Source organism: Spodoptera frugiperda, chromosome 3 (genome assembly GCF_023101765.2).
Source record: "Spodoptera frugiperda isolate SF20-4 chromosome 3, AGI-APGP_CSIRO_Sfru_2.0, whole genome shotgun sequence".
Lineage (NCBI taxonomy): Eukaryota > Metazoa > Arthropoda > Insecta > Lepidoptera > Noctuidae > Spodoptera > Spodoptera frugiperda.
This window is the reverse complement of record NC_064214.1, coordinates 3052095-3196273: the sequence shown is the minus strand read 5'-3', so window position 1 is coordinate 3196273 and position 144179 is coordinate 3052095. Positions and strand designations below refer to the sequence as shown.

The following is a 144179-nucleotide window of genomic DNA, read 5'->3' as shown; positions in this document are numbered from 1 at the left end:
ATACAAAATGACTGCGCAGTTGGTAGGGTAGCTGGTTGCCCAACTACCGGACGCTGCGCAACGTGTAACGGGTTTGATTCTCGCACGGAGCAACTTTTTGGGTGACCCACAAATTGTTGCTTCGGGTCTGGGTGTGATGTGTATGTGAACTTGGATGTTTGTAACACACCCACGACACGTCAAAGTTTAAAAAAGTACATGTTAGTACATGCACAATACTTTACATTCATTTGTTTACACAACGTCGTATTTTTGTTCTACAACTACCTGAATTTCGGTACACCATTTTCATGGAAACAAGCAGTTTTTCAAAAAACTTTTGCGCTACTACAAGCGAAACAATTCGCGGGAGAATCTGAGCTCGCTCAATTCTAAACGACCCGTTGTACCTTCTCTTTGGAACTTTGCAGGGCAGAATGCGGATTCGAAAATAGCGATTGAATTTTCCCAATCGCGCGTCAAATTACATTGTTATTTGCTAATTTGCGTCCAATGCGGTCGCGATTGAATGTACGTAATTATTTGATGATAGTTTGCATTAATTAATTTGATTGATTCATATTGAGTTTCAGTTTTAAATTTAATACATACTTATTCTGGCATTTTCTACTTACAACGAACAAATATTCATTGATTTTAAATTTAACAAATTTAGCTGTCATCTAATAAATCTTCCTAAACAGAATTCGTGATACTCTCCGCGGATTTCCTAGCCCCATTGCTCAAGCGGAACTGTGAAATGCTATTTACTAACGAATCGCACAGCAAAACGGACGTTCTGAACTTTTGACGCCTCCTCCATCCTTACTTATTGTCCAAATATTTCATTCAGCAGAGTGTATGGACGTACGGCGTTGATACATTTCCACGTCGAAAGTTGGCACGCTGACTTAAAATAAACTTTGAGCCTTTGTGTTACTCTCCATCGTCCGAAGTCCCAAGTTTCATACAATGTGCCGTTAATTTTGCCAAGTGTCTATGTGAAATATGTTGGTATTATAGTTGTTTGAGGTATTTATTTATTGTTTTGTTCGTAAATATATTGGAGAATAATGTGTGTTGTTGTGTATACGACTTGTTGGTGATTTATTAGAAGTAGATAAAGTATTTGACTGGGTCTTATTCTCCTGGTTTTATTATATACGTAGAATGGTGTATCAAAAGGTTTCTGACGCTTCTGTGGTAATAAACTAGTGATAATATATTTTACAAATATTTATCACGTAGTTTAATGGATTCGTATAATGAATTATTTTAGAACGCAATCTTGTCGTTACCATTGGTATGTAGTGAATTTTCATTGAAATTTTAGTGTTTTAAGATTTGATGCGACACTTGAGTAGCTACTTTCAATATGACTTTGATGAAGTACATAAGTTTTACTAAATATCATGAAATGTTCTGCTTTTCGAGTCGTGTTGAGTTATTACATACGTTCGAAGGACGGCGCAAATCGAATTATCGACGTCGGTCGTATGTTTGCAAATATTTTGATGGCTGTCGACGCACGTTGATTTTGTAAATCCTTTGATGTTTCTTTTATCACTCGGCCTTGACTTTATTGGTTACGATGACTTACATGTACCGAAACATACTAGCGTGTTTGTAAATAAAGTATGTTACTTAAGGCTAGAAAAAAAGTGGAAGGTGCTTGTGCGAGCTGTTAAGGATTGGAATCTTTTGCTGGAGTCTGTGTTTTCTGATGGGAATAACCTGGGTGTCTTCCTGAGTGAATAGGTTGGTCATGGGCAGACGTGCTCCATCATAGGCCGCATCATCACTTACTATCAGGCGAGATAGCGAACGTCGAACCATCATATACATAAAAAAAAAATCACTGTTGATTCCGACGAATGTCTTTCATGTTCTTTCAAACCCATTTGTTTTTTTTTGCAGGTAAAGAGCATTTCAAACTTAGTAAAAATATTCTAAGGTAACAATTAGATTTCTTTGACAAAAAGTTCAAAGTTATAACGACAAGATATATTAAGAGTGCAGAATCCCGCAACGTTGCCATTCTATAACAAAAGTTAGAATTAATGTGGACCATTATTGAAGTCGGGGAGCAAATGCTGCACTTTTAAACTTAAATAATGACTAGAAATGTCAAATCGTTTATTTCTGAAAAAAGGAATCCAAATACCAATGCAATGGCTCGTACTATATGGTGACTTAAAAATGTAGAATTTAAAATAAGTCAGCGTCTTTTAAACAAAAGTTTAATTAGATAAAATTCGCAGTGTTTTATAAACAGAAAATGGTGAGAATAAATGTATATTTTGTTTTACAGAATTTACATTATCGTAACAGGCGCATAGTATTATGTGCATGATAGACTCTAGCATGACTTCTAGTGTGACTTTAAATAAGTAGAAAGTTGAGTACAATTACTTCTATTCTTCTTATTGCAATGATGATATCCTGATGTCTTAAATCCATTTTTCATTACAATTTTCCTCGGTGAAAACAATCATCTGTTTGATGTGATGAAAATTTTAGTGTTCATTAATGAATATAGTCTCTACTCATTATTACCACGTACTAGTTTTATAAAATAAAAACCGTGATCAGAACCATGCAATTGTTGTTTATGAGATAGAAACTGTAAACCTATTATTCGACATCCTAAAACGAATACAAGGCCAATGAGAGACATTTGTACTTATACTTTTCCACGCAAGTGTTGAACTTTAAATATAGATTTAGTTTTCCTTTAGTTTATTACATTTTAGAGCTAGCAAAGGTTGAAGGAAGTTTACAGAAGTGATTTTACTATTCCAGTTTAGAAATATGATTCAAAATAAATAAAATACTCGATAAAGCGTTTGCTTTTATTAAATAGCTTCCATCGTGTTCGATTTTTACAAAATGTCTATATCAGATTACATGTGTGGAGACTAGCTGCGTCTATTGTTTGATCAGCCGTATCCATTGTAGCTGCAGCGATGTACGTACATATGTAAGTAAGTATGTAGCTACATGTATCTGTTGATTAATTGCGTACGTCCAGCTGCAGCGCATCTGATTGCAGTAAACATTTGTCACTAATGGATGAATCGCTTATTCCTCATAATTCGACACCATCGTCAATTATTGCAAATGCCGCTCTGTTAACTCATTTGGTGTTAGATTTGGCACAGAATTGTCGAGATATGTTGGATATTGGGTGTCGTGTGAGCGCTGACGTGAACGTGTGCATTCTTTAGTACCGGTGCCGTAACGTTCTCCGCGTATTTCGGCTGATTTGCACGAAAACTTCTGGTTATAGGAATTTCTGCTGATCTGTTTTGTTCCATCAATAGTATTGTACTCATACTTGTGTGTTATCGTTTATCAGTAGAAAATGTATATTATAACTTTTAAATGCTTCAAACAGTAAATAAAATCTGTTTAAAAAATGAAATAAAGAAAAAAAATACCGTACATTATTGTTTCAATATTCTAATACTAAATATTTTGATTTATTTGAAAATATCTTCATTAGGTTTATTATTGTTTGTTGAATTAGGAGTAAAATATTATTGGATATTTTAAATTCAAAATTGGACTGCTATTCCTAGAATCTGAAATTGAACCATGTGTATATAAAACAGTGGTTTCGGTGTATCCAATACGTGTGGAATTAAAATAAAATGTTAATATTAGGTTTGGTACACGCAACACAGAAGCAAATTGAATACGCCACTGAATGATTGGCATAAATACGAGTATAATGTTCAAATACATTTGAAAATCAAACGACTCAAGTTTACCCTTTTGGGTCGACATTATTCTTTAAGAATGAGGGTTTTAAATAAAAATAAATGGTTGGGTGCAATAAAAGAGCTTCGCCAAGTGACGGTAGTAAACGTTTCTTAAGTTAATCGGCATTTAACGCCACACCTCGGGTGCCGGGTAGTCAGACGCTGTTGGCTTGCTGACTCGCTAATCTTTATACTCTGACTGAGACTATATTTTTGTACTCACTATAGTTTAAGTGCGAATAAATTTTGTAGGGTTGTGAAAATTTATGTATTTATTTTTAAACAGGTTTATTTATACAGGTATCTGTTTCTGTAAGTAACAAATATCAATTAAGGGTAAAAGTACGGGAAATATGATTAAATAAGGTTAATAAAATTAATGTGGTTGTGGCCCGAAGGTTTAAGACCTACCAACGGCAAGTACGAATGTAACATTTTCCCAGTTATATGTTGTACTTTATAAGATTATTTAGACACCACTGACTAACGGAAAGGAAAACATCATGAGGAAACCAGGGCTTATAATTTCTAATTATAACTTTGAAATAACCAACCCGCATTGAGCCAGTGTGGTGTTTAATCCCCAAACCTTCTCCGTGCGAGAGCAGTGGCCACTTATAGCTTGTTGATGACGATGATGATAAATTAAACTTGTAAGGTTTCAATAACCTCTTCAAATATTAAAATAGGAAACTGTAAATAAAACACAATTGAATGAATTCAACAAAAATAATTTATTACCATATTATCGTGGTGCTACAGTTATCTCCTAATGCTGCCCATAGAAGTTAAATATACATTAACTGCAGTCTGCCGTGCAGACAGGTGCACATTAACTAACTTTGTGCTAAACACTCATATTATACGTCTAGTCTAGGTGCTTCGTTACGGTTGTAAAGGATGCTTTAGAAGTGCATTTATAAGAGGTGTTAACGTGTTCATAAACAGGTTTGTTATATAAACAAAATTAATTGTTGTGGCCTTTGTTCGGCAGCGGGACGATCATGGCTGAAAATAAAAAATAAATTGTTATATTGTTTTATTTTATTCGTTGAACCATTTTAAATAAAACCGTTTTGTTATAGTGTATCGCTTTGGTTACTTATTTGCTGTTGTTACACACATATGAAGTTTACATGTGGATGGACATGGATAGAAAATTCCAATGAACAGCTATTTGGCAGAAAGTTCGCTGTAGGCTTGGTCACCTCCGACCAGGCGAGGTGACGATTCTTCCTTTTTTAGGGAACTTTATTCACTGTTCCTTTTTTGGGTAAAATCATCCATTGACTTTCTCGCCTTGGTGAGGCGAGAGGAAGTGTCAGACTCTGACTGACTAAAAACCACCTCGTTCCTAAATCTAATCCTTGAGCCGGAGCCCTGGTAAACCCGCTAAGTAGTCCGTAGCTCCGGGTCGGCACTCACTCACTGTTTCCTAAACTGTTATTTTTGTTTCGGTTCGACATTATAGTGCAATTTTTTCTACAAATCTGTTCGAATATTATTTAAAGGAAATGTTACTAATATTATTTATCACCGGAACGTTGTATCTCAACTTTCCAATCACGTAGCCCTTACCAATTAATTCTTCATTTGATTCATGACTGCAAAAGCCTTGTAAGTCCAATTCATAACCTGGAAACGAAAATATAATTTATAATTAATGCTGGAAATTAATTTATTTTAGACATGAGTGTCGAGTCATGCTGGGCTACATTTTGATATTAAATGCAAATTAAAAAAATAAAGTAAGTTTTCATAAAAATATAAAATTAAAATGATTTCTAAGTTTTTTTCCTAACTTTATTTTAACCGCAAATGAATTAAGTTTAAATACTGGCATAAAACTTCGTGCATCTAGAAACGAAACAGGAAAATACTTCCTGGAATAAAAACTTTAGAAATTGGCCTATTATTTTTATTTCTGCAGTCGTAATTTACATTTAATTAATCCGGTACCAGAGAGAAAGATAATAAAAATTGCAAGCAGTAAAAATGATCGCGTATTCTATGACAACATCCTGTGTCCAGGCTTAATTGGCAAAGATTAAACTACAGAAAGCCGGGGTCATTCCATAGGGACAGTGGGTAGCCCGAGGTTTTCTGAAGGCCACGGCGACTCCTGATGAATAATTTAGTAGTTTGTATCTATTAATGTGTTGGTACACGCGCACGTGATAAGCTTACCAAATAAAAATGACCGTTCGACGTGAATTCGATAGTTTTGCAAATGCGAGACTTATGTAGCGGTGAAATGTGTATTTAGGGCCATGTTTAAACGATTTCTTATTCATTGGGTAGTATGGCTGCGAATCGATTACGTTTACACATGTGTTAATAGAAAATTCGGAAAATGAGCTTTTAGGTAGCAAGATTGACTTGCGTACTGGAGTAGTGGTGACAGCGAAGGTTTTTACTATTGGGCATGAAGTCTAGGGAATGTCACAGTTAACATAGGCCCTAAAAATAAGTCATACATCTTGATACGAGTATAATAATATAGGTAATCACCCAATCTCTTAAAACAGAATAAGACTACAAAGTTATTGTATTTTAAACACAATTTTGTACAAAGCATAACAAAAAAATACGCGTCTTTGTGAACTTGGTATCAATATAAATAAAATGAACAACAATTTTTATACAGCAAAAAATTAGTCAAGTTTGAAAAAGCTTTCACAAATTGCGATTACAAACTTCAACGCCTTTGGCTCATCGCCGGTATATTGGCGTGATCAGACGCCGTGTTACCGACGCATAATCAGGAGAAAAATTGGTACAACCGATCTCCCTAGGGGTTGTTATTGTGCGTATAGATTAAGATGAAAACATGTTCCTGAAATTGGGATACTGAATGTAATATAATCTCGCGTCGAAATTGTGAATTGCATTACAGAAGGATCAACGCTAATGTTATATAATATTATTATACAGTGAGTGTGAGGATGTTAATGGGACAACAACTCCTCTGGTGTTGTGGGTGTCCATGGGCGGCGCTGATTGCTTACCATCAGGTGACTTGTTTGCTCGTTTGCCTCATATTCCATAAAAAAAATATAAATCAAATACAAGCAATCATCATTATCAATAGCCGGAAGACTTTCACTGTCTAGAATGAAAAAAATGAACTTTAAAATAACAAAATAAAATCTGAAATCGATCGTTATAATATGGACATGGATAGGTCAATAACGTTATGATTGATTTATCACACTCTGTTTTGCATTATTACTCAGACGTTTTGTTATTATTAGACAACTAGCTTCTGCCCGCGACTCCGTCCGCGCGGATGTCGGTCTTCGCGTGGAAGTTTTTATTTCTCCATTTTGAGTAACTCTGACAATGACATCTTATGGGTAGTTCTTCGAAATTTGATTCTTTGACTGATTCATATGGCCAAAATTTAATTCCACTTTAAGATCTGTAACACGTGTTCATATGAAAATAGTTATACCAAATAATGTATATTCGAATGAGGGACTCGTTTTAAAAAAATAGTTTTCGAGATATCGACGTTTGAATATTTTCAGCCCAGATGAATCAGAAATTGTTACAGATGAATCTGTTGAACAATTGAAAATTGTATGTAAATGAGCTCTGTATTTATTTTAATTGTTAGCATACCATTTTCGAGTACTTTCGCACAGAGAAGTCACGAGCATTCATCATCACGCTTGCTCAGGGTGGATTAGCAATTTCAGACTCATATTAATTACATTCCTCAAAAAAAGTTTTTAAATTGTAGCTATAACATTTATAGCTAAGTTAATTTAAAAATAAGACTAGTAAAGAAATGGACAACGCAACAAGAGCATTATTTTATGATTCATATGCGGTTTTGACCATACGAATCAGGCACAGATGAATCAGGATTTTGCTTACAATCATGCATAACTCATCGTATATACAGACTTCATTCTTATCATTTTTCTACACGAATGTATAACCAAAAAGCTTCACACGAAACATAGATTGAAGTTTTAAAACTGTAAAGTAAATTTTATAAAATAGGCATTGTAATCAGGATGCCATGTAAACCAAACACAGATGAATCAGATATTTACCTTAGTAACACCTGGATCTAAGCCAACCAGCCGCACGTCCGCCTCCTAACTTGTCCGTTGCACGCCTGGTTTCCCTCCGCACAGGAAGCCAGACTCTCATTATTAATACCCGACCAAGTATGGTCATTCGTAGCTTACGCCATATTAATCAGTATTATACGCCGGACACTTCTTATTTATTTATTTATAATCATACTAACATAGTTATAACGAATGTATTTTTTTTTGAAGAGGACGACTCATCTCCTTTCGATGTAATTATAATTTATATTGAAGTATCAAAGGGAAAATGCGAAATCGACTACTTTGTTCCGGAAAATGGCAAACGGACACACCATATGAATCAGAAGAACAAGCTTTAAAAAAAAATATTTTGTACCTAGACTGCAATTATTTAAAAAATATTATTTGTCCTAGTAACTGATATAGCTAAACTATACTAAAAAAATATTACATGCCGTTTTGTTAGTTGGTTTCAAAAATATTCCCAAAGACATCGAAAATTTTGTCTCTGAAGAACTACCCTTATAAATATCTATTGGACCCAAATACGGCGAGGCCCATAATAATTAAGAAGATCCCTCTATTGAGCTACTGCTGTTGAGCAGAATAAAACTGAAAATAAAGATTTTTTTCTACGTATTTTTCCAGGATAAAAAGTAACCTATTTTATGTCCAGGATAATAAGATATAATTATACCAAGTTTCATCGAAATCAAACCGTTAGTTTTCACGTGATGCCTGAACATATATAGACAGACAGACAAAAAAATAATAATCACATATTTGGGTTTGGTATCGATCCAGTAACACCCTGCTATTTATTTTTTCTATATTTTCAATGAACAGAATTGACCCTTCTACAGATTTATTATAGCCCGCGACTTCGTTCGCGTGGAATAGTGACTTCCGGCAAATTTTTGGTTTTTACCACATAGTTCCCGATTTTGCGGGATCTCTTCAAAAATGAGATGTGGAAGATATTCTAGGGAACTCCTCAAAAATCAACATAATGAGCTCTGCGTTTGAATTTAATAGATGTATACTCACTTTGGGCATTGAAAAAATAGTTTAAAAACGGACTTAAACTAAAGAAATATTATAATCTTTCCGAACTTATGATAAAAACTAACTTAAAACTAAAGAATTAAAGAAAGCTACGAATTACGAATTTATAACAATTAAAAAAGAAATTATATTACAACCTATCCTCAATGCTATAATAACCAAGCTTAAACTAAATAATTTAAAAGAAACGACTTAAATCTAATTAATTTATAAATTATAGACTTACAATTTTATTAAAAAAACTAACTACAGTAACTACTAATAATCGATATCAAACTAAACCTACGTTAAATAATTTAACCAGAAAACCAGGAAAACCCAACAAATAAACTTATTAATTGACAAATACAACGAAACCAATTTATTTAGAATAGCTTTTGCCCGCGACTTCGTTCGCGTGGAATAGTGACTTCCGGCAATTTTTTGGTTTTAACCACATAGTTCCCGATCTCGCGGAATCTCTTCAAAAATGAGATGTAGAAGATATTCCAGGGAACTCTTCAAAAATCAACATAATGAGCTCTGCGTTTGAATTTAATAGATGTATACTCACTTAGGGCATTGAAAAAATAGTTTAAAAACGGACTTAAACTAAAGAAATATTATAATCTTTCCGAACTTAAGATGAAAACTAACTTAAAACTAAAGAAAGCTACGAATTACGAATTTATAACAATTAAAAAACAAATTATATTACAACCTATCCTCTATGCTATAATAACCAAGCTTAACCAAATAATTTAAATCTAATCTATCTAATTAATTAATAAATTAGACTTACAATTTTATTAAAAAAACTAACTACAGTAACTACTAATAATCGATATCAAACTAAACCTACGTTAAATAATTTAACCAGAAAACCAGGCAAACCCAACAAATAAACTTATTAATTGACAAATACAACGAAACCAATTTATTTAGAATATACGAAACAGCAGGACCACTATTCGATGAATTAAAACAATAACATGAACCGAAGTCGTGTAACGATCGACATAGAATTATCTATACTCCGTTAGAGCATTTTCTTTGTACTAAATGTTTTATTATATTGATATTATTTTTTTCATACCTTTTTACTATTTATTTACTTTTTTCGATAAATTAAAACAATAACATGAACCGAAGTCGTGTAACGATCGACATAGAATTATTTATAAATAATTTATTTCTTATTTTTATTTTTTGATTTTTGAAATAAAAATATATCTATGTCCTTTCTATAAGGTTCTAAACTATATCTGTACCAAATTTCAACCAAATCCGTCAAATAGTTGCGGAGATTAATGGTATAAGCATAGAATGTTCGACGTGATTCTTTAATTTGACATAACTTTTTTATTTATGAACCGATTGACATGAAACAAACACTAAATGTAAATTTAAGCATCCCACAATATATTCGTGAAAACCGCATCCAACTCGGATCAGCCGTTTCTGAGATTAGCGCGCACAGACGAACAGACAAACAGACAAACAGACAAACAGACAAACAGACAAACAGACAAACAGACAAAAAAAAAGTTAATTACATTTTTGGGTTCGACATCGACATAACAATAACCCCTGCTATTTTTTTTATTTTTATTTTCAATGTACAGACAGCACTTTTCTACGATTTTATTATATGTATAGATATAGATTAAAAAATAATGTGAACATGCAAGAAAACATAAGTTATACAACATCCTACAACTTAATCTGTACGCACCTTTAAGCTTCTGTATAGATTACGGAATCCTGATTCTCGGAGTAATAGAAGGTATTGGACGCGGAGGTTGAATGAAACGCCCACCGTGTATCGTTATTGAAACCAGTAGGTACTATGTATGACGTAACTGTACATTGTTTTACATCGATGGTGGTGATATGGGAAGTTGTAAGACAGATTGTGACAATAGTAGTAAGTTGTAGTTATGTACCTTTTTTATGAATAGGCTAGTTTCTTACTAATCAAATTCAGAAACGATATTTTCTATTAATTTTGTATGAAACAATGCGTTGTGCCGTTATCATTTTTACGTCAAATAGCAGACTTATTTCTAGAAAGTTTATTCCAAAATTAAGTTCATCATCAAATCTATGAATGAAAGGGTGATTGGTTTTGAATTTTTTATTGTATTGAAAAGTCGAAAGAATTTATTTTTGACTGAGAAAACTACCCATTTATCTTGCTTGACAAGAGCGACTGACATTATCAAGGCTTTATATACAGTTGGTTAAGAAACATTTCTATGCAAAACAAATTAATTTTCTTAATTAAAAGTAATGTTCATTTAAGTGCAAAAATAAATGTAACTTTTTATTTAAATTTTAATAGAATCAGAGATGAATGAATTCATTAAAAAAACGGGACTAATAGAATTAATGCGCCTCATAAATATGGGCTCCGAACTTCGAGATAAAGTTTTATTTGAAAATTTTAAATGTTATTTAGGTACTAGCTACGTAAGAACAAGTTAGTGCTCTTAAAGAAAATTTTAAATACTTGTATAAAGTACTATAGGTTTTCTGATTGCTATCGCTGTAAACTTCTGAATATTTAACAAAGTAATAAGTTTAATAACAAACTTTTTGTAAATTTGATAATGGATCGAATTATGAAATGAAATTAAGTTGTTTTGATTTATTATGGTGGTTTTAATAACAAAGTTTGGTAATCCTCGGTCGGCCGTAAATAGATGGTTGTTAAAAGGAAGTGTAAAATAAATATTCGTTTCCTCGTAAGTAGTCATAGAACAGTTGTACATAGTACAGGATCAGTGAAATTTAAAATATGGCGAAAAAGAAAATATGGTGCGCTAATAAATGGCTTGAGTAAGAAAATATCAGTATTTAAAAGGAACTTGTCAAAGGCATTTTTATAATAAGCAACTTGACAACTCTCTGTCATTGTTACTAATTATAAAATAGTAGTTACATTCAATAAGAAATAGACAAACTTAGTCGGATCAGATAATTAAGTCTAAAGTTTTAAGCTAACAGTTACAATTGTAATTAAAAAGAGACTAACGCAATATACAACTTGCATAGTTATAAAAATTCCTCGAAAAGAACTACCATTAAAAATAATTGTCCAAAAAGTCCAGGTATTTAGGTCATACTGCAGTTACAAATTGTACTAAGAATCATGCATTTGTAATGGAAACATTTCGTTGGTACTAGGAATGCAGTATTAAATGAAGTACGTACGAGTACTGAATTCTTTGAAAAAGTTTGGTTAAGCCAATTCATTATGTGGACATACTCTTGGAAGTAGCTAATGAACTTTCCTAATAAATATTGTTTTCTGAAAGAAAAACAGTCGCCACAACTAGACTTTCTGTTTTTCTTCGAAAATGTACCTACATGTGACCTAATTGTTGTTATTTGTCTTTTCAATTTTATCTCAAACTTTTTCCTCAATCAATCCAATATTTATTTGTTTCTCTTTTGAGGATTTGTTGGGAATGGTGGTGGTTAGCTAAGTCTACGAGTGTATAAAAGTTTCTTTGAAACAGTTATTGGATTAGGTGAAAAAATCGGTGTAAATTCAAAAACTCGTTTCATCGGGTTTTTTAGCGAGAAGAGAATTCTTGTTTTTGCCCAATTCAAACATGGTGAACATGTTCTGGTTTGATTTTAACCGTCTATGAATCTTATGTATATAATTAGCGACTGCACGGTACAGTGGCTGGCCAACCGGCTGCCGCGCAACGTGTAGTGGGTTCGATTCCCGCACGAAGCAACTCTTTGTGTGATCTACAAATTGTTGATTCTTGGTGTGATGTGTATGCAATAAAAAATCCTGTATCGTGGATGCGAGGAGAAATTCTTAGTGCGAGGCAATGTTTTATTAAAGAGAAAAAGAAAAAGTGATGTATTTTCTGATATTATAGTAATCTTGCCATTTACAGTAATTTTTCTAAGAAAATGTAGTGGATGCCTCGCCTAACGTTTACTGTTCCCTAGCACAAACAATTTATTAATGAAAATTGTGTGGAAAGTTTTTTCATACAATAAAATTAATACACCCGGGACTTATCTCTCGAATTGTACAATGACAATGGGGAGTATCTTGGAAGTGATCCCAAATATTTGAGGACAAAAAATATGATAAACGACTATGAATAATGATTGTCTACTGAAGCTGTACTATGAATTTCTAACTTAGTAGCGTTTGGTACTTCGTATAATACTCGTACTTAGTAAGATACTCAGAATTTGAAATAAGAATCTTTTTTCGGAACGATTTTAATCGTAACGATAGACTGGGATATTTTTAGGATTTATATTTTTAGAACTAGAACGATTACTTTGTCTGGGTTGAACTTATTTTTAAACTAATTTCTACCAGCGGCTTCGTCTGCAGTCCCGTGGATTGAAAAGAATTCTATGTGTTATTCTAGACCATAACCTACCCCTGATCCAAATTTAATTTTGATCTTTTCAGCCATTTTGACGTGATTAAGGAACAAAGTCATTGGATATGTTCAGCAGTGAATGTCTTGTGGCTGATATGATAACGATGATGATGAGTACTTAACAAACAAACACACAAACTAACATTATTTATAATATTAGTAAGATTTTTGTAGAAATTAAATGTAGAAGTTGCTGTAATGGATCAGAGTCTGCAATAAAGCGAACGAACTTTAAACTTAAATTAACATTTTCGAATTATTATGTAGCACAAACATTTTATATCGTTTGGATGGTAACAAGAAACAAAAATAGAAATAATTTTAAATCCAATCAATTCTTACTAAGGCAAATTCTATTGTTTACAGCTTGGCTTATTATATAACAATACAGAAATATATTTCACGACTATTTCTAAATACTTCGAGGCAAGTACTTGCGCGAGCTAAACAAACTTTGAACTCAAATTCAACTACTATAAACTAATAATAACTTTGTAAACTAAATACTCGTATTAAATATGATAAAACTTGCTAGTTGTCCACTCCCGAGTGCTATCTGTACGGTACAAGTTACAAATGTTGGTTTTGTCATTGTAATACGACTAGAGTAAATAAGTTTGAAGCTGAAGCATATCTGCCAATATATCAATGCATATTAGGTCAACCTATCCTTCCTACAATAGGAGACAAAGACAGATGAACTGTATATGTAATAGAGATTGGGTAGCAGTTCTATAATCAACTTAATCCGTTTAAACTGCAATCTCCAATCCTTTTGCTAAGTGTGGAGATTATGGTTAACGCTCTTACATAACACAGAACAGACTTATGGTCTAGTATTGAAGTCATGGGTCTTTTAATATTTTTTATCCATAAAGTGTTTGATTTGTTTAAAGGTAAAAATATACCATACTAGTTAAATATACTAAAATATATTAACTGCCAGCGGCTTCACCTCTGTTCCCGTAGGATAAAAAGTACGCTATCACTCAAGTTAGCTCATACGCAATTTCGCCAAAATCCATTCAGTTGTTTCAGCGTGATTGACGGACAAATACCCAAACAAACAAACTTTCACATTTATAATATTATAGTGTGGTTCACCTTTACCCCAACTGACCTATTTATTGTTTAAATAATTCATTTCTTTCAGTAAAGGAAAATTGTACAGCTTTTCCTGTAATGGTGAAATAGTTCTCTGCATTCGACAACCTACCTTTCCGACGTTTCCACTATTTCAAAGCGCCCCAGTCCCTTTTTTTCTACTGCCTAGCTCTCGTTTGGCGTTTATTGGATTAAGAAAAACAAAATAGATTGACATACAAAGAAAACGTTTTTTCATTTTGTAGTATTATTTTTGTTTACAAAAATTGTTTGTTCAAATAAAAAAATGAAACTTGTTTTTAAAGGATTATGTTGTCTGCAAGCCCAGTGAGTTTGAGTACCTATTTTCTTCAATAAAATTCACAATACATTTAACAATAAACTATATATAGGCAAAAAGTCTCATCTTCTCGTCGCTTCGTCGCTATTTACGAATGAATTTCAATAAACAAAATAGCTATTTAATCAGCCATAATATCATTCGTTTGGTTAAGGTCTTATTTTTTTTATTTTGATATAAACTTCAGTTACTTTCAATAAAGAATAGAACAGAAAGTGTTTTATCAAGCCAACACGATATTCTCAATTTTCTTCTCATGAGAACATTGGCTTCTATAAAAAAAGAAGTGCGAATAGTACATACATGCATATCGTCGCGCCTTTGATCCCCGAAGGGGTAGGCAGAGGTGCACATCATGGCATGTAATGCCACTGTACAATTTACACCCACTTTTCACAATTTATGTTGTAAGTCCCATGTAATAGGTGGTGAACCTATTGCCATATACCGGGCACATTTCCAGGCTCCGTGCTACTACTGAGAATTTTTCGAAAATCCGAAAAAAGTCCAGTAATACTTTGCTCGACCCGGGAATCGAACCCGAGACCCCTTGTCCGGTAGTCGCACTCGACCAACGAGGCAGTTTAAGTGCGAGTAGTGTCTGTAAAAATGGACGAACAAACAACTGCATCAGCTCCTCTTTAAATATTATCAATTTAAATATTTACAATGTATTTATTTCCGCATAAAATTCTGACCCAATTCTCCCGAATACACGTGTCTCACGCCGGCGCTGACACATTGCGAAAGTGTTGTCGACCGATCAAGGACAATATTTTCTGTGGAACTACTAACGTAATGTCTGACCGTGTCGTAGAACATAATGATAATAATTCCAATTAGTTATTTTCTTTTTTCTATGTAATCGTTAGTTGTATAATTATAGACGTCGATTTTTGCAGATAATAATATTATTAGATATATTAATATTTGTCTTTCCTTACAAGAAAGTCATTGATTAGCAGCACTAGGGTTGGTCTATAATTACTCTTGGCTAAGCTAAGATAAGTAAAAGATAATGTAATTTAACCAGACCTTTTCCAATGATTTCATCTTATTTAATAACACATTTACCTAAATCAATTATTATGGTTATCTGTTTACTGATGTTACTTTGCTGTTTGACGAGGAACTCGACTAGTTTCAAGCCATGCTAGGAGCTCATATTCATGAGCAGCATTCCGCGACACTGCTGCCAGTGGCAGCGCGACTAAACTTGAGCCTCTAGTAAACCGATAGCCATAATAATTAATTTAGTATGTCTTACTAAGGTTATAATACACACATTTAAGTCCTTGACTGCCGGTAGACAAATGTTGAAGACAAATCTTCCTCTACCAATACATACATGCTGCGTATAGGGCTTAATAGAATAAAAATAACCAAGGGTAAACCACATATCTCTACCTAGCTCTCTATTTAAAAACATGTATGATGTCCTACTATCCACATAAACAGATCAATAAATACAAATTAACCTATTTACCTTGGTAAAGGTATCCAGGGACACCGGGACGAGCTTCGCCGCAGTTATGACAAGCGGCCTTTGTGTCTTTGCTATGAAGATAACCAGATTCTTCTTCAGAGTCGTTGGCAACTCAATCCAGGGACAGGAAAATATTACTGTTGAGACGTGCATGCTCTGGAAATAAGAGAAAGGTTATTTAAGGCTTTTTAGAATTTTCCTATAATGTATGGACTTTTTTTGAACGGAGGTTTTCCGCCTATAGGAAATGGGAGCATATATGAAAAGGCTGATGACTGTTGATGAAGCGAAAGAGGTATGTAAGATCGTAGGAATTGACGTATCATTATCTTTGCCTGAGACAGGCATATGTTTATATGTACCTATGTAGGATATGGGACTCATAACGTAATTGATCTAAAGTTGGTATGATGTAGAATTTGTACATCTCTGCCCTTTAAAGATTTAAAGGTGAAAAAATATGTAAGAAATGATTCTATAATTACTTAACTAATAAAAGAAAACGTTTATTTGTCACGCCTACGCTGCTTCTCTGCTAAATAAATAAAGGTCAGTAAATGAAGGTTCAACTCGAACCTAACTTTTTCAGACGCAAAACCAAGTTTTAAACAATTTTACACTTTAAAACTGCCATTGATAATGATATTCTTATCCTATTAGAAATTTCTATTGAAAGTAAACAAGCAACCGGTTAGGAGACCCTGGGGTAAAGCGTGGAGCTTAACTTAAGGTCAGCCAAGTGTTTAGGATGGGTAACTGAATTGGCTTGGCACGTGCCTCTAACAAGGGTCGAGGTGTGATGTACCCCACACTCGGGGTTTTATTCGATATTGTCACTACGATTTTAAGTAAGAAAAACATAGAGAAACTGTTTTGATTTTGTGTTATTTGCTATTAAGTATAAATGAGAAAAATGAGATATGCTGGAATACACATAGGATAAAAAAATAATTTAATATCGGACTAAAGTAGAGAAAATGAATTTGTGTTCTATCTCACATCAAATCCTGATTTTTATAAAGATAATAATTAAGGGAGGAAGTATATTTTTTAAAGGAGGGAAAATCATCCAATGACTTCTCCCGCCTTGGGCGAGGCGAGAGCGAATGTCAGACTCTTACTGACTAAAAACCACCCCGTTCCTACTCCTGCTTTTCGAGCCGGAACCTCCGTAAACCCGCTAGGTAGTCCGCGGGTCCGGATAGAGGAAGTATATAGAGGTGAAATGTTCTAGCAAAAATAAACTTGATTTGAAGTTTGCCAACAAACATACATAACGACATACTATCAAACTTCAAGCATAGTCTAGAGAATAAACTCCGAACCCCCGTACTGCAGTCGTACTTGTAATCAAACCAACAAATTAAATATCATACCGTATTGAACGTTAAACTGAAATTATAAACAAACTTTGTTTTCTAATTTCATTTCTACGAGTTGAAAACAACTATTGAGGTATAATTTTAAACCTTTTACTTAAATAAAATTTCAAACTGCTGTAGTTATAGAGTTGTGGGTGGTTGTGTACGTGTGGGTCCAAAAATAGAACTCTACTGACCTAAAAACTTGTTAGAAGCATTGAAGTTGGGACCGTACCTGGGATTGTAGTTTAGAAAATACTAAGACCTCTTTTTAAACAGTTTAGGTTTTTAGTGCTATTGTGTTTGGTTTTTCTGGTTGCTTTATTGATCTTACGTAACGGGACAGCTTTTAAATTCATGACAAAGGTATTTATGTAATGTAATATCCTGCTGAGTGCTATGTAGAGAGTGGTCAATTAATGATCGTCAGTGATCTAGTGGTCGCAATAAACCTAATTTTGAACCTAGGATAAATAGATTATATATTTTCATTTTATCTATAGTAGTATATAGGTTTTATCATCGATACGACCTTTAAAAAAAAGTATTCCTTTTTAAAAGACCGGCAACGCACCTGTGTCTCCTCTGTTGTTGCTGATGTCCATTGGAGCGCAGATTGCTTACCATCAGGTGGCCCATCTGCACGTTTGGCCCCGATTCCATATAAAAATACTTACCTTAACAGTGATAGTGTTTCCGAAGTAACAATCAATGAATAGATTGCATATGAAAATCGATAAGTAAGCCAGAACCCATATGACTTCCGTCAAGTTCTTCAAGGGAGATTCAATCTGAAATATAAAAAGCAATGTTGCCCTATTCCAATTCCATAAAAAGCAAATTGTTATGTTTATGATTCGTAAAAATACTATCTTCATTTTAAAGTTTAAATACTTGCACAGTCACGCGACGCCGCTATACAAGGTACACCCACTTTTTACCATTTGTGTTATAAGTCCCATGTAATAGGGAATGAACCTATTGCCATATACTGGGCACAGTTACAGACTCCGTGCCATTATTGAGAAATTTTCGAAAAACCGAAAAAGGTCCAGGGCTCCTTGTGCGGCAGTCGCACTCGCGTCCATTCGACCAACGTCTACTATTTAGTAGTGCTATTTTCATTTTGATACTTTATTTCAATAAAACCGCACCGAAAGCATTTGTACGGCAGTTGTTCCCAAAATACCAGTACTCAGACACAACGTTGCTGATAACTGTCCGCCGAACGCATTTTGTATTGTGTTCACAAATCTGGAAAAGAAACAACACGGACTGAATCACATTTAAATAAATCACTCTCATTACCATAATATTCGAGGAAGTAATTTGTGGCAAAGAATGAATTATTAAAGTGAGTTATTAGTGATAATATTCGCTTACTTTATTATGGAGCAGTGGTGAAGGACGCAGCCTTTGAAAATGTCCCTAAATGCTTCATTTTCAGTGCACTGCTTTTCAGCCACAGTGGCCTTAACCAGGTCTTGTATGTTCTCCAAGTTATAAATTAAAACGTCCAATTGGCTGACTGTAAAGCAAATAAACCGTTGACTACATAAAAAGTTCTACACGTGAAAAGTTTTTTTTATTCAGATTCAACGCCCTTTGAACGCGGTTCATGTGATGTTAATATTCCAAACGGAACGAAAACTCTGTTGTCTTATTTTTCGTGGAAATATTTTTTTTTCTTTGGCCCGCGGCGCGGTTGCGGATTTCACTTTGTCGACATGTAGTGATACTCAATGATTTTTTGGCTAATTCCCGTTTACCCTCCCACGTATGTGAAATAATGTTTTGTTTATTTATTTTTTCTCAAAATATGGACCCCTGTTGTCCAAATCTCCCCTAAGCGATGTGTTTATCCCAGATGACTCTGTGCTTGACGAGATTTATGGTATTATTCAGATTTTATGCATTACAAAAGCTTAAATATATGCAAAATTAATTTACTTGCGCAAGTCATGGTGGCCCAGGGTAATGTCTGGACCGCTGCGAATGTAGCCAGCATCATCGGTTTGTACAATATCTGAAATAAACAATACGAGTAGTAATGCTTGATTACGTATCATAGGTATTTTTGTAATGTATTGGACTCTCTAAGCTTCTCGAATGTTCTTCAAATAGACGTTATTGGATTAATTCAATTGAATTAGTTACGTAGAATATAAATAAACCAAACATATACATAATTTCAAACTAGAATGGCCAGTCTACAACTTTTGAAACTGGTCATTCACTCATAAATAATTAAGCTAAAACATGTACCTGATAAGCGCATAAATAATTAAAATACGATTCTTTATTAACATCTAGGTACACGAGATCCATCTTTAGAGGTAGGGTTTGGAAATTATGCAAAGCCGGCACCACCACGACGTGTACTGGAATAATACAGATGCCAATTAGATCGACGAGTATACATAAGAAAATAATTAATTATACAGGCAGACGAACCGCCTCTTGCAAGGTTAAACAATCGTGAAATACAAGTGTAATAAATTTGAAATAGCAAAACATTATAATTGTCTGAATTTCAGCTGAATATAATGCCATCAAATAATATCTCATTCTTTTTTTATTCAAAGTATCTACATTTATTCTTTCTTTATCAAAAGACCCTCCATAACAAATTTACACCAGTTAACTCGAACAACGGTTTACTCACGTAAATATTCTAAGCAAAGCTCTACTAGTTTCGAGTCACAGAGGGACTCTTGATCATGAGCAGCGTGCACACACGCGGCGACGTCGCGCAGCTTACTCCGCATAGTATGTCTCACGATAGTTAAAGTAAAAATAAATTCAAATTAGATTTAAAAAATAGGATTTACTCTAGTAACTAACCAAGCACATCAGAACTACAGCTACAGAGCAATATCCAAAACAATCTTCTAGAAGATTCCACAGCTTTTTCTAATATTCTCTTCTGCGCTGGCGAATGGAACTGGAATTCTTCACACTTCAATTGTTCAGCGAGCTGTGAAACCCGATGACGGCGTAAACTCAAATCTAAGAGCCTCAGGGAAACCAGCAGTTCGGTCAATATCAAGTTAATGCTGCAATGTTTAATATTTAATTAGTAAGTTCTAGTTCGTTATTGGTATAGTGTTGAGCTGGAAATAGTTACTGAAGTAATTGTTAAATAACGAGATAAATTTCTCCTTGGAACTTTACTATAAAATATTTATTTAGAAACTTAGAGTCATCACACGCAGTACTTAACGACACGGCTGTCGACGACGAGTTTTGCTTTGAAAGCAATACCAAATACGCTGTCAGCGCGCGGCTCGCTCGCTTACAGCTTTTTTGTATAGATGTTATGAAATATATTATAGTTACGCACTAACTTTTAATGTTTTAAAAATTACAAGTTAATTTTGATAGGTGTGAGCGGTGGCGTTAAAGTGTGATATGGACTTTATCGTGTTTTCCGGAATGTAATAATTTATTCAACTATTTTACCTATACTAGTAAACTAGAACTTTGTTATCAATCTCTTCGAAGTGTGAAAGCGGTGTCAATTAACATTTAAATAGGACGTATAAAACAGTCTTATCTGTAACTTCGAAACAGATTGCCGCAGCGTATCTTCAAAGGATTGTTAACTATTAACACTACATTCTCACATGTACAGCGGAACATATCACGCGACGTGGCCACAATCTTGCGCTCATTTCGAAAAACATTTCTGGCAAAGATATTGTCTTGTCGTCGGCCACAAGGGCATTAACTCACTGATATTATGTAAGTAGGCCACTGATAAGATTTGACCTTAACAAATGAAATGAAAGTTAAAAAAAACAGTTTCATTTAGGTTTGTCATGTATGTTACACGCGATTCCCGTACGCCGGCAGATTTATTGTGTCGTTATAATGTAATTTATGAGCACGGAAGGGTTCTTTACAATTTTCAAAGCATTTCTTTTGTCCCCTTTTTCGTAATCAAAACTGTTTCAATCAAAATATTATAAGCATTACAAATTGTTAAATGATCTCTAAATAGATTGTCCGATATTACCATAAAAGTTCTTTGGATTTTTTTTTGTATTACCATAATAATGTATAGTGAGGTTTAGGCTTGAGGTAGTCACGCTACTCTTTTAATAATAGTGATGGACATGGAATTTGGCAACTTTGTTGTAGTGGATACATTTAGTGATTCGTTGGTCACTACAATAATAATTGTTTTGAGTTTACATCGAATCCATATTCCGCGTACTAATCGATTGTCGCTGTTGCTAAAATATCTGTAGACTCCGTATCTAAAGTAACCTTTTTACGGTATCGGAATACCGTAACATCTAAGTAGGCTTCTCGCGAGCCTTAGTAATAAATGTTCGTAAGTACGTACGTCATACCACTGGCGTATTTTACCCTCATCGTCCCTTCCAAGGGAATTTTATGGGACCCAGAGAAGGTTAGCATCTGAAAAAATTTACTCTGCAATGTACTCGGGCTCATGGAGTGGATTAGTCGTCCCTTCCATAATTTATTAACCGAATTAAAATCTTTACCTGATCAGATGCTTTTAAAATGTAACGTTATAACATAATATTTTTTTTTACAGATATTTTGATAAACAGATTAACTCTCTAGAAATGAAAAGAAATAAAAGTTATATTATATATTTTCAAAAAAGAAAAACATTTTCAAGTATACACACGCTACAAACTCCATTAAGATTTTAATCATATTTTACGGACGCTAAGTACGTATCCTGCTTATCATGCAAGATAATGGCAAAATCAAATTATACCCGAGGACACGACGCGGAATCATATTAAACAAAGTCAGTACTCACATTCCGGCCACCTCCTGTATTTCAGCGTTGCCCGACATTATCAGGCGCACTGCATAAATAAGTTGGCTGCCCGTCGGTATTACAAACACAATGATGCCCAAAACTATTCTCGTCCAAATACGAACCCAAAATCGGACATCCTTCATGTTGTACGGTATGTAAAACCATATTTCGAACAGTTTGAGAGCTCCAATTTGTAACGAAATGTGTCGGGACAAATCGATAGCTGCAGACTTCATTTTGAGAGAGTCGAAACTATAATGGCGGTTGTATTCAACTGTCCGTTTCAATAATGGTTCGTGGGTAAGTGGAGGCATTTATTCGGTTAAATGTTCTGTACATAGAAAGAAAGTTGCGGGGGCACGTATGGAACTAATTATTATTAATTAGATTTAATAGTGGTTGGGAACAATCGATTGTATGTATTGTGCAAAGTTCGCAGTATCAAGGTTATGCTGAATCATTAGTGCGAAATTGCTCTTAGGGATCAAACATAATATTTATATTTTATTTTTCATGAATATTTTTATAAAGTTTGCTTTTTTTACAAAACATTTTTATGCATAAAACTGTTCACAATAAAAAATAATGGGCGAAATTGTAATAGTATTTCATACACATATAAACACTATGTCATCAATACGACCACTCATATAAAAGAAAAACTAATTTCCTTATCTGTTTACTGGCGAAATACGCGGAAGGAAAAATATATGAAGAATAAGCTTTAACTTACATCACCCTTGTTATTCTTTATTTTTCGCCAGTTAACTTGTTGTATTCTATGTATGTATATACAGTATGAACGTTGGGTATAACTCCACATTCCGTGCTGAGATCTTCTAAATCATAAAATACATACGACTAAGGAATTTATTTATCGGAGTTTATTTTTCACAGGTCTATAATTATCAACTAGAATACCAGTTATTTCTTTCTTTGCCATTCAACGTGGCATTGCTGCCAGTCTTTTGGGTACCACTTCACGACTCCGATGAGGACAATTTCTTCGTTCTTTAGCCATAATCATCTGTTGATCACACAAACAATTACAAGTACTCCAGTCCAGACCCAGTGCGGACTAAAAATTAATTGAGAAAAGGTCAGAAGAAAGCGATTGGAGAACGAGATGAGGAGAGAAAAGGGGGACGAGTTTGATTAAAAAGTAAATTCTATGCAACAAAACAATTTCATTATTTAAATGCTAGCGATTTTTCATGGCTAAGTAAAATAAGCTACATAGCCTGTCAGTTCGGTAATGAAAACAATATTAGAACGTATTTTTTAATTTTGTCATAATATTAGGTAAGAATTTTTAGATAAAACGAATCCAAGTTTAGGAGTGGGAGCAAATAGGTCATTGGTTCGTATAAAACGTACCTAGAAGAAAGTGAGAAAGAAGAAGGAAAAAAATGGGGACAGTTTATTTGCGCCATTTAAAACAATAAACATAAAAATTAATAAGAAAGAAGTGACCTCACGCGATATTTCAAATATACCGCTAAAAGTATTTGTATCCTTAAGAAAATGTTTTAAAATGATATACAAGACGGACATTAAAATAAATATTAATCATCTACGCTATTAAACCTACATAGGCTATTCCTCAACTGACCTAGCTACATTCTAAGTTCGGATTGCATTAATAGTGGCCCCACAGCACACGATTTTTATTCCGATACCGACGACCTATTTTTGCCGATGCGGGAAGCTATTCACATTTGTAGTGGATAGACAACCGCTAGCTTTGTTCGTGTCTAGATAAGCTCTTTAGGTATTGACTGGGATATATTTTACTTGTATTATAATATTAGCTTTTGTCCTCAGTTGTATGGGAGAACCGTACGTATGGGCCGGCTCGACCGGAGCGAAGCCATGGCCTCACAGAAAACTGACGTGAAGCAACGCTTGTGTTGTGTTTCATCGTATGAGTGAGGTTACTAAAGGCTCAATTTGGAAGAAACCCTTAAAATACTAACAAAAGGCCTGCAACGTACTTGTAACGCCTCTGGTGTTGCGCGTGTTCATGGGCGGCGGCGATTGCTTACCACCAAGTGATACGTCAGCTAGTTTACCGGCTTATACCATAAAAAAATCTAATTCATATTAAAAATTACTACTAGTTGTATATAGAAATCAAAATAGATACATATTATTGTTTGTACAATAAATATATCGTTGAATCATTCACTATGAGTCATAGTTTAATACGCTGATTCTGCAACATTACGCTCTCCTGAGTATTGAATAAAACAGTATGGATCCCAGATTATTATTATAATGTCCCTATATTATTTTATTGTGTTCATTTATTAGTTTATCATGAACATTAGGGATCCCTAGTACTCTGGTTTCTATTATAATTGTCAGAATTATGACAATTGGTGAAATTATTTTTAAGCGATACCTAATTACGTGATTGGGGCTATTTGATTTAAATTATCGTCGTTTTTTTAGTTTTAGGGATAAGTAAAGGAAAGAAAGTCGTTTTACGTTTCTTTTTAATTTTAAAATACAATATTAGTGTCTTGTCCTTAATTTTTTTTTTTTTTGAAAGAAAATCTGCTAAAACATTTTCTTGTGGAAAGATTTTTGAACAATATATTCATAGTTTATTATTAAAGTAAAAACATAGTATCCTATGCAATATGCAATGAATTGCAAAACCACTTTAATTGCACTTTTTGTTTCGTGTCGTGTGTAAAGCTGGCTCGGGGATTATCTCGAATAAATAAAGAACGCCATCCTTCCCCATTCCTTGCAATTATAACAATGTTCTGGAAGCTGTTGCTGATTTTTTTGCTTCTTTATTATACGTGGAACAGGTTAAAGCAATCAATTTTATATTGCTTTTTATTTTATTGCTGGAATTGCAATATACATATTTTTTGCTTGAAAAAATACTCTATCTGAGGGCATTGTTTTGGATTACAAGAAAAAATGGAGAATTTTAAATGAATTTTGAATTTTGAAGTTGAATACAAGAAAAACCTAAAATAAAGAGCCTAACATTTTTTATGGTATAAGCCGGTAAATGAGCTGACGGATCACCTGATGGTAAGCAATCGCCATCGCCCGTGGACACCCGAAACACCAGAGTCGTTACAAATGCTTTTGGGGATTAGGAATTTAGGGGTTGTTGGGGGAATCCTAGATTGGGAAGATTTGGAAGGAAGGTAATTGGGCCTCCGATAACCTCGCTCACGGAATGCGGCACGCTCGCTAACGCAAGCATTGTTTCATGTCATGTCTCCTCACTCCGGTCGAGCTGGCCCTTTCGTGCCGAAGCATGGCAGAGAGATCGAACTTCAAATTTTTTACTCGGCAGCCACACGTGCTACCACTAGCCCTACGTGTCAGTTAAACCTTTTACAAATATAATAGAAATCGATGTAATAATTTCGTGGAAACCGCTTGATCGATTTTAATTTGATTAAGTGCTTACTCACCAATGAACGTATTAATAGTCATCACAAATTCCGGAAAGCAATTTATTTTAACACACGAAGTAAGGGCGGGTCCTTGACGAATATGTTTTGGATGAGTTTAAATCCTTTGATATTCGGAACATGATTACACGATATGTTTCACCGCGAGAATATATTATTATTTAGTCAACATGTCATGTGGTTTGTGTATTTATCATAAATTTGTTGTTATTTACTGTTATTTTGCTATTTAGTTGATGGTTTTGCTGTCTAGTAGGTAGACATTTTTGTAATGGGTGATCGTTTAGTGAAAGTTGAAAGTAAATAATTTAACTCAGAGATGGTATAGTGAGTTTTTTAAGAATATTCTCTCGCAGTACGAGTAACCCTAGCATCACTCACTTTAAAAACATTATTTAAAGTAGTGTAAATAAATGTTTTATTAACACGGCTTACTTTTAGAACACTAACACTAAACACTGACGACTACATTAAATCGAAGCTGTAACACAACACCATCTAACTCTCCATCCTCCTAGTGTCCCAAAGGGCCAATTCTTCTCCAGGAACTATAAAACAACAAGGAGACAACTAGAGATAAATGGAGCATCTAAATTCTCGTGACATGATTTAACACAAGCAAAGTTACCCCACACGGGTATATTAGGCCAGATATTTATATACGGCCTTGCATGCCATTGGCTAAAGGTGAAACCTTTAGAACTAAGTGACGTAAAAATATATGAGTATTAATAATGATGGATGTTTTCATTAACAACTATTTTGTTGGAATTACTGTTTCTGTATTACTGTGTCATCAATCTTCAAGTTTTTTGACGATATAATTATATGATTTTGTGGTCGAAGGCCGCCGTCTGCTAAGCGATTTTTCTTAAGTACTATTCGATGTTTTTTTTTTGTTACACTCTAGCTAAAGCGACGACTAATGACTGTTATTCTACTGTTCGGCTCTAAGTATTTTTAACATGTTTAGTAAACATTAACACTCTTCCACGACAATCTGTATGACTTCATATGTGTAAATGTCAGGTGCAAGTAAAATTTGAGTTAGTTTACGTCGTGGTCAAAAGATAAGTCTCACAATAGAAGAAGACTTTCATTAATAGTTGTCAAAACTATCTAAGCGTTACATAAGATGCATCTACAGCGGGGTCAGTTTATGAATGGACAGCGAGCCTTTACATCTTCTGTCTTTTGAAAACACGTTGAACCATTTTATGTTTAGCGTCCATCACATATCAAAAACAACAGTCAATTCTGTCAGATATTTTGAAACTAGATTTTAATCCAGAATATCAAGTTATTTAAACAAAACTACACAAAACAACAGTAGTATCAATGCATGAAATAGGAGTAGACTACCAGACAATAGGTGAGCTGAGAGAACCTACCTGAACTGTTAAGGTAGGTTAGGTTCGGTGCTTTATTATTAAACCCTATGAAATCGATACTACGAGATACCTACGTAAGAGCTGAAAAGTAAATGTTCTTTGAAGACTTCTTTCAGTGAAAGAAGAATATGAATCAATATGTATTTATGTCTTACAAAAGATTTAAATTAACATGGCCTTTTTGGAGAGGGTAAATCATCAAGTGACTTGAACCCTTGAACGAGGCGAGAGGGAATGTCAGACTCTTAGTGACTTAAAAATACCCTGTTCCCACCTCCGTAACTACTCGGAGCCCCGGTAAACCCGCTAGGTAGTCCGCAGCTCCGGATCAGGCATCAACCCAGTTAATACGGCCTTGAAACTAAATAGCATGTCAGTCTCACACTCGATACTAACACTGATTTAAAAAAGGTACCCTTTTCATTCCTCACTCTCCGAATCGCCTCTTACGTCCAATCTCATTACAATCGCCGCTGAGATTTGACCGTAAAAGCGAAACAAATAGAATTACGCCCACATTTATATTAATATGGGTAGCTACACTCGGTAAACGTGCTTAAATCAAATCAAGTCTTATGTTCTAGAATGATAATTGCCTACTAGTCTCTTTGATAATGCTTTCGGACCACAAATAAAGCCATTCATATTGAAATTCGGTACCTTGGTAACGGTCCCTTCTCTCAGGCTGATTACTTCGAACTGCCGATTATCAAATGACCTAGTTCTAGTCTAGATCCAAATGAATTCACTACCAACCTCTTTTGCATAAACCATTATAGTCTTTTTTCGTGTTAATTGTATTTTGTGAGCAGTGAATACAAATTTTATAGTGTTTACTTTGTTAAAGTTCTCTTTGATTGCTTTGGTCTTAAATAAAATGTGTAGATGTTTTAATGTTTTAAGTATTGGTTGGACGTCTACAGTGAATTGAGATCTTAATCATTAAAAAGACGAGATTCTTAGACTGCCGACAAAAATCTGTTAAAGGCAAATCCTTTTCTAGCGCAGCTCGTCTGTGACTTCCTTGGCACTCGACTGGTACTCGATGTTTAGTATAAAGTTTAGTATTTATAAACACTAGTTTTGTATGACAAGTTCACTGGAATGACACTAATTCACCCTAATATTATAAACGTGAAAGTTTGTTGATTTGGACGTTTGTCCGTCAATCACGCTGAAACTGCTGAACGAATTTTGATGCAAATTGGTATACAGACAGGGTATGAGCTAACTTGGCTTGTCCCACGGGAACGCGGGCGAATCCGCTGGCAGAAGATAGTTATTAATAAAATAGTTAAACAAATATTGTGATAATATTAGTGTATTATTTGGACGTATAACGTGGATTGAGGTCCTATAGTCAAAGTTTAGACACAGAATGTTAAAAGAATCAAAACTGTTGTGTAGCGATGTTCTAGTTTTATATAGAAACGATAGAATTGTCCGGTACCTACGAATTGGAATAACTAGGGGAGCGGGCGAACTGCCAAAACGGACTGGCTTGTTCAACCTCTTTATTTGTAGTCGGCTTACCACGCGACAATCTCTTTACGCTCTCACTTACTCCAATACTTTTCGATTACTATGACTTTTATGATGAATAGGTGTGGGTCATCACAATCCTCGCTTCTCTAACAATCCTTAAATTACAATTCCTGAATAGCTGGCTACAAACTTAAAATGTGGGCAATGAAAACTTAATGTTGACGTAAAATACATTTCTTTCAAAATTATCTTTTTTAAAAGATACCCTTTAATATTTCAATTTTGAAGGTTGAACTCGAAATAATCATTATTTTATTCAGATTTTTATATTTTTGAGTATCCTAAATCAACTACAATTTCTATTCAAAATAACCTTCATTCTCACTCATATCATATATTCCACTTTGTAATATGGTCTGCTGAATTCGCTCATAACAGTAAATATAAATTTCAATAAAGTTCAGCATATTAAAAAATAACAAGAGGAGTGATTTGAATTCAATTCAAATTTCAGCCGTTGAATCGATGAAAGGAGGTCGCAAAATATGCTTTAAGTAGGTTTAAAACAAACGTGAGGAGGTGCTTCAGTAAAAAGCTCGATAGAATAGTTCTTCATAAGTTTGTATAACTTTATTTCCGCGAACTCATCGTTTTTGAATACGTTTGTCGGCAGCGCTTCGTGTTTGACAAATTATTACTTATAGACAGGACGGGAAGTTTGCCGAACCGTACTTACGAAGTATGCCAACATTCTAACACGCGAATCGCACGTCAATTTTAAATCTCACGACCCACGTCGTAATATTCTACCTAAGCGTACGAATAAGTAAATAAAATTGAATAATTTACGAGTAGGTTTTACCACAGAATGTCACAGGGGCGGTGATGTGAGATATCAAATTATAAGAGGTTGTGTGCACATGCGCGGTGAGCGCGCCGGCCGCGGCCGCCAGTCTGCTCGACGCTCGTGCCCTTTCCAAACGGGCCTGCGCCATGTCCCAACACAAAATTCGAAACTCGAACAACTCGCGAATATAACCATAGAGAATATAGACTTCATTAGTGCGTGTAATTATTAATAAAAACTTTTTTGTTATATGTTGGAAAATAATTTGTTGTGTTATCTGTGACGTGTTTGACTGTTTAAACTTTTAATTGGAATACTTGTTTTGATTTTTCCGCGTCTTTTAGTTGCATTGGCGGATTTGTGCAGTGATTTTTATCTGGATCAGTTAAAAAGTTTTTCTTGGTAAGAAAAGTATATTTTCTATTATCTATTTATTATAAGTTAAGAAAATATTTTTTACGAAATATTTTGGGTGCTGTGTTCTTGTCATTTTATACACCGAATATTTCTTAAAGATTTTGATTTGTTTATGACTTAAATTTTAATAAATTGATATTGCAAAAAATAACCTAATTAATTCTTGGTGTAGACATTTTGTTTTTTAAAAATCAAGCAATTTAGTGGTGTCATTTATTAAATTATTATTTTTTTATCTACACTTTTACCTCTGTATTTGACGTAAATAAAAAACGTGCTGTTTTTTCAATAACGGTGACACAAACCACTAACGATTAATGGCTTGTGGGGACCCTCAGCACTATATGACAGAATGTATTAGTTTAAGAAATTAGTAAGACCCGTCACTTCATAAGGCATCTAACATGAAGCAAGATCGGGAAATACTTGCCTACTAAAGTATATCCTGATTTGCCATCGCTCGTTAAAATATGTTATGTAGTATCACATCACATCAACAGCCTATTATTGGCCACTGCTGACCAAAGGCCTCGTCTCCCACGGAGAAGATTTGATCGCCACGCTTGCTCAATGCGGATTGGCGGTTACGTATGTACCTAGTTGATCACGTACATATTTAGAAAAAATATTTCACTTGTAATGTTACAAGAAGAAATTAATTTCTTACTATTGATATTTATACAGATGTACACTGTATAATAAGTAGCGGTGATTGGATTTTTTACGTTATACGGTAAAAAACTTAGATAAAAAATGCATTGTAATTATTTTTACAAGTATAACGAATTATTAAAATTATGACAATATAATGATACCTTCAAACCTTCAAGAAAAGAACCTTCTTCATTCCGTTTTAAAGGCTGGCAACGTGTTGAGGTCCATGGGTGGCGTTGATCGCTTACCATCAGGTGATCCATACGTTTATTTGCCACCTAAAAAAATTACATATTCGTATAGTCACGCCTGTCTTCTGTTGAGGTAGGCAGAGACTATGGAGTACCAATTAATAGGTTTACATTGAACACAGAACCAATTTTATGCAGTATTTGTAAAAACTTTAACATGGTTAGAAAAAAAGCACGGGAAGAAAATAATTTCTGGGATTAATCATTAGAATTTAAAATTTTGCTTTATCAAGTCTTTGACTTCCAATAGAATTACCGTTGATGGCATATTATCCGCTAACGTCGGTCACCGGTGACCATCACGGCGTTCAATGTGTTAATGTAGATTTTAGTTTTATACATGTTACATCACATGCAGTCATGGAATTAAAGAATGTTAATATAGGTACAAATGTGATCGAGGTAATCATACGCCCTAAACTAGGATCAGCCTGTATCTTGATAGTCCAATATTAAATGCTTAGGTTAGGCAATTTTCGCATCATGGTTGTGACACAGCGTAACTAGGTATGTAATTATGTTACTGACAGTTACTTTTTTTAATTAATGGTAATAAAAAATGCTTTTTAATAAATACGGGTGATATTTTTTATATTACTCGTACAATCTATTTAAGACGTATGTATATACATCGCATACAGTAGGTAGGTAGGTAGTTACACATCTAGAAGTATAATGGATATTATGTGGTAGTATTTAAAAAAATAAAATATACGTTATATGTTCCAATCGTTCATTATCTAAAACAATAAACTAAGTACGTATTTATTTTAAAAGCCGGTAAAGCCGGCTCTGGTATAGCGAGTGTTAATGGGCGGTGTTAATTACTTATGATCAGGTGATACGTGAGTGTGTTGACCTAAAAAAATTAGTATTCTTCAAATGTATTTTAATGTTCCTGCTATTGGGATTACCCAATAGACAGACTTTAAAGTCCTTCGAAGTCTGCTCGTACTTAGTGCTTTGATTCACTTGATACGAGTTTTCGTAGTACAGCAAGATTTGTCTAACACGTCTTTCTGGTTTAAAGACTGTGTTAAGGTATTGCTATATTTAGATGAAAAACAGTGTCACACCTTTTAATTCCCGAATGAAACTTCTTTTTACTATCTGTGAGATCTATGTAATGTAAAATGAAATGGGTGATATATTTTTGCTGTATAATATGAATTTCTAGTTACGTATTATATTTACGTTAGGTGTTTAGGGTGCTTTTTCACCAGAGGTGTGCTACGCTACGTTGTTGTGATGTGATGCGGTTGGCTTCCACAAATCATATTCATTGGTATACATAGCTTAGCACTGGTGGAAATGGACTCAGCTAAGCTATGTTTTTATATGGAAAGATGCGTGCTATGGATGGCTTCTCTACTATCGATACATCGCTTACTCGAGTTGCGCATCTTCCTCGCACATCTACATAGCTTAGTATCGGTGGTAACAATCAAATAGTTTAACAGCTTAGCTATAACATTGTCCTAGCTAAAAGCATAGCTACATAGCACATCTCTGGTATAAAAATACCCTACGCCCGACACTAGCACTCGTTCACGACACTGCGCCAATATCGCTTTGACACTGGCGTTCACGTGTGTGTCCACCAATTGCTTTCACAAGTCGTGCAACAGTCAGTGTCTCTACCATTCGCGTAGACGAAAACAAAGCAAGAGGACCCGAACGCGACCACCAGTGCCAAACTGTCATTGGTACAGTGTCGTGAATAAGTGCTAGTGTCGGCATGTGCGGTGGGCCTTTCTGTCTACCGAAAGTGGACTCAAGTAACAAGAATGCCATTTTTTAATTTAAGAGAACAATGTTGATAATAATTTGATAAAACTTCTATGCACATAACCTCATGCCTGTCGCACGCATGAGAGTAGGCAGAGGCAATGGAACGCCAAATGCTACGAATCTGACATACCTCTTTCGCTTCATCAACAGTCATCAGTCTAAACTACTACAAAACTACAACTTGTAGGTAATTATTGGAAATCAGGAAAAATAAGGTTTCCTGGTTTATTTTATCTAGTAGACAAGCGTGATGCCATCTTTATTGTCATGTGAACGTGAAATCTCATGTTCTAACTGAAGGAAATTCTATTCCGAGATTCTTCGTAGAAATGCGGAATTTCAGGAATTTCGACTAAGGGTTTCGTCGAACGATTAAATTCGACTCGACTCTCATGGGTAAAAAGTGGGTGTACGACTAAACTAAAACCTTTACCTTAGGTTTGAAGGTTTAACAAATACCTTGTAACCTTTACATTTGTAACTTGATGTAAAATAACATTATGGGTTATTTGTAATGAGATAATCTTGATTAATTATTATATTGCGATAAACATGATTAATTATATATTGAGAAAAACTTGCTTTTCTTTGAACTCGTAAGAGTTGTTAGATCGAAACTGCTTTTCGTCAAATTAACTCCCAAGAAAATGATGACGTCACAGCAATGATGTCAGGGACGGACCATTTCGTTAGTCATTGCGCCGGAAGGGATCAGGCCTAACTATTATTAGAGAACCGAACGTCGTGAGTTAAAAAAAGTAAACCGTATTGGTAAGGACATAGGAATCAATTTTGCTAATAAAGTTTTTTTAGTTGGTTAGTTCGGTTTTTCTCGATGAACATAACAATGCCTGATGTTCCCCAAAGGGGTAGGCAGTGGGATTAAGCTGCGTCTCATTTAATCAGAAATTAAAAAAACAAATTGTATTAGAGAATATCTATAGTTCGTTCGTTTTTAAAATGACGATTTTCTCCTCTGTCGTCGTGTGTTTACAAACATACAAGTTCACATACACTTGATACCCAGAGTGGGAACAACAATCTGTGAATCACACAAAGAGTTGTTCCTTGGGGAATCGAACCTGCGACACGTTGCAAGGCAGCCGCTTGCCCGGCCATCGCGTCAACTGTATTTTGTAATTTTTCATGACTTCATATTTCTTCAAAGGATTTTCAAACTAAGTTCATAAACCTAGTACACAATAGTTACATCAACATAGTGATGTTACCTGAAAACGAAGTAAAAGAACAATTTGAAACAAGGTTTTTCTCGACATTTCCAAGCTCAATTCCAATAAACGCGAATTGTTTTCGACATTCCCGTATCGTTTGGGGAATGCAAGTCCCGAAACATCCCTTTTCCACAACAGTTGTTTCTCAAATTACCTTAATTTAAAGTGTATACTCCCCAAGGACTTCTCAGACAGGGGGGTGATATGTTCAAAGTTATCTCAACATGAATTATATGTCTGCGTGTGAATTATATGGGAAAAAATGTTCAAGTACGTAAGTACTGACGCGATAAGTGTTGCAAAGTGGAATACATTTTTCATATTTGTACGGACGTTCAGAATTTACGAGGTGTTCATTTTTACGTCTATCTTTTAGTGTTTTTTTTTGTATTTTTACCTAGTGAATGAGGAAGGATTTTAAATTGTGACATACATATGTTTCTCAATAATTCGTTTTATAGATGGAGTCATCCTAACCAATTGTAGTGTGTTGGAGTATTCATCCAGAAGTGATCAGTCAGCTCATTTACCCACTATTTCTATCATTACTTTAGATATCCTTTCTGTTCCATATTTACTACTTTCCTACCTATCACGAACAATGGCTAGTCTATACGTATTGTTTCCAGCGATGACAGGCATAGGTAAATAAAAACTGTCTTTTATCAATGGATAAATAAATGATATGGTAGACGATGCAAATAAAATATCGATTTTCTAAGCTCTGTAGATAGTTGACCCTCATACCTAAGGTATGAACTATAAAGGTTTTAGTTTTATTTTATATCGTTTTGTTAGTTTTTAATGTTTAATTGTATGTTATAAAGGTTTTAGTGTTTTCGGTTTTTCGAAAATTTCTCAGTAGTAGCACGGAGTCTGGAATTATGCCCAGTATACGGCAATAAACTCACCGCCTATTACATGGGAATTATAACACAAATATGATATGGTAAAATGTAGGCGTACATTGTACAGCGGCATTACGTGCCGTAATATGCACATCTGCCTACCTTTTCGGGGATAAAGGTGTGACGTTGCTTTTAGGTTTTAGTTTTAATATATTTCAGATTGTGTAAAGAGTATGAATAATAAAACAGTTCTGCGATACGGTGTTCAATATTGTACATAAATATACAATGCAACACACTTTTCACTAGTGATGGTGTTATGCGTTCCATTTAATCTAGGCTTTTTTTAAGGGGGAAAATCATTCATTCATCATTACTTCTCTTTCCAATGACCCTGACTGACTAAAAATCACCCCGTTCTTACTCCTGTTTTTCTAGCCGGAGTCCCGGTAAACTCGCTAAGTATTCCGTAGCTCCGGATCATATTATCTAGTCTAGCCTAATGTACATCGAGCGCAATTTCTGAACCAGACCATATTATTTAAGCCTTCTGTTGTACGCCATGCGTAATTTTTAAACCTTAGTTAGTTTAGCTATCGGCTCGCCTCTTACAATCATTTGCCAATGAAGCAATCAAGAAGACAATTAAAAAGCAAAGAAACAAACATCTGTCTTCCACTAAATCTTCTTCAGTCTACCTCTTAACCGCTAATTCAACCAAAGCAATTCGCAACGTGTTAACCTATTACCGGCAATTAGTAGGCAAAGCCAGTACCGTGAGATGTAGTGGATTTCATTATCTGAATACAGATTAACAGTACGCCATTGATAGTGCAACTAAGCCGTTAATGTCCATGCATTGAACTCAAGATTATGTCGAATGGACTGAACGTAATTATAAACTGGTTAAGCTTGGGAGCTGAATAATCATTTCATTAAATGTGTGTTTAATTATAGTGTGCTTAAATGCAAAAAAAAAAAATATTTGCAGGTTAAACTATTATTGTTATTGAAGAAGAATTAGTTAGAAGGTTTGTCAAAGATAACAGGTGTGATATTATTTTTATTATGTAAGTAACAGTAAGTACCTAAGGGTACTCAGTTCTTTATTTACAAATTTATTATTTTCACCTTTCTCATATAAAATACTAGCTTCTGAGAAAAAGCTATCCTATCACCCAAGTCGGCTCATACTCTGATTATATTCCAAATTTCATTAAAATCCGTCCAGTAGTTTCAGCGGGATTGATGGACAAACGCCCAAACTTTTGCGTTCAAAGAGCATCACCATCTAAACAATCTTTCACATTTATAAAATACTAGTGTGATTAGATTAACAAGTAATGTGTGTCAGTATATGAGGCTTTGGCTTTACATAGTCCCCGTTGATCAGTAACTTAACCATGAATTCCACCATTTAGCAAGTTATAGCACTCAGCTGTGTCCACAACCGCTCTCGAAACGGAGCTGTAAATCTTCAAAATTCTATATAACATAATAATGTTAAAGATAGAAGTGCGCAAATCCATTGTATCTGGGGAACCAATAAAACGGAATAGCCGATAACTATTACGTCACCGTGTTTGAACAATAAATCATTGATGTTACAATTTGTCCCTTTGTGAGAGGGAATAATGGTGTCGTTACTGTCTGCTTATGACTGTTGGAGACCTATTAACTAGTTAGTTTCTGTTTGTCGTCCTATTATACACACTATACAATCATATTTTAGTATTAACTGTGAATGTTCTTGATGAATGTTCAGAAAAACATAATCTGTAATGGAATTAGGAACAGTGACCTAAACTAGAATCTTCTCTTGTGATAATTGTAGATGGCAATCCAATTGTAAATGGAAACTGTATTTTAAGTACATTCAAGAATATAAAATTAAGTCTTTGACTGTCATTAAAAACTATTGAAAGCAAATCCTCCGCTAACGTCGGTCACCGGTGACGGCGTTCAATCAAAATAAATTATCAGCCGCTAAATATAATTCATTACAGTCATGATGAATCAGGCTTACCTGTAATAATAACAGAAAAACATAAAATGGACGTATTTCATGGAATTGAATAACCCAACACGGTTTCAACATTGAATAACCCAATACGGTTCTACGTTAATAATTCAGCTTGTTGTTGAGTTTAAGAACCACATTATAAAATATTACATCATTATTTTGGAATTTAATTTAACTACAAAAAGGGGTCTTTGTGACAAAGAATATTAAATATTAGTTTAATATTGTGACTAGTAGACAGTCTAGCAGTTCACGTATCCAAGTTATGTGTTCCCTTCGCATGCGAAGCCACAAAGTCCTCAGTTTGGGTAGCTCATTATAAAATATAATGAGACCGCACCACGCAAGTTTGTCCTAGCGTCAAATTCAATCAAGGGACAAGGGACAAGTATAAGAATTTCCTTTGAAACAAACTAGGTTGTTTAAAAACAGTGTAAATAGTACCTAGCTACTATTTTGAGTATATTTTTTACATTTTAGCTTGTTACAAGGTTTACTGAACTGATGTTTTAGACAAAAGAATTTACGGAATAAAAAAATAAGGGCAGTGAACTACGTGAACTGCCAAACATCTAATTTAAAATATCGCTTATTATACTTGTCTTGCTTGTATTTATTTCTATTAGTTTAATTAATTCAGTATAGTAAAATGTTCTGGAAAGATTATTATGAAAGCTGTGGGCATAAGATTTTTTTAATGTAATGGTATTCGGTGTTAGTTTTTTTTTTACATTTAATGGGTCGACGTTTGGCCGCTATCTCACCTGATGGTAAGTGATGATGCGGCCTACGGTGGAGCACGTCTGCGCATAAGCAACCTATTCACTCGGGCCTTGAAGACACCCAAGTTATACCCATCAGGAAACACAGACTCCGGCAAGGAGTTCCACTCCCTAGCAGTTCGCACAAGGAAGCTTGAAGCGAAGCGCTTCGTGCGAGTGGGTGGGATATCTACCATGAAGCGGTGACGCCTCGCCGATTGTCTTGTGGTTCGATGATGAAAAGGACTAGGGGGAATCAAGTTGTGCAATTCCCCCGCACACTCTCCAAAATGTATCCGGTAAAAAACGGAAAGGCTTGCGACCTTGCGCCTGTGTTCAAGGCTTTGAAGCCGGGCCTCCACAAGCGCATCATCAATGATGAGCTTCTTGGCACGCCTTTCAATGTGTTCGAGCGCTTCCAGCTGGTATTTGGCCGAGCCGTCCCATAGGTGAGAACAGTACTCCATACATGACCGAACCTGCGCTTGGTACAGGCTCAGCAGTTGTTTCGGTGTGAAGTACCGTCTCACCTTCGAGAGGATACCCAACTTCCTACCAGCCAGATGCGCCTTCGACTCTAAATAAGAGCCGAAGTTAAGCGTTGGCGATAGAATTACGTATAGTGCGTATATAAAGCCTGTTTTCCTATATAAACAGGCTAATCAATAGATTAGCCTGTTTATATAGGAAAACAGGCAGACAGAAATAATCACATTATATTTATATACCTATGAACAGGTTAATAAATATAATGTGATTCAATAGCTTAGCTTTTATATATAACACCAGATTGACTTGTTGCCATGAAAACATACCAGTACGTACATTTCACAAGAAAAATACTCCAAACTAACTTCAACAAAAATATACTTAAATTCTACCATGATTACGTAAATAATAAGTAGATTCTTATGTACTCATGTCGATAGAAATTTCTTCGAAGATATGCTTAAGTATACTGACAAGAATACGTTATAGAAGAGATCAGAAGTGGAATTTCTCCTAATAAAAGCCTATTTACTCCAGTTTGTCGAAAGTATATTAGATGAAAAAGAGATCATTTCATACGCACAAAAAGTAGGTAAAGTTACTTTTTTAATAGATACCAAAATATTTAGTTTCGCTCGACAGTAAGTGCCTATTATAAGCAAAAATAAACATCTATTTTTATAGTGGAGATAGCTCTAAACATATTATGTGTAATGGAAGTCTCATTTTAATAGCTACTCTATAATTTTAGACGAATTTGGTGTATAACCGCAACACCGCAGACTATGCTAAAACGTTCAACCGAATACCGTTGAGTATTCTTTTTACTTCTGCGGCTTGAGTGAGACCCACTCTCCAACTCTACAGCTTTAAGGCGTCCACAAAATACAGAGAGGTACTTGGTATCCTTAAAACCTTTTTAAAAATCAGTAATAGGATTCAGGCGGGGCAAAATGTTTTCCCGGTGCCTACGGCGCTTAACGCGGCTTAGCTTAGATTTCCAGCACAATCCGCTCTGATTGCACAAACGCTTTCCCGAAGCGTAAAATTTTTACTGCCGCCCACTACGGCGATCGGAAAGCGGGCGATGGACCGCCAGTTTTTTACACAGATTGTCTATCTTTTCCATTTTTCGTTACCAGATGTGGACAAATTACTGTCTGCTTGCTTAACTGATATCAAATAAACGACTTAATGTAGAGTTTTCTTTGAATGTACCCTCTGAAAGTGCTACGCAGCATAATATGCGCACCATCGTCGTATGAGAATTAGCTTTTAAACGTCTCGTAACCGAAAGGCGCCGGAGGGCCATTAAAGTAATTCAGTGGCTCATAAAGGCATTGTGTTGCTTAAACAGGGTAATTATACGAGCTTGTTCATAACATTCTGTGATATTTTTCTTATCTCAGAAAATTAAGTTGTCCTTGAATGCACGGTTGCCGTGCAACATGTAGCGGATTCGATTCTCGCACGGAACAACTCTTTGTGTGATTCACAATTTGTTGTTTCGGGTCTGGGTGTGACCTGTATGTAAACTTGTATGTTTGTAAGAGCACCAACGACACAGGAGAAAATCCTAATGTAAGGCAAGGTTTTTTTTAAACAGGGCCTTGTGTTCCCTTATATATCTGCGCCATTAGTGATTCGTAGTTTAGTATCTGTCAGGCGCAAATAATATGTATCAAGTGTTGGTAGTAGTACTAGGTACTTGATAAAACCTATTTTCAAAGTGCTTTTGTTTTGTATGCGATAAGGTCTATTTTTGTAGTAAAAATGTGACTGGTGCACGATAGCACTTACAAAGGGAAAACTTTTCGAATATTTTTTTCGTATCGTGGAAGCCGGAGCTTCTAGATAATAAACGTGGGATTTCGGATTGACTCTCGGGAGCTGATACAGATTTCCTCTGTGACTTTGATTGCACAAACGCGTATGGAAAGGTTCTAAAAGCCTACAAGTGTGATCAAAAGGCACACAAGACTAGACGAATATTATAATGCCTTTGAAAGCGATTATATTGACTGTCTCCTATTCGGCCGCTCCTCTAAAATTCGTCCGTGAAGAGAATAAATTCCTTTGTCCTATACCCTTGTATAGCTTTAAAGTAGTTGCCACTGAAATACAGACTTTACTAATACTATTATTAAGAAACTTTTGTTATTGAAAGAAGATACTTAAGGACAGTCATTAGGTGTTTCTAAAGTACTCTCGTCCATATTGTCATTTACATTTTGTATTGTTTTTGGAATACAAAAGTTAATAATACTTTATAGAAATACTCAAAATTACTTATGATATTTCTACGATTAGTCCGAACATAGAATTATGGGATATATTTTTTTTAGGGGGGGAAAAACTTTCGCCTTGGATGAGGCGAGAGAGAGTCTGACTGACTAAAATAGCTGGAAGCCCGGTAACCTGTTAGGTAGTCCGCAGAAGACTTTTGGACTTAGTGTGGATTTTAAGTTCGATTACCTCCCTGCATCAAAGGTTTTATTCCCACTACTTATTTTTATACGCTAGAATAATTATATGTGTGTGGTTTATTTACAGTATTAATAAGCCAAACATTACCGACGAATTAATAGATTCATAAAATTAAAAAATAATAATCAAGCTTAACTTGATAAAATCAACAATTTGCACATTTAATTCAATCCCAGATACCGCTGTAATTAAAGTGATAACGTTTTCATTATTATTAATTGATTTTACGATTGTATTTTAATTATTAATGTGTGAATATGTAATCCGTGTTGAAAATTTTAACGGTTCGTTAAATGTAAATGTTTATCGATGCTTTACCGGTTGAGGTTTTGTGTAACCGCTCGTAAGTACTCTGGTTGCTGGGGTTATAGGCTTGGTTGAGTGGTTATAAGAGCATGAGGTCTCGAGTTTATATGCTGTTTATTGGGTTTAGATCTGTGTAACTCTTTCTAGATTTTTTATAGGTTTAGAAAATTTATTAATTTAAAGATATGGAAAACTAATAGCTGTACAATTTGATTAAAAAATGTGGCACAGTGTGACAAAAAGCCAATCACAAATAGCAGTAGAAAATACAAAAACATGCCAACAGAACTTTACACTATTAAAGTTATTAATATTAGTTATGATAATAATTAAACTAGAGGTAACCCATAATGCTTAACGCCCATAACTTATTATGAATTAATGAACTAACAGGTGCCTGACTTAAAAAAATGAAGCAATCGAAACAATGTAACCAAGAATTGTATTGTGAATCTGATTGAAAAAAAATAACCTATAAAGTTTCTTGCTCGTTCTTCTCTATAGGAATCTACACATTGGAACGAGCAAATAGCTTCACTAGAGGACTGACCGACAGACAGACATTATTAATATTGTTATATTTGTTTTGACGTTCACAGGTGCCTTCCAGGTTTATTTGAAATAAATGATTATTGTCTTTTTTTGGTATACAATATATTGATCAAGACTTTTCCTAAGTCATATTTCTGACCGCCAGTCAACTACGCCATAACTTATGATAATACGTAGAACATTACGACGGATTTACGAATTTCATTAGACTATGAATTGTTCACGTGACAACTTACAGCACGAGCTCATTGTTTATTTATTGTATTTAACATATATATCATATATCGTGGCATATAATGGATGTTATTACAATGAAACGTTTTACATTAAATATTTAGCGCTTAATACCGAATCGATCAACATAATTTTGGGACATGTTTGTTAGAGTTTACTTATTTTAATTGGTGATGGACCAGATAGCATTGGACTATATGCTTGGCGCAGTGGCTGCGCAATGTGTCGCAGTTTCGATTTTTGCATGGAAAAACGTTTATTTGATCCCAAAAAATGTTGTTCTGGTGTGATAAGCTTGAGTTTGTATTATGTGGGTAAACGCATTTACGACACCTAAGAAAATATCAGTGCGGCCCATGTTTAACCAAAAAGGAAGGATTTAGATTTTAGTAAAAAATCTTTGACAATAATAAAATATATCCTATGTAAAGCACATAAAGTTGAATTTACAACGAAAACATGCACCGCATAAGTTTTTGACACGCAACCGTCCCACATTTCACACTACGACCAAAAATAAAACATGCAGCTCCTAGGGCTTGATTACACAAACGGGGATGTGTTCCGAGTGAAAGAGCGCAGAGCCACTACAGTACAGCCAGTCAACCCGATCAAAGGCATTAGTGTGCACTCAGCCGAGTGAGAGACGGGATCTAACGCGTTTTGATGTTTATACCCCTCAAAATTATGCAAGCCACACTTAATTAGCGTAATTGATTCATTAAGATTATCTGTGTGTAGTTGCCGGATTGTAGGTTTCAATGGGTAAGATATTATAATCTACATACATATAAATAAGACAAAGACGCGTTAGTTATTCATAACTCGAAAACGGATGGGCCGAGTTTGATGACACTTTTGAAGCATCACGAAAATATTAATAATGCCCGAATATATAGTTAGACGATCTATAGGTACTAAGCATAATGACAAAAATATTTCTTTTCTATAGCCGGTGTTCTACTTAATAGAGATAATATCATAAAAGCCTTGAAAATCAGTTTCGTCCTTGAGTTATAAAGTGGTATAATTTATCACAAGTTCTGTACACAGAAGTAGACATTATAGAAGAAGATTTGTCCAAGGATTCGGGAATAAAACGTTATTGTTCGCTGTGGCCTCATTCTGATTCTATTTAAACAAATATTACGATAATACTTAAGTACTAGGTAATTTTAAATTCCATATTTTTATTCTCTTACGACCTTTTAACTCGAAAATGGATAAAATAACACAGACCGTCCGTAGGATGGGATCTACGTATATTTTTAATGGGATATTACGTAAATATTTTTGTAAGTAAAGATGAGAGTGCTGCTTGTATAAATAACAGAATTGAAACAACCTTTTACGACTCAAACAGTTGATATAAATCGTTACTTTAATGTTCGTTGACAAATTGAAATCGAATGGGAGTGGATTATGGATTACTTACATCGATTTGTTTTCATCAATAATCGAGTATATGTTAGCGAGAACCCTTCAGGACTCGGGGTTTTTTCTTCATTCGGGTAAAGTTTTATTAATTTTTGACTTTGTGTTACGGTTAACAATATTATATTATTATGGAGTGACCCGCCTCAGCTTGGGTGCAATGGTGGTATATTATGCATGTATTATACATATAAACCTTTCTCTTGAATCACACTATCTATTAAAAACCGTATCAAAATCTGTTGCGTAGTTTTAAAGATTTATGCATACAAAGGGACATAGGGACAGAGAATGCGACTTTGTTTTATACTATGTAGTGATAAGATTATCCGGCTAGTATAATGCTCCCACAATGTCATTAGTATAACATTCAAATTCATAAAGTTAGTCCGTTTCATACCTCTAATAGAAATATTAATTTTGACTAGTTCCCAACTAACGTATTGTCTGTTCCAAGATTCTGAAGTTGGAGTTACACTGCGCTAGATAATTCTAAGTGCTAAATCCCCAATTACGTAGTTATACAACTTGCATGTTTGGTCAAGATGCGGGGAAACTTTAACGTGTCTGCCGTTCGATGCACTTACCAACTACTATCATGGAACCGACAGATTACGTTATCGTATTGGTAAAATGTCTAGTAGTATGTATACTGGGAGTATGAGTATAAGGGGTGTTCTGGGCCCTAATCTAATTCAACAAACGAACGAACGAAAAAACTTCGCAGATTGCATACTACAATTCTATTTATTGCGAACTTTCGTGAACAGAAATGAACAAATGAAATGAAGATAAATAAATAGGTTTTGATATGAAATTAAAAATAAAACGTTATTTCAAGTAATTCTATTAGTAAATCAATAAAACCTACGGCCGAAGATTAAACGAAACTTCGGATTCGAGAACCGGAGTCCCCCTGATTTCATGTAATGTTTTGCATGGGGATTTTTTAGTCGATAAATGCATTATTTACACTTAACCAGGTCAACCGACAATATGGCTGTGAACTACGAGCGTACTACCAACTTTTTACGCTAAACGGAGCTGGCAGCGAGCCAAGATAAAGAAAAACGATATATGTTTATTATGTCCAATGTGTAGGTGGACCTACTATTAGGTACGTTTCTCAGGACTCTGTACGCGAACAGAATTAGTTATCAAAGTGTGGGTGCAGTACTTCTTAATTAATTCTAATTAAATAAGTAGAAGTTTCGTGGCCAACCTGAGGTTGATAGACGCGCTTGTTGAGTTACTTCGAGTTTTAAACCTTCGTTAATTCGGAGCTCGTTCACGTGGACGAATGTTCGACAACTTTTTGTTAAAAACTAGGTTACTTTAGAAAATTGGGTGTCTTCAAAATATTTACTTAATAATTTTGTAGAGAGTGTACCTATCAAACATTCGAATATCCTACTTAGATATTAGCGAAATGATTTCATATGTAATTAAATCGATTTAAGGTAGGTAATATTTCTCTCATAACAATTTAGGAAATTTATTTCGCATCTTCTTACTTAGTCCTGGTAAGCAGATAAGTTACGTACATAATAAGACGCTTTTCATAAAAAGAGAAAAAAATACGGCTTCGTATATTATGTAATTTTTAGAATTTACGATAGATACGATATTGGTAGCGAGTTAAATGAAACTGCACATAAAGAATTTCACTCCCTTCGCTCCAAGTACTGGGTAAAGTAACAACTTAATATCACGATGCAGTGAATCGGTCGGCTTGATCGGAGAGATATCACGGCCTTACAAAAACACACCGTGAAATAACGATTGTGTTGTGTTTTACCGTGTGTATGAGGTTACCGGAGGTTCAAATCCCAAGAGTGTCAGCACTTCACTAGTCTTGTGGTTGAACTGCGAACTGCCTAGCAGGTTACCGGGGCTTTAGTTTGAAAAGCACGACTAAGAACGGGGTGGTTTTTAGTCAGTAAGAGTCTGGCACTTCCTCTCGCCTCACCCAAGGCAGCAGCAGTCATTTTCCACCGCCAGTCTTGTGGTTATCCATGTCTGGCTTTCCATAAAAATATTATACCTACATAGGTATAGAATAAAATATTTATTCTTCAAACATAAATGGATACATTTTAATAATAGATCCTTATCTAACACCTTGTTAGTATAAAAGTGTCGATCACATCTCACGATCGAAACGTCGGTGTCACATCAAGTTTTATTTTCAAAAAGGTCACATTGGGTAACCTTTTTTATGGAAAGGTCAACTAATCGTTGGACAGTGATAGTTTTTTCTTGGAAACCGTTAACTAGGTTCGGTCCCCTTCAAGTATGACGGATGTAATTGTCAAGCCGTAACTTGGCCGTCGCTTCAGAAAGCAAATGGAAATAGGGAAAAAGTTTTGCTAACTAAGAACGAAAGAAGTCGCAACTTTCTCTTGTGAAGTGTCTCCCAGTTTTCCTATTATTATTTGTATTTATTTATCTGTTGTTATGACAACTTGAATGATAGGTGTTTGCGTGGTCGTTTACTTATCGAATTCCTTTCGTATTTACTGTAGTGGAAATAATTTGTTTTGGTATAGCTGGTGCGTTTTATAGCATTTTTTTCTTCTCTGCATAATGATATGTCATTCAATGAAACATAGAACTTCAACTTAAATCTCAACAAAATGACTAGTTTCAATTCATGCTAGAGGCTCATATTCATGAATACTGAATGGTGTCGCGGTGTTGCAGAATGCTGCTCATGAACATGAGATTTTAGCATGGTTTGAAACTAGTCGAGTTCCTCATCAAGTAATTATGTAAGAAAGCCAATAACATGATAATTAATTTAGTATGTCTCACGAAACCTTTAAAAAAATAATGTTTCTTTACACAACTTACTACTTAATCATTACATCTCGACATTCACATACATACTATAATAGGGTAGATGACTAATTTTTATTTTAATGTCCGTCTTGTAGATTATTTTAAAATATTAGACACGTATTTTTTATTTTCTTACGGAAACAAATACTTTCAAAGATATATCGATTTGAAATATCGCGTGACGTCACTTTAGAGCACGTTTTATACTCTATAGTGACGTAGTTAGCTCCCACTCCTAAACTTTGATTCGTGTTATCTAAGTATTGTTATCTTATATGACAAAATAAAAAAATACGTTTCTAATATTTTTTCATTACCTAACTGACGGACTAATTAGATTTTTAATTTTCATACCCCGTCATCATCCCTATTAATTATGTACATCAATAAAATTGTTCATTGAACCCAAACAGTTGGTAGTTGCATTCATCTGATTCAAAATAGCAGCTTTACAGCCATGGTATTAGCTGAAAAAAAAAAACAATAAATGTATACGTAGGTATGTCTTTTGTCAATGGACTGAACTGAATTCCAGATTCCATGCTATTAGATTGATTGTATGTCGAAACTCACGTGAGTTGATACACATCCAATCACAATTCACAACAAAATGTTCGTTAGGTAATATTCAATGTCACTCAAAGTTTCATAATTATTCAAAACTGAATACTCGATTTCAGGCAACTTGATCGTATCAAGTTTTCTTTACCCGCGCTACTCATGAACAAACCACTTAGTTTGTAACAATATGTTGTTACAAGCCCATTTCATCCGCTTGATTAATAACAGCAAACTGAATTGAATATGTTATATCAATCGTTATTAATACAAATATTTGAATTAGAATTAACATAAACTCATTATAATATTTACTTGTTAACTTGTAACTTCCAACAGTATAAGCAATTCAATGAGAAAACATCAAATAGTAGTCGAATGATAATAAGCCCGGCCCTATTTCGTGGAACTCATAAGTGAGATCGAATTTAAAACTTTGAAAATAATCAAATAGTTTTATAAAACTATGTCAGAAGCCTACTACAAACTCTCTATGAGACTTTTACAGTGAAATGGTAGAATTAAACTTAAAATGTCTATATATTCATAATATCTGCCGTGAGACATATGCAATGAACTAAAAAGTTATAAACGGTTTACTCACGTAAATATATGGAGAAAAGCTCAACAAGTTTCGAGTCACACAGAGACTTTTATCTTGAGCAGCGTGCGCAGACGACGCGGCGAAACGCACGCAGCCTACTCTAGTACCAACTAGTAGAGCTTTTCTCAATATATTTACGTAACTAAACCGTTGTTTTTAGTTAATAAAAAGTCTGTTTTACACACCTAATAACAAATTTCGAGTAAACAACCGAGGATAAACTCCTTGTTATATCCATGAAATAACATTGTTAAGGATTATGAACAATATTATACATCAAGTAGACAACTTGTATAAAGTTTTAACTCCAGTTGTGTAGCTAAGTCACAAAGTTTCTGCCAGCAACTAGTATTATGCGAACTTAACTTATTATGAACGTTGTTAGTGTACTTAATAAGTAAGTAGTAACTGATATAATGATGTTTAACTATTTAAGCTGATGTTACGTGTTCTGTCTACCTCTAGAATATTATATTTTAGAACTTATGCTGACGTCAACTCGTGTGGCATGCGACATTTATACACCCAACTTACTTGTAAAGTACAATTTTAATTATAAATACACCAAAGGTTAACACTACATAATGTATGAATTATTTTATAAATAAAGTTTCAACTGCCCGTAAAATTATATGACGTCACAAATCTTTTGAATTTAATGAACGCGTTGACATACTTTCAACGTGCGTATTTCACTTAGAAGCTACGTAGGATAGGAGCACACGTCGATAGCAACCTTTGATCGGTTCGGTACATTTTCGGTGGCCTCGATTCACTAGCTGTCTACCAAGCGTGGCGATTATGGCTAAGATTCTCTTTTTTAATCTTTTATTTTAGGGGCTTTTATACTTAGAACATGCCAGGCCCGTTGGGTCATAAGTAAGAAATACAACCACACATTATATTCTATGGCATAAGTAACATGACATCACTGATGCGTGAACACCTTAAATAAGTTGATGGCGACAGATGAAATAGGATTTGCTAATATCACTAAAAGAGGCCTAACATCCATCATGTCCAAATTAAATTCGCACAATAGGGATTCCCTGTCACTTTTATATTTATCACCTGCATACTATTCTTGTAGACGAATCATTATTAGCTGGATTTTATATCATTTTCTTTTCTTCTTTTATATCCAAATGAGTTTAGCAATAAGAAAATATAAATCTATCTATCTGTACTAACTTAGCCATTTTTTTGTTCGCAGATCCTTTGTGTGGGTGATTCACTGAGTGAATAGTGAATGTGACTGGCGATGACAATTTAAAGAGAACCGCTCGCCTAATGAAGATAAGTGGTACAGAAGTGTGTTCTCTCTAATGATGTGAAAAAATAAAAACAATCGTGATGTGGCTCGCGGCGTTGGTGTATTTCTTCTGTCATTTAGGTAAGTCTATTTATTTTGCTTTGTTGCATTGAGATGCTCGCTTTTATTTCATTTGTGGAGTTTTTCCTGGAACTATCGGGATTGCGCTATCTGGAGATAAATGGTCTACGTTTATTTCATTAATCCAATCACCATTAATTGGAATGTGTTTTTCAGTAACGAGACGTGAGAATAAATTGATATAAGCTTTATATTAAAAACAAGTAACATCGAATATTCTTGTAAATAGCATTTTCTTTGAAACGTATTTGTGTGTACAGACATATTTACAAACTGTCATTTAATTCATCATTTCATCGCTTTGAATGTTTGAACAGCCGACGATGAGTTTATACGACAAATATTGATATTTTATGGTATAAAAATAACAAAGTTATTTGTCAAATAGTCATAAAATTAGTGATAAACGGACATTGAAACTGTCGTTTCAGTTTCATTGAGAGTTTTACCGCATTTCGGGCATTAAACTACACATAAACGAGCCAATCGACGCTCAATGGCGGAGAACAATGTAACTCACTCAATATGGCGCGAATGAAATTTGAAATTGGAATACGTCCACCATTTTCGGCAAATGTCAGCGATTTCGGCAGTTTTTTTTTCTTTTCTTCTCGAACAATCCGAGCGAAAGCTGACAGTAGGTATCTTTTTATTGTTATATAAAAATCTTGCGCGTCGTGGAATAATCCACAAAGAAAGTAAAAAGAACTTTTTTTGTCATCTGGACTAGTTTCTTAAGCCGTGCTCGCAAAGCACTTCTACGACCTGAGCTTAGCTCTATAAAGTTATATTCTTTTGTGTTCCATTTATATAATTTATCCATTCATCTTTTTATTTTAATATTTAATAAGTCGTTGTTATAAAAAGAATTTGTGAAAAAAGATAAGTGAATATTAAATAAAAAAACAACGTAAATATATTTTACCGTAATAACAGTCACATTACAGCTCCATGACAGCAAGAAATTAGTTTTCTTGGCTCATAAATTTCTAATCTAATCTAAGTCGATTTTCTAGATTTAAAAACATAGAAAACACTTAGGAGCTGTATCAAAAAGTTTGATTAAATTTCTTCTAGTACCTATTTGTAATCCAGTTATCATAAAGCGTCTATAAGTGGCCACTACTGACCAAAGGCCTCTTCTCGCACGGAGAAGGTTTGAGCATTAATCACCACACTTGCTCAATGCGGGTTGGCGATTTCAAGCCCAGGTTTCCTCACGATGTTTTCTTCGCCATTATTCAATGGTATCTAAATTGTTTTAGAAAATACATACTTATATTTAATTTGGAGAAATCACTTTAGTACTTTGCCTCATGCATAAGCAGCAGGGGTTTTAAACCTCCGGACCACGAAATTAAACCAGTGAATTTGCGCTATTTTCCAAGCAAAATGTATCAACGTAACTAGGCATTAGTTAACAGTAATTTTCAGAGATTGTGGAACAGACAGTATCTAGGATACAAATGCTTGTAAGAAGTGGTGTTAATCATAGTAGTACTGGTCTAGACATGACGTACTGCCTTTCCATCCGAGGGGCAATCAACTTGTCTCTTGCAACTGATATTAGATTCCGCAATATTCTTTTTTAGAGCAAAGCTTGAGAAATCGGTTGATTTAAGTTAGTTGGTACTTCATATAATTCAAATTACCTATTGATTAAAATTTAATTTTAAACGTTTATTTTAGTATGTGATTGTGAGGTTAGTTGTATTTTTTTAGGTTCCTCTTCGCTTTTCGGTACTTTAAACATGGCTTACCATATACCAGCTAATATATTATTGTTCAAAAACAATTTAGATTGTAGCGCTATAAATTCCACAAAATGAACCAATTTTATTCAGAGCACAACATTCCATAAAATCAGTTTCAAGTAATTAAAATTCTAATATACCTTATATACTTTTAAAAATTTATTTGACCTGAACAAAGAATTGGGAATCTCATATCAGTTGAAAGATGCGAGATAATTGGCTCAGCTGCGTACTACGAAAGGACAATCCGAATAAACATCCTCTAGTATATAACGAATTAATTCTTTCTGTACACTTAATGAGAACATAATAATTCTTAATTAGGCTGGGAGGACCTTATCCCCAGGGTGTTCTTAATAAATTGTCGCTTGCGTTGAATAATCGCAGCCAGAGTCGTATTGCCTCTAAGGCTAACTATTGGCAAGTGCCTAGGGCGCCAGGTTACAAAGTGGACATTGCGATGTCGTGGACGAGCATGCCCATACCACACCATACAAAACACATCATATTTGATCATATTAAGCCGATCTACAGACTAAGATCATACAGGCATTGTTTATCTGAAAGGAGAGCCTCCTCCTTCTAAATACATTCTTTGTTTATGAAGCACTTTGTTTTCTATAAAAGAGATTTAGGGGCGCTTAAGAATTGCTTGCTTAGGGCGCTCTCTAGGTTTAATCCGCCTCTGATCGTAGCCCTACGCCAAAACTTGCGCCATCTGTCATTACGTCAAGATTAATTGTTTTCGTAATAATTATGCCTAGTTTCCGAAAATAGAAGAAGAATTCATTATTATTATTATATTATAATGGTAAAGACAAGTAAGACGAGTAACAAACTTATTCATGAATAGTAAGAAAGTTATTTTAGTTATTCAGTGTTTATTTTACTGTCCAACGTAATTAGCGAAGTAATGAAACTTGATGTGGGTGTCTTAGATAATAATATAGGAATTATTGTAGGTGTAATTATTTTGTGTAGGTTTTTAAGGATTTTAAGGTACACATCAAAGCATGTTTTTAATTACGTGCAAAGATAAAATAATTAGGTATATATGAATGTATGTTGGTACTAATGGGGGCGGAGAGCAATAAATCAAAGAGGCTTTGAAAGGGAAAGTTCCTTAAAGGTCAACTAATTAGGGAGATTTTCGTCCAAATCATGAGATTTTTTTTCACTGCCTCATTGGTCGAGTGTTTGCAAGTGTGAGTGTCGGGTCTTGTATGGCAGTTGCATTTGTGATGTGGTCTCGGGATTGATTACTGGGTCGTGAGAGGAATTATTACTATCTTGTTACATCACCATAGTAGTAAGTTACTAATTTCCCAGCACTATTAGCTATTAGATGATGGCGGCACTGTCATACTTAGGTATGTGGAGTGCAGACGGTCTGTCTATTAGAAAAATAATAAATAAATATAAAATAGTCAAATAAATATCAGTTATGACAACTACAAGTTGTTTAACTCATTAATCATGACTTAACAATCTTTACCGTTTTCAGATTTTATTTTTCGTAAAGGCACGGAGTAGGAAATTACGCTCGCTGTATGCGTGCGCTTCTATCTTCTTCTTCGGGAATTAAAAGGCGTTTAATTACACTATCCCCATATTTTTTGAAGCACACTGAAAATAAAAACAATTACCACAATACCCGTGATTATATAAAGCTAAGAAGCCTAACTTAGCAATCTCATAAAGCGCAGTGGTTACCAGCGTTATACCACACACGGCTAGCGGGGGCAGCACAGCTGGCAACCCAATTAAGTTGTCACTTCTAACTAACGCAGTTACGTAGTGCCCTTTAAAATTATATCTACAGATCCGTGGCGATGCACTGAGAATCTGATATTGCATTCCAACGCAGAATTTAAACAGAATACATTTTGTAGCTTCCTAGTAACAATTTAACACGTTTTCTGCACGTATTTTGTGTATTTTCGGTTTATAATCCTTCAACGTTTATTTCCATGAACCGTTTATATCCATATATCCAGAAACGGTGGGTGAAATCAAGTTTTGAAAGTTTTGAATTACTTGTTTTTTTTATATATTTTTTGATTTATATCACACTTATCTAAGTACCCAATGAATATAATAGCAATCACTATTGAGATACCGATACGACCTTCAAACCTTTAAGAAAAGAACGTAATCCTTTTAAATCGTTAATCAAATAATTTTAAACGTAATCCGTAAAAGGCCGGCAACGCAACGTCTTTCTAGTCGCGGGGGTGCTGCGAGTGTTCATGGGCGGCGATGATCGCTTACCATCAGGTGACCCGCCTGCTCGTTTGCCCCTAATTGGATACAAAAAAATGTCACACTTTTTAAAATTCTGCACATCTATTTACTTACATTTAAATTTAAGTTCGTTTCATTACAATAACTGTTTTCTAACGAGAGCGTGGGAAACTATAGGTTGTAAGGCTTTATACGTTGGTTGAAGTGCACGCCGTCTTCCCACCAGCCAGCTTAGTACTTAATTAAGCTGTCACTTTGATGCACCCTGATCAAGAAGCCGTGAGTTTTACAACTGTGTTCCTTGCATTCCTAATTAGATTTTAATATTTACTAGATAAGGGTCCTTTTGCTTGTTTTATTTATTCTTTATTTAGACTTTGCTAACTTACTTATGCGGCGGATAAATCTTAAATTACCAGTTTTATTGCCCGTTGACAGTTGTAACTTAATCCTAATAAGACATTCAAGAAAAGAGCTGTTATACCTTTTTAAAAGGCCGCAACGCATCTGTAACTCCTCTGGTGATGCAGGTGTCTACGGGAGACGCTGAATCGCTTATCATCAGGTGATCCGTCTACACGTTTGCCTGTTATTCCATAAAACAAAACCTTTTGCGACTCAAACACTTGATATAAATCGTAATAATAAAAATATTTATCCAAACAGAGTGACTCACACACCCTCCACGAAACAACTTTTCTCGAAGTATTTTATTTTGTAAACCTTTAAAAGAGAAAAACAAAGCTTGAGTTCATTATGTAATGACTGTTTGTGGATTAATGTGTTTTTTTATTTCCTTTGAAGATATAAAGCTGCTCTTTGAGCTCCGAGATTACTCACGAGGGCTTAACTCTCATTACTGATTTCCAAAAACTAATTTAACTGAGTTTTCAGTAAGTCTATTTTCGTGTGGACTCGCTCTGGTTGTTTGACTAGATTCTCAGAGATAAAGAGAGTTGTATGATGTTAAATTAGGTATGTTTAACAGAACAATGAGGGGGCTTTTTTTTTTTTTTTTTTTTTTTCAGGGGGAAAATCATCCAATGACTTCTCCCGCCTTGGGTGAGGCGGGAGGGAGTGTCAGACTCTTACTGACTAAAAACCACCCCGTTCCTTCTCCTGCTTTGAGCCGGAGCCCCGGTAACCTTTTACGTTGTCCGCAGCTCCGGATCGAGCATCAACCCTACTGGGCCCCAACTGTGGTGGTCTGGCTCTTTGAGGCGCGCGCGGAACGCGACGCGCCGTACGCACGGGTCTGGTTCTGTTCGGGCGGCGAGCTACCCTTACTCGTCGTCCGCAGACCCGCACTTACGGTGGCCGGAGATCGTCACGCGATCCCCGACGCTCGGAGTGTCTTCTGCGGCGGCTGGGGCGTGAGGAGGATCGTTCCCTCACGCGCTCCGCCTCCTCCTTAGCTAGCATGACTGCTTCGCAGAAGGAGGAGACGGCGTCCCATTCCCCCTCGCTCCGCACCATGGCCTGAACCAGGGCCGGACGCGAGAGGTCACCGTCGCCGATCACATCCCTAAGGACACGGCGATGCTCAGCCCATGCAGGGCACACCGCTACTGTATGTTCCACCGTGTCCTCCGGGTGATCCTCGCAATGACGACACCCGGGCGTTTCCTCCCGCCGAATCCGAAACAGGTACCTACCGAAACTTCCGTGTCCGGTAAGCACCTGCGTCAGGCGGTAGGTGAGGACGCCATGACGCCTCTCTAGCCACTCCTCAAAGAGGGGACTTACCGCTGCAATAACAGCGAGCCCAGCCCTCGGTTGCGACAGTCGCTGCTTCCATTCCGCCATGAGATCGCGCCGGAGCTCATCCCGCCACGCACTAATCTGACGCGGCAGTGGGGTTTCGCCCCGGCGATGCGCCTCCGCACGTAGGCTGTATACGTGCGCGAGCACTTTCGCCTCCAGATCCCACGGCGGTGATCCCGCAAGGAGGTTAGCCGCCTCCCCGGAGATCGTGCGGTACCCACGGATCATCCGAATGGCCATGACCCTCTGGGATGAAACCAGCGCCCGAGCTGGTCGTCGCCTTAGATGTGGCGCCCACACCGGGGCCCCATAGAGGGCCATGGACCGCACGATCCCCGCGTATAACCTCCGGCAGGAGGCGTTTGGTCCCCCGAGGTTGGGTAGGAGCCGCTTTAGGGCAGCCCCCGTCCGTTCCAACTTGGGAGCCAAACGTCGGAAATGTTCCTCAAATTTCCACCGACTGTCGAGGACGAGTCCCAGGTACTTCATCGTCACCTCGATGCCGATGGAAACCCCTCCTGCCATGATCTGGAACTCACCCGGAGGTGGCGCATTCCCGCGGCCATAAAAACACATGGCCTCGGACTTATGAAGCGCCACCTCGAGTCCCAGCTGCCGGATCCTTTCAACGACTATCGCAACCGCTCTCGTCATCAGGTCGGCCGCCGCCTGGTGTGACCTCCCGTGTGCTAGTACCAGCGTATCGTCAGCGTAGCAAACCACGCTGACGCCGTTCGGGAGGTCAGTGCGCAGCACCCAGTCGTAGCCAATGTTCCACAGGAGCGGTCCCAGGACCGATCCCTGTGGAACACCGCGCGACATCTCTCGCCGGTTCCACTCACCTCGGTGACCGGGGTAGATGACGGATCTATCCGTCAGATAAGCCTCGACTATACGACGGAGATAGGCAGGCACCCGATGATACCGTAGTGCCTCCAAAATGCAGCTCCAGGGCAGAGAGTTGAAGGCGTTGGCGATGTCCAAAGACACCGCCACGACGACCTTACCCCTGGACACTGCAGACCCCGTCGTAAGGTCCCTCACGCGCATGATGGCGTCCACCGTAGAGCGCCCTTTGCGGAAGCCGAACTGGCCGTCCGCGAGGTCCGGCCCTGTTCCCGTCAGGTGCGCGACGAGGCGGTTTGAAATTATTCTTTCAAACAGTTTTCCCACCTCGTCGAGTAGCACGATGGGCCGGTACGCGGACGGAGAGTCCGCAGGGCGCCCCGGCTTCTTCACAAGGACCAGTTTACCCGCCTTCCATGATAGCGGGAACTGGCCCCTCTCCAAACATGCGCTGAAGAGACCAATTAGTCGAGGCCTGAGAGTCTCCGAAGCCAGGACCCACGCCTTGCCAGGCAATCCGTCGGGTCCCGGGGCGGTGTTCTTGGCGCCCATCCGGCGCACCGCCACTCTCAGCTCTGCCTCGGTCACTTCTGGTGTTGTGTCATCGTCGTCGTCGCTGTGGCCCGCATCGGGCACCGCAGGGAGCGGAGTCATACACGGAGGGATGTAGCCCCTCTGTGATTGCGGGAACAAGGTGGTGACCACCTCCTCTACAACCTCTGGCCGGAGACTCTGTGTCAGCGGGGGAGCCTGTGTGCGGAGCTTGTCACGCACCATTAGGTAAGGGCGTCCCCACGGGTCTCTGTCCAGAGTCTCCAGCATCTCCTGGCGGGCCTGGTTTTTGGCCCGCCGGATTTCCGTTTTTAGGGCGTCTTTCGCCGCCTTGTACCCCTCATATAACTCCGCCTCCCTAGCTTCCGCGTCCGGTGGACGGATACGAAGCCTGCGGTGCCTAGTGTACTGGCGTCGCGCAGCAACACACGCACTGCGCAGAGCAGCCAGCTCTTGCGACCACCAGTACATCTGGCGCTTCCGCTGTCCTGGACGGACCCGGGGCATCGCCACGTCACAAATTCTGGACATGGCGTCCTGGAGCCACCGTGCCTCCTCGTTGATGTCGGCAGGCCTGTCTGGTGGTATCACCCAGGCCTGCACGATGGCGGCTTCCAGAAATAGCTCCCGGTCCAGCTGCCTCAGCGCCCAACGCGGGCCACATGGGGCCTGTCTGACCGGTGGGTCCGCGGACTCGGCGGAGACATCAAACCGGATGTACCGGTGATCGGAATATGTCTCCACCTCCTCCATGACACACCAGTCGACGACACGCGGTGACAGAGCGGGGCTCGCGAACGAAATGTCCACAACCGATTCACCCTGCATCCGCACACACGTGGGGACAGAACCCCGGTTCAGGACGATTAGGCCTGTCTCCAGAGCCCAGTCATCCACCATCCTACCCCGCGTGTCAGTGATCCGGGAACCCCAAGCCAAATTCTTGGCATTGAAGTCCCCGAGGACGAGCACGGGGAGGGAACGGAACCCGACGACGACGGCGACCAACTCCCTCAGGGAGTTGTGGAACTCGGCGAGAGTTCGGTTCGGAGAGAAATACACGCCCACCACAGCGATCTCTCCGAACCGTGCTGCGACACAACCCCGGCCTCTCCGAGCACTCTCGAGAGTCGGGGTACCGGCGGCGGCCGACGAGATGATGGTCACCGAGCCGTCTAAGTCCGCAACCCAGTGATCCCTGGGCGGGACGAAATACGGCTCGGAGACTACGGCGACATTGATCGACCACTGCGTCATGCTCTGGAGCAGGAGATCCTGAGCAGCGGCGCAGTGGTTGATGTTCGCCTGGAGGAGGCGGAATGGATTCATTAATGGCAATCCATCACGACCTCCCCCCTGGCGGCACTACAGCTGGCGGTGACCGCGGCGGCGGCGGCAGTGGCGACTGCCACGGTGGCGGCGGTGGAAACAACGGGGGCGGCGGAGGGCCTGCCCTTGCTCCTGGGTTTGGTAGGCGGGGAACAGGCCTTGCTCCCAACCCGGTGATTGGCCGGCTTGCCGGCCGCCGCACATGCGTCGCAGTGCAGCGGGGCGGTACATGTGCCGGCCTTGTGACCGGGCTGACCGCAGCGGAAGCAGCGGTCGCTGCGGTCAACCTCCGAGGTGCATTTAGCGCTCACGTGGTCGCCTACGTGGCAGCGGTAGCACCTCAGAGGCCGGAGCTCGAGCAGTTTGACCTGCGCCGAGACCCACCCGACAAGGAGCCTTTTGCCCTCCTTAATCTTTTTGGCCGCTGTGACGGGGCAACTCACGACCACCGTGCGCAGCCCCGAGTTGTCCGGACGGATGGTGCCTGCCTTGATCTGGTCAGCAGGGCACCCTCCTGTCCTGGCGACAGCGGCCACCACCTCATCTTCCGTCACGGAGTCGTCCAGGCCCATTATTCGTAAATCCAAGCACTTGGTGGGCCTGGACACGCGAACCTCGTCCGCACCGAGACACGCCCGAAGCCTTTCGGCTAAGGCGTCAGCGGACGGGCCGCTGGTTGCGCCGGGGACCTCCAATAAACGGGCTCCTGTCGCGGTTGTTTTCATTGCGAACCCGTCTTCCCACCAGCCAGCTTAGTACTTAATTAAGCTGTCACTTTGATGCACCCTGATCAAGAAGCCGTGAGTTTTACAACTGTGTTCCTTGCATTCCTAATTAGATTTTAATATTTACTAGATAAGGGTCCTTTTGCTTGTTTTATTTATTCTTTATTTAGACTTTGCTAACTTACTTATGCGGCGGATAAATCTTAAATTACCAGTTTTATTGCCCGTTGACAGTTGTAACTTAATCCTAATAAGACATTCAAGAAAAGAGCTGTTATACCTTTTTAAAAGGCCGCCACGCATCTGTGCCTCCTCTGGTGTTGCGGGTGTCTACGGGAGACGCTGAATCGCTTATCATCAGGTGATCCGTCTACACGTTTGCCTGTTATTCCATAAAACAAAACCTTTTGCGACTCAAACACTTGATATAAATCGTAATAATAAAAATATTTATCCAAACAGAGTGACTCACACACCCTCCACGAAACAACTTTTCTCGAAGTATTTTATTTTGTAAACCTTTAAAAGAGAAAAACAAAGCTTGAGTTCATTATGTAATGACTGTTTGTGGATTAATGTGTTTTTTTATTTCCTTTGAAGATATAAAGCTGCTCTTTGAGCTCCGAGATTACTCACGAGGGCTTAACTCTCATTACTGATTTCCAAAAACTAATTTAACTGAGTTTTCAGTAAGTCTATTTTCGTGTGGACTCGCTCTGGTTGTTTGACTAGATTCTCAGAGATAAAGAGAGTTGTATGATGTTAAATTAGGTATGTTTAACAGAACAATGAGGGGGCTTAGGAATCCTTTTCTGTCACTGTTCACCCGTTTTTTATTAAAACTTAGTCTAATTAAAATTGAGTTACATTGTACCTATTTAAATATTCACCTTTGCTGAAAATAAAAGGTGTAACAGTACCTATGTTAATTCTAAGAATTCTAAGAATATTTCCTAATTGAATATCGTGAACTAAGTTAAAATGAAGGTCAGAAAGTTATTCGTGTAGTTTAATATTTATTACAAGAGAACGGTAGTTTTCACGTGCCGTGGTAAAACACGAACCCATAACCTCGGGCTGCAAAATTAATTCACAATTATTAACCCGCCACTTGGTGTTATTAAAATAGTTTATAGTTTAACATTGCGATAGTAAGACCGCACTTTGCGTTAAGAAGCTTAATTTCTACCTGTTGAGCGTGGAAGATGGTTAGGGATTATATTATAGCTGGTTTTAAGGTATATGGTATATTCTTTATATGGTAATATTCTTAGCTACGTTAAAATAGAAACAGATTTTTTTTAAAAAGAGTTTCAGTGTTAATATTCGGGTTGGAGCATGGTAAGAAACTAAATCTTTTAGACAGCCATATCTTGATCAATGCAACCATCTGCTACTTTCCTGCTAAATGTGGAGATTATGGCAAAGCTTCTTTATACAAAGAAGCTCCATGGTCCTGCAATGGATTATCAGGGCTGTTGATGACGTGAATGTTGATAATAATAGTGTTCGTATTGTTTTTATGTTTGGTTGCCAGTCCAGCTAATACGCTACAAGGTGAAAGCCAAACATTCGAAATTCGGTCCTGCCGACGACGTCCTATCAGTCTACCGAGGCTCTGGTTTAAAACAAAGGAGTAGGAACGGCGTGGTTTTTAGTCAATTAGAGTCTGACACTCCCTCTCGCGTTGCCCAAGGGGGGAGAAGCTGTTGGATGATTTACCCCACTTAAAAAAACATTTTGGAGATCTAAATTCCTCAGCACAAAGACCATTTTATAACCAACTGTGTAGTTATAGAGATTTGTAGCACACATTTACACTTGCATGATGATGTATTATGATCATAGAGGCTTACAAGCTTGCTTTTACGTCCTAACTTTATTTGGGCCGCAGTCAGAACTCACAAAAGAGTTATAAATAAACAAAACTTGGAATGAAACAGCCGTTATTAAGATTACCTGAGAGACTATGAGTTGATGTATGGCCTAAAGTGAGGACCTTGAAACTCATTACGTACTTAACTTTATTTTCTCTAAGGATTTGAATAGCTTTTGTTGTATATAATGTATGATGTATAACTTTTAATGGGTGGAAAAATTGGGCTGGTGTTGATATTACGTAATATGTAAAGTATACGTCGCAGTGAAATAACTTGATTGGTGACTAAGCTAGTGGCTTGAATCACTGGCTAATTGCGCTTTTCCACCATAGATGTGCTATGTAGCCATGCTACGAAGATGTAATAGAATAGCTGTGAAACTATTTGACCGGTTCCACCCATACTAAGCTATGTAGCTGTGCGAGAAGGATGCGCAGCTCGAGTATCGATAGTAGGGAAGCCATAGCACGCATCTTTCCATATAAAAACATAGCTTAGGTGAATCCATTTTCACCAGTGCTAAGTTATGTATACGAATAAATGTGATTGGTGAAAGCCAAACGCATCCACAGCAACGTAGCATAGCACATCTCAGGTGGAAAAGCACCCTAATGCCTAGATATTAGATTAAATTGTGTAATCAAGTCATTAACAGAAATATTTATTTATTTTTTAAATCCTTTCGTGTTTTATCTGCAATATCTTGTATTACGGAAATAAACTGTTTTCTGTTTTTCTTCTTTAAATAAACTGCTACTAGGATTGTTTAACGATACTATTCATTGCATTAATTGAAGAGCTGATTAAATAAATCTTTATAAAACACAGTAAGTTTATGTTGTTCAGTCACAAAAATATTACTAAAATAAATCATGGGATTTACTCCAAATGATACGAGTCATTCCATAATGACCAAAAGCATCTAACTTATAAAAACTCTCGTTTCGGCAACCCCAGGGGTAAACACAAGAGTCCCATAAAACATGTTCCCCTTTTTAAGTTGTTCAAGGCCAACGATGCAACTTTGACCTTCAAAATAAGTTTTGCGATAAAAAACAGGAAAGCCCCAACTTTTTATCTCTCCATTTGAGGCCCATTATTTAATTTGGCTTAAGCGACAGAGGTAAAGAGAGATTTTTCAGTTTTTGAAAGAAGTGCATAATTTTAAATATGATTTTCTAAAAGCCGACAAACTAAATGAAGACATAGAATCAAACAATCGCTCATAGATACCTTCTAGTATCCCTCCTTCTTCTTCATAGATAGAAAACTTTATTTGAAAGTGAAATCTCTGTAAAACTTTAAAAAACCCTTGTAAAATAACGCTGTAGAAAGTCGAATTAGCGGACAAATCATTGAGTTGCAAAGATATAGAGTCGTCAAAGAGAATCCTGTGGTTTATAAAGTGGTGAGCTAGCCAGGGTGTCACCGTGCCACCCGTTTGTGAGCCAATTAAAATGTCCGCTTTCATCGAGAAAGAAAATAAAATCTACAGTTTAGTTTTAGTTACAGTTTTATAGACTACAAAGTTACAGTTTTTAAAAGTTTTTATTATAAATATACTATCTACGAGTAGACTGTTATAGATAAAATAAAAGAGATATCCCAAAATCGTGTATCCACCGTATCTTTTTTTATTTAGGGGGTAAAATCATCCAATGCATTGCTCAAGGTGGGAGAAGTCCCACCTTGGGCGAGGCGAGAGGGAGTGTCAGACTCTTACTGACTAAAAACCACCCCGTGCATACTCCTGCTTTTCGAGCCGGAGCCTCGGTAAATCCGCTACCCGCTACTAATAATACGAGTCAATGGGTATCCCTAGTACTATACAGACCGAGTATAGTTATCATCTAATAATTATAAGTATGTATTTCGTAATATTCTGCATAAATAGTGTTGTCAAATACAATATCAAATTAAATTGACTGCCAAATTCAGATATTGGTGCATTAATAAAGCAATACTATGAAACCCGAATATTATATGTACATATATCTCTGAATTCTAAATGGGAATCATGAATTAATATGATACTTAAAATCATGCATAATAGGGATGATGACGGGGTATTAAAATAAAAAAAATATTTAGTCCGTAATTCAGTTGGGTAATAAAAAAATATTAGACACGTATTTATTATTTTGTCATATAAGATAACAAGACTTAGATAAAACGAATCAATGTTTGTATGAAACGTACCTAGATAAGTCACGCGATATTTCAAATCAATATATCTTCAAGAGTATTTGTTTTCGTAAGAAAATTAAAAATACATGTTTAATGTTTTAAAATAATCTATAACACGACATTAAAATAAAAAATTGTCATCTACCCAATAGTTTTTCAAATATTATTTCTATGGTCTTTTTTACCTCAAACTGGTTTCATGTGTAAACGTGTCTGTAGATCTTCAAAATCCTGAAATTCCTACACGTCTCATAGAATATGTTGGGAATATGACAGTTGTGGCAGGCTGTCAGCAATCCACGAACATTTGAAAAGGGTTCTAAATGAGGATGTCAGGGTGGTGACCTAACATACTAAATGTGTTTAGTATTATTAACCATTTACTTTCAGTAAACGTGTAGCCAGAGGCAGTCGTATATGTATCACAACATAAACATACGACCGAATTAGGTTAGCAGTAAGTAACTGCCAGTAACCAAATAGGTGAGTAAAGAGCAAAGAGTTTGTATGTACGGGATGAAAGATGTTAAAATTGACTGACAGCTGTTTAACTGGGGGTCAAGGTGATGTTATTTACATGTGAGAATAACGAATTACGGCCTAGATGTCGGAATGTTGCGATATCTCAGTAACATTTCTATATACTTACTAATAAATAAAGCTGAAGAGTTTGTTTGTTTGAAAGTGTTAATCTCCGGAACTACTAGTCCGATTTGAATAAATCTTTTTGTGTTTGATAGCGTATTTATTAAGAAAGACTATAGGTTATAAAATATCATGCTACGATCAAAAGGAGCTGAGCAGAGGGGGTGAAAATACGTGGAAGTAGCTTGTATCAAAATAGAATGCCTTTACGAAAGGAGCAGGCAGAAACGTGAATATTTCTAGTTGTTCTAATATTGAATTTATAATAACTAGTGGTCGCCTAGTGGTCGAAATTCAACCATATACGATTTAATTTACAATACCACTTAACATACGTTCAAGGATAATTTTTATTTAACTCAAACTCAAACAAACTCTTTTATAAAACTCTTTTTATATGAGACGTGAGAATATCATCGCAATGTCTATCGATTTTGACGTTTTGTCAAATACGATCAGATACTATGCATGTGTGTGTAATGTTTTATTTATTGATTTAATGTAATTTATAAGCATTATTTTTTAAAAATATTAGCTTTATGCACTTCTCCTACACATAAACTATAAGTGTACCAAATTTTATTCTCCTACGTCCGCGCAATTTTCGTAATAAGGGGTCCAAAGTTTTTGCATCATGTATTAATATATAGATTCGCTGTACAGTAACTGTACAGTATAGCTTAACAAAGCAAATAGCAACACATTTAAGATTAAGTAGTTGATGTATCATAAGATATTGGATAAATTTAATCTGACTTATATTACCTTCATATCTTTTCCGTTATTTTTTTATAGCTATCTGTCTGAAACACAAAACGAAAAATTAGGACGATTTACTTTACGCCTACGATCATTTCAATTTCAAATGGTACAAAAATATAAAATACCTACGACTGTGTTTCACATAGAAGAAATAATATTTTAATACTGTTATTTGAAATCAAACATAAAAACAAAATAGTTAAAATTGAGGACAAAGATTAAACATATATTTTGTAACATTCTGTTTTCATTAAAAAGAGAGCTGTTTTTTATTTTATTTTGATATGGCGGTTTCTGCGAATCAGAGATCCCTATGGCGAAGTTGATTTAATAATGCTTAATACTCCGGTTTGATTAGGGGCCCATACTTAACTGGCACCAACTGGGAGTTAATGTCATCGTGGTGACAGCTGTCAGCCGTATCTTTGTGATTATGCTGAAACCATTTACAGTGTAATCAAATACGAAGAATTTTATATTGTTTAAAACAGAGCTTTATTCAGTTAAGTTGGCACGTTTCCAGACTCAGTGCTACGATTGAGAAATTTTCGAAACCCGAAACAAATCTGAATTTATTAGTGCTGATACAAGACCGGTAACATAAACTAGATTTGTAATTTAATCATTGATTCTATTAGCAAAACTATAGAGCTCATCTTTTCTGGCCTAGATAAAAAGAGTTTGCAATAATCTCCATTCCATACTAGGTAGGCGGGTTGTGGACTGCAGTTTAATAGCTTTAGATTTGTAACAAATCGCTTGCTGTTTCTGCCAAACGTTGTCCCTCAACCTCTAGTATATATAAGAAACAATAGAAAATACACTGTCTCGCGTAGATTTGCGTTCCCGGCATACCAAGGGTTAATCGTCCCAGTCTTTTGACACCCACGGGAAAGAAAGAATGGTGACAGATGACAAGGTTAATGTCTGATCATTTCGCTAATTAAAATAAAATGGTACGGAACCCTTACATTACCACTCGCACTTGGCCAAAAAGTTTGACGGGCTTTCATTTGTTTTTGTGTAACAATAACATTTTAACAGCAGTAGACAATATAACGGAATTTAGCCTTTATTTTTCTACTTAAATAAGGTCGGATTCAAAATGAAATATTTATTTGCGATTAATTATTTATCTAACGACACTAAAGACAGATTATTTAAAAAGTAAAATATTAGAACATTCAATTTTAAAATTCTCAAAGGAACGTTGAATGGTAACATTTTCTAGAAGTCTTTTTTAAAAACAGCTACATTTTCTTTTATTCTGTTATAACTAAGTACTGCTTTCCACAAATCTTATTAAGTATACATTTTGTATACCCAACTGTAATATAGAGACAAAGTAAAGAACTTAAGCCACGGCCTCGGGTGAGGACAAAGTCATTGGATAATCTACTGATTGTGCTCGATCCTCGCCTAGCTATTTAGGTGGCAAATTAGGCAGACCCTTTATCCTAAGTAGGTTTTATTCTGGCTTACCCCAGATTACATGGCAAATGTATACATTTGTATATTTTCATAGTACCAGGAATGGCAAACATTGATTTATTTAATTGTATGCGATAGTATTTGTATATCGTATGTCAACATGTTTGTTAATATCCCGCCTGGGTTTCTATTATAGTTCTACGAAACGAATTTTCGTTATAATAATATATAGTTTCTAATAATATTGTCGAAAGCATACACGAATTTGAATCTATTGAAAGTTCTTGGTAACGAATGGATCGGAAAAAGTTAAGTTTATACTGTAAACTGGCATATTATTTGTTCTATATTTAAATTTCGTTTCAGAGAATTGTAAAAGGACTGCCTCGTTGGCCGAGTGGTTGCAAGTGCGCGGCAGTCGCGGCAAAGGGTTGATTCCTAGGTCGCGCGAAGTATTGCTGGGCTTTATTTTTTCGGGTTTTCGAAAGTTCTCAGTAGTAGCACGGAGCCTGTAAATATGCCCGATATATGGCAATAGGCTCACCACCTACATCGGCCTTACAACAAAAAATGTGAAAGTGTGAAAGTGCCTTCCCTTTGGGGATAAAATGCTTGACGATATAAAAAAAAAAAGTGTAGTAGAGTTCGTGGATTGTGTACATGTCGAAGTAGTCACAATTAAGCGCAGTTATCTCCCAACAATGTTTTCATATTATGTAATCAACAAGTTTCGTTTGTTCATAAAATGTTTTTCAATCAGCTAAAGTAATAAGACTGTTCTGTTGTTCTAGTGATTGTAAACAGGGACATTGTTTGAAATTTGCTCAATACTAGAGTGTTTTAGTTCAATTTTTATTGACAAAACCTAGTATTAATAATCATTTCTTTAGAAAACCTGGCCGTTTATGTTGTTAAAGCGGTAAACATACTCGTCGTATATTATTTACATTCAAACAGCTGAAGTAAATAGGACTGACATCTGTAAGATAAATACAAAATCTAGCTCGGATGTAATGAAATGCCAAATACAATGGTCTAGCAAATTGTTTAGTTGTATTATTCCAGTTATACAGTCCAAAGCCTCCATTTTGCTTCCATTATACCGTTTCCATCTTTAGCCGCTTCAATTCACCTATTGTAGTTTGATTCTCCGACTCATATTTAATTAGAATTTCTTGAGTAAAGCCGTAATTCTGTTGTAATTTACCAGTTCATTGGACTGTTGCGATATGGTGAAGGAATATTTGAGCGGTTACCAATTAGTACAGTATGAGATGCTAGAAAATAATTAACAAACCATTTGGTAAATTATTTAGGTTTCATTTATGTATGTACGTATTCCTTTAAGTAAGGCGGTCTGGTCTAAGGTTAGCTCATATCTCCAAAATAGCGTCAAATAACATCTGATTCGGAGCTGCGGACTACCTAGCGGGTTTACCGGGGCTGTCCGGCTTCTGCTTTTCCCACTCGAAAAGCAGAAGCAGGAAGGGGTGGTTTTTAGTCAGTAAGAGTGTCACTCCTTCTCGCCTCGCCTCGATTTTCCCAGCTAAATACATAACATAGTCTGAAGAGATTCATGTCATAAATCTCTCAATCAATCTGTATGAATTTAAATCAAAAGATATCGAATAAAATTGGCATCAGTAATAATTGAATTAGACACCGACAGTAAATAGATTGTATCTACCACAGGTTAGAAACTAGGCCATCTAAGTATTATCCCTAGAATATTGTCACAAAATCTGTCACTGTAAGCTTAATAGAACTTCGCTAGAGATAAGAACATGACAGTTTGATATCTAGGTACGCACAAACTATCTACGTGTGAAACCCATTTCCATTTATCTTACTAGTTATCCCGAGATGATTCGCAGGAAATGGTCCAATTCCGTTCTAGGTGCGTAGTTCATTTAAAGGAGAAATTCCATTACTGTAATTAAGTATATGCAGTGAATCCCCACTTCGTATAGGTATGAACGGTTTTTGAAATTAATGCTTATTACGATTTAACTCTGTTTGCTACTACGAGAGGTAATCTACTTATATATTCTACTACTGTCTTCTCGTCTTCATTTTCTTGGCCTTTTTCAACTAAGCTAGTATTGAAGCTAAGTTTTAACTAGATTAGGCTAAATGTCAGGGTTATAATTAAAGTAATCCACTCTCAGCTATCTGTGATATTTTTGAACAAATTGTTTTATGTTATTTGACCATTTAAGACAGACGTAACGATTATTATAAATACTTGGAGAGTAGTCCAAGTAAATTTCAGAAACTACTGAATTTTATTAATGAACTAGCAAACCCGGCGAACTCCGTTTCGCCACCAATGATTTTCCCTGCTTTTCTTTTGATTATTCCTGAATTTTCTTTGCTATAAACCTTACGGAACCCGAGACGTTACCAACGAATGTAAAACCGTGGAAATCGGTTCGTGCGTTCTGGAGTTATAGCGTCAGGAAGGAAAACCCGATTTATTTTTATATAATAGATAATAGATTTCAGTAGTCACTGAAATTCATCACTAAAACGTTTTGTAATAATCAACAACCAAGAAACACAGTTTATAACAAAATACCCTTTCATCAAAATAGCTATAACATCAAAATAACATACATAAACACAGATCTAAGTAAGTATAAACATAATTTCCCAACAGTTTGGTTATATGTATATACAAACAGTTCGTTTCATTATTTGCATACGAAATGAATGGGATAACTAATGTTCCTGTTAATTTTGCAACTAAGCTTACCGTGTCCCCTATAAGGGGCTTACGTGTGGCCCTACAATGGGGTGGATTTGAAACTGACCCTTCACTAACCAATATCTAATCTGTCGGTTTATTGTCGGTTGTCATAACAAAGAAAGAGAGAGAGATAGAGAGAGTGAGTGAGAGAGAGAGAGTGGTCAGTCGGTATGGTAATGTAAAGGTAAGCTTAAGTTGAAGGGTAGAATATTAAACGATCACTTTAAATAATAATTTTGATTGATGGTTACTTTGATTTAAAGCGATCATGCTGTTGATAAATAGGTGTTTTTTTGGAATCGATTCATTGTTGTGATAGATTTTTTTTGTTGTATTAGATGTATGTTGTATTTTAGTGATGTTTTCAGTCAGTTGTATATACATACATACATATCGTCACGCCTTTAATTCCCGAAGGGATGGTAGAGGTGCACATTGTGGCATGTGATGCCACTGTACAATGTACACCCACTTTTCACAATTTATGTTGTAAGTCCCATGTAAAAGGTGGTGAGCCTATTACCATATTCCGGGCACATTTCTAGTCAGTTGTATTAAATATATATTATGCTAAACATTACGTAAAACGTAATATAATACGAATAGGCTTTCTCATACTTTAAATCCAATCTCGAAACTTGAAACAGCAATTTAATATAATATCACTTAACTTTGAAATCTCTTCGCTTCGCATAAGATCTAATTTCATTATGGCATTATTATGAAAAGATTGTAACGTTATACTAATCAAATAATTATACAAAAGGGTCTGCCTTACTTAGTGAACCTTAAACTTCCAATTACTTGGGCTAAGCGCCGACTTCTGCTAAAATGCTAAAAGTAATTGAAAGAACAATTGTACTTGTAAAGCGGAATATTAAAAGTTTGCTATCTAATCCTATATAATTAATAAACGACATGATTTTCATTAATATTTAAGGTAATTACTTCGTTACAGCTTTGGTTTTATTTTGATTTATATCGGTCGTATTGCTGTAGTTACGATTTCATGGATTTTGTTAATATTCAGTTTAGGTCATGGCTGTTTTAATATAATCGATTAATTTATTTATTCAAATCGATTGTGTTGATAATTTTATCGATAAGAAATAAATATACAAGTAAATTGCGTCATAAAATTGACATCGATTGATAAAATGATAGAGCTTTAGTAATGTGTATTAAATTAATATATCAAAACTTTTACGTAATTTATTTTACTGAGCTAGGTAAAGATAAGAGTAATATAATAATATGTACTCAGTTTCACGTCACCTTCAAAGCTAAAACCGATTTCGGTAATATGGTTAACCGTATGTTACTCAAAGTTATTAATACCACAATGTGTTTCATACGCTCGACATAAATAAGGAAGTGTCTTCGTATTCGGGTGGCGTCGCGACGCTGTTATTAGGTAAACAAAATCGCAATTTCGACCAATTTTCTCTTATCATACACTTTACTTACGAAGCCAGTTAATTTCGTGTGAGTAGCGAAGCGTAAATGATAAGGTCGCGAAAGTCAGTATACAAAAACGCTTTTATCGAAGGCTTTGTATTAAATCGGGGCGTGTGTTCAACGAAACTGCGTTCAATCCGTACACGGATTTCGTTTATTTTGAACGTTTTGAATGGATGAATCGGTTTTTCCGGGTGTGAACCGAAAATTTTTAGTGACCTTTTTGAATTGTGTATAAAAATCGTATATTTCGTGTCTTTGTTTACTGTCGCGTGCCAACTATTAGATTTAATAGAGGAAAATGGCTGTCGTAATAGTTTGTAGGCATTGGGCTGCAACCTGTGTATAATGGTACATTGTTGCGGACACAAATTATTGTTATTATAGCTGTAAGGAAAGAAAAATACGTATTTCTGTAAGTCGTTCGTAATAACATAAGATTGTTTTGCTTGGCTCCGTATAAATCTCCTGCTTAATTGCTGAACAATTTTGAATCTTATTGCCATATTTATAGGTACCATTAGTATTGTATTGTAATACCTTTCTGTAAAGATTTGCTTGTTTTCCGAGTCGGATAAACAAAAGAACAGAGAAAATTACTTCGCTAACATCCTTTGTTTGGGAAGCCCTTTTGAAACTTATATTAATAAACGAGTTTTTGTGTACATTGTATTAATATCGATTAGTTCCTACATAGGGATAATAAATAACGGTATGCGGGTCAACAAATCTTTTCGTAGGAGCATTAAGCGTCATGAAGAACATCACGCCATTTAATCCGAGAAGAGTTAGGTAAAGATATACAATGTAGAACCTACATCATTTCATCTCTACACAGGTTCGTGTTCGTGTGCCTGCCACACACGGAGTATACTTTGCCATACAAAAATAATTCATATAATACTTTGCCTGAACCAGGAGCTGAGACCTTTTTGCTTGGCAGTTAAATTCGCAAACTCTAGTCCAACGAAGCGGTATTAGTATATTGGACAGTTGGCGCAGTGGTTAGGTGACCGACAGCTGTGCAACGTGTTGAAGTTTAATTTTCCGCGCCTGTCAAAAGTGATAATGGCATTTTCTAAGTAAAATGACTATTATTAGCCCGGAGTCAGGAAGTCAGGAAGGCTCAGAAGGCACGTAAAGCCGCTGAATCTGCGCCTGAACTCTCTTCGGTCGTGTCGGTCTACTGTCCAATCGGTTTTAGAGAGTGAAGGAACAGAGAGTGCACCTGTGTTTGCGCACACACTTACGCACTATAATTTCTCCTGCGTAGTGGTCTGTCTAGTTACACAGAATGTCAACCTTGATGAAAATGGATCGGGAGATTTATATATTAGTACATGAAGTGGCACTTAGTACTTATTTGATATAGGAGTTGCTTCAACAACGATCTAAGTAAGCACTTATTATTCCTTTATAAATTGTTACGTAAGAAGCCATTGTTTCACTCATAACATATATCATCAATACTTCAAGCATTTTCTTCGCATGAAGTTCTTTTCATATATATCTGAGTGGAACCACTTTTATAGAAGCCTTGTCGTAATATTCGACATTTTATACGTTTTCCTTCTAACAATAGCAAGTGATAAATTAGATAAGGTTGTATGTTTGAAGATATATTGCCTCCGTGTTGAGAGTTTGAGACAAATATCGATGTTCAATTTACGGTATCAAAAAAGATTTGGTAGGCGTTACCTACGTCAACACGAACTTTTTGTTTTTGTTTAGAACGTGGAAAATGAATTTACTTAAGCTTGTTTCCTTTGAAAAGGTGAGTGGCAGGTGTGTTTATCGTTTGTAATGGTTTTTATACCTACGAGCTGATGCTTATTTATATTTGTGATGCGTTATGTTTAGTACAGGTGCATATGTTGACGGTTCCATGGTCAGAAAGAATATGATTTTCTATAACAGTCGTGTTTAGTCTTCATTTCGTTGCTTTGGCTCTATGATATGTGTATGTAAAACATGTATTTAGTCACACAAAAGAAAATGTACAAAAACTAAAGCGTAAATTCAACAATGTTAAATAAAACAAAACCCTAAAATTACTTAACTTGGATTTGAAAATCAAAATTAAGACCTCGTTCTAAAAAATGCAAATTCCCGCGGGAAAGAGAATTCCGGCTAACGAAGTCTCTTAATACTAGCACTTATCTTCTTAGTAAAAAACTTCCATTTCATTTACTGGTAGACAGAGAACAAAGTAACTAGAAACACACTTTTGTTATTAAATTATAATATAACGCTTAATATTTCCAGAACAGTTTAAATAAATTTCTTCCAGAATTTTCCTGTCACAATTAAGTTCTTAAATATCTCAAGTAACTATTCATTTTGGTTATAATAATTATAACGTAAATACCGAGAAACTTGGGAAGCAGAGACGATACTAAATACAAACTACAAAATGTAATGAAATTATAATATGAGAATTTTGGAGCACCTTTTGTTACGCCGTGTAACACAATGCCCCTTTCAACTCGCCAATTACTCAAATTATGAAATTTAACAGATGAATAACACTTGACTAAGCGAAACCGCACTTGAATAGGCAGCGTTACAATTTTGTGCCGTTAGGCTGAGGTTATAGTGGATGGAAATTTTATTATGTGATAAATAGCGCAGTTTACATAATGGTAAACCTATTACTGCGTGTTTGGATTGGAAATTAAAGTAATGTAAGCGCCACAGTTGTTTACTATTTTGTTTGTTATCAGACGTTATGATCATATTATAAAACTAAGTAGTACCTGCAGATGGGGCCCAGTAGGGCTGATGCCGACCCGGAGCTGCAGACTGCCTAGCGGGTTACCGGGACTGGGGCTCGAAAAGCAGGAGTATGAACGGGGTGGTTTTTAGTCAGTAAGAGTCTGACACTCCTTTTCGCAACGCCCAAGGCAGGAGAAGTTATTGGATGATTATCCCGTCTTAAAAAAAAGTACTAACTATTCTGTTTTTGAAATTTTAGATATATCGCTAATCTCTACACATAAAGAAAGAGTTTTGATGAACTCACCCACTTTTTACTTGATCAACTTCATTATCTTTTAAACAAATTCGAATTGCTGTATCAAACTTCGTATACGAGTAGCAAGTCGCATAACAAGCCGGTGGTTTTTCAAGGAAAATGTTGGAAGTGCGATCAGCGAATCGCTCCCCTAGCCCGTATAATTCAGGAAGCTGCCCGATTCGATTTCCTATATTCGAAGACGCAATCAATATCAGCGCTCCGACTGCCGGTACCGGCGCAAAAAATACGATGTCTCGTTAATTACATCAAGACGTATGTGACAGTATGGTGTGCTAACTATAAATCGTAGATTTTGCCATAGAATGATTAGATTTTGATGTGAACTCTGAAAATACCAGTAAGATTTAAAAACTATTTCTTTTTTCATTTTGAACATAATCCTACTATCACTTAATGGTTCTACGATACCTAAGTCATACGCATTGTGTATTGTGATGCAGAATGAGAATGTTTGTTGTGGTTGTCGGATAAGTTTAGTGTAGAACCAAAGTGATATTACTACAGCTTAACATTACAGAAGGCAATGAACCCTATCTACTTGTATTAACAAATAAAATTACGCAGCTGACAATAATTCTGTACACCAGCTACTCTTCGACGATGAGAAACGAGCTAAACAGTAGAACGGCTTTAGAGAATTGAGACATCTAATCGTCGAAAGGCACTAATTTATCTGTATAAGCACCAAGAGACTTGTTTGCGTTCCCTGAGCACTTCTCAACTTCGCAATTACTCGTAAATGATCCCTTTGAATTTGCTTTTGATTATCTATTCATTTTCAATAAGAGCACAAAGCTTCTAAGCCTTCATTTTAATTTAATTAATGCCTTAATGAGTTGTGATGTGAGTAGTTGGTTTGAACCCAGAGAGGTTATTCGCTTCTAAACTTTGTAACCAAATTCAAGGCTGGTTTCATGTTTAAACTTAAAAGATTTGGCTGAATTATTTTGTTGTAGGTATTAACATTTTAGTGATTCTTTTGAGTATATTCTATTTTATCGTCATCACACGGGTCCAACTAGCAAGGCTCTAAGAGTGTTTTTCCGCCAGAGATGTGTTATGTAGCTATGGTAGATGTAATAGCTAAGCTGTGAAACTATGTGATCGTTTCCATTGATAGCTATGAAGCTGTGCGGGGAAGTTGCGCTGCTCGAGTATGCACACATCCGTAGCACGCATCTTTCCACATAAAAATCATTGGTTAGCTGAGTCTTTTTCACCAGTTCTTTTCTATGTGCATAAATTAATAATGGTGGAAGCCAAACGCATCCACAGTAACGTAGCATAGCATATCTCTGGTGGAAAAGCACCCTAAATATTAACATAATGTATCACTCCAGAAACAAACGAAGGGAAAAACGCCTTTCCGAAACTACTACCGAAACGTTATTATTACACGTCTCACCATACGTTGGGGTAAGGTTAAACTATTTGCTCGAATAAACAAAACTTTGTTCCATATAACGATATCGACGGAAGCAGGATAAACATAATTACGGCAAAATATATATTATGTAGACGTAATGCTGGCAACCTTGGAACCAGACCGAATTCTTATTTGGTAAATAAATAATAATATGATAGAATTGATCACGTATGTAGCGTGGAATAATTACGTTATTTATTACATTAATTTCCGCATCAGATGATAGTAGGCTTATTAGTAACTAGCTGATGCGTCCGGCTTCGCTCACGTGGATTATGAGACTACGTGACTAATAAAAGTAGTCTAAGTTACTCTTTAGTATATCAGTTAACTGCTAATAAAAGTCCTGTCAAAATCGTTCCAGCCATTTCAGAGATTGAAGAACAAAGAACAAATAGACAGGCGGTTATTTCAATATTACAAACAGACTTTCCAATTTTATTTATTAGTCTAGATACTAGATATATTGACCAATTATTTATTTATTATTACTTGCTTAAATAATATTGTTATTATGTTATTCGTGGTGGCCCAGTGGTTTAAGAAGTGGATGAGAGTGCGGGTTCAAAACCTACCAATGACAAGTACCAATGTGACTTTTTCCGAGTTATATGTAGGTACTATCTAAGTCCTTTAAAAATCCTTTAGAAATATAGTATAGTAACAGTCTTTTAGTTAGGTCTCTTAATTCTTTTATAAAATAGCCTGCGATTTAAAACTTAAATCTTGTAAAAGAAAGTGTCAACTAGAATAAAAATACTAAGAATCTTCGCCTTTGTCGGTACTAGGCAATCCATTATCGGACAAAGGTGAGTTGATTTAAAGTAAACGTTAGGTACTTACAATTCTAAGAACTTCTTCCTTTCGTTAAGCTGTTCTAGTTTATTATTGATCGGCTTTTAAAAACCTGTCGTTGAGTATAAAAATACTTTTTCAGTGCTTAAGGTGAGGCTTATTTCGGAGCTGCGGACTGCCTAGCGGGTTTACCAGGGCTTCGGTTCGGAAAGCAGGAGTAGGTACGGGGTGGTTCTTAGTCAGTAAGAGTCTGATACTCCCTCTTGCCTCGCCCAAGGTGGGACAAGACATTTGATGATTTTACCCCGATATATATTAATGATTTTACCTACATTTGTAGGTAGGTTTGCCAATACTTGTTGCTTGTTGCTTAATAAATAAAATAAGTATAACGAAGGCAATACCAAAATATTTTTCTGCATAACTTCGTCTTTGCCCTGCGTGGGCCGAAACTTTAAGTTGTTATAATTGAAAAGTTAACTTCAAGATATATCCAATTCTCACACACTACAGACAAATAAACAGCTAACTATTTAAAAGAAGCCTCATTTTCTCATCGACAGTGACATTCTAAGCCGTAACTAACTAAAGACGTAGCGAACTAACTTAAGCTGTGTTCCGAGGGTTTATCGTACACAAATCGCGATAGCAAAACACTGACAGTCTACTAGCTCCGCTTAGCGACAACTAAGGTTTGTGCAGATGAGAGATGTTTGTTAGATCAATGAATGTTGTGTGAGTGAGGTTACCGGAGGCCTAATTACCCTCTTTGAAAATATTGTGTCTTCCCAATCTCCGATTTCCCAACAACACTTAAACTCCTAACCCTCATAAGACCGGCAACGCACTTGTAATGCCTCTGGTGTTTCGGGTGTCCATGGGCGGCGACGATTGCTTACCATCAGGTGATCCGTCTGCTCGTTTCCGTACTCAATGCAGTATGCCGTATTTTGGCGCCATATTCAAAGATTGTGGCCAATCTCTTCTTATCTGGAGGAAGCCGATAGTCCAAAAGTATCACAGTATGTTGATTTCTCTGTAGGTTATTCAACGATTGCTTAAACTTATCCTTAGTAAAGATTTTGTATCAAAAACCATTGCTAGAGTCTGGGTTAAGTAACCGTTAAATGACTGAGATATATATTTAAGAAAAGGTATCCTGTGGTGGAATTGTATACAGTGGTTTTGGATCTTTATACCGATATAAAGATCCAACAGCAATCAGTAATGCTAAATAATATAGATTTTTGTTTTCGGCAAACAATGCTTTGCCTGCACAGACCCTAACAATCTACTGTTTCACTCCAACTTTCTCTGTCCCACTCAGACATTCGCAACTGGGCTAAAGATAAACAGGGTCTCAATGTTTTTCGCTCATCCGCAAATTACTGTTAAGGAACAAAATTAGTTTTAAAATGTTTTAGTAGCCGTGAAGGGTTAAAGTTAAAATGCCTAGCTTAGCCCAAAACGTTGGCGATCGTGTATTTTAAATTCTTGTGGGTTAGACAACCTAATTTTGCTACCTAAATTCGGCGCGGCGACGGTATAAGTAAATCGATGTTCCTATTTATACTGTCCTAAAATTTGCTAAATGGTATACATAAATGACATTTGAAAGATAATTTTATTACTACAAAGTAAATGCAGTAAGAACATGCATATATACATAACTTCACGCCTGTCTCTCAAGGGAGAGAGGCAGAGATAATGGACCGATAATTCTTTCTTTCGCTTTATCAACAGTCATCAGTGTTTTCAAGCATGCACGTCGGTTAAGGGTACTTTTGATTTGGCTCTTCTTTAATAGATCGCCGGTCTCTATATGTCCGTCTAGGGCGCCCTCTACCGGTACTAACCTCTAAAGTAGAGTAAGAACAATAATCATAAATGGAATAAGATGACGAGGTGAATTAGTAATGCTCATTTTCAACACATTGGCAAAGATTGGATTTATATAGCCCATTATTTTTATTTATTTATATATAGCCCATTATGATAATTCCAGAACACGTATCATGGAACCTAAATATAGCAAACATCCTTCATAGTGTGGACGACATTTTGTCTCATGTCCAACGTAACACAATGTAACATATTTACTGTATGTTAAACCAATATAGTTTTCCCGATATTTTATTAGTCCCACATAATAAAGTGCGAGTATTACCCAATGAAATTCAAGACTCAATGTTACAACTAAGAATTTGGAAATACATAGAGTATTCTACAAATACTTTTCTCGACCCTTTTGCTATTAACAGGACAGTCAGTTAACAAGACATTTATGTGTGGGAGAGCCATGCTTCGGCACGAATGGGCCGGCTCGACCGGAGTGATACCACGGCCTCACAGAAAACCGACGTGAAACAACGCTTGCGTTGTATTTCGTCGTGTGAGTGACCCAATCTTCCCAATTCCCGAACAACAACCCTTAAATTCCTAACCGCCAAAAAGCCGGCAACGCACTTGTAATTCCTTCGGTGTTTCAAGAGTCCATGGGCGGCGGCGATTGCTTACCATCAGTTGATACGTCTGCTCGTTTACCGGCAGGTTTCATAAAAAAGAAGTCAAACTTTCAACACGATAATAATATTACCTAATAATGTTATGAGACAGTACAAGAAAAGTACATTGTTACCCAAAGTCCGGGCCCCAATTTTCGTAACTAGTACATAAACAACTAGACGAGTTAGTTGCTCGTTGGCTCGACCTAAAGCGATTTTATTTTGTGCAGAGGGTCAAGTAGCGGGGTGCGAGGTCGCGTATGAAAGGGGTTGCGTTAGTGGGCAATAAGTAATTTCCTACACATTTTCCTTCAAAGTTGGAAAGCTGACAAAGAGTTGTGATTTATATTTTTTCGATTAGTTTACTTGAAGGGCGAGGGAAGGACGCGTTGCATAATCTTAGGCTTCACCCATAAGGCGACAGATCGTCCCTTCGATCTTCGTTTTTGTAACTTGACGGCACTTGAGAGGTCTTGAGAGAGCGTTCATGTTTTCGTATTGTTATTTTTCTGTGGAAAATTGTTTGTACTTAATTTTCGTTTCTATGAAAATAGCTATTGTTTTCTAGTAAAGTACTACAGCTTTTTTTCTTTTTTTTTGCGATTAGAAATTTATAATTTTTCTATCGTCACCTTTTGATTTTCGTAATATTTTGTTGTTGATTATTTTGTTTAGTTAGATTTTAGGTGAGATTTTAAAGTCTATTATTCTAGGAATTTCTATTCTGCCTCATCAATGTACTCCATTAACCAAATTAAACAAAAATAAATTTTGAACTATAAACTCTAAAACACTAAACTTAATTTTGGTTGTCAGTCTACTTTTTCAATTAAGAGCAATACTTCAAATTAAAAGTTAAGTTATTTATTTACAATATCGTTTAATTTAAACTAAGTAATGATAAATTCTAATGGCGCTGTAAACTGTAAGAGACTACGTAAACATTAATTTAATTAGCATTCCTTAAGTCCTTTTAATTTGAATTGCTTTGTGTTAGTCTTTTATTTGAATTATATAAGAGATTTAAAGTTAACAGGTACCTTGTTTAAGAATTAAAATGACAAATGATGGTTTAAATCTGAAGGTTTGAATAGGGTCAGAGAGAGGATTGTGGACCACCTGTTACCTCTTCAAACCCAGCGTGATGTTACCTTTAAATATAAGGAGGGATCGTGCAGAAGACTATTTAAATCTTCTTAAAACAATGCAAAAGTAATTATTATGTTACTGGCTTACTCATGTAACTGTTTGACGAGGAACTAGACTTCAAGCCCATATTCATAGCTAGTTAGGCCCATATTCATGAGCAGCATTCCACGACACACGTCACGGCGATTGTCGCGCTGCTACTGGTTTACATAAAAACATATTTAGTAGGTATATATGTCTCAAGAAAGTTATTATAAAAATAAGTGGTTTAATGCATCACAGCATAGTTTGAAACCCATTTACACTTCAAAGCTAAGTCACAATTATTTATTATATGCCAATCACACTTTGCAAAATAAAAAGTGAGCCAGCAAAGCATCAGAAATTCTTTGATCAAGTCCCATTTCCATATTTTTATTAGAGTGTAACATTGACACGTGTTGAGCGATTACTTAGAATATATAAGAGGGGGACATTCGTCGTTGAACCTCAGAGGAATCTTAATGGGACGCGGCGACAGTAATAATGACATAATATCAAATGAGCACAAATGGATACGGGGACAGACAAGTCAGCACAGAATACATATTTCCAGTATTAGTTGATCTCTCTTTGGTTAGACTCTCCTTATGATAAAGTTCGACTTATACTGGAAGTGTAGTGTTATATGCCGTTGACTATACAAGAATGAGTAGGGGCGCTCCCGTCTGAGTTTGATGGGGACCTCCCCTAGTACAGCAGTGATTTGTTTTGGATGATATCCCCATTATTTCCGAGTGGTTTAACGTGATAAAGCCGTTAGGTGCAGCCACGTAAGGGTTCCGGAGTTGTCTAGCAATTTGCATTTATATATTGGAAAAGCGTTCTCGAATTTGTTCGGTTTTCATGTTTTGTTTTGTGTGGGCGAGTCTAGGACGAAGTTTCTAGAACAAAAGTTATATCTGGGTTGTATTTTCTTGATGTTACAAAGAAAATGTTTATCAAGTAGGGATAGTTATTTCATGTCTTTGTTTTTGTATTTTAATGGCGAAAGATCAAGACTTTGTATTAGAGATTAATTGAACTAATACAAAGCGGATAACTAACATGAAAGAATATTTATTTATTCTTTATAATATTTATTTATACACAACTAATAATAAGAACAAATGTACAAGTATAAATCTAAGTAAATGTATTTTTATCTCATCTCAAGTTAAAACGAAAAAGGGAAGATGTGTTTAGTTATCGAACCACATCAATTTATTCACATTCCTATTTTTGAATAAGAAATAATGATATTATGAGTATTTTCAAACATTTCGTGAGAGGAGTCTCAAGAATTCGCGATAGCATAAGGTGGGGAGTAGCCGAGTCAATTTCCGACTAGAAATGTGATCGATCACCGACACGGTAATCGAGAATCGTTTCATACATACCTACCATACGTAGCAACTGTGATTGCTATGTAACTAGCGATGTGGAACAAACATATTATCTTATTATATGTATGTATCTATTGAATTGTCTCGTTGGACATCGGGATTCCATGGTTGTAAAGTATAATTATATTCTTTTTCACATAAATTCATTAATAGAAGCATATTTTCAGCAATGAATTATCTTATCATGTTAATATACATAGACAATGAATCCAATACCCATTCACTAAATACACTAAGCGATGTTTATTCGCTTTTGTGTAAAATAAACATAAAGTTCAATTTTGCAAAACAATGTTTTATTAGTAGCGTTTGTTGATTTCCAATGAAATTGCTTTTGACTATCATTTCGTTTACATTTTTTCGTTGATTGGTGGCAAACTGGTGACTGCGAACACTGTAGTGTAAAGAACTATTAAGTTTTGTTTATAATTCTTGACTAGCTTTGCGGCCGCGGCTTTGCACGCCGTTTTTAATTGGTTGGGGGTAAAGTATTTTTTTGTTTGTCACAAATAGCCCACATACCAATTTTTGTTGCTATCTTTTTTGAAAATTGCGGAAAATTCCATTCAATCTTCCACCCCCATTTTAGAAAAGTGCAGGGTTAGAAAAAGACAAAAATTAGTCGACTTCACACAAAAGAGCATGTGTCGACGAGATACTTTTATCTGCTCATCCCAAAATAGTTGGAAATACTTATAATATTTTCATCATATTTTGTCCGAATCCAGAATGATTTTCTTAGAACAAAATTCTATTAGGTATTCACCCACATTACTAAAATCTCAACTAAAATTTCACCTAAACAAATAAAGACGTTTGAGCAGTCTTGTACCACAAGATCTTGTTACAAACATACGTTTACACATAACTTAACAAGGACAAATGAGGCTTGTTTTCAATATTAATGACTTCGTTAACAGTAGCTAATTTATTTACTGTGTAAAATGTCGCTTACGTTAATTGCTCACTCACGATTCGTGAATCTCGGGGACGCATTACTCTTGCCAATGAGAGCATTTGTATCGACGAAGCCTATTTCATGTGTAATGAATTATGCATGCGTGAAGTACAGGAAAAGGTGGTGTTATATAGTTTGTGTTTTGTCTTGTATGTATTTTTTATGAATTAATTTAATTATGATTGTCACGCCTTTTTATCCACGAAGGGATAGTTAGAAGTGCCTATAATATATCTATCGCTACTGAATAATGTAGGTACATTCAGTGTATGTTATAAATCCCATGTAGTAGGGGTTGAACCTATCGCCATATAGGTACAGGGCACAATTCTAGACTCCGTATGTTTCTACTATCTAATCTATAATCACATTTACGTGATTTAAAACGTTTTTTGACCGGTTTTTCAGTAAACCGTTATTTACAAGATTATATATTAGAAAATCTAGACTAGTTTCAAGTCTCATCGGACTCTTATTCATGAGCAGTGTGCGTAAACGTGGCGACATCGTTGGGATTCGAAACTACTAAAGCTTTCACAGTTATTTACATAAGTAAAGCGTTATTTTCAATTAAATTAGTATGTCTCACGATAGTAATACATAAGTATTTTTTTCAAGTTAAAATTAGTTATTATCTGTATTTTGACTGTTTCGTTTAAAATTGGGATGTCCATCCGAACTGCCTAGTCTAGAGATTGTCCAATAATGGTCCGTCACAATGGTCAAGTGATTGCAAATGCGACGGCTTAGCGATAGGTCTCCAATTTAATTCCATTCTCGGTTCAGAAAAAGTACTATTGTGGTATATTCGACTTTTACAACATTCTCAGTAATAGCACAGAGTCTGGAATCAGACCCGGTTTATGACATAGCCTCACGAACAAGGCAGTAAAGAAAAAGATACTGAAAATGAAACAATTTTCCCGTTTCAGTGACGATAAAGAAAAACACAATTTTCATGAAAAACATTAAAGATTTCACTTTTGTATATTTTAAAAGGTTATTCTAACAACTTGCTCGGGTACTTATTTATATGGGATTTCTAAGGCCGGCCTTTTATTTTATCTTAAAAAATATTTTTAGTTGGACCTTCAATTGACATGAAAGGCTTATTATGGCCAATATTACAGAATAATGGCTTACACGTGTCTCTTTTAACGAAGAATAAAATATATAACGTTTTTACATAATTTATGTAAACATATCCATTTACTTATTTACTCAAATTTGCTTCTTTTGAACTTTATTGACGAAAATAATATGATTGTACATACTTATTTGTTACTAGGTACATAAATGTTTTGATTGTGATAGAGCTTATTATGTTGTCCCAGAAAATAAATCTTTTCAAATATATTAATAGTTCGCTTTATGTACCACTATTTAATTGTATTATGTACGTTAAATATTAAACAAATAAATACATAAATGATATACATTAAATGTTTCGAATGCTTAACACCACAAATAACATTTTTATTGCAATCGGGAAATATTTCATGCCCTGTTAAATAATTATTTAATTAAAAAGGATTCGAAGACTCGTGCTATACATAATTTCTATACATTAATCGATGGGTTGCCGTGATGTCCTTCACAGATATCGTAATTAATAACATTATCTCGGTTCGGTTCACTTCCTTTGTCTGTCCGAATATTATTCTTAGAATGTTATTCACAGAACTATAATATTTCGTACTCATTTTGTTACTACGTAATTTTTGTATTGCTATGTTAGTTAAGCTGTCGTTTTACGCATGTCTCGTACATGCGAAAAACAAGCTTATTACGTTTACATAGAGTTTTATATACTTTTTTTTATAATAACATGTACAAGACAAGGTATATATATATAGAGTCTCTTGAGTGTAAAACGTTTATTTGACAATCCCTATCGATTTCTATCAACTTTACGCTACAATACTTTTGTTTTTATAACAAACAATACATCAAATACATCTCGTAAGACTTTTGAATTGAAGCTTCAAAAACATGAATATGAAATTAAATGAGCCCCATTCGTATGTATATTTCTGTTCATAAAACATTCGAGGACAATACGACGTCATATTATTTTATTCCATCCCTCTCCATTTCTCGCCCTGTTCCATTTGCGGGAGAAAAACACGATCGTGCCATTCTCCCATCGTATTTATTCGCAGTTACCGATATTTACAATGCAATAAAGCTAACAACAATAAAAATATGGTTTCTGGGTAATAATGGGCGTCATAAAAACATTTTATCGCGCCTGATCAACGTACATAGTGGCTAATTTGGCTCCTGCTAATTTTGATTTATATGTCGTGTAAATAAGAATTAGATTCCCATTTCCAATGGAAGGAGCGGCGAGACCGTAAATATTGTGGGTTATTATCGGCTGCTTATTACTGCCTCGTGTTAATGCAATAGTGTGTATAATAAATTACTATTTACTCTGACGTTTATTGGATCCTACATTTATAAATAAACGAATTTTGTTTTATTCGAGTGTAGTGGTAAGTAAACAAACCCGCCCGTTCTGTAAATAACAAATATTTTCACAGGAACTAACGATCAGCGTTTTAGTGAAAACTGAAACGCTTGTTTAGAGAAACACCTCGTCAACGAATTTAGTTTAGATAGCTAAATAAATATGGGTTCGAAGTGTTACTGTAATATGTTGATCAAAAGATTTAGAAATCAAATTTTTGATGGATTCAGAGTAATCCCTTGATTGAAAGTACAATTCTGCTTACCATACAGAAAACAAAAAAATTAACCGTAAACATTTTGGCCAGTGGCTGGGTGTCTGTCTGCTGCGCAATGTGTGGCGGTTTCGATTCCCGCATGGAGCAACTCTTTGTATGATCCATAAATTGTTGTTTTGTAAACGCACGCTCGACAAAGGAGGAAAACCTAATGTAGGGCAACGTTTGGGGGTGCGGTGCCAGAAGGGGGTGCGGTGCCAGAAGACCTCCCCGTGGTGCACCCTGGGTACAGGTAATAGTCCCCCTAACGGGGGTGATAGGGTTGGAGAGGCTATTGCCTGTAGCAAACTTTTGGACGGGGCGGAAGACCCCGAGATGGGTTCTGGGGGCGGCGGGCTTTGTGCTGACACATGGCCTGCGCCTCCGAGGGGCGTCACTCCGCACGTCTCTCTGAACCTAGCAGAGAGCGTGGCGGAGAGGCAAGGACGGTGCTCGTTGTGCACTCACCCTGCCAACGAGCAGCATCGGGGCACAAGTTGTCCTCGATTGCAACCGTTGACATCGTAATCCGGGAAGAGCTCATAGTCATGTTTTATGACTCTGAACGGGACGAGGGTCTTGGCTTGATCGCCCGGACCGCGAGGAAGTTAACCTCTATAAAAAATTCCTCCAATACCAAGTTCTGGTGCGCGGCGAGGGTATGCGTGGCTGAGGAGTAGTGTCAGTCTCGAGCGCACCCCCAGCTAGGGGACCGGTGGACCCTCTAGTTGGGTTACAAATATACACTTACCCAGGTACAGGGGGCACTGCCTGGGTGGACTGAATATTTCCCCCATACTCGTGGGAACTGTATGAAGACAAAAAAATTATTAACAAACAAACCACCAGAGGAGGAGAAGGTAGGCGAGCTTAGCTCGCCTCCAGTTGTTTTAGCGGAGGGCCCGAGTGGCTCTGGTGCCCGTGGGGAGGCGCTGGACTCGTCCAGCAAGTCCCAGACACGGGCTCCAAGTCGGAAGGGATCGGACTCGGAGTCCGACTCGTCATCTGTGTCTGGCGTGAGCGTCATTTCAATGCGCCAGACAAGATCGAGTTTCAAGCGTCCCAGGACGGAGGAGGTTCGAGGATTGTCCTCGTCCTCGAACACGCAGGAGGCCCCGGCCCCACCTAAAATCCCCACGACTGCGCGGGGTAGAGGCAGGGGAAGGGCCAAGAGGCTGTCAGCCACTGCGCGGTCCAAGCCGGCTAAGCGTCTGGCCGCGGAGGATGCCCTGAGAAGTGGCGCCCTCTCAGACTCCTCTATAAAGGAGGTTTCAGACGCCGACGGTATGGAAGGCGAGCGCGGCACTGGGACGCTGCGCCAAATCGTTAGAGAAGCGCTCCGCCAGGTAGCTGGGAAAAAGTTCCAGTCTACCAAAGCCGCTCAGCTGAAGTCGGTGGAGGCCGAAATAATGGCGGCGGCCTTTGATGTGTGTCGAGTCCCCTCAGCGGGGAAAGTGCACCAGGAGCTGGCCCAAATGCGGCAAGAGCTGGTGCGCTTATCCGCCTCCAACGCGGCTCTAGAGACCGAGCTCCGGTCCACCAAGGCGGAGCTTGCCGCTTGCCGAGGAAGCCATCCCCAGCCTTCGGCGGAGCCCGATATGCTCGGGCTAATGCGCAGGGAGATGACTGCTTTCCAGCAGCGCTTTAATGTGCTGGAGAGCAGACTTCTTCGTCCCTCGCTAGCGGCCTCGAGGTCATATGCGGCTGTTGCAGCCAGGTGCTCGACCTCCTCTGGTCAGACTGGCTGCGGTGCCCAACAGGTGGCGAGACCACGAGCGGCTCCTCCAACGAGGACCCCAGCACCCCCAGCGGTGCAGGCACCAGCTACATTGGCGGCGAACGCGTCCTCTGGACGCAAAAGAAGGAGAAGAGGTGCTGCGGCTCAGCAGGCTGAAGCCCCAGCCACAGGCGAGCCTACCCCACCAGCAAGGGGTCTAGACGGCAATGAGTGGCAGGTTGTCGGCGAGGCGAGGAGAGTCGCCAAAGAAGCGAGAAAGCGCCGCAAGAAAGCGCAGCGGCAGCGGCGGCAGCAGCAGCGCAAAGAGAAGCGCGCTGCGGCCTTGCTTCTCGCCCCTAAAACCGCGGCTGTAGTGATAACATTACAGCCCGATGCGGTGAAAAGGGGCGTAACATATGGCGACGTCCTCGCCAAATTGAAGGGGGCGGTGACTCCCGCGGAGTTCGGGGCCCCTAACGGGTTCGCTATTAAAGCGACCGCGACAGGAGCCCGTTTATTGGAGGTCCCCGGCGCAACGAGCGGCCCGTCCGCTGACGCCTTAGCTGAAAGGCTCCGGGCGTGCCTAGGTTCGAACGAGGATCGCGTCTCCAGGCCCACCAAGTGCTTGGATCTGCGGATAATGGGCTTGGACGACTCCGTGACGGAGCATGAGGTGGTGGCCGCTGTCGCCAGGACGGGAGGGTGCCCTGTTGACCAGGTCAAAGCAGGCACCATCCGTCCGGACAACTCGGGTCTGCGAACGGTAGTCGTGAGTTGCCCCGTCACAGCGGCCAACAAAATTAAGGAGGGCAAAAGGCTCCTGGTAGGTTGGGTCTCGGCGCAGGTCAAGCTGCTCGAGGTCCGGCCTCTGAGGTGCTTCCGCTGCCACGTGGGCCACCACGTGAGCGTTAAATGCACCTCGGAGGTTGACCGCAGCGACCGCTGCTTCCGCTGCGGTCAGCCCGGTCACAAGGCCGGTACGTGCACCGCCCCGCTGCACTGCGACGCATGTGCGGCGGCTGGCAAGCCGGCCAATCACCGGGCCGGGAGCAAGGCCTGCTCCCCGCCTACCAAACCCAGGGGCAAGGGCAGGCCCTCCGCCGCCCCCGTCGTTTCCACCGCCGCCACCGTAGCAGTCGCCACTGCCACCGCCGCCGCGGTAAGCGCCGGCTTTAATGCCGCCAGGGAGGAGGTTGTAATGGATTGCCATTAATGCATCCATTCCGCCTCCTCCAGGCGAACATCAACCACTGCGCCGCCGCTCAGGACCTGCTGCTCCAGAGCATGGCGCAGTGGTCGATCAATGTCGCCGTAGTCTCCGAGCCGTATTTCGTCCCGCCCAGGGATCACTGGGTGGCGGACTTGGACGGCTCGGTGACCATCATCTCGTCGGCCGCCGCCGGTACCCCGACTCTCGAGAGCGCTCGGAGAGGCCGGGGTTGTGTCGCAGCACGGTTCGGAGAGATCGCTGTGGTGGGCGTATATTTCTCTCCGAACCGAACTCTCGCCGAGTTCCACAACTCCCTTAGGGAGTTGGTCGCCGTCGTCGTCGGGTTCCGTTCCCTCCCCGTGCTTGTCCTCGGGGACTTCAATGCCAAGAACTTGGCTTGGGGTTCCCGGTTGACCGATGTTCGGGGTAGGATGGTGGAAGACTGGGCTCTGGAGACAGGCCTAGTCGTCCTGAACCGGGGTTCTGTCCCCACGTGTGTGCGGATGCAGGGTGAGTCGGTGGTGGATATCTCGTTCGCCAGCCCCGCTCTGTCACCGCGTGTTGTTGACTGGCGCGTTATGGAGGAGGTGGAGACGTTTTCTGACCACCGGTATATCCGGTTCAACGTCTCCGCCGAGTCCGCGGACCCGCCAGTCAGACAGGCCCCATGTGGCCCGCGTTGGGCGCTAAGACAGCTGGACCGGGAGCTTTTCCTGGAAGCCGCAATCGTGCAGGCTTGGGTGATACCACCAGACAGGCCTGCCGACATCAATGAGGAGGCAAGATGGCTCCAGGACGCCATGTCCAGAATATGTGACGTGGCGATGCCCCGGGTTCGGCCAGGTCAGCGCAAGCGCCAGGTGTACTGGTGGTCGCAAGAGCTGGCTGCTCTGCGCAGTGCGTGCGTAACTGCGCGACGCCAGTACACCAGGCACCGCAGGCTCCGTATCCGCCCTCCAGACGCGGAGATTAGAGAGGCGGAGTTGTACGAGGGGTACAAGGTGGCGAAGGCCGCCCTCAAGGCGGAGATTTGGCGGGCTAAGGAGGAAGCCCGCCGGCAGATGCTGGAGACTCTGAACAGAGATCCATGGGGGCGCCCCTATCGGATGGTGCGTGATAAGCTCCGCACGTGGGCTCCCCCACTGACTCAGAGTCTCCGGCCAGAGGTCGTAGAGGAAGTAGTCGGCACCTTGTTCCCCCGACTACGGAGGGGTTTTACCCCTCCATCTATGACTCCGCCCCCTGCGGTTCCCAATGCGGGTCACAGTGACGACGACGACGACATCGTTCCGGAGGTGACCGAGGCAGAATTGAGAGCGGCGGTGCGCCGGATGGGCGCCAAGAACACCGCCCCAGGACCCGATGGCCTGCATGGCAAGGCGTGGGTCCTGGCCTCAGAGGCTCTCAGGCCTCGATTAATCGGTCTCTACAGCGCATGCATGGAGAGGGGCCAGTTCCCACTTCAGTGGAAGACGGGAAAACTGGTCCTCGTGAAGAAGCCGGGGCGCCCTGCGGACTCTCCGTCCGCGTACCGGCCCATTGTGCTGCTCGACGAGGTGGGAAAAGTCTTCGAAAGGATAATTTCGAACCGCCTCGTCGCGCACTTGTCCGGAATTGGGCCGGACCTCGCGGATGGCCAGTTCGGCTTCCGCAGAGGGCGCTCCACGGTGGACGCCATCATGCGCGTAAGGGACCTCACGACGGGGACTGCAGTGTCCAGGGGTAAGGTCGTAGTGGCGGTGTCTCTGGACATCGCCAACGCCTTCAACTCCCTACCCTGGAGCTGCATACTGGAGGCACTCCGGTATCACCGGGTGCCTACCTACCTCCGTCGTATAATCGAGGCTTACCTGACAGACAGGTATGTTATATACCCCGGTCACCAGGGCGAATGGAAACGGCGAGAGATGTCGCGCGGTGTTCCACAGGGTTCGGTTTTGGGACCGCTCCTGTGGAATATCGGTTACGACTGGGTGCTGCGCACCGACCTCCCGAACGGCGTCGACGTAATTTGCTACGCCGACGATACGCTAGTGCTAGCGCACGGGAGGTCGCACCAGGCGGCGGCCAACTTAATGGCGAGAGCGGTTGCGACAGTAGTTGAAAGGATCCGGCAATTGGGACTCGAGGTGGCGCTCCACAAGTCCGAGGCCATGTGCTTTCATGGCCGCGGGAACGCGCCACCTCCGGGTGGGTCCCAAATAACGGCGGGAGGAGTTTCCATCGGCGTCGAGACGACGATGAAGTACCTAGGACTCGTCCTCGACAGTCGATGGAACTTCGTGGAACACTTTCGACGTTTGGCTCCTAAGTTGGAACGGACGGGGGCTGCGCTTAAGCGGCTCCTGCCAAACCTCGGGGGCCAAATGCCTCCTGCCGGAGGTTGTACGCGGGGATCGTGCGATCCATGGCCCTCTACGGCGCCCCTGTGTGGGCGCCGAACCTGATGCGGCGGCCAGCTCGGGCGCTGCTCACATCTCAGAGGGTCATGGCCATCCGGGTGATCCGTGGATATCGCACGATCTCCGGGGAGGCGGCGAACCTCCTTGCCGGATTACCGCCGTGGGATTTGGAGGCGAAGGTGCTCGCGCACGTGTTCAGTTTGCGCGCCGACGCGTGCCGCCGGGGCGAAACTCCACTGCCGCGCCAGATCAGTGCGTGGCGGGACGAGCTCCGGCGCGATCTCATGGCGGAATGGCAGCAACGACTGTCGCAACCGAGGGCTGGGCTCGCTGTCATCGCAGCGGTAAGTCCCCTCTTTGAGGAGTGGCTAGAGAGGCGCCACGGCGTCCTCACCTACCGCCTGACGCAGGTGCTTACCGGACATGGGAGTTTCGGTAGGTTCCTGTTCCTTATTGGGCGGGAGGAAACGCCCGGGTGTCATCACTGCGAGGACCGCCCGGAGGACACGGTAGAACATACGGTGGCGGTGTGCCCTGCGTGGGCTGAGTACCGCCAAGTCCTCAGGGATGTGGTCGGCGACGGCGACCTCTCGCGCCCGGCACTGGTTCAGGCCATGGTGCGGAGCGAGAGGGACTGGGATGCCGTCTCCTCTTTCTGCGAAGCAGTCATGCTAGCTAAGGAGGAGGCGGGGCGCGTGAGAGAACAAACCTCCTCACGCCCCAGCCGTCGCGAGAGACACTCCGGGCGTCGGGGATCGCGGGACGATCTCCGGCCACCGTAAGTGCGGGCCTGCGGGCGGCGAGTAAGGGTAGCTCACCGCCCGAACAGAACCAGACCCGTGCGTACGGCGCGTAGCGTTCCGCGCGCGCCTCAAAGAGCCATCAGACCACCACAGATGGGGCCCAGTAGGGCTGATGCCTGATCCGGAGCTGCGGACTACCTAGCGGGTTTACCGGGGCTCCGGCTCGAAAAGCAGGAGAAGGAACGGGGTGGTTTTTAGTCAGTAAGAGTCTGACACTCCCTCTCGCCTCGCCCAAGGTGGGAGAAGTCATTGGATGATTTTCCCCCCTGAAAAAAAAAAAAAAAAGGGCAACGTTTGAAAATCTCCGCAGGAATTTATAAATCTGTAATTCAGTTAGCAACATAAACATTACCTATCTTTACGACGTAGTTCTCAACCTATCTGCAGCGATACCAGTATGCTACAGACTCTACAGCAAAAGTCGCAACGAGTTTTATTTACCCAACGAGGTTGAACCGCAATTCGGCCTCTCAGAAAAGTTTCGTTTTCAAACACTTGTCCGCTTCCAACATGGTTGCCCATTGCCACTTCACTTGAGTATCTTAAAAGGTGTATGTCAGCAACTTCGACTCGCCCAAACTTTTCCTTCCAGAATTTGTTCATAAAGAAACTGCGGAATAGTTTTACGAAAGACTTTGATATTATGCTTCGTAAGTTTCTGTTAGAAAGTCTTTTAACATCGCCGTGGTTAAGGTGAAACTTTATGAATTCGTTTAAAAATGTTAATATAGGAACACTACATTGTTTCAAGATAATGTTTTGTGTAAGTTTTTAGCATGGAATAGCTAACTATTTTCAATTTGATGTGGTTTTCAGCATAGTATTTTCAGACTTAGGAAAAGGTATTAGGTATATTAGCTGATTTAAAAAAAAATGAGAGCTGAGTACATTTTAAAGGCGTTTGTCTTAACTATGATCTCTAATCCTTCAAGATTGAATCTCCCTAAGGAGGCTAATAGTAAACTGGAACAAGCTGTTGATGGTAACTTCCTTAACATTATAATTTCTGTCGTTTATAAATAGACACAATACTTGATTGTTATTTAATCGGTATCTAAATTAAATACAAAGTTCAACAAAGGTTTTAAATAGTAACGTTTGAAACTTGTTGACAATTATTAAAATTACTGTCCATTAGGCTGTGTGCACACTTGTAATTGACAAAATTGCTACAAAATGTATACTATTTGAAAGTTTGTCTTAAGACTGAATATTAACCATATGTAGTTGACACGTAACGGTTTAAATCATCAAGGTTATGAGGTCTTTACTTAAGCATTCTATTAGCATTATTGTGGTTTACTAAAAGGCTAAACGTTATTCTGCATGTAGACAAACAGATCACATACAAATTTAACATTCACAAAAATACGCGTTTTCCTAGAATGGTATGTTTTTCACAAATGACAATCACGTTTGTCGGATATCCGCGTACGGCATACGGCACTTAATCATTTGCCCGTACTGCCGTCGGTGACATTTTAGGTTAACAAAGGTTAATAACGGTGATAAAAACACGGCAAAACGTATTCATCTTCATTAAAAAAAAAGAGTGGGCAACAAATATTACAGCAAAACGCGAACCATTTAATTTGTACCAAGTTGACGCCATTATAAAGTTGGTGGTGCACAAAACTGAAATTATCAACATAATGAAGGACCCATAAAGTAGGTAAGCTGAAAGCCCCGAGCGATATTATTATCTCACGGGCGTCGAATCCCGCGACCGCATTGTGTTCCCACCCTTATAGTCGCAGACAGAATTCTAATTGAGAAACGAAAGCCGTTCTACGCACCGCCATCACAATTAGAGCCATTTCAAGTAGGATGGTTATAGCAATATTAAACTTTATACATTATTCATTGTGCCCTAGTATTGTTGAACGAGATAAAGATATTATATTGAAATTGGAGTAGTGTTCAATTCAACTAACTGTTAGAAATGGTAAGAGTAATTACAAATATAAAAATTCTGAGCTAAAAACAACAGCTAAACGAGAAAAGAAAGAAAAGCTCTACTAGTTTCGAGTTACAGAGGGACTCTTCATCATGAGCAGCGTGTGCAGACACGGTGATGTCGCGCAGCCTACGCATTACTACTGATACTGATACTAATATTTAGTTAATTTAGTACATATGTTTCACGAAAGTTCGTATTAAAATAAGAACTAAACGCTTTCTGAAGGGTGCTTGAAGTATCTAGTATATTTGGTATATTATATGGAAAATATATATCATAACTGATCAGTGATCTCTCACTTTCGCTCTCTTAGACTAAACTCTGGACTAAGAGAGGTTCTTAACCCTTCTTGGAATAAATACTCATGTCATCGATTCTATACTCGAGTCATACATTGTATGAATACTAAACAATACTCAGTAATCTACACCGAATGTTCTAGAGTTACTATAATGAATTGAAGTCAAAAGCATTGATTGCCAGTTCATTAATTAGTAACTGATATGGTTTCAAAATTCGCTATTTGATTGTAGTATTGCAATGTATTGTTCATTTTGCTTGAAATTAATAATGCTAATTATCGCACTGTATAAAGAAAATTTGTAATTGTCGATAATTCTCTAAATGTTCATAACATATCTGGTGTTATATTTTATATATAAAAAAAATGAGAAACACTGACTATTGTTCTGATATTTCGTTAACATAAAATTAATGCCACTAGATGCAGGTCGCTTCCAACCGGCCTATCTGGAACTCATTGAGAGAGGCCTATGTTCAGCAGTGGACGTCTTATGGCTGGTATGATGATGATGATAAAATATATATCAAATACTATAACAATATCAATATTAAGGAAGCTTCCATCCTCTCATAGGTATTACTGTATTTTATGTATATCATAGAATGTATAGTCATGAATTTTTAAATCCAACGCTACCCACATATCATTCAAAGTAATCTTTTCATATTACAAGGAACAGGTGAAATTTATTTGACGGCATAAGATGTATGTTGTGTATTCTCTCATAAATAAGTATCAAAAGAACTGTCTGGTGGTATTTGTTAGTAAATAATCTCCTGTTAATGTACTTTTGATACGCGAAGACAGGCACACCGCGACTCACATTCTGGTGGAAATTTCCGTATAGTTGATGTTTTTGATATAGTGTACTGTTTTGGTTCGCTTTTTCTTGTACGGTAGATATTTTATTTAAGCCAATTAATAAAGTTGGTCTGTAAATTAAAGACTAGTAATAAGCCCGAATCGGAATTGTGACTCGAGACCTTGGTAATTGCTTTCGACTACTCGAGTAACGATGTAACTCCGAAATAAGTATGACGTGTTATTCATTTATTTGATTTAATATAAAAGGTACTGGGTATGACTTATAATCTGGCGTGATGGCCAACAATACTATACATATATAGTTTAACTGTTAGATTTTATTGCTTTGTTTTATTGTATTCTATATCTAGTTATAATAAGGGTAATCTCTACATTGCGGTTTCTAATGTAACTAAACATGCTCAACTTATAAACAAGAACCTAAAACTACGCTAAAATATATACGATATAATAATTAACACGGTGTGGTATAATCTTTGAATCAGACACCAATTAATTATCCGTTTAGGTAAATCCTAAAGGCTGGGCTCAGATAGGGTTGATAAGTCCTAATTACGGCATCAAATTGAGGTAGTAATGAGCTGACGAGAAATCCCAAAAAGGGTACTGGATCGAAAACAGTTTTGTAAGATTATCTGTTCTTTTTTTTTAATAGAACTTTGCCCCATACTAGGGTTTTCTTCTGTGTTATGGGTGCGTTACAAACGTACAAGTTCACATACACATACCATCCAGACCCGAAATAACATTTTGTGGGTCACACTAAGTGTTGCTTTGTGTGGGAATCGAATCCGCCACACGTTGCCCGGTAGGCCGTAACCCAGCCATGAACTCTTGCAGTACTTAGTTTAAATCAAACTAATATTATAAATGTGACAGTTGGTTTATTTGGATATATTTCCGTCAATCACGCTGGTGCTACAGAATAGAGTTTGATGAAATATGATAATTATACAGACCGAAGCCATAGGCAGAAGCTAGTACTAAGTAAAAACAAGACTAAGATTTTTATAACAGCCCGTAGAAAGCGTAATGAATTACTTAAAATTTAAGTGAAAATAAACCGAAACGTTTTCGACTATTGACAGCCGTTCAGAAGTTAAACTGAAGCAAATTGAAGCTAGAAATTATTTCTACGATCATTTAAAGCGATTCGTTCTTAACCTTGACTTTTGTTGAAAAGTCAAAACTTTCATTTTCACCCTTTAGCAGAATCATGCTGCCTCCATTTTCAACAGTTATCTATTCATCTTTACTAAGTTCTTGCGTTTAGAAAAGTAAACGTTGATTTATCTAAGTTATTTTCTATGATTTATTGTTTGTAGAAAGAAAAATGCTACTAGAGAACTGTACTTATCTTTTCTACTTTGAAATTCGGGTGCATCAATCGAGTCTTAAAAAGATTTAATGGCTAAAACTACTTATACCTTGTACACACAAGGCATAGGTAACATTTGGCACGCGACATGCTAAAAGTGTTGATTAAAGCGGTACTTGCTACACGCCCTTAAGTGTCTCCTCTTGAAAACATAATGCACTGAAACGCAAAACATGTTGATGAGAACATGTACAGAGAGATGAATTTTGAGCAAATAATTATTAAAAAAAAAACATTGACCCACGCTATGATTTTCTCCTGTGTTATTGGTGTGTTTACAAACTTACAAGTTTACATACACATGACACCCAGATCAAAACAACAATTAGTAGATCATACAAAGAGTTGTTTCGTGCGGGAAGCGAATACTACACGTTGCAAGGCAGCCGGTTGCCCAATCATAGCACCAGCCATTAATTGATCAAAATATTAATCAATCAAATCATTACACTTATCCTTATTATACTACAGTAACTAGAACAAATCACATAATCCTTTGCAACACCTATACACATGTGAATAAAATAGTTAGAAGTCTTAGTGTAAAACCAATTAAAACTAGTCTGGCAATCAATGAAGAATCCCTCCTGACTTTATCTGGACGCATCGCGTTCGTGTATTATCTCAATATGCTTTTAAACTGATTCGATTTTACTAGGAACGTAATGAAAGTCATTTAGATTTACGATTTAAAAGGCATTAGCTATCTTTCAGGTATTTAATTGGAATTTTCATTTCCTCGTAAATAGATACGATGGTTGGAAATTGGATTCTTAGGTGGGTTTTCTTGGTTTCGAGTACTGAATAATGATTTAAGTAGTTGATGTACATGTTATGTGTCTTAATAGATTGGTACTGCACGATATTATCATCATCATCATAACTGGTTGGTGCACAATGAACGTGTAGCGGGTTCTATTACCGCACGGAGCAACTGTTTGTGAGATCTACAAATTGCCGATTCGGGTGTGTGTGATGTGTACACACGACACAGGAGAAAACACTAATGTGGGGCAACGCTTAAAAAAAAGGAAAAGTTAATTGTATAAATATTTCACAAAGTCCAATGAATCGAGAAAGCAACTTAATGAGTGCTGAAACACAACATTAATTATACAAATTGAATGTGTTGAGTTTCGAGCGCAGTGTTCTGTTTATATCAGGTCATTCAAAACTTTTTTGATCATTTTTTAGTATGAAGCTTATGTAATGTAATAAGTGTAGTTAGGCTGATGTCAGTAATGACATAGAATAATTTCTTTTCACTTCCCGCACATAGGTATTATATAAATGATTAAAAAAGTGGTTTTCCTAAAAGTAACTTTCGTGAGACATACTAAATTAATTATTATGTTATCGGCTTACTCACGTAATGTTTTGACGAGGAACTCGACTAGTTTCAAGCCATGCAAGAGGCTCATATTCATGCAGCAGAGGGCGCGATGGGCGCGAAACTCGAGTCGTCAGTAGCAGCGTGACAATCGCCGCGTCGTGTGTTGCGAAATGCTGCTCATGAATATGAGCCTCTTGCATGGCTTGAAACTAGTCGAGTTCCTCGTCAAAACATTACGTGAGTAAGCCGATAACATAATAATTAATTTCCTAAAAGTGTTGTAAATATGTTTTTAATCATTGTCCCGCACTAATATCTTCTCCTATGTCGTAGGTAACAAAAAAACGTATAAATTCACATACACATAACACACCCAGACCCGAAACAACAATAGAGTTACTCTGTGCAGTCATTTGATACCGGGCAATTAACACTATTCTTTTTTTTATTGGCAAGGGGTAGACTTTTGGCTATTATCTCGTCTGATGATAAGTGATGATGCGGAATACGCCTTTTCATAAGCAATCTATTCACAGACTTGAAGAAATCCAGGTCTCTCCCTCGAAACTTGAAGGGACCCACCTTCTGGCAAAGAATTCTACTCCTTAGTGGTTCGCAAAAGAAAACGTCAAGGTTTTGGCAAACCCTCTAATAGGATGAGGTTCTATGGTGGAGTATCAAATTTTGTTTTTGTACTATGAACAATATCGTATGGTACACTGCGTTAATATCATACACTTAATGAATTCCGACGATAACGGCTGCGTTGCCTGCTTCAAAGATTTAATTAATGAAATGATTGGTTGAACAGCATTGCTTTTAGTGACCCGTTCTCGAAATATCCATTTCATTTCATGCTCATTTCATTACAGTTCAGTTCAATTGCACCATTATACATAATGATGTAAGTAAAGTTTTATTACAAACTGAAAGAGAGTAAAGTACCATATAATTACGTGAAATACTTAATTTACTTGAAGAAGGCTTCCATTATAGAGCAACTTGAGAACGTTTTATGCCATTTCAAATTAATGAAATAAACACAACCCGTGTAAAATTACACTGAATCGTTTAGTAGGTTCTTTATTAAAATTCTAAATCATAATTTTTGAAATGAAAATTAGTTGAATGTGGTCTCGATCTTGAATGTTTAAGTGGTTCATTATTTTATTACTTTCCATGATAAATCACCAAGTTTGACTGAAAAATTTTAGATCGAGGTGGAAGTCATCTGGAGAGTTAGTAGATTTTTGTGGCTGATTTGATTACGACTCTGTGCTGAATATTAGTAAAATTATCACCATAATATTAGCTCAATAGCAGAATGAATGACTTCTAAGCAGCAAAAAGACTTACTCGTATTTTTAGTTTACAAAATAAACACATTGATTTCCATCGTTCTAAACAAGTGACATAAATCTATTTCCTTCAAAGTATGTCAGAAATGGACTCAGGAAATTTAGTTCCTCTATAAACTTGTGTCACATAGTAGTTTAGGTATATGATAGTTGGTGCCTAGTTATTGTTGTAAGCAGAACATCGTAAAACTGTTTGGAACTTTACATGAGTGTATTAAAGTAATAAGTTGAGTTTATAGATTTAAGTGGCAGTTGTGTTACGAAACTTTTTGTGTAACATTCTAGGTTTGCTTTAGGGTGCTTTTGTACCAGAGATATGCTTTGTAAGTGTGCTACGAAGATGTAATAGCTTAGGTGTGAAACTATGTGACCGCTTCAACCAATACTATGAAGATGCGCCGCCGCAAAGTAACTGTGCAAGGAAGATGCGCAGCTAGAGTATGCAATGCATCGATAGTAGCCATCCATGACACACATTTATAGCACGCAGTAGTTGAGTCCGTTTTCACCATAGTGAGAATTTTAGTCTACCCAAATTTAAATACCAACGACCTTTTAGTGTAGCTATAAATTGAGAGCCTATTTTAGTGTGCTACAAACTAGTATCTAAGTCAAAACTAAACTTAAACTAGACTTTGATTTAACTTGGCCAAAGAAATTAGGCGATTGGCATTCCCACCCTAACTAATATCGAGTTTCTAATTAGAATAATAGGTATTGATTCTTAGACTTCGTCTCAAATTCATCTCGATTTTGGATAAACTAAGTTAGTATGCATTAGGAGACTGTTATGTTAAACTTGAAGAACTTAAAGGTCATGTATAATGTACAGTGTGTTATTTAAGATCAAGTAATATCCAAAACACTGAATTAACAATAATGAATATATTATATATTATGCAAATTTCCATAGGCGGCGCTAACTGCTTACCATCAGGTGATCCGAGAACCACTTATTCCTGTAAATATTATTAACATCAGTTCACTATTTCACCAAAGTCTTAATAAAGTCCTTACTTTAAACTGATGATTTGGACATTGTTTTTAGGTTACCGAGAGTTTATAGAAGCTATAAGATATTTACATTATGATTTCACTATAAACATGTACATGGTAAGAAAATTCCGGAGCTGCTGACTACCTAGCCGGGCTCCGGCTTGAAAAGCAGGAGTAGGAACGGGCTGGTTTTCAGTCAGTAAGAGTCTGACACTCCCTCTCGCCACGCCTAAGGCGAAAGAAGTCATTGGATCATTTCACCACTTAAAAAAAATGTTAAGAAAATTACGACTGCTGGAACGTGTAACCATACAAGTAAACACCATGAGAACAAAAAAATAAACAATTCTTAGAATTTATCCTCAACCTAAAATAAAACCATCAGTAAAACCGTTGAGCATCTTATACGTTTCCTTTCCCATCCTTTTAAAAGATTCACACACACTCAAGTGTAACTGTTTATACATTCACTCAGTATATATTCACATGTACTGGCTCGTAATTGGGCTATCCCTTTACAAGAGAGCGCTTAAGAGAATTAGATGGAGCTCTCAAGTGTTCGTATTGCAGTTAACAAGGTTTTAACGGGTTTTAGCCATACATTAAGCTGGTTCTCTGCTACTGACTTCTACTGATTAAGGATTGATCTTCTTAGACAATGTTTTAAGGTTAGAAAGATAATATTTGTTTGATTCGATGTCGTAGTAAGACATTGTCTGCGAAGTTGAGTAATTTTTATGATTATAGTATTCTTATAAGTTATTACCGTTTTATACCGTACCGTATCCCTTATTACCTAGATATATACGTAAATGAAATTAAGTAATACATCATCAGTCATCGATATCCAACCCTGTCAACTCGTTTCGGGAATACCATTAACGATTCCATGTTAAACTTCAAAAAAAAAAAAAATAAATTGACATCTAAAGTTAAAAATATAATTAGTCACACATAATAGTTTCTCTTAATAACTAGTTCACAAAAAATCTTTAAAATTATTCTAGAATAGAACTTGCCTACAAATTATTATAAATCAAGTGCTTACTATCTAAGTTAGACAAAGTTACACAAACCTTGAATTGAAGAACGCGATATTTTAACTTCAACCATTAGTTATTCTGAATTCTAAATATTTAAACCTCGAGTATTATTTCATAATTTCAGTATCTACTTACTACGTTCTATTATATTTCTGATCACAGAACAGTACATAGAATTATATAAATACCGAACTCAATTCCAGATCCAATGTTCCTTAAATACATAATTTTCTCATCTTACTAATAAAGTAAGATATTCAGCAGTGGACGTCCTGTGGCTGGTAATAAGAATACAGAATACAATTAATAAGTTATAGTAAGCAGGGACTTAGTCCTCTGCAATAGTGTCCACATTAGTGTACAGTCAGCTAAAGCACTAAGGATGCTGTGGCGACTTCCACGCAGGCGACTGACGAACGATGCGGTCTTTTTTCGTCATAAAACAGTGAATCCATCGGTGTGAGCCTCAGTAAACATTGCTGACACACTATAGAAACGTGGAAGCCGCAACAGTGCCCTGAACGCATTATTATACTGGATCCGTAGAGCATTGTACGCTCTCTGGGTGTAGTTAACCCACAGACTTCCCGTGTACAGTGAGGTGCAATACGCCTTGAACAAAGTTATTTTAACTGCGTCTGTACAGCGAGAGAATCTGCGTGCCAACATATTTGCCTGAAATGACAATGCTCCTTTCCATGTCAACATCATCTTTCAAATCATCGGTTACTTAATAATAATGATGATGATGATGACGAATAGTTGAATAATAATAATAATAAATACACGCAATCAGAAAAATGTACCTTATTATCAGTCAATATAACAACTAAAATGCATAAGCATCCTCCCTACTATTCAAAGGTTATCAAATCCTAGAAGACTACTAAGGTGAACTATTCAAAATGCTCATATTGGTACTGATACCGTACACCTAGATAGCAACTCCGATCTAAGTGCATTTGAGTTCGCAGTTGGACAACTACCCACATTTGCCAAGATTGCTTAACATAGTTGAGTTTCGTGAACTTAGTCCGAGGAACGCTTGAATCGACGAACGGACAGTCGAACGGTTAAGGACCAATGGAAATGTCTCTGATTTCATTTTATATTTATTTGTCTTTCGACATAGAGGGCGTTCAACTTTCGAACAAAAACGTGTTTGACTATTGATTTGTGCTATAATAAAGTTCAAAGAAGTTATCCCTTGCTTATCACTATGGAGAAAACACAAATATTCATATACTTTACTTACTAATACATAAAGCTGTAGAGTTTTCTTGTTTGAACGCGCTCATCTCCGGAACTACTGGTCCGAATCGAATAATTATTGTTCACCATTCATCGAATCAGTTTATAGGCTATAAAAACATACACTACGATCAATAGGAGCGAGTGAAACCGCGTAGAAGTAGCTAGTTACTCGTAATATACAATCCTTTATTACTAAAATAGGCAGCGTAAAATCCAATTGCCTGTAAAAATGCCATACATTGTAACGAAAAGTATTATGTCTTATTTGCTTTATCAAGAAACATTGAAAAAGACTAGAAATGTCATACATTTCTACATTTCAAAAACCGTTTCAAATATGAACCGAGCAAAAACGTATTCATTATAAATCAGCAGTCCATTACGTACACTTCGCTTGTAATGCAAAACGGAGACAATAAAACAACAACAATATATCCAAAGGAATTCTTTTTCCATCTCACAATCTCACATTTTACGTTCAAACGTTTTTGTTTCTAGGTCATCTCTAGCGTTAACAAATTCACTTGTCCCGTCTCTAACTTTACTCCAAGGACTAAAGAATTCTAGAACATTCGAGAGAGTACTAGAAAATTTTCTATTTTATTCCGATCCCATTGTGTGACATCATGTGAATAATTCCCAATCGAGTATTCAATGTTCAATTTGAAACTCGTCAAAAGTTAGGTTTTTTCATTTTTCTCACATTACTACAACGTGTCATAGATTTTCGTTGAAGTTCTCAATATTGTGCTAGAATTTTGGATCTAATAACTTTTGGACTTCAACTGAAGTTAGTTTTTCATTGTTATTCAATTGGAATTTAGTTTTAGTAACTATCTTTTTGTGACCGTTTCTATTCTAATATTTAGAAATCATATACATAATAATATGTGCTTTATTTTCATTATTAAGTTTTTATGCCGCGTTGTTCAACGTTTGGAAATTAAAATCTCGGGGTAACTCTATAGTTACCCCGAGATTAAACTATTTTAAGGATCACCCATCAGAATAACAACTTTTAAATTACATTTATTTATTTATTCGAATAGAACGGTAAAAACCAATGACACTCTTTTTTTTTATGAGTCATGTCGGTAATCGAGCAGTCGTATTACCTGATGGTAAGCAATCGCCGCCGCCCATGGACACTTGAAACACCAGAGGCTTTACAAGTGCGTTACCGGCTTTTTAGGAGTTAGGAATTTAAGGGTTGTTGTTCGGGAATGGGGATGGGGAAGATTGGGAAGGGGATTGGGCCTCCGGTAACCTCACTCACACAACGAAACACAACGCAAGCGTTGTTTCACGTCGGTTTTCTGTGAGTGTATATATTAATACTTTACAAAAATAAAAAATAGACGAAGTAAAAATATACAAAACTTAGACAATTAATAATAATATTCATTCATCCATCTCTTTCGCAAAACTTCAAACAAACATACATATTTTGTTGTGAGTAATTGTGTGGTAATTGAATAATTAATCTCTACATCAATCGAATTTAGGAATCAATTCAATTGTGTTAAGTGTTTTATGCAAAGTGACTCACTAAGACTATTTAATTAATGCAATAAATCAAGCTTTCTTGCTTAAGGATTCAACGATAGTAGGTATCTATTAAATAAAATTTAAAAGTTAGTTCAATCTGTTTAAGAGACTAAATTCACCCCGTAGCTTTGCTTGCAATTGTTTAATCAATAAATGAAACGCACCCCTCCCTTAAATCATATTGTAGCAAAAAGTTTTACTTAACTGCACAACCGTCTCCAGGGTCTCATCTATCTCTGTCCCGAAATTCATCAAAATTAGTCTAATGATTCAGGCGTGATGGCGTAACAAATAAACAAACGTCACAGTTAGGATTAGTTAGATAGATGGAAGATTGGTACGTCGTTATCTTATTATAATTTTCTCGGTGAGAAAAGAGGATGTTAGTGATGTTGGCAGCTGTCTGAATGATGGACGTTCTTCGGAAGTGAAAGGCGAGGCCGCCCACCGCCTATTCAATCCTAAGACTATTCGCAAGGAGTCAATGTCAGGCACTTCGATAAACAGACCTTGTGGAAATAACAAATCGATCTTTTGACTCGAGACGAAAGTGGCTTTTTACTTTGTAGAATGCCAATCGCTTCGCTTCGCTTTGATTTTTTTCGCGAATCGAAGGAATAATTTTGTGGGAATTACTACAACGGAGCTGCTACTTCGATGGTTTCTATTTTCGGAGTGTAAATGAAATATCATTTTGAAATTATTAGGTGTATTTTGTTTGACTTAAGCTTATATTTTCGAATTTCTTCTTCATGATATTTTCAATATTTCTTCTTAATAAGCACCTACTTACTATATACAGTATTTTTATTTATATCGTCGATATTTCGTTATTCAATTGTATTTTAATTTCCTCTACATAGACTGCCTCGTTCTCAAATGTATACGGTTTATATGTAGACGATGCAAGCCTCCAAACTGTGTGTCAATCATGGTAGAGAGTGGCATTTCCCGTATCTACGACGGGCCGCTTGTTTCCGCCGATCCTGCCAGCTATCGAGGCATAAAACTGTCTGTCATACTGCATGTCCTATTCTATATACCTATGTATATTGACTTCATAGCTTGTTAAATTTAAGATTTAATACTTTGAACCAAATACTAGAGAAACATTAATTCAACATGAAATAACTTTAATTTCTTATTCTGCTAAAAATGTAATTTCTGCTTAAACTGAACTTAATTACTTATTACCATTTTTTGCCTTAAACATGATACTGATGTTAGACTTGTAGGTCAAAATGGAAGACACACATAATTAGTTTCCAACGGGCCTATTACTTTCCGCCGATCATATTATATTGCGATCAAAAGATGTTGGCAACTGTACGCACAAGTGATTCTAGGCAGCTCTTACTATATTTTTCATCTTCTAAATTTAAATTCATTATTGAAGCAGATTCATTTTTATTTCAACAAAATAACAGTACATTTAAGACACACACACACACACACACTAAACATACACTATACACGTGTGTATTTCTCTCCTTTTCATGCCCTCCACATAACTATCGTACAAATTGACAATACTTTATTTATTTCTTTTCTGAGAACTATTAGTATCCCGAGAGGAAAGTGGTGTCGCAACATTGTATGGTTTCTCGCGATATATCACTTCGTTACTTGTTTCCACGTACGATGGTAACACAATTTATTTGATGTTGCATTTCATTCGCATTTCTAAACTATTCTCGTATACTTCGTTGGTGTAATTGTTTTGTTTTATCTTTGAAAATGTATGCAGACAAGACTTTGTGATATGAATGTTTGTATTTTAACAAATGTTAGGTACATTTTTTTATAATAACTATCGTGAGACAAAATGAACGAATGAACTTAAAATCACGGTTTTTCACCCAGTAGACCACGCCACGTAGTTGCCACGTCGCCGCCACGTTTGCGCACTCTGCTCATGATGAAGAGTCCCTCTGTGACTCGAAACTAGTAGAGCTTTTCTCCATTAATAATACCAGAATTTTTAGTTAATTTAATATTAGGTACGAAGAAATTCTTTTAAGTTTCTATATAAGTTAACATAAAAATTGTTAAATACCATGTAATTATGTTTTTCAGTACTGACATTGACGAACATCTTAGACTAATACTACTTCAAAGAGGAGTTATATTACTCTCACCAAGGCCGGTAACACACGTGTTGCGAGTATCTATGGGCAGTATAAGCGTTCAAAACGGATCACTAGTGATCCGTCTGCCCCTGCCCCCATCCCATATACAAAAACTTCTAATACAACAACAAGTTGTCAATAACAAGTTACCTTTTACGATTCTCAGTTCCCCAAAAACATTTTTATCAAACATAATTAAGACATGTTTTCACAATCTCTTGAAAGGTTTATAACGTTAACTTTAATGTGTTTAATGCATCCTTCGCTTCCATTTCCTTGATTAATTGCTAAGAACGATGTGTTAGGCGTTTCTCACCTTGTCATGCCCCTTGTAAGGATACGCCGTGATACAGCAACTCCATACATTTTAAGATAATACAACTGCGAAGGAAGCTACATGTAATATTTTACACCCACGTCCCATACATGTATCGAGGAAAATTCTTTGTTTATTTTCCACTAGCTTTTGTTAGAGGCTTCGCTTGTGTGTAAAAATGTTTTATTTATATTGTACCTATACCAGGTTCTGTCAGCAACTTCGCTCAGCTATGTGGTCGTTAGAAATTATTCCACGGGATCGGGAAGGAAATATGCCTATGTGCTTTTTTAGATCATATTTTATCTCTGTCAAAATCCGCTCAGTTGGAATTGAGTAGCAAAAATTCATACATACATACATAGCCCCCCGAGACAGGCGTGTGCCTGTCTCCCATGGGGATAAGCAGAGACTATTAAACGCCATATGTTACGAATCTTACATACCTCTTTCACTTAATCAACATATTCAAACTTTTACATCATATTACAGAAATATTTTTTTCCTTTTTATAATATTTAATTAGTTAAATAAAGATTGGTAATATTAGGTTAGTAATAACTAAATAACGTTTGATTAGAATACCAGTATCTATGTAAACCCTAAAAAATATTTATGAAAACCAAACTGGTGTTTTATCTTAGTTTAATAAGTTAATTAAACAAGGAAGATAATATTTTTCAGTGAAGTTATTTCTGTGGGCTCAGTAACTTTCTTAATTAAACTGTTATGGTAATACTGTCTGTTGCCTGAGACTCTGTTTCTGCAACTTCGCCTCACTTTAAACCAGGCTTGACCCCGGTATTCAGTTATAGTGTAGTTTCTTGGTTATTGAGAATATTTACGGACCTTTGTTGTTTTGTTTTGTTATGTTACCTGAGAAAAAGAGTGTGAATATGATGTAATTTATTATGTGAGAAGTGTGATCAATGGCTATGTTCCTACGAAGTTGTAGGCGAGCACTAACGAGAACATCGTTTCTGCGTATGTACGCGTGTATGTACTGCGTATGTACGTACCTACATATGTAGTCCTGGTACTTATAACAACTACTACATACGTAGAACTTGTTAAGGGATTAATGTTTCACCTTTATAAACCATATTGACTATCTATATTTATTTAATCATCTCATATATTTTTGTTCTCAACAAATTACATTAGCATTTATTTGAATTCCAATTTGGAATTCAATCAACAGCATTAAAATTGAATATCAGTTTTCAAAAAACGACCTCTACTTTCTAATATTCAATCATGCATAAAATATTAGGTATGTCATATCAATAATAATGCATACGTGACATGATTGAAATCACATTCAAAGTATTAATATTATCACTAGGCTGCAATTTAACTGATGATATTAACTATAATTATGCAATTTAACTGTAGTCGTTTTAAGTTATCTAATATTAACTGTGACTGTAATTTTTACACTGCTCCGGTTGCTGTGACTCGGTTTTTTATGGTATAAGCCGGTAAACGAGCAGACGGTTCACCTGATGGTAAGCAATCGCCGCTGCCCAGAAACACCCAAAACACCAGAGGTGTTACAAGTGCACTGCCAGGCGTTTGGGGGTTAGGAATTTAAGGATTCTTGGGGAATTGGGGGTTGAAAAGACTGGGAAGGAGGGGTAATTGGGCCTCCAGTAACCTGAATCACACAATGAAACACAATTGTTTCACCTCGGTTTTCTGTGAGGCAATGATATCAATCTGATCGAGCTGGCCCATTCGTGCTAAAGCAGGGCTCTCCCACACTTAAAGCACTTGGTGACTGCCTCACGAGTTCAGCAACGTAATACAGCCATCAAACTGAATACTGAATTCATAATACTGCTATTATGAAACAAGTTAAATATTTGAACATTGGCAGGAATTCAACGATATTGAAATCCCTAATCCCACGACCGAATTTCATTATCCAGTGTCGTTTGTTGTTTGTTGTTAATTTACAATTGCATTCGCATAATTAGGTTGTTCGCCAATGTTGTTTGTGATTACGAAATTGTATTTTGAATTCAACGAAACTCTTCCTAATTGAGTGTTTACATTCTGCGGTTCTCTGTTATTCTTATCATTCATCAACATCAACAACAGCCTATAAACGGCCACGCAGGACTATTTATGACCCGTACATAAGAGAGTTTGCCATAATCTCCACTATTGGAATCGAGTTATCACAGTTAAAAATATTTAGGTTTCTTAGAGAACGCTACTGACAGCTGTTATTTACCCTCTTATTCCACTGTCGGTTATGACAATAATTTAGTTTGGATATCGTAAGTACGAATATATACTTTGGTGTGGGTTATTTAGGGTGCTTTTTCATCAGTTGCGCTATGCAACTATGCCCCGAAGATGTAATAGCTAAACTGTGAAACTACGTGATCATTTCCACTGATACTAAGCTATGTAGCCATGCAAGGAAGATGCGCAGATGTATCGATAGTAGGGAAAGCATCAGTAGCACGAATCTTTTCATATAAAAAATATAGCTTCACTGAGTTTCCCCAGTGCCAAGCTATGTGTACCAATAAATATGATTGGTGGAAACCAAACGCATGCACAACAACGTAGCATAGCATATCTCGTATAGAAAAACACATACATATGTGTTGCTTAATATTTTTGTTTATGACAGTGACAGCACCTTGAAAAACAAATCTAAAGTTATATGAATTTTATATTTACGCGGACCGTTGTCAATTTCAATCAGTATACTATTTTTGTTGAAATAAGAAAGGTATTGTTTCGCCACAATTCTATGACATGGGTTCTTCAGATGTGGGTTTAGTTAGGTGTTTATCAACATTTGGGTATTGTTATGACGATTGACATGCCTTTGGATCTTCGTTTCTTTTACTCTTCCATATTATATTCGATTTATAATATCTAATATTGATGATATAATAGAAATTGTGTATAAAATATTACATACATATAACCCCACACTAGAATTTTCTGCTGTGTCGTGGGTGTGTTTATAAAACATACAAGTTCACATGCTTGTGACCCTCAGACGCGAAAGAACAATTTGGGGATTCCGTGCGGGAATCAAACCCGCTGCACGTTGCACGACAGCCAACCAGTACAGTCAGATTAAAAAGCTGGTTCTCATAGTATCGCTATTATTGTTACTCGATTTTTCATAACATTGAACATGTCTATCTTTATTACTTTATGTTTTCATATAAAAATAAATATTGACAATAGATCGAGACATCGTTTTTATCTCTCAAGGGTCAACGTAACCATTGAAAGTCCTATTTAAATAAAATTTTATAAGAAATTCTATATTTATGTCTTTAAATAGAAGATAGTAAAACAATATTAGGGTTATTGAGATAATGATATAAGATAGTAGGTAACGATATTGAGTTAGTTACGGTTGATGCAATGTTCTTTAAATTTTTGTTGAGTTATAACTGCATGCAATCCCTAGCTGCCTTCCAAGCGTGGGGAATATAGTAAATCTTATAAGAAAAAAGCCTTTGTCACCGGTTAAGAAGACGAGGATGTTAGTACTATGATTGTTGATTGATATGCTGATATTGCTTCAATATCTATAGTCTTCGTTGGTCTTTGTTTGTCTGTCTGGACCTATTCTTTGTGGTCGCGAGTGCGTCTAGGAAAGGGGTCTCTGGTTCGATTTCCAGGTCGGGCAAAGTATTTCTTGGTTTTTTCAGATTTTCGATTTTATCAGTAGTGGCTTAGAGTCTGGAATTTTGCTCAATATATGGCAATAGGCTCATCTCTTATGGGGGACTTATTACACAAATTATGAATAGTGGGTGTTTATTGTACAGTGGCATTACGTGACCTACCTACCCCTTCGTGTACAAAGAGACGTGATGATACATCGATACATACCTATGTAAAAATGTAAATATTAAAGAGTTTATTTTAACGTAATGAATATTCACAGGGTCTATTATGGGAGTCATTAAAATGTGCAACTTTAAAAAGGTTTGATTAAACGCAGCAAAAAGCCTGGGTGCCTTTTAAACCTCCTTGATGCAATATTAATTTTATCGATACCAAGTAACACATTATACATAGTTTGTAAAAGTACTTTATTAATTAATTTTATGCAATAAGTTTAAATTTAAATAAATCTTTGTTTTAATATCTCTATTAAGTTTTCTAAAGTCAATCGTTTAATTAATTGAAGTACAGAAAGTTCAAATTTGAATAGACGTTATTAATATTTTGATATTAAAACTGACTATTATTTGGTTGTAATAAAATGTTTTGCCTAATCTCCCGCTGATACTTTTCAATAGCAAACTAATTCTCTAAATACCTTTACAAATATATGAATCGATTAATTCATCAAACTCGAGAATGGTTTGTGTCATTTGTCTAGTACTTAAAACCAGACGATTTTATACTAAATCAATTAACTCGATTACAATAATTTACAACAATTGTTCTCATGAGCTAAAATACAAAATCAATCAAATTGCATAATTAAATATTAGCTATTTCACTATTTAAATATTTACCATTAAATTAACTACAAAATGCCAGATCTATGGCTGCCAGATGCTTTTCCACTAGCTATGTGCTATGCTACATTGCTGTGGTTGCGTTTGGTTTCCACCTATTATATTCATTGGGATACATGACACTGTTGGAAACAGACTCAGCTAAGCTATGTATTCTATGTGTGCATCTTCCTCGCACAGCTATTTTGCGGCGCATCTTTGTAGGACATCTTACTCGCACAGCTGCAGAGGTTAGTATCAGTGGAAATGATCACAGACATAGTTTCACAGCTTAGGTATTACATATTCGTAGCATAGTTACATAGCACACATTTAGTGGAAAAGAACCGTAAGTCTTGTAGAACATTAGATAATTAACAATATTACCGAATACCAGCTAAATTACCAAAGAGGCATTAAACTGGGTCTTATTTTCTAACAATGTGTAATAGTAAACCAATATTCGTTTTCAACATGTCTGGAATATAAAGCATGATTTTAATCTTTCGTGTGTAGAGTCAGCACAGGAATTTACTACGCAGATAATAAAACAAAGATTGATTCAGTATAGAGACTGAACGAGTGAACTACTGATTGGCTACTGAACCGACCAATAGTTACAGAGGATGTAGTTGGATTAAAAACTATACCTATATGTATAAATCAATTGCTGTTCGTAAGTCTCGCTAAAACTCTAAAACGGCTAACCGATTTGGTAAATTTTTGTCTTGAATTATTTGTTTAGGATAGGTATAAAAGGTGAGAAAGGAATATTTTTAACCCAGTAACTTATACTTAGTTTATTAAATTTTATACTTAGTTTATCTAATATAGTCACACCTTCTGTAATAATACCAAATTCTCTGTACTAAAAAAACCTTTTTCTTACTTTGTATATTAAATAGCTTGGCTGACTGTACCTAGGTAAGTACGTAAATACGATACGATACCTTTCGGCCTGTCTGAGACAAGATAATCTTGTTCCAGTCAACAACACAAAGCCGTCTGACCGATACATTGAAGCCGATTCGTTATAGTACAGTCTGTAGTTTCTATTGTCTGTGTATCTTATTTTGTTTGAGTATTAAAATAATACGCATTTAATATGTATAAGGTCTGAACACGGTCTCATTTAGTTTAAAGGGATTTTTTGTTTTTATTTGAAATACATAATTTAAACAATGCGCGTATCTAGGTTATTAATACTGAGTAGACAGGTATATATCTATACACACAAATAAAATTGGAGTGTCTGCTTATATTACCTGATGCTAAGCAATCGCCGCCGCCCATGGACACTTAAAACACCAGAGGCTTTACAAGTGCGTTACCGGCTTTTTGGGAGTTAGGAATTTAAGAATGTTTAAGAATGTTGTAATATTAAAATAACTGCTTTCCACATGCATATGAACATACCTACGAACATACCTGGAACACATAAACTATAATAATATTTTATATAAATCTTGTCTGTCTGTCTACTTATTCTGACCAATCTCTGAAATGGCTGAACCGATTTTACGAGACATTTATTGGCATGTAGCTGATGAACTAAGGAGTAACTTAGACTACTTTTGTTAGTGACACAGTACTGTACGTAATCCACGCGAGCGAAACCACAGGCGCTCTATTTTAAACTAAAATACTGAATAAACCATATTTTACAACACCAGGTACTCATTACATTAGTCTCCTGAAACGTCAAACAATTTATTTCCATAATATCATAACTGTCGCAGCGTGCAATTTTCATACATTTCCCTAAGACCAAGGAAACAAGATTACAAAAAATGTAAAGACTACTTTGCGTCGTATCTTAGCGTCAAATCAAAATGGGCTCTATGTCTTGCGTTAAACAATCTATTATTCAGTAAACAACCACAATAATTTTTAATCCAATGTTCTTAGAAATGTTGTAAGCGTCGGTTAGTGATGTCTTTTAGTATAAAAACGTCGTTTTATGTAAATGAAGTGTCGGTCGAATTGCACCCCATGGATCTCGGGAGCGATAAAGCGAAATTAACTATCTTACTGTACCACAGCAAAACGGCAGATGTTACTAAGTACATTCACTTGAAACGGACTCTTTAATAAATTATTTAACTGTTTTATTTCTACTGAGTTTTGTCTTATAAGTACGTATTATAATGTTGTTACAGAAATGTGTTGCCACATTTTAAGCGAGCTAATGTTTTTAACAAGGAAGTCTTTGCTATGCATTTTATGCGTTTTCTTTTTCGTATTTATGTCTTTATTAAGTGGCAGGTATCTGATCTAAAGCTGCGAACTGCCTATAGGGTTTACCTACCGAGGCTCCGGCTCAAAAAGCATAAGTAGGAACGGGATGGTTTTTAGCCAGTATGAGAATGATACTCTCTCTCCCTCGCCCAAGGCGGGAGATGTCATTGGATGATTTACCCCCCTCAAAAAATGGTCCTCTGTATAGACCAGATCCGCATACTTGCATTATTGCTTGATAACAGATAAACAACTTATTCACAGACTAGCCTATAATATTTATTGCGTAGCGTATCGTTCCAAATCGAAAGTCTACATTGGCTATTACATAATACTCAGTACAATCAATTGAATGTTAACACTAATCTCGACTAAATTCTACGTTTGGTAATAGTATTAGCTCAAGGCATTAACTACCGCAAGCCATTAACTGGTTCTCTATAGAGTAGGTAGGTTTATATTAATCAGACCACGCGCTGATGACAAGCATCGATCAAGCGATATAAATTTGTGTTTAAAAATAGTGTTCAACCATGGTGACATTATGCCTATCTGCCTATCTACTAATGATATTATAGTAGGTGACACTATTTCATCAGTTTATTTATTTCTCTTATAACAAACATGCTATATAACAGGCTAAGACATAACAGAGCAAAATAGAATTAATTATTTTTTAAGTATGTGTGTAGGCGTCCTTACACACACATGGCAAAACACAAAACAAGTGTTATTTCACGCAAATTTTTTGTATCATCTTGGTGACAATTTCGGTACCGAAGCATGACTTTACCACGTTTAATATTTTACAATTTAAATTAGTAATACTTACTAATAATATTATCATCACTTTTGCTCAATGTGAGAATAATTAATGCTCAAACCTTCTCTATGCGAGAAGAGGCTTTGGTCAGCAATTACCACTTATATGCTGTTGTTGATGATGATGATGATAACTTATAATATAACTGTAAGGTGCGGTGTTATAGGTACGAAATGAAACCAGTTGATGCCCGAATAATACTGGGGTATATTTGATAGAATAACATAATATAAATGGTTACATTGATACATAGATTAATAGGTACAAGATAGAACTTACAATAGGTACAAGATAGAACTTACAATACTTATAATACATGCCTCACATAACTCTCCTCTGTCCACAGGTATTTCAGCGGGCGGCGGCGGTGACACCAGCGAGGAGATCACGACCAGCACGATAGACTTCGCGCTGAATGCCACATCTACCACCGAGAGCGTCGCCCAGCCCTACTTCGACAATGCAACCAAACGAGATTACACTGCGGCAGTCGGACAGCCGGCGTACCTACACTGCCGCGTGAAGAACCTTGGCGATCGAGCGGTATGTGTTTGTTTTTTGGAATAATTTTAGTTTCATGTTGTTCTTATCTGGTATAAGTTAGACACCTGACTGAATTAAGTCGAACGGGTATGAATACTGCACGGTTGATGCGATGGCTGGACAACCGGCTGTCGTGCAAATCTTTGTGTGATCTACAAATTGTTGTTTCGGGTCCGGGTCTCATGTGTATGTGAAATTGTATAAGTGTAAAAAAAGAAAAATCAAATTGAGAAGAACAAAATTATTTTAGAAAACCGATATTTATTACGACACAAAGCAAAAAAGCGCAGCAGAACATTTAGTAGGTATACGTTGTTTTTCAAAAAACATAGCGCATAATAAATGTGTACCTTTCGATAAATCAATCCTAATTAATCCACGAACTATTTTCACGTCCATTTTAAAACAACACGTATCTACTTAGGCTGTAGACTAGAATTAGCACGAAAGCCAGCTATTCTAATTCCGAGTCCGCACTGAATGGGCACAGAACTAAACTTGGAATGTACAGCGTGGATGCAGATTAGCACCTTGTCTAGGATTAGTCCTGCAGGCTTTACGTTCAACACCAAAGCACTGGAGCTCTATCCAGTTTTATTCGGATAATTCTACATTTAACTGCAGAGCAACGGCAAACAGCTGGCATTTCCTTTCTGTGACGATTTTGTATTCATTCCCACATATTCTATGTCGGTGTACCTACCTACGTTTATTTTATCACCTGTATTTTTATTAGGTTGGGGTTTTTGTTCAGTAGATAATCTTTATTTCAATTATTATTGTGTAATTGGTTTAGGTTGCCTTTTATGAAAAACTGTGAACAGGTTCAGTTTTAGTAGGACATATGTATTTAGGAATTATATCTGTATGATTTTAATAGCTACTGATGACGTAATACATATAAGTGACCTACCTATATATAAAAATTACTTAATATTTTTGTGAACAGTAATTAATTATGTTATACGCAGTTTAGCTAGAAAGGCGACACAAGTTGAAAGTCTAGATGATTTATAGTTAGCTAATAACGTTAAAAAGATAAGTCTTATAATTGCCATTTTTTGTTGGAAAAAGTCCGCAAACCCACAGTTCTTAAGATTGTGTTGTTTTACTAAGACAGAGGCTGTTCTTAAAGAAAATTAATGATCATGACCTCAATCAACTATCAGATCTCCAGTTTTTGTTGAACTTTGGTACGTACAAAAAATATTTTTATCTAGTTAGGTCATTTACTTGACTGCCTTGTTGATCCATTGGTTTTATACACGAACGCTTATTTACGATCATTAGGTTACTATGGAGACCTGTTTTTAGGTAAAACAAAAGCGTAGTCGATTTCTAAACCCTTCAAGAAAAGAGCGTATTTCTTTTTAAAAGGCCGGCAACGCACCTGTTCCTCCTCTGGTGTTCCGGGTGACCATGGGCTGCGCTGATCGCTTACCATCGGGTGATCCATCCGCTCGTTTGTCCCTATTTCATAAAAAACAACTCTTTCTATGGATTCACAAATGATAGTTCTAGGTCTTATGATTAGTACGTATGTATGTGTGAAAGTGAAACAATAGTAATGGATCTGCGTAAAAAATAATTTATTTTATTTATGTCTACATATTAACTAAATAGGTACTTACAAAGAAAACACATGACTACACACACACAACACAACAAGCCCCGAAAAACACAGCACCTCATCTAAGCAATTCGTTTTATTATCTCACTCTTTCCGCATAATAAAGTGGAAATAAAGGTTTAGTTAACCATGAGAAGTCAGAACCCAGTCTCAAAATTAGGCGTACCCTCCTAAATATAGCCTTTTGTGAGAGACATTGTGTACCTAAGTAATTACCTACTTTATTGAAAACGTTACCGACTGCGTACTGTTAGGCAGAAAGTTTGAGGAAATGTTTTAGATAAGGGAAGCCATTTATTTTAATGAAAAATGACGACCTTTTTTACGCCGTACGAAAATGTTTCTGTTACACCGTTACATGGTACAATACATTTTTTACACGGCATTTGTTCGGACAATAAAATATTTTATGTGCTTTGTGGATGTTATTGATTTTTTGCGGGCGAATTTGATGGGTTACATGATATTATTATATTTGCAATGATGTAGTCGTAAACATTGGTTATTGTTGTTTTTTGTGTTCAACGTGTTAAATGATTAATGTTTTTTTATGTAGTTTTTGTTGAATATGTGCTATTATCTCTTTCGATGCAATGAATTTAATCCGTGATCTATCTGTTTGAGATATAATTTAGGACATGCTCGCTGAATAACATATGCAACACATTTTTATAAGAACTAACGTGAGACATACTGAATAAATCGTGATTTTTTTTTAGTTAACATATATAATATGTTTAAAAACAATTTAATATTATATTTCTATCAGAAACAGTCTATACGTAACCAGTATTTCACCTAAATCCGTTAAGTAGTTCTGTCACAATAAAAATCCTCACAAACTTTCGGGTTTATTATAGTTACATAGTAGGATTACGTCGGCGTCGGCCAAAAAACTACCTTGAAAACTTTCCCTTTTCTGCAGTGGCTTTTAACATCAAAGCATAGTAGATTATGACCCATTTTCTCTGAAAGTAAAGTCCTGAATACACCAGCAGGATGTTAAAAGGCATCGTGATAAAGCTGAGGTTACATGTGACATCATAATTACAGTACAATGTTGGTCATTTAGCAACATTGTTTACAAAACAATTAGTGCGAGCACGATGTCTTGTTGCGGGCAGCAATTTACATTTGATTGCATAATGGGATATGTCACAGTATATATGTAGATTCTAAATATAGGTAACTACTTAAAATATTTGTAAATCACAGGTTGATCGATTAGATAAATGCAATTTAAAGAAGGTATCTTAATTAATTAAACGCATATCTCAAAGTTGAAGAAGAAACTGTTATTGTTATGCAAAGATTTTTTTGCTCGCATTATTAAGGGGTTTTAAGGATAATAGTTAATGTATTATTAGTACCTAAAACATAACATTTAATCATAATACTTTGTACCAGGGGTATGTTTATATATCGTTATTTCTATATTTATCATATATCTTGTAAAATACACAGATATACAAGTGAAACTAAGAACAAAATATACATTTCCAAGATAGCATTGTTAGTAAAGTAAGCAGGATTTTCTCCTGAATTTAATAGGGTACGAAATAATATACGTAACAGCAAAGTATTACTGAGATTTTTGTCGACATTTTGTCGTCGGCAAAAATGTCTATCGATAACAATAACTAGGGTTTATATTTACTTTTACTTCGCGACTTCTCACGTGTTAGGATTTACTTCATAGATGTTCTATTTCCAGGTACGCTATTACTAAATAGTTCTTTTATCAAACAAAAGTAAATAAACTTATTTACATTCGTATTATGTACATTATTAATCACTACATAAAGTATAAGATTAAGTTCAATGTAAAATATAAAACATAAACAAATCTAATGTGTCTGTGTGTTTGCACTTCAAAGAGTTTGAAGCACATTCAATAACCATACTATTATGTACAACAATACTACTATTATGTACTACATACTATTATGTACATGTGTACATACATATTTTAGAATATATTGTAATTAGGTACACATATTTTCATTCAAATGTGACTTATATTTATAAAGTTGTCAAAAAAGTAAATTATAAAGCAAGAATACACTAAAACTAAGAACAAAATTATAATATTTTAAAGTTGAAACAAGTGATATAATATTTAGGTACTCCATTAAAATGTCAAGCCAGCCATATTTCAAACTTGTGATCCATTTTCCAGAGATAACTGCAATAAAACAAGATAAAAACTGTATAAAATATTTACAAAAAATAAATTTATGTGTGTTTCTAGATCTGTATCTTAATAGTTATTAAAAATAGCTTTTGATATAAAATAGTGCTTAAATGGAATACAAAACGCTATAGCTGTTTACACTTTATATAAGGAATGGAGAAATTAATAAATATACAAGTTATTGCTATTGCTATTGAATATAAAAATGAATGCAAATACATAAGTAAGATAAATGTCGTGGTGTCCCGGAGGTTTAAGACGCCCGCTTCTCATGCATGAGGGTGCCGGCTCAAAACCTACCAACGGTGATGTGAGTTTTTCGAGTTATATGTATAAACGGCGAAGAAAAACATTGTAGAAAAGCTGGGCTTATAATTTTTAATTATAAGTTTGAAATCGCCAACCCACATTGAGCAAGCGTGGTGATTAATGTTCGCAGAAGAGGAAGGCTCTGTTGATGTTTAAGTAAGTTGCTATACTTAATTTATGGTTTTAGATACCATAGGTACTTTAAAATAACATAATCCAAATTCAACTATCATGCAGGCCTATCAATCACCCTAGGTAAACTAATGCAAATCTAAAATAAACAGCTAGACTATCACATGACTAATACCCGAATAGAATATAAATTAATACATAATGGATTGAAACACGCTGGTACAAGCTAATTCGCTTACTCTCATTTAGAACTACATATTGTTTAACACAGTTTGCACGAACGATAATGCATGCGTACACTACATATGCGGATTTTAGTTTCAATCTGAATTAACTTGAAATTAGCATGATTATGCCATTTGTACTTGTGAGTCAGAAGTGATTTAGTTATATGTATAAGGTGTTCTAAAATTATCTGCCACGACTTTAATGGGAGGTAGTGTTGTGTTTGAAGATTACAGTAGTGTTAAAATGTTGTATCCTCGGACCAGTAAATTAGAGAAGATAAAGAAGTTAAATAAACATTGACTTTTCTCTGCATAAAGTGGTTCACAAATACACACAATGCGTCGATTGAGCAGCAAAAACGACAGAGACAGTGAAAGAAATCTCATTTTTGTATGAAAAAGAAATCTCATAAATCATTAATATTTCTTATTGTAATCTTCAAACAAAACACAATCTCCCATTAAAGTCGTGGCAGATGCTTTTAAAGCTCCTTAAACAACTATGGAAAAAAGAGTCTGGAATTGTGTCCCGGATATGCCAATAGGCTCACCCCTATTACATGGGACTTTAACACAAAATGGTGAAAAGTGGGTGTACATTGTATAGCGGCATTACGTGCCATAATGTGCACCTCTGCCTACCCCTTCGGGGATAAAAGGCGTGATGTTGTGTGTGTGTGTGTGTGAAAAAAGAATTAACTACTCAAGAACTCAAAAAACAAGTCAAATTGATAATTAAGGGGTATAGATTACAGGACACCGTAAAAGGTTACCGGGGTTTGGGCTCAAAGTAGGAGTAGGAATGGGGTGGTGTTTAGTCATTAAAAGTCTGACACTCCCGTCCCGTCTCACCCAAGGCGGGAGAAGTCATTGGATGATTTTCCCCCTTAAAAAAGGGCGAATAGATTAACCTCATACTGTAGAATTTGTAACCGAGGCCATGGTGTTCGCGTTGAAAGCCAAAAGAGCCAGTATATATAAATACAATGTAATGAAGCAAGAAAAAAGGTCTGCAACCGACTATACAACCTCATAACATGGCTTCGTTTAAGGAAAAACGGTATAAACGTTCCTCTGCAATATTACATAAACTGAATACATGAATATTTTTGTATGCTCAACCATGTGGGAGGAACGCATCAGTCGTTAAAGCTTAGAACTACTCAAGTTTGTACCAAGTATACACTGAAGTTACCATTCATGCCCAGTTAGCTTCCCAAAGTAAGTTTTAAAATGTAATCGAGGTCACTAAATGGAATAGAAGTGTAAATAAATGTTGCATTTTATTTTAATGTTCAGACATTTAGATATCAGTTGGTATTTCGAACTGGGAAACTTTTGATAATTCATGTTTGGAAAAGGAATTCGATTTTGTAATAGTGGATTTAGTATACTACTATTGCTTGGCTGCTTTTATACAAAATACCACGTAATACAGAAAATACATTAGCAAGAAAATATAACCTAATTTAAATATGTGTGACATATTATAATTAGATTTCTCATACAACTAATTCCAAATACCTCTGCTAAAACATGCTAAAGTAATGAAATTCTGAATAAGTATTTTAATACAGTACCTATCTGGTATTAAACATGAATTTAATGTCCAAGCCACAGATTTTACAATTCAGTCCGAACTAAAGAGCGCCGCATAATTCGGACACAAAATTTGAATATTACCAAAACACAAAACTCTTGTATGATATTAAATATCTTTTGGATAGTTATTTAGGAAAATCTCACATATTAATGTTACCCTCTATCTATGCGGGAATTTAATATAAGCTTCCTTTACGTGACTGTACTTACGATTTTAGAATTCCAGTTATGGTGTCAGAAAGGTTTAGGGTGGTAAGGCTTAAGAAATTCGACCTTTTTATTATAATGTAGGCGTCACACGAGGAAATTAAGTAGCTGCATTAAGAAGACGAATGGTCGCTTCCTTATCTATTTTATTTTCATCTCTAGCTTTTATTTCTTTGTCTCTGTAAAATGATGAGGAATGAATAATTTTGTGAAATTAATATTTGCTAAGATATTTGACTGCCTATTTTTATTCGAGCTTAGAGTTTATAAAGTCAGGCAGTTTAGCTAAAAAGAAGTATATATCTTACATAACCATCTTTAGGCGGATAAAGAAAGCTAAGATAGTAATGAAATGGTGACAGGCAGATTTTGATACGATTTTTAATGGTTTTAGCTTGACTTGTTTGGGTCAAACTTAGTAATTGGCATTTAACCACCTCTCTGATGTTCGATCGATCTGATATTTGGTACACACTCTTAATCTTGATGAATATATAATGTAAACCCATAAAAACCGCTTATCATAAAAGACATTAGACATTATGTATACTTATACTACTTGTATTTTGCTAGTCTTTGCAATAACTCATTGCACTAAAGTTACTTAAAAACTTTTCATATTTCTACGTAACAAAAGTTACGTATAAATATATTAAAAGTTACATGTACCTAAAATAACTTCTAACATAAGTAAGTAGTTTGAAATTAAAATTAATTATATTATTATTAGCGAATATGGAAACTGTGTTTTATACATGTACATATGGTACGTAGATTACAATTATGTTGTGGTATCTCACTAATCACACTATATTAGTGTGAAAGTTTGTTTATTTGGATGTTTGGAAGTTTGAATGTTTAGATGTTTGCCTATCAATCTCGCTGAAACTACTGAAAGGATTTTGATGAAATTTAGTATACAAGGTATGAGCTTGAGACTTCGATGATATGATACTTTTTATCTCAAGGGAACGCATGCAAAGCCGCTGGTAGAAGCTCCTACATAATATTGTAAATATCTTTACCAATCCTTTTAAACCAACATAAACAAATAAAGAATCCACAAAAAGAATAACAAAGGCGTCTTACGAAACCATTTCACGCTCCATAACGTCTGGCAATAAACAGCAGAGAGTATCCAGCTAAGACGGTGTGCTGTTACAAGTACCATCTATCTGACGTCCGCTAAATATAAATAACTTTACTAATTAGTCGCCTCAAGTCATCTACGACGCTACACTAACCGTTATTAAGCACATAAATTTGATTTATAGTTTGTATGTGCTCCATAAATTCTGGAAAATACTTAAGTTATTTCATTTAAAGCTGTTTCCTTATGTAATTAATTTGTGATGTGTTTCTAAAGATAGAAGGATTGTGTGATGTATGATGTGTGTGGGTGAATGATGAGATGTTGGAGGTGGAAAACGTATTGTACGCTTACAAGTTATTTATTGAAAGGGTTGAAAGAAGAAGTTTTGGGTATTTTTTTGATTGTTTGATCAGTTTCACAAGAAACTCTCTTGTGAATTGCAGTTGTGGCAAAAGGAACTCTAAAACATACTATTTTAAGATCACTTTAAAAAATAATTATTTATTGTATGTTTTAGCTCCTGCCAAAAGTATCCTATCACCCAAGTCAACTCATACCCTGTCTGTTTACCAAATTTCACCAAAACCCGTTCAGTAGTTTCAGCGTGATTGACGGAAATAACTTTCATCTACTAAGATGTATGCTCCAAATTACATGGGACTACTACGAGTGATTCAATAGGTAAAAAGAGTTGCTACAATATATCTGCTTACCTCTTCTGAGATACATTATATCACGCTATGTATGTTTAATAAGAAAGGGCCCCTACGATGAGTAATAGCGTCTGCCAAATTTTCGTACATGAAAACTTTATTTTATTTTTGCTGTTTATAAATTATGTAGATTGAGCCAATGGAGAGAGCGTAGGTAATTTGTTTAGGATATACCTTTGTATACAGATTGGTACATAAGGGTTCGTGGAACTTTCTAGAAGAATAAACAATTGGTACGATACTTCAGCTTGTCTACCTCGAATGCTCTCAAAGAAAATAACCGCGACATTGACACAGTTCTTAAGACAAAGGGTTTAGAGTTGTTATTGCGACAAAGATTTTTTATTTCATTTTGTGATAAGATGTCTATTCTTTTAAATTCAACAGGTTGGGTGTTGTATGAAACTATGATAAGTTTTGTAAGCTGTAATGGTATTTTGTAAGGGTCTAGAGAAATATTCGATGTGTATTCTTTCGTCTCGATATTCAGATTGTTATTTTCTTTAAAAACAACACACGATGACGCGTGACGCACTTCAAACGTTTACGTTTATAAAAACATAATAGGTAATCACTCGAGTTATAGCAACAAGCACGTCTAGTCACTCTATCACTTTACTGAAACAGCAAAACTCACTTAAGATTCAGTGCCAGCCTTAACCTACTTAGGTAAAAACCAGGAGAAAGATATTTAAGAAATGTGACATAAAAATGAAAAATACTAAAAATAAACCATTTTGGCTTAGCTGATACCCAGCTAAGGGCGCCGTTTATGTAGAATTTAACAACATTTTGCCGGTCGATAGCGTCCTATGTCAACAGTTTTATGTAAATAACTACTGAACTGTTAAATGTTAGGAAAAGGGCCATGTTCCGTGTTCACAGCTTATTCGTTCATATTCTAAAAATATACATACATAGAGCCACTAAACTACGATTACGAAAACACGAAAATGAAAAGATATTATGACGTTGATATAACTCAAAATCGTAATTCCACGAGCAATAAATAACGTACTAAAACCAACGAAACAATTTCGGTAAAACTTGGCCGCACAACACAGTCATAACTTTGGAACACAGTTACCGTAAAAATTCGGTAAACGTGGCAAAGTCTCTATTTGTCGGTAGCACGCGACGTTAAGCACATCACGCCTGTAAAGGTACGAATACATTGTGCTATAAAATAACGTCGTATCCTAAAGTGTACACTCGCTTAACACAAAAATACTTATTATAACAGAAATGTTATATTACAGGAACCCACAATATATCATACATAACACCACCTGTCATTATCCGAAGAGGTAGACAAAAATGTGTACTTACAATACATCCGCTTTTCACCAATAAAATATAAATAGGGATCGCGTTAAAAATCGAGCCCAATTTCCCATTCACAATATTGGTATTGCATGAAAAGACTGATGACTGTTGATGAAGCGAAAGAGGTATTTAAGATTCGTAGCAATTGGCGTTCCATTGTCTCTGCCTACTAGGAGACAAGTGTTAGGTTATATGCGTATTTTTGTATGGGGGAGAATCATCCAATGACTTCTAAAACTGACAGGCGAGATGAGTCTCAGATTCTTACTGACTAAAAACCACCCCGTTTTCAGCCGGAGCCTCGGTAAACAAGGTAGTCCGCTACTGGGCCCGATCTGTGGTAGTTTAATTATTTAATAACACTCTTTCAGAAAAAATATTTAAATATTAAAATCAAGATCTCGTTTGTTACAGTTATGCTTATAACCATTAGGAAAACGAAACAGCAACTGAATAAAGCATTTAAATATTATAAAACCTTAACGCCACAAAGAGGTTAATTAAACAACTGATATAACGCACTCAATCCTTTTCACGTCCCTAATGGTACAGATTAGGGTTGCGACAGCCTTTAAATACTTTTTAATTATGACTTTATCACCCGGCGCTCTCCACTAGATGAGTCTTGGGTAGCAACGGGATAAGATGCGTTGAGTGGCAATTGTTTTTCCTTGAGTAACATAATTGTCTTACTGCAATTTGTACGTAAGTTCGATGTCATTTTATAAGAAGTAAGATAGAATTTTTAGAAAGAATTAAAGAGTTCTGCTAATTATTTTATTTTTATTACATTTGAAACGGTTCTCGTTTTGTTGATTTAGTTTAATCATTTGTATTTTATACTGTAGTGTATGCTAAGTTTATATTTTTCATAGCGTGATACGGAGTGTGAAGTTGCAGTAAACAAAACAGAAACTTTCACTTTATATAATAAAAAAATAGCAGCACCAGCTACAAAACACAAAGTAGCAATCACCTAAAGTGGTGGCACTGTGGCACTAAGTGAAAATTCAATACAACAAAACAAACAAGTAATAAAAGTGCAAAGGAATTCTATTAGACATCTTTATCGAACTCAAGCTTCGGGCGTATATTGGCAATGCGGCTTAACAGTCCGTATGTGGGATTTGATTTTCCGTACAGGCCCCAGTAAGTGCAATAGGAAGTGTCGCGTGAACGTCGTCGTCGAATAAAGCAAAGAGAATTGGGTCGAGGCCCACGAAGCCACACATTTTGGAACAATGCCAGCCGCAACGGCGATTTTGTTTTATTTTGTAAAAATAAAATACGTACTGTATAACGATTTAGCCCGCTTAATATCGGCCACGCCATTTATGACTGTGTGTCACAATGGAATACCAGTTATTCGATAACGGTTTTTATTGTTCATCGGATTTTAAGGTTCATAATACACAGATTAGGGAGGGCCGTTCGTGTTTTTTTTAATTCCGAACGGAACGGCAGTATCGCTTATAATATATTTTTACCGGCAAAGGGTTGCAAAGCTTACGCTTAAATTGTTTATAAAATATTTATAGCCGATTAAAAGGTGTTACTGTTTTACGCGAACGAGAAAGTGAGTTTCGTAAATTAAACTTTATTACAATGTACTTATGGGTCATTAAAATGCTTTTCAGAATGGAATATTTATTGATACATAAGTAGGGTACATTATTTTATGGTAATTTGTTGTATTATGAATATTTCAGTCTTTCATGTCCATCCAATTATTTAAACACGATTACTTCGCTGTTGTGAAAACAACAGAATATTACGAAATAACTAAAGCATTTATTTGGGAAAGAGGAAATATTTCTATACAAGTTCGACACACAAAATAACTCAGAATAAGGAATCTACAGAGAATTTCCCAACAGACAAATTACCTAAAGCCGCCTACATCAGCAGATTTGTACTCCTTTCAAGGAATTCTCACCTGATTACAGACAACAGGGAAATCAATGATATGTGAACAATTTGTTAGATTCTCTTACTCAGCCTTTAGGGAACGAGATTTACATTACGAATCAAAGTTAGATGAATGTAATAAGGAAGAAGAATAGGTATACATTACGTAAACCGTATCAATGTAACCGTCTTATATCGAAAGCTATTGATAAAAATATGATATCTGTGAATGAATTATTTATCGATATTTACGTTATACTGATATTTCGCGAGCTTCTACTGATAACGTATTGAGAGTATTGTTTCTTATACATCGCTATAAAATATCAAAAGATTGTTTCGGTTGAAAGGTTAAGAAAATATACTTAGAAAAAAATCTGAGAGTGATATAAAAGTGAAGAGGGGAGGATGGTTCCGTCACGTCCCTCAATGCCAACTATAAAATGCGAGTAGCCAACTTACGTGAGTGTCCCGCGCTATGTGAAATAAAACTGAATTTATGTACATAGGCTGTTAAAAAGGGCTGATATATATCCCTCGGGGATAGGATCAAGACGAATTACCCAGTAATATTGGATTTAGAACGTGACAAGTAACGAAAATCGGTTTAAAATTACTCTAATTTGGGATAAGTCCCTTTGTTGAGATTTATTAAGCGTTGGCTTACGATGCTAATACCTACTGATTTTGAATGTAAGAATTACATTGAATTTATTGTTTAAGACAGTGAAATATTCTTATAATGTATCGGTTTTATAATAGTTTGGTAAGTTGTAAATAAATTAACTTTATCACAGCTAAGTATGGCTCATTTACGTACACATTAAGTATATATCAAAACATGATCTATTGAAATACTTTTAAAGTAATTTTATTTATGAAAAATCAAATTTCAATAACTTTAATTTAATTCCAAAATCCTTTGCAGTCTATGGCAATTATCTAAATTCTTTTGTGTATAGAGGATCTAATCGCTAAACCTCAAATCCTGTCATTCGCAGACGAGACCAAAAACAAATGAATATCACTGGTTTACAGACCGCGTCTATCCGCTACATCGAACAATAGAACTGCTTTTACGAAATTCTAATAATGAGAAAGTATTTTGTATACGAAATTTTGAACAAAAGATGTCATTGAATACGTAGATTGGCGAACCAAAGCATTAATTAAATTTTGATCAGACAATTTGTGTCAAGTCTCAGACTGCGAAGATTGTCACAAAATTGTATTCGTTTGAAACAATATGGTTATAGATTCGGTAATTGTGCGAAGCCTGTCTCGTGTATAGAAGTAAGTAGGTACTATGGTAGGATTCAATTTCAGTGTCTGAATTTCTAATAGAAAATTTCGATCTACGAATTCTCGACAACTTAATGATAATAGCTTGTTATCTATTGTTAGTGCTAGTTAAACGTTTCAATACTGTGTCGTTTTACTGAGACGGCTAAACAATGGCAGTATGTAGCTCAAAGAGTTTAGCTTGAATTTTTGCTGTGATACAACAGTGTGATAAAAGGGAGTTCTGCTCTTTATTATAGGAATCGAGGTCATTTTTCACACCCACCGAATATTTCATTGTGAGTTTTGATAAAAATAACAAAACAATAAATAGCAAATACGATAAAACAAGATCAAAATATATACCGTACTATTAAATTCATGATTATTTATATCCAAAATATTGACTTTATCTATTAACTGCATCAACAATCAAATCTGATAGATGTTTTCGGGAAATGTTGACGATAAATTTCCATTTGTACCCGAAGGGAAACGCCGAGAAAGTTTAATTAAATTTAATTATCTCACAATCATTTCACTAATTAATTCAAAGGCGAAGTATTGCAAAATTGACGGAGTACGAGAATTAATACAATAGGTAATAACGTTTCGGAAAACATAAACATTTGGAAATTCAAATTTCGGAATTCAGTTGAACAGCAAATCTCGAATTGTGTTCTATTATAAATAAACATTATTGACTTATAAGTTAAATATAACCTTGACCTAATTATTTACATAACAAATACTCTTTATTCCTGGAAAATGGGAAAACTAGTTATAAATATTCGAGATTGGCTCCTCTCCTACCTGATTGCAATACAAGTTTATATTTCGTTTGGCGTTGCGTTCCATAGTTTCTTGCCAAGTTAGAACAAGAGGAAATTACGTAGTTGTATTGCTATGGGTCCCCTGTGTGCCTGAGTAGCTTTGCATTTAATTGAAGGCTGAACTAGCCGCCATTGTTTAAAGCCTAGCCTCCACACGTTGGCTAACAGTGAAACTAACATGAAACTACATGGTCCACTCAGCTATCATCAATGAGAACAGTGATTTTAGAACAGTAAGTCAGTTTAGAACAGTACAGATTATTTAGACACCACTGACAAACGGTGAAGGAAAACATTGTGAGGAAACCTGAGCTTATAATTTCTAATTATAAGTTTGAAATCGTCAACCCGCATTGAGTAAGTGTGGTGATTAATGCTCAAACCTTCTTCGGCCTTTGGTCAGCAGTGGCCACTTAGAGGCTGATGATTTGATGTGATGTGGTTTTAGAACAGTATCTTTACCATTAGTTTAAAGCAATAGTGTTAATTTGTCGATACTCAACGTTATTTTTAAATGCCTAATTTTAGTTCCGTAAGTGACTGCTAGAGGCGCTGTAAAATTTGGCATACCAAAAAAAATATATCGTTGCTATCAAGTATCAAAAAATGCTATTGCTTCATACTCATAGTAGAGGTTCAGCTCAAATAGGTTGTTATAATTTAACGCTTGTCCAACACAAAGCCTCATTAATAATGGAGGTCGGGTTGTGGCGACTGAAAGTGTTAATGTACTAATGTTTCTTGCCACGGTTTAATTAAAATGTAACAATAGAACGGCTTGAGGCTCCGAGTTATATTTTTACTGGTTTTATTGAAGTTTTAGTTCGTTAAAGAGTATTGTTTGAAAGGAAAGTTGGTCAAAAATAGATGCTGTATTATTTCTTGTTTTAATGTTTTGAAGTTATTGTTTAAATATAGATGAGCTATTTTAATAGTGCCTACTTTATAAAATGTAAAGGGATATATAGAATCTTCGTAGTACTTTTAGCTTTTGTGATTTTGATGTTGTAAGCATGTGCTAGCAGAATAACTATTCTGCTATTGAAATGGAGGAATATAAAAAAAAAACAAACATCATTCGGACCTTTCTATCCTTAATTTTGACTACACAGCTGGCGCAGTAGCTGGGCAACCGGCTGCCGCACAAAGTATAGCGGATTCGATTTCCTCACGAATTAATTATCTGTATGATCCTTAAATTGTTGTTTTTAGTCTGGGTGTCATGTGTATGTGAACTTGTATGTTTGTAAACGCACCCACGACACAAGGCAAAGGTTTTTTAAAAAACAAATATATATGTTTATTAAAAGGCAATGTAGTATCATTAATATCACTATTTACGCATTTTAAAAGTAAATCTATCATAAAGAGCAGTTTTCCTACTTTGTTATTAAATATCCATCAAATATGACATAGTGCCTATCTAGGAACATTACTCAAGAATGAATATTTTATACGAAAGGGGTGTAACAAATTGAAGGGATCTTCAATAAAATATGAGCTTCATGTGTATGTGAGTATCAGAAAATTTATTGATACTCTTCAAAGTTCCGGGTTTTGTTTCAATTCTATGTCATCAGCATTTGTTTGCAGAACATTGTATTCTAATAATGGCAATAACAAGGAAATAAGGCACTAAGTTAATTGTAGATGATATCCTATTAACAGTGAAAACAGCTAGGAATCAAGTCCCCTATAAAATCCAAACTTTATTTATTTTAATCGGCATGTAAAATATGAAAGAGCTTATTAGATAATTGTACACAAATTGTTTAATTCTTTATACGCGGCTAACGACACCGGTCATAACATTACATACACACACACAAACATCCATTTAAACACCCATACAATACATCTGTGTGCACAGACTCATAGATCTTCACACAACTCAATAGACCTTGATTAAAATAAAACTCTATTTAACACAATCTTAGAGTTTATTATCACACAAACTAACTCAATACCTTTGTTCCCAGGTATCATGGATACGCAAACGTGACCTTCATATCCTGACAGTGGGTGTGCACACATACAGCAGTGACGCTCGCTTCGCCGCGCTGCATACAGACAACTCTGACGAATGGACGTTGAGAGTTGCACCAGCACAACCAAGGGACTCTGGCTCTTATGAGTGTCAAGTCTCTACTGAGCCTAAAATCAGTCTTTCGTTTAGACTTACTGTTGTTGGTAAGTAACACTTCAGTGTAGTGACTAAAACACAGTTTACTCACGTATGTATATGGAGAAAAGCTCTACTAGTTTCGAGTCACAGAGGGACTCTTCATGATAAGCAGCGTGCGCAGACGCGGCGACGTCGTGCAGCCTACTATAGCGCTCATCACTAGTCTGTGACTCGAAACGAATGGTAATCTGCACTAATATACGTGAGAAAACGAGTTAATTAAGTATGTCTCAAGATAGATATTATAAAAATACTTCAGTTTGTTAAACTGATATGTACGGTGTGGCAGAATTTTCTTTTCTATTTATTTTAATTCAAGTCATTGACCTGAAGACTTTGCAAGGTATCAAAACATTCTCAATTCCTCTCAGGAGGCCATAAACGCTAACTTATTTCAAAATTCAACCCCAATAGAATAAAGAAAAGAAAGAGTTTTTACACAGCCCTGTTTTATTAGAGGTTGGAGGTTAACGGTTAAGTTAACTGCTCACTGGGTCATAAGATCGAATCATTTGTTACTCTGCTTCGGTGAGGCAACCAGAAAATTTCCATACATAAACCTTAAACCTTTGTCTCCGGGAACGAATTAAGATGGAAGTTACAGTAACAGTTTGCGTAACTAATATTTATTTTGCATAAATGATTAGATTTATTTGTTCATCTCAACTTTGTACTTTAATTAACAAGTTCAACTTTCTCCTCATCCAATTGTAAATGAGACGAAATGTAGACTTGTTTAATTGTTAGACGCAATTAGCGTCGTCGAGACGGCAAGCCATTTCTCTAAGTAAACGTTTGACGTCGGGAGTACTAGTAAATTGACATCTACAAACTTTCAAACACTAGCTCGGCTCCATTCCACAAGTAAATAACTTAATATGCAACCCAACTACAGATACTCGTTTGTTGCAGTATCAAAAGCAGAAATACTCTCCGGGCCAGAACTGTTTGTGAGAGCAGGTTCTGACATCAATCTCACTTGCATCGCCAGACATGCTCCAGATCCACCGAGGTAAGCAATTTTCTTCTTCGAAGCTAAAATTTTGTGGAGTAAAAATGCTGTAAAGTTAGACAACTTTACGTATGAAATATCGCGCAGACAGAGCAAACATTATCGCTTTAAACCCGGCTCAAAACTGCTTCACTTGCCGCTCACTTATGCCTTCAATATGAACCGAATATAAAGCGTTCGTCTCAAGTAATCGGCGAGGAGTTGACTCAACATACAGACAACGTCTGTGTGACTTGCCATGTTGGAAGCCAAGCGACGATGTTTTTCAAGCAAGACAATCCGTGCACAACTATTTGCTGACAGGCGCTTGTGTGACTGGAAAAATAAACTCATCGTGAATTTCGAAAACGAATGTAGCTAAAAATGACGTTATACTAGCATGTATAAATGGTTATTATTGCGATAAATTATTGTTTGGTTTCATATAAGATATTTTGTACAGTTTCATCTACTGGTATCGAGGATCAAATGTGGTGAACTACGCCCAGCGCGGTGGTATCAGCGTAGAAACAGAACAGCGCACGCGAACTAGTCGCCTGCTCATCGCACGAGCATCACCGAGAGACTCTGGCAACTACACCTGCGCGCCGAGCAGCTCCGGTAAACAACCTTAATTTATTACCCTCATTTTCACCAGTAAACTAGCGTATAAAAAGGCATAAATAACATAAAATTGTTTCACCATTTTAAGTTTTTGCCCAGTGTTCGTAAATTTTATAAAGCCAGAAATATGAGTTGGTTTAATTAGCAACAAAAAATTCTTAACGAAGGCCGCCAAGTGGAGTAGCTAATCGCTTGCCTTTGTTCCGTATTCAGTTATTTCTCCGGCAGCTTTACAGTTAAGCTACTTTGGACAGTTTCTTTTATTATTTCGCCCTCGTGGGACATGCGGGTGTTATAAAAAATATACATGCCACTGCGGCCGGCCATCGGTTCTTTTATGGCGTACCTACATTTTTCACTCAGCATACTACACTACATCTATGTCCGTTAGGGTGTCCCAGCCAAGTAGGGCGAAAAAAAAATTTTCGAATTTAAGTACGCATACCCTCTATATTTTTTCTATTTGACCATAATAACTAAAATAAAAAATATCATTGGTATCAGATAACGGGAACCCGTGCCGACTTGATGTCAAAGTTTCAAGAAAAAAATTGTATGGAGATTATAAGGAAAATCACTTAAAGTTAGCTTTAATGTTATAAATTAATATTTTTTATTATTTTAAATATTTATTTATTATTAAAATAATATTATATATAAAATTTCCTCTTTAATGGCATTCTTCTATAGTCAGGATATTTCAGTCTGTGTTCCTGTGCGCAATGTAGTAACAACTGTTTTTGTTCCTCTTCAAGTGTGATTTTTTTCGTGAAAATCTTGCATTAATTTCACTGCTCTCTCATTGGCCGTATCATTAACGGCTTTCAGTATTAACATTTTTGCCTTTAGTTGTAGAAAAATAGCATTCTTTGACTATGAATAGGATCTAGTGTAGAAAACTGTCATCAATTTTAAAATGATCGAACAAAACCTTGATTTTGGACGAGTTACATATGGAAGAATCGTCAATGTTGAGTCCAAGTGCCTCATAGTGACCGCCTGAAAGACAGGTTGGAACATAATGGTGTACAGGTGGCGGTATGCCCTGTATGGGCTGAGCACCGCGGTGTCCTCAAGGATGTGCTCGGCAACGGCGACCTCTCGCGTCCGGCATTGGTTCAATCCATGGTTCGGAGCGAGGGAGACTGGGATGCGATCTCCTCCTTCTGGGAAGCAGTCATGCTAGCTAAGGAAGAAGCGGGACGCGTAAGGAAACGAACCTCCTCAAGACCCAGCCGTCGCGAGAGGTACTCCGGGCGTCAGGGATCGCGCAACGATCTCTGGCCACCGAAAGTGCGGGTCTGCGGACGGCGATCAAAAGGTAGCTCGTCGCCCAACCAGATCCAGACCCGTGCGGCACAAAGAGCCATCAGACCACCACAGATGGGCCCAGTAGGGCTGATCCCTGATCCGGAGCTGCGGCCTACCTAGCGAGTTTACCGAGGTTCCGGTTTTTGTCCACTCCAGCTAAGTGACCAGGGCTGCCAGACTCTTTCTGTCGCTGCAAGAAGATCCTATCTTCATCTATCTTTATTGAGCGTCGAATCTGATATGCAATGTTGAATAAATTGTCCAAATTAGAAATAAACTTGAGGAGGCCGTTTAAATAAGTCTTGGGTTTAGTTCGCATTTTTTTGCAGATCTCTCCAAACTTGGTATAAGGTTACTAGCTTCTTAACACAGTTGGGTAATGCGTTAGTTGATATACGGGCTTTTTCCCAATAACTAATGCACTCAGGAATAGTTAGGTTTGCACTTTCATTGATTATATTGTTTTCGCAAATGTTGTAAAACAAAACTGCCAACACTTGGCCATTGTAGGGCAATTTCGAACCGATAATTTGATGTTTTACATCACCTATGAAGAATATGTACTTTTTAGAACTGCGGAATACCCCTGACATCTTGACTAAACGAAAACAATATGTTCCCTAATAAATCAAACAAGTAATAACTAGCACTCCGATACGATAGCTCCGACGCGTCAAAATTTGCAAGTACTGACATGTATCAAGGCAAGTCGGCACGGGTTACCATGCTTCTAGGTAAATGAAACTTTATATACGTGTATGTTGACACTATTCGAAAATAATTAGAGGGTATGCGTTCAAAAATTTCGACTTTAATTTTTTGGGACACCCTAATGTCCGTGGCTGTGTAAAAACCATTTGTCTTTTTCCACGCCTTCCCCCTTCAAGTACTGAATCAACGTGTTCAAATTCACTGTATACTCAGCGTTCTTATCGTCCATTTGTATTCCTTACACGCGATTAATATATTTACGAAATTTTCTTTTTGAAGATAAGACTTGAAATCGCGCCCGCATTTAAATAGGAAGTGAGGGGCCATCATTGGTTTTGGAATACCTTTTTTTGGATAAATAAATCTTTGCCGTATGATTTAATTTCCGTTGTGAGACGTTTTTGCTGCATTTCGTTTCCCTGCGAGCAAGTTTATGTCAGTGGAGAAGTAAGTGTTTATTTTTTGTGATAGATTCGGCGTCTGTTGTGGTGCACGTGGTGAGCGGCGAGCGGCCGGCGGCCATGCAGAGTGACTCGCAGAGACTGTCACCGATACCACTGCTCATCCTCCTTTCCATCAGAAGTCAATTGAAATCATTCCTCACAACAGTCATGCTGTACATTTTACGAAAGTCTCAATACACTTCGACTAATTCTCTAAAATATATCAGATTCTTATGGAACAATTACTCTATTAGAAGATTTGTGACAAGATGACCAGCTCTAGCCAATGTTGGTAATGTCGCATGAAATGCACGGCACAAACATTAATTATAGAATTTTTAATTAGTCTTAAGTCTAACTGACGTATAAAGAAACGAATTATGATGATAAGTATCTTTCTTTGTTGTGATTGGTTGTTTTGATTATGATATTAAAATGCACTGTCACTTATGCTTATAATGAGGTATAAAAGACGACAATGAACTTATACGGTTTTCCATTAGGTATGTTACATTTTTATTGAACTGAAAAGTTCATTGAACTATCACAGGGATTGTAATACCGATCTCGCGAGATTCGTACCTCAAAGTAGAAGTAGTTTACGACTACTTAAGTAACAAAAACGTCTTAATTCACATCATGTGTACTAAACCTCTTATTAATAGTAATTAAGCATAAGTAACATTAGCATTAAAACCTTTTTACAACTTCTTTAATTACAGTAAATAATCTGTTTATTTATTTAGTTGAAATTTAAGTAATATTATTTACGAGAGCTTTAATTATCGTGTAATCTAACAAAGTATAAATTTAATAATTCCCTTTGTTAATTTAGTTTGAATAATTGAGATACGATCTTCTATTTTTATTCACTGTGTATAACTCTGTGATTTTAATACATTTCCATTTATTTCAATACGATTTGTTTTTAGATTTACGATTTCTATTATTTCTTTCTTCTTGTTTAATTATTTTTGTTAAGTTCTAGTATAATCAAAGTAATTAAAGTATAACTTAATCATTTCAACATCATAGTAATTAATGAATAGAAGGAATCTACAGATAAAATTGTAAATTACTCGGAAAACTCATTCGAATTGATTATTTCCATGTTTTTGTGATCTTTTTAACTTTGAGCTTGTAAATATATTTATAGTGAAACGAGGATATTAATGTTAACTTTCACTTAGTAAATCTATGAAAGAAAAACTCTTTGAGGCAGTTTATTCTACTGTTAACTAGCAGTTAAGAAAGAATTGTAGCATTTGCTACGAAGAAAGCGTAGCACATACTACGAAACGTCTACGCTGCTACGAAGTGGCTACGAGATATTTGTTGTCAGTGCCCTAGACAAATGGCATTTAAAAACTAGTTTAATGAGTGAATAGAAAAGTAAATGTTTTGGTTTGATATCGATATACTCGATTTTCAACAAATTACGTCATATCTTATGCCATTAGAGACAAAAAGTCGTCTTATCGATAACGTTTTTAAATGCTATTTATCTAAGTGTACTGATTTTTTTACTGTTATTGTATCATCAAGTCTAAACGTACTTTACGTTACTAATAATATATCTTGGTTGTGTACAAAGTAAGAACGTAACAAACTGCCTCAATTTGTAACGAAATCAACCATTTATATCATTAACTAGAATATTGTAAATAGTATCATATTTTATATTTTCATCCGAAATAATAAAAACATAAAGGATTGATGTTGTTTTCCTAAGAAATATGTAATTGTACCGAAAAATAACATTAACGCAGCTGAAAATAATAGTGAATAAGTTTTAGTGAAATAAATCTGTGAATACACTTTAGATCATTGTAAATATGGTTTGTAAATAAATACGTTTTACGTGTTATTTAGTGTCGAGTTTCACTTCGTACCTTCTTTTGATTGCTAAATAATTTAATACTATCTTAAAAAGTAAAATAAATAAAGGCTCCATTGCTGTACGCAGCTCGAACAAAGAATAAAGTGTTTCCTCAAGCTACGATGCGATTTGGTAAAGAAATTCAATATAGAAATATCTAAAATTATCATATTTTATTAACATCAATTCTAAACGAGACATAAACACAGTCAAAACACATATACAAACAATTCTATTTAAAGAACATTGAAAAAGGAATTTTCATTTATAACTCAATACATCCAAATGGCACGACAACAAACGTTCTACAAATTCCATTCCTATACATATATACATTGAGCAGATACAGGTCAAAAGCTTCGGGAGCGTATCAAGTAACTCCGAAATACGTGCCGATAGCATTCTAGTTCGTCGGCTCCTGTTTACTCAAATTTTATTCGACCCTCTTTATTTCGACTGGATGAATAAACACGAGTACCTAACTCAATAAATGGAGCCGTTCAAGAATTGACCTCTTCCTTAATCGGGTAAAATCGATAAACAAATAAGACGAGGATGTAACTCCAATATAGGAGAATGTGCTCAGTGCCTCTCGTGGGAGCACTTGTCTCAACGATCATCGCACAAGTGAATGAAAGAAAAAACATGTCACAGACTCAGTTTTCAAGATCTTTCCTTATTTACTCGAGCGGATTTTCTTTCTCAATCCTGTATTGTGAGGTGTTTTCAGAGATAATCCAGAGATAACCCTTGGTTTATCGCGGAAATTAGGGCGTCTTAAAATGTTGCTTAGATAACGTAACAGCTACGCACGCGTCTGACGTAACGACTTGTGACTAAAGACTTACATTAGGCGGCAAAAAACAGCTCTGATACGTGTCTCTACTGCTAATCTGTTTTAATCTTTTCAAGTTAAGGGGTGTACAGGATATGTACAGAGTGGAAAGAATTTAAAAGTTAAAGTAAACTGTTGCTCTAGAACTTTTAATCCTAGGTTTTGCATTCAGATGTCAAATATTTTTTATGGTATAAGCCAGTAAACGAGTGGACGCGTCACCTGATGGTAAGCAAAAGCCGCCGGTCATGGACACCCGAAACACAAGTGCGTTGCCGGCCTTTAGGAATTTAAAGGTTGTTGGGAAATCGGGGATTGGGAAAGGAGGTAATTGGGCCTCCGGTAACCTCACTCACACAATGAAACACAACGTAAGCATTGTTTCACGTCGGTTTTCTGTGAGGCCGTGGTATCAATCCGGTCAAGCCGAGATATTACTAATTACGTAGTAATCGTTTTCTAATTTTTAGATTCTGTGGGTTGAAACAAGATGTGGCAAAGATATGTAGTTCTATAAAAAATAATAAAAAACAAATGAGGTTTAAAATCATGATTTAAGTTTATGTGACGTTGTAATTTCCATCCTGTATACACATACCTTCTCGTAAGTACTGTCATTAAAATTTTCACACACACACACACAACGTCACGCCTTTTATCCCCGAATAGGCAGAGGTGCACATTACGGCACGTAATGCCGCTATACAATGTACACCCACTTTTCACCATTTTGTGTTAAAGTCCCATGTAATGGGGTGAGCCTATTGCCATATCCTGACACAATTCCAGACTCGCACGGAGTCGGGAAATTTTTCGAAAATCCGAAAAAAGCCCAGTAATACTTTGCCCGACCCGGGAATCGAACCCGAGACCCCTTGTTCGGCAGTCGCACTTGCGACCACTCGACCAACGAGGCAGTCATTAAAATTTTCATACTGAGGATTAAGGTCAAACACTGCGGATAGCCTGCTAGCTGGCTGTACTGTATGCTATGAATAAGCATTCGGGTTAACCGCGTATATGCTTTATTGTTTAAATAAAACGACACTTTTATTCGAGGATGGATTAGTAGAACTAAAGATTTGAACCGTATTATACCTATTCCTCGAAATGTTTCAGTAAAAAGTATCTTAATATATTTATAAATTTCTGAGATTCTTTTTACAACGTAATTTTCTCTATACCAACAAAAAATGATAGCCATAAAGTTACTGTGATCCTTTTCTAATTAAAAAGGGCGCTCTAATAGTTTTAAAAATAATAAAAAATTTATTCATTATGCATAACTGTTTCTGTCTAGTCATCCTTTTATTCAGCGTCTGTACAAATAGCGGACCACTCACTCATCCCATGCCATTCTCATATGTAAGACTAAAAAAACACAACGTAGTCTGGAAACCTTTTCATTATAAAGAAATACATTTTTAATTACACTGTGGTGTGTGAATCTTTTGTTCTTTTTGCGAACGTGTTACCATATACCTAGCAACGTATCTTCACATGCCTTAGTAAGTAATTTACGCATCTTTCCAGTGAAAAATTTCACCTACAAAGGGTAATTTTCCGGTTTGTGAATGTCACAAATTAGCCTTTAATTAAAATTATGCCAAAAATTTACGTCATTACTCCGTCGTCCTTTGTGATCGCGACCTTTTTGAGCTTTCATCGCTTCTCTTATCTTTTCTGACGAGAAAGGGACTTAAGAAAAAAATAATAATAAATACCAAACAATATTTTCGCGGAGCTGCGAGCGTTGGGTGATTTTATTAAATTTTTGTCCACAATTATACCTTTTTCGAAATAGCTGCGCTCCCTTTTGTAATGATCTGGGCTTATCCTTTTTGGCTAAGCTTAAAGAAGGCTAACGGTTGTAGCTAAAAATATAATATAACAAACAGATTATTTCGGGTATCGTGAATACTTGGACAATATCCACTGAAGGCCTTGTTGTCGTTCGACCGAGAATTGGATACAAAGTACGTAATAAAGAGATTTTGTTGCTAGTTGTGTGGAAACAAGAATATCTATTCAATTTCCTTTAAACTTCATGTCCGCTATTAAACACCTATCCACCTTACAACACTTAAAATATATCTAATATTTACAATATTATAATTGAAAGTAGAACATCGTTATCCTAGAATTTCCCAGCGCACAGTCTGCAGCGTGTCACCACGTCAGGATTTTCTATGCGCGCCATCATAACCTTCCCTCGATCATGACATGAATGCCTTTATACATCACGTACAAGAGAATCTTTAATCGTAGAGGCCCGCATTACTTTAAGCGGGCAGGTAAAATAAGAGGAAAATATGATGGCAAATTGCGATACTGGTTCGTATAAGTTGGTGTACAAGTATTTTAATCTTCGTTTCCAAAGTCATTTTCTCAACCATTGGACTTGAGCCAATCTCATCTAGGTTTAGTGTACTTTTTTATATCTTATTGTTATCTGAAGAGTTTTGTTGACAGTTTACATATTTGATGAAACCATTCGTCTATATATACCTTGAAGTTACCAGTCTTATTTCGCTCATTTATCTTTGATTTTGTATTTCATAAGTAGACTAAACGCTATAACAGCAAATGCGGTCGTTTGTAGGAATAAAATCATAATGAAAGCCTTAAAATACAAAAGAACAACACATTCAGACTGCAAATCTTTGTATAAAGGCACTAAATCGAGCTCGTTATCCAATTTGTACACATTTTCAAAGACAACACACATTACCGCGTGTTGTAATTAAAATTTAATTGTTGCCCGACACACTCATCAAACAGTTTAAAATAATTAAAACCTCTGTACTAAGTGTTTTATAGTTTAGGTCGTTATTTTTTATGGTATGAGCCGGTAAACGATTAGATGGATCACCTGATGGTGAGCAGTCGCTACCGCCCATGGACACCTAAAACACCAGAGGTGTTATGAGTGCGTTCCTGGCCTTTTTGGGGGTTAGGTATTTTAGGGTTGTTGGGGAATCGGGGATTAGGGAGATTGGAAAGGGCCTTTTTGCTGAAGCATGGCTCTCCCACACTTGAAGGGTTAAGCTCAAGTTAGGTTATCGTTCTTACCGTATTTCAGTTTTTTTTACTCTCTTACATTACTAGTCGTAGGTACTTAAACGCTATCTAAAAGAAAATTTTAATGAAATGACTTTGTTGCAGTAATATAAAAAATATTAAAGTATTATATGATACTCAAAAGCAAATGCAATTCCAAAGAAAATGTTATCATATTTGCATCAGAGACTATAAAATTGGTTTTCGATTTAGGTACAATTTACGACCGATTCCAAGTAACCATGTATTATGAAGTTTTGTTGACTGTGCCCAAATATTTGCCTCGCACCTGCTTTGTAAATACTTGCTTTGAAAGTCAACCACTTTAGATGAACACTGGTTACTGAAACTAGTTTGAACCTACGACCTTTAAGCTGCCCGTCACCGCTTTTTGGGTCATTGGCGTCAATTCGTTTGAAGCAAGTCGACTTAAACCACGTACGTACACACATATTTGCATAATCCTAACTTTCAAATTGAAATGTGTTTTTAGTAAAGCACCTATGCATATTGGTCAATTTACAATTTTGTTTATTTTCTTTAATCAATTATTATAAATCTATATACTTTAATACATATTATGTTGTTCTTGAATCAGGTATTATATTAATATTTTAAGTCACAAAAGGATTTTCAATTATATTTAAGAGTATTGAAATAAATCGTATTGTGCTTACGGTAATTCTTTTTGAAGTATAATGAACACATGTTTTAATGAACGAACTATAGACATTCAATACAGGTAAACATTAATGGTGTGCATAAAGTACTTAAAAGTTCAGCTGTTGATATAGCTCCTGCTTTGAGAGAAGCACACACAACCTCTCTTAGGCTGCCTTTCCACCAGAAATAGCTACATTGCTAGATAGCGTTTGGTAAATGGAAGATACAGATTGGCAATTTTTTCTTCTGTATGGGTGCAAATACCAGGGACCTGGCAATTAACTATGCACGGTTACCGTTTAGTTCAAAGTTTAAAAACATAACTCGTATGCACAATTCTTTGACCCTCTCTTAACTAAGACCAGTGGTTAAGAGAGTACTTTTAGGCTGTTTTTCCACCAGAGATGTAAGATGCTACGTTGTTGTAAATGCGTTTGGGTTGTATCAATCATATTCATTGATCATCACTGGTGAAAAGAGACTCAGACCTTTTATAAGGAAAGATGCGTACTATGTGTGCTATGGATGGTTTCCTCACTATTGATACATCGCATTTAATCGAGCTGCGTATCCTCCTCGTACAGCTACATAGCTTAGTATGGGTGGAAACGGTCACATAGTTTCACAGTTTAGCTATTACATCTTCGCAGCATAGCTACATAGCACATATCTGGTTGAATAGCACCCTCAACCACAGGTCTGCTAGAGTACAGAATTATATTCTTTATTATATCTCGTATAGCGACAGTATAGAGTTTCATGCATGAGTATTTCTTAAACTACAACAGCCGAAGAACTGACAGCAGTTTCAATAAAATATGTTTTCAAAAATATTGTAATGTTAATTCAGTCTGTTTAATTCATTGAATGAACTGTTTCCAGCTGTAACATTCTGTCGGGAACAAAAAGGTCTGCTTCGAGGCATATTGTCATCGTAAAATGGTATTATTTTGTCCTGTTGCTCGACAATTTAATCGTTACAATTTGCATACGGCAAAACGTATTGTTCCGAAACAGTTTTAAATGACATTTCAGTACGTACATAATATTTTTTATCGTATTTTTGTGAGTAAGTAAATGTGCGGATTTTAATTTTCACGTGAAAAAGTGGTTTCATTCGTTCGTGTTATTTATTTGGTTTAAATCTTTGTACTGTATTCTTTGAAAGTGTTACTTTAGGGTGTTTTTCCACCAGAGAAGTGCTGTGCTATGTTGTTGTGGATGCATTTGGCTTCCACCAATCATATCCGCATAGCTTAGCATTGGTAGAAACGGACTCAGTTAAGTTATGTTTTTTACATGGAAAGATGCGTGCTGTTGTGTGCGACTTGCTTACTATCAATACGTCACATACTTGAGCTACGCATTTTCCTCGCACAGCTATATAGCTTGGTATTAGTGGAAACGGTTACATAGTTTCACAGTTTAGCTATTCATAGCATAGCACATCTCTGGTGGAAAAGCACCGTTATTGATGTAATTTAATAATATCGTTTGATTATACATTTAGATTTCATTTTCTGGTTAATCAAAGTATTGTTGTTTGTTCCAGGAAAGGCATCTAACAAAAACCAATATTTGGTAGTTCACAAACAGCATACTATGTATAATTTAGGTTTATCTACTCTTTCAGGTAGTAGGCGTGATATCAAATTGTTATAATTCTGAATACTAATAATAAATACAGCACAATTCACCTTACTACAAGAGTTACCAAGAAAACATCAATGTTCTAAACATTTTCGTTTAACTAGAACAACATAAATAATTTTACAAAGCCTAGTTAGTCACGAAGCGTGTAAGTGGCAAATATAGTTTGCCTACAAATTTTCCATTCAATGAATGCTACAACTGGGTTGAATTATACGACAGATAGGGACAGAAGTTCATCCGACGAATTTAGTTTTAAGTAGTTTTATGTTAACTATCTTGAGACTTACTAAATTAACTAAAAACCACGGTTTACGCTCGTAAATTAATAGAGTGAAAGCTCTTCATCATGAGCAACGTGCTCAGACGTGGCAACTTCATCATGCCTTCTGACTGTCATTACGCTTCAATATCGTGCAGCCTACTGACTGTAGGCTGTCAGTAGGCTTCATGACGTTGCGTACTGACAGTTAGGCTGTCAATAAACCAATTTTTAGTTAAAGTTATAAGTGGTATGTGGCTAAATCTTCACTTGCAGTATACCTAGTGAAAGAAGAACATATTTCTCCTACCTTTACTCTTCTCCTATGTCTCATAAGAACCGATTAAGGGACTACACATTTAGCAGTAACCTTGTAGTAGTGGCGGCACAGCGACTGTGATCTTTAATCAATCGAACCTAAGTCGGAGCTCATCTTTCTGGACGACTGTTTGATGCTTAATTTTATAAGCAACCAGCAATTTAATTAGGAAGATTTACTATAATACGATGTTTGCTTCCTTCTTTTTCTTTTTTTTTAATTCTATACATTTTTGTTACGTTTGTTCTTATATAGAAACCTTGTCTTAGCAATAACAAACCCAACAAAAAATAATTAGCAAAGAGCAGTTCAGCTGTTCTCGAGATTTGCGCATTAGCAACACATTTATATATTATTTATGGATTACTTAGAAAACATGCCAATACTAAAATCTATTGACATGAAAGTTACATACATGTTTTGCATGTTGTGGGATTGCCTGTTAGAAAATGACTGCTTCTAGAAGCAGATAATAATATGACCAGTGGACTTTCTGTTTAAATACAACCTTGTATTTATGTGTCCACAAAGAGATGAGTAGGCAGTGCGTGGGGGTCGTGACATTTAAAATTGATATTAAATCTGTATTTTTGATGTTTTAATGTTGTAATTTGTTTTTTAAAAATCGGTTCAAACCAGTATATGTCGTTACTTTATTAGCAGATTTCGTGATTTATTTAATTTAGTTTTGTGACACAAATAATTAAATAATGCCTGTTGTATTATTTACCATAATATTTGTTCGTAAAGCTGAAGACAATCATATAATATTGAATAGGCTACATTAACATATAACGAACTCAAAGAGGTTGTCCTTTATATTTTTTTTACTACTTGAATGACAAAATAATAAATAGGGGCAAATGAGCAGACGGGTCACTTGATGGTAAGCGATCATCGCCGCCCATGGACACCCGCGACACCAGAGGAATCACAGATGCGTTGCCGGCCTTTTAAAAAAGGTAATCTTTTCTTGAAGGTTTGTTGGTGTATCACAATACAAAACAAAGAATACAAGAAAAGTTTTGGTAATAATGGGTACAATGTTTTTATGTAGATAGAGAAAAAAACTCAACTAAAAGTGAGTTGCTTACGACCATGTAATTTGTACTGGGAGTGGTCGTTATCATGAGCTGTTGATACCGTTTCTTTGTAGTACTATTTTTTTTTTTGTATAATAATATGTAACTTGGTTAACTGGTTGAGGTTTTTGCTAGTGTGTTAACAGTTTATGGGTTAATTAGGTATATCGTCTAACTTATGATTGTCATATAAACATTATGAAGGGATTGGATAAGACTAATAATAAATTATTAAAGTTAAGAGAATTTATTAGAAAATATTAAAATTAGTAAAGAAAATATGGACTTTAGTGAGACAAACTAAATTTATTATTATGTATTGGCAAATGCCGCGCTGCTAATCGCCGCGTCGTGTGTCGCGGAATGCTGCTAATAAATATGAGCCTCTAGTATGGCTTGAAACTAGTCGATTTTCTCGTCAAACAATTACATAAGTAATCCGATAACACCGTAATCAAATAAAATATGTACGTATAACTCTTTTTTATATTTAATATTTCACATTACAATAAGCTTCTTTACTCTTTGGGTGAATAAAACGCCCGATGGTATTTTCTTAAAGGATGTTTGCTTGTTTGCCGGCGACGACGACGCTCTTGATAGTAAACAATCAGCGTCATACAATGAGCAAAAGTATTCAGTTAAGGAATAAACGATATCTGAATTGTTGCTGAACATATTCGAGCAACTGTATTCGAAAAATCATTAAAATTAAAATATTGTAATCTCAAAAGGACATAGCTACAGGGTTTCAATTTCCATTTGCAATTTTCTCTTGCAACAATTTTAAACTTAATTCAGATGAGTACTTACTGCAAATAATTATGGCGGCCGATTTAACGAAACTCCGTTCACTCACTGTGGTAAACTAAAGAGCGTTTTAAAACTTTTAATATTGAAATTAAATTGTAACTGACAAATTATTTGGGCTAAAGAGCTCTAGGGGTTTTGAAGTTTTACATTTTAATGCAGTCTTGTTTCGTAGCGTTTATATTGAATTAATAACGTTCGACGTCCAGAATATCTACGTACAATTAACCTCTTGTTTGCCAGTATATGAGACACAATAGAAAACATATTGTATCTCGCGTAGATCTGCGATCCCGGCAAATCACCGGTTAAGTTAATGTTAATAATTAATTTTTCTTAATATAAAATTTATAGTGAATCTACCACATGTATTGACGTAGCACTTAGTTACATTTGACTTGGTGAATTTGTGACAAACGAAAACCACAACATCATTATATTATATAATCGCATCAAATAATTCAAATTGTTTAGTCTAGACTAATAACTAAAATTGGAGTATCTATTGATAATATTTATTTATTCAAAGTTTTAACATAAATTGTGGCCTTAAATCTAGACTGCCAAACTGTAACGTTTAATGGCGAGATTGAAGATAGTCACTTTACTACATACTTGTGAATATATATAATATGCTTTACAAATTTTGTCTGTTTATGTATGTTTGTTCTAGCTAATTTCTGAAATGGCTGGACCGATTTTGACGACGTATTACTTTTGTTAGTCACAAAAGTCCGTAATCTACGCAAGCGAAGCCGGGCATTAGCTGTTACATAATACAAATTACATACTAGCATTAGATTACACCACATTATACTACATCACATAGTAACTGAGACGAAAAAGGCGGTGAGGCACTCATTAAAAAGTGTTTGTAATGTAGTCAGTGCGGTTCGAAATTGGAATGTCTGAGTCGAGCTTAAATTAAAATTACATGACATTTTCCTTGTGGAAACGGCTCGGTACGAAACGAGCAAAACAGGGCCGTAATAAAAATCTAGATACGTCACTCTTTGTTAGCCGTGCTGTACGTGAATGTTGAGCTAATTACTAAAGCTATTGTGATTCTTGCACACTGCAGTTTTTATTCCCTGACGCGTTTCCCCCCAGAGAGGTTAATTCCATTTGTGTTTGAAATAGTACAAAGAAGTCTAATGTCATTGAGTAGGTTTTGTATTTGACACATGAAGGCATTTTGTGTTTTTTTTTTTTTTTTGAAAAGCCGATGACTTAAGGTAAACGACCACAGGCCCGCATCGTACGCATCCCATGCAAAGTATTTAAGTTTGTCTTATAGAGAAACTCATACAACTGCGTCCACTGATCCGCATAGTACGGACCGCATCATCGGCAATGCCTACTTGCGATGCGAACCGATGATACGGAATGCGTACGATGCGGGTCTGTGGACACTTACCTTAAATGGGTTCTTTCTTCGATTTTTTTAACAATAATAAGGTGTTCTGTATGTCATATTTTATTTATTAGACGTTGTTTTAAGCTTATGTATAAGTAGATAGTACCTACTTTTCAAACCGTTCATTAATTCGTCCTTAATGTAAATCAATGTGTGAACACGAAAAATCCTTTCAAGATTTATGAACCCTTTTCTGGTTTGGATTTTGGTGAACATTTTAATGGATCTGGTTATACCTTTTCCTTTTGTCCCCAAAACCGTAGAAAGGTCCCTATGGATGGGTATTTGATGGATGAAATGGCAGGTGTTCCTCAATCCCTTTGATGTCCCTTGGCGGGAAACTCCTTTCAATGAATTAAATAAAAACAATGAATTTATTGTTATGTGCATCTTTTGGGTTTCTTTAATTTTAGATTCTTCTGTTTTTAGGTCTACTTATTAATCTTTTTATAGAGGCAGAGGCAGGTATATAATTATCCATGTTAAGTGAATTTTATTGATGAGTAGAAGTGATAGTAGAAACAAAAAGATAAACTTTGGTATCAAGGTCTTGTCATCTCGCAACTCAATAGGTTTGCAATATGCTCCCAATATAAGATGTTGCATGCTTTTCAATACAAATACAGTTCCGTCATTAATTGCGACTTTGTATTTTAAATACCTTTTCCAGTTATTACACAAACTTATTATAGGTTATAGGAACATTACATGAATGCATGAATACATTTAAATGCAAATACTAAGGCACATTCCTACGTTACGAATTCAAACGTTCCATTTTGCAATTTCCATTTCTCTATCATCATTTCCTAAGGAAATGGGGTCTTCTGTGACATCATCGTTTGGATGTGGTAATAATCGGATGATAGTGACATTAAGGTACCAAAGTACCAACCGTCATCTCACAGCATTATGCCAAAGTAGCCCCTTTTCCCCTTCAGTCCATTTTTATGACTCACGTGTAGATAAGCTTAGTATACTGCGATTCTGTGATGCCCTCTTTTCGTCCGATAGTCTGATATGCCTTTTTGTGCACGGAAA

The 144179-nt window shown here is 36.7% G+C and overlaps 3 protein-coding genes across 3 annotated transcripts; 1 reads left to right on the top strand and 2 right to left on the bottom strand.

Moving 5' to 3' along the window:
- Nucleotides 1-4499: 4499 nt before the first annotated feature.
- Nucleotides 4500-22876, bottom strand: LOC118274394 (odorant receptor 49a). Its single transcript, XM_035591863.2, has 10 exons — nucleotides 22374-22876; nucleotides 20417-20628; nucleotides 19838-19953; nucleotides 19523-19598; nucleotides 18956-19100; nucleotides 18727-18826; nucleotides 18250-18363; nucleotides 16212-16367; nucleotides 5322-5378; nucleotides 4500-4751 (listed from the first exon to the last, which is right to left on the bottom strand). Exons 1-9 carry the CDS (start codon nucleotides 22688-22690, stop codon nucleotides 5325-5327), a joined length of 1290 nt encoding a protein of 429 aa, XP_035447756.2. The 5' UTR covers nucleotides 22691-22876; the 3' UTR covers nucleotides 4500-4751; nucleotides 5322-5324.
- A 6766-nt stretch (nucleotides 22877-29642) lies between these two features.
- Nucleotides 29643-133032, top strand: LOC118274244 (limbic system-associated membrane protein). Its single transcript, XM_035591679.2, has 7 exons — nucleotides 29643-29947; nucleotides 48241-48420; nucleotides 111245-111441; nucleotides 126876-127086; nucleotides 127994-128093; nucleotides 128536-128693; nucleotides 131190-133032. The coding sequence occupies exons 2-7, from the start codon at nucleotides 48381-48383 to the stop codon at nucleotides 131432-131434; spliced, it is 951 nt and encodes a 316-aa protein (XP_035447572.1). The 5' UTR covers nucleotides 29643-29947; nucleotides 48241-48380; the 3' UTR covers nucleotides 131435-133032.
- On the bottom strand, nucleotides 53452-54825 carry LOC126912591 (uncharacterized). Its single transcript, XM_050705312.1, has one exon. It carries the CDS (start codon nucleotides 54756-54758, stop codon nucleotides 53727-53729), a length of 1032 nt encoding a protein of 343 aa, XP_050561269.1. The 5' UTR covers nucleotides 54759-54825; the 3' UTR covers nucleotides 53452-53726.
- Nucleotides 133033-144179: the final 11147 nt, after the last annotated feature.

Excerpts from the sequence above, each read along its gene's own strand:
- LOC118274394 (XM_035591863.2), bottom strand. The coding sequence starts at position 22,690 with ATGCCTCCACTTACCCACGAACCATTATTGAAACGGACAGTTGAATAC. Across the intron at positions 20,629-22,373 it reads ATACAGGAGGTGGCCGGAAT|CATTAACTTGATATTGACCG; the intron begins GTGAGTACTGAC and ends TAAACATTGCAG. Across the intron at positions 5,379-16,211 it reads CCCTGGATACCTTTACCAAG|GTTATGAATTGGACTTACAA; the intron begins GTAAATAGGTTA and ends TTTCGTTTCCAG.
- LOC118274244 (XM_035591679.2), top strand. The coding sequence starts at position 48,381 with ATGTGGCTCGCGGCGTTGGTGTATTTCTTCTGTCATTTAG. Across the intron at positions 111,442-126,875 it reads AGAACCTTGGCGATCGAGCG|GTATCATGGATACGCAAACG; the intron begins GTATGTGTTTGT and ends CTTTGTTCCCAG. Across the intron at positions 128,694-131,189 it reads CTGCGCGCCGAGCAGCTCCG|ATTCGGCGTCTGTTGTGGTG; the intron begins GTAAACAACCTT and ends TTTTTGTGATAG.
- LOC126912591 (XM_050705312.1), bottom strand. The coding sequence starts at position 54,758 with ATGTGTTTTTATGGCCGCGGGAATGCGCCACCTCCGGGTGAGTTCCAG.